Here is a 144,179-nt window from a genome sequence, read left to right as displayed (position 1 = left end):
CTGAGCATAAACTCCTGTTTATGCATTGTGCTCACCGCTGCTGTCTAGTTTGTCTTGAACTTTGCCTGTCCTGTCTTGACCCTGCCTGTTCCTTGGATTTCTACACTCTCCAGCGCTTTGACCCCGGCTTCGTTCCTCGACTATTCTACCTTCTATTACCCTGGACCTTGGCTACGGAACTCTACCAACCCGGACTCTCCAACCCTGGAATACGGCAAGTACCCTGACTACCCTGACCTCTCCAACCCTACGACGCGGTACGACTTGGACTACGTATTCCGGACAGGACTGCGTGGTTGTGGGTCGGTGTCTGTCTATCCCCACCTCAGCCCCGCGGTCTTCCGTCCTGTTGTGGTGAGCGCAGCGTGACAATATGCTCAGCCCAACAAACATGGACGCCGCTGAGGTGGCCCGACGCCTAGACACCCATGAGGAATGCTTCCGGCAACTTACCGGATCATTCACACTGAAGGAACAACTAGTCTCCCGACTTAAACAAGACGTTGATACCCTTACTGAACAAGTTAGACGTCTAGCAGTATCTACCACCAACACCGCCTCACTCGCAGCCACTCCTGCTCCCACCACACCTACCTCTGAGCCACGACTACCTGCGCCCAACCGGTATGCAGGGGATCCCAACGGTTGTCGGGGGTTCCTGAACCAGTGCTCCATACAGTTTGAACTACTGCCCTCTCACTTCCCTTCTTCACGATCAAAGGTCGCATACATAATCTCCTTGCTGACTGACGCCGCTCTAGCATGGGCATCTCCTATCTGGGAGCAACGCCCTGATTTGACCTCTGACCTCACTCTCTTCATCACCGAATTCAGAAGGGTGTTTGACACTCCAGGGCGTAAGGTTACGTCCGCATCTACTCTGCTTAATATTTCTCAGGGAGACCGTACTGTGGCTCGCTATGCCCTGGACTTTCGGACGGTGGCTTCGGAGACCGGCTGGAACGATGTGGCTCTATCTGCAGTCTTCTGGCAGGGCCTGTCCGAACGGCTGAAGGACGAACTGGCAGCTCTGGATCGCCCCGCTGGGCTTGAGGACCTGATAGACCTGTGCATTCGGATGGATCAGCGCCTCCAAGAGAGAAGGATGGAAAAAAACAAACACCCTCGAGGTATAGAATCGTCTTCCTTTTCCTCCATAGGCCCTTTACTCTCTACAACTCCCATCCTAGATGAACCCATGCAGCTGGGAGGGACTAGTCTTTCGACTATCGAGAGGCAACGGAGAAGACGAGCAGGACTGTGCCTCTACTGTGGCAATAACGGCCACCTGGTATTCAACTGTCCGCTGAAACCGGGAAACGCCAAAGCCCAGTGAGTATAAGGAGGATCACGCTGGGCACTGCAACTTTTCCCCCTCCTCAACCCTCTACTAGGATTTATCTACCCATCTCCATATTCGGTGAGAACTTCACAGTACAGACACGGGCCTTTCTGGATTCAGGGTCAGGGGGAAACTTCGTGGACCAACAGTTCGCTATCAAGAATAAAATACCGTTGGTACCCAAAGATCGACCGGTAGCCCTTGAAGCCATTGACGGATGACCCTTGCAGCCCGCGATCTTTTCCTTGCAAACTGCGCCTCTTAAGATCTCGACCAGCGACTTCCACTCCGAGACCATAACATTGGATGTTATTCACACCCCCTCCTCGGACATCATTCTGGGACTTCCGTGGTTCCGGATCCACAATCCAGTCATTGACTGGACAGAGGCCACGCCACTACGTTGGAGTTCTTTTTGCTTGGAACATTGCATGTCTGCTCCTAAGGCAGTGGCAGGTCTGGAGGTCACGGATCCTGACAGGATACAGCTGCCAGGAGTATATGAAGATTTTCGCGATGTCTTTGACAAACGCCAAGCAGAACTACTTCCGCCACATCGGACGTACGATTGCCCTATCGATCTCCTACCCGGTGCCATTCCCCCTAGAGGAGGGTCATACCCACTATCTATTCCTGAGACCCAGGCTATGAGAACATATATTCAGGAGAATCTCCAGAGGGGGTTCATTCAAAAATCTTCATCACCTGCTGGGGCAGGATTTTTTTTCGTCAAAAAAAAGGACGGAACCCTCAGACCCTGCATTGACTATCGCGGTCTCAACAAACTTACCATAAAGAACCGCTACCCCCTTCCGTTGATAGCTGAATTATTCGACAAACTCCAAGGAGCCAGGATCTTCACCAAGCTGGATCTCAGAGGCGCCTATAATCTGGTTAGAATCAGACAAGGAGACGAATGGAAGACAGCATTCAATACTCGCGACGGGCATTACGAGGACCTGGTCATGCCATTTGGATTGTGTAACGCTCCTGCTGTCTTCCAAGACTTTGTCAACGACATTTTCAGAGACCTTCTGGACCATCATGTAATAGTATACCTGGACGATATACTAATATTTTCCAGATCCATGCCTGAACATACTACTCATGTCAAACAAGTCTTGCAGCGCTTAAGAGAGAACCACTTGTATGCTAAGCTCGAGAAATGCCATTTCCATCAAAGATCTACCTCCTTTCTCGGCTACATCATATCGGACACCGGCCTTGCTATGGACCCTACCAAGGTCAAGGCTGTACTCGAATGGCCCTGTCCCCTCTCCCTCAAGGCCACCCAAAGGTTCCTCGGCTTCGCCAACTATTACCGGAGGTTCATTCAAGGATTCTCATCGGTAGTAGCACCCATCACGGCGCTCACTCAGAAGGGAGCTGATCCTACGAAGTGGTCGGAGAGAGCTCTTCAGGCTTTCGAGAGGATAAAGACGGCATTCGCCTCAGCACCCATCTTAACACACCCAGCTCCTTCGTTACCTTTCTTTTTAGAGGTCGACGCCTCCGATGTAGGAGCAGGTGCTATACTTTCCCAGAGAAAGAATCCTCAAGCCCCACTTCACCCTTGTGCGTATTTTTCTAAAAAAAATTCCTCCGCCCAAAGGAATTACGACGTAGGTAACCGGGAGCTCCTCGCTATCAAACTGGCCTTAGAGGAGTGGAGGCACTTACTGGAAGGCACAGAGACGCCAGTCACGATACTAACTGACCATAAAAATCTACTGTACATTGAGGGAGCACGGCGACTAGGATCTCGCTAGGCAAGATGGTCCTTATTCTTTATTCGCTTCAACTTCCTCATTTCTTACATCCCTGGGTCTAAGAACCTTAAAGCCGACGCCTTGTCGCGACAGTTCCTGGTAGAGGATAACAAGGTGGAACAACAGGAGACCATTCTCCCTCCCACTTGCATTTTGGCAGCCAATACTTTTAGTGCCTTGACGGAGATTACCAAGGCTCAGAACAACATCCCGGCAGGATTCAACGTTCCGGAGGATCGGTTGTTCACCCCCCGTATTTTCCAGAGGAGAGTCATGGAGTGGGGACATTCATCCAAGACTGCAGGCCATCCTGGTACCAAAAGAACTACTGAGTTCATCGAACGCACTTTCTGGTGGCCCAACATGCGGAGAGACATACAAGCTTTTGTAGCTACATGCTCTACTTGTGCTCGGAACAAGACGCCACACAACAGACCTGCGGGTCTACTTCAACCATTACCCATCCCAGAACGTCCATGGACACACATATCTATGGACTTTATCGTTGAGTTGCCAAATCTAGAGGCATGGACACCATACTTGTGGTGGTGGACAGGTTTTCGAAACAGGCACACTTCATCCCTATGAAGGGTCTTCCCACCGCACCGATGTTGTCCGAAGTTTTCATCAGGGAGATCTTCAGGTTACATGGGACCCCTCGGGTCATAGTGTCTGACAGAGGATCCCAGTTCATCTCCCAGTTCTGGAGGGCGTTTTGTAAGAGTCTGGACGTCACACTACACTTTTCGTCAGGCTATCACCCCCAGACCAATGGACAGACGGAACGCACCAATCAGTCTCTGGAACAATTTTTGAGGTGCTTTGTTGCTGACACTCAAGACGACTGGGCGGAACTGCTCCCGTGGGCAGAATTCTCCCATAACAATCTTCGGAACGAATCATCCCAACAGTCACCATTTATGGTCAACTATGGCTTCCATCCGTCAGCACTTCCTTCTCTCATCTCTAAGTCTGGAGTCCCGGCCGTTGAGGACAGGATTCATCACTTACAAGACCTATGGCAGAAGATCCATCGGAACCTACAGCACGCTGGTATATTACACAAGAGACAAGCGAATCGTCACCGTAGAGAGGTCCAAGGGTACTCTGTAGGACAACGGTTTGGTTATCTACCAAAAACATTCGGTTAAAGGTAGCCTCACCCAAACTGGCACCACGTTTTATCGGCCCTTTCCGCATCACCAAAAGGATCAACCCAGTAGCCTACCGGCTTGAACTGCCTAGGAATATGAGGATTCCTTCCGTCTTTCACTCATCCCTTCTCAAACCTTGTCTACAAGACTCATCCTCCAAAGGACAACCTAAACCTCTGCAAACTATACTGGTAGATGGCCAACAAGAATACGAGGTTCAGACCATTCTCAACTCTAGAATGTCCAGAGGAGGATTGCAATATCTTGTACACTGGAGAGGCTATGGCCCAGAGGAGAGAGAGTGGATCCCTCATTGTCAGGTTCATGCCAACCGTCTCATCTATGCCTTCCACCGTAGGCACCCTGAGAAACCATCTCTGGGTCGCCCGGAGGTCTCCCCTCAAGGGGGGGATACTGTCACACCTACCGCTACTCCGCGCAGAGACCGATCCGAGGACGCATCACAGGGCAGAGCCATGCGGCCATGCACTGCCAGGGCAGTGCATGCACGGCTGCGTGACGTCGACGCTCCGCAACGCACATCGCGCATGCACTCTCCAGCGCTTTGACCCCGGCTTCGTTCCTCGACTATTCTACCTTCTATTACCCTGGACCTTGGCTACGGAACTCTACCAACCCGGACTCTCCAACCCTGGAATACGGCAAGTACCCTGACTACCCTGACCTCTCCAACCCTACGACGCGGTACGACTTGTACTACGCATTCCGGACAGGACTGCGTGGTTGTGGGTCGGTGTCTGTCTATCCCCACCTCAGCCCCGCGGTCTTCCGTCCTGTTTGTGGTGAGCGCAGCGTGAAAAAGCGGTAGTCCACTTGATCATTTTTTGTTTTATACCTAGTTGTAGCCTTGTGCTTCCACGTCTGTTGTGCCTTGCTCCCTGTCTTGTGCTTCTCTCTACAGTTAACCCTTCATGTACCGACCCGGCTTGTACTTGGAAATTCCTGTGGATACTGACCCCGGCTTACCCTCGACTCTGCTGATTTCTCCAACCCTGATTACGGCTACATGGACTACTATGTTTCTGACCTCTCCAACCCAAGACCTCGGCAAGTATCTGGACCAACCTACTCTCTCCAACCCCGACCATGGCTACACGGACTACCACTATTCTGACCTCTCCAACCCCAGACCACGGCTATACTGACATTGACCATTCTAATCTCTCCAACTCAAGACCTCGGCATAATGTATTCATGTCTGCAGCGACTACCACATAATTTTTGATGCACCTGATGGGATAACTTGTTTATCCATTTCTACTTCCCACCAAATATGTCTTGGCGAACTCTTTTGATATACTAGACAAGATATTGGAGATGCAGACACTCATCCCCGAGGGTATGGAAGTGCCAGAGGGTTGTTTGTATGCTGCACCTCAATTTCAGCAGAAAATCCTTGAGTGGGGTCATTCCCCTAAGTCGGCCGGTCACCCGGGTACTAAAAGGACTTCCGATCTGATCAGATGCACCTTGTGGTGGCCTAATATGCTTAAGGATATCAAAGAATTCATCAATTCATGTTCCATCTGTGCTCAAAATAAATCCGCCCGCAATAAGCCGTCTGATCTGCTCCGTCCTCTCTCCATTCCGGACCGACCGTGGACTCACCTCTCAATGGACTTCATTATTGAGCTTCCTCTTTCTTGTGGGATGAATATGATTCTCGTCATTGTGGATAGATTTTCCAAACAGGCCCATTTCATTCCGCTCAAGGGTCTTCCTAATTCTTCCGCCCTAGCAGATGTTTATATTAAGGTAATATTTCATATTCATGGAGTTTCACTCTCTATAGTGTCCGATCAGGGGTCACAGTTCGTCTCGAAATTTGGGCGTAACTTTGCCCAAAGGTTGGAGATCACTCTTCTTTTTTTCTTCTTGGTATCATCCCCAACCCATTGTTCAAACCTAAAGAGCGAATCAGTCTTTAGAGCAATATCTATACAAAACATGCAATGACCCGGCGCTTCAGGCTACAACAATACCCCAGTCCAATGATTAGTCCATATAGATATGGAAAGTTCTTTTCAATATTCCAGCTGATGGAGCGATGGTGATGCAATTGCTGGCTGCTGGTTCCGAACTCCTCCTAGTATGTAATGGACAAAAAGGAAAAGACCATTGCGCAGCCACAAGAATCCATAAATAACTCCACAACAGATTAAAGTAATGAACTTACAGACTTGCTGTGTTATTGTTCCTTTGAGACAATCTGTGCTTTTAACCTCTTCTCTTCCAGATATCACGAATCCCACGTGTTGTATGTCTATCCTCCAGGTTTTTTGTCTGTTCACAGCATTACCACTTGGTCATAGTTCCCATGTGTTCCCAGAAAGGAAATAACATGAAAGATGATGGTGCAGATTGATAAAAATTTATTACAATAAAAATAAAAAACAGCCAAGGGTTTACTCACATAAACCAGGCTGTATAAAAACAGCTGACAACGTGCCGTCCGCAGCTTGATACAATCAGGTAAGCAGGCTTCTGGGAGGATTGCGCTATTGTTGTTTGCAAACCCTGAAGTGGCGTCTAACTCTCAGTAGTTACTCTGCGAGATTCGCCCCCTCTATTTGCTATAGCTGCCTCTATCTCAGCTTGAGGTGGCCAGCACTGCAGAATGTGCTCTGCTCACCTCTCTGGGTAACTGCCGTCAGCCCGCGCTAAGCCTCGTGATGTCACACTCTGGCGTCTCTCCTGATCTCTATGCTCCTGCTTCTGAAGACCGTGTCAGTTCTAGCTCCTCCCTCTCTTGGAGGGAATTGTATAATTGTTTATAATGAGTTTGTTTGGAAATTGTTTGGCAGAGACCCCGTGGCAGCTTTCACTTAGCAATAAGCTTATTATTCACATATTGTATTTACACTTTATATATATTTTATTTTTTTGCGCTCAGTTATAGGGTATATCTTTTTTTAGTTTAGAGCAATATCTGCGTTGCTTTATTTTTGATGCACAGGACAACTGGGTGGAGCTACTTCCATGGGCAGAATTCGCCATAACTCACTCAGAAATGAATCCACTCAAGAATCACGTTTTTTTTTTTTTATAAATTACGGGTTTCATCCAACGCGGCTTCCCATCTTGTACAACCCTTCCGGAGTTCCAGCAGCAGATTCCAGAGTGAACTCGCTCCAAAATTCTTGGAAGAGGATTCAAAAGACTCTGCAGGAGGCAGTATTCAGACAAAAGACACAGGTGATCGCCATTGCAGTGAGGCACCCAAATTTAGGTCAGGAGACAAAGTGTGGCTTTCTTCTCAGAACATAAGATTGAAGACACCTACACTGAAACTGGCTCCAAGATTCCTGGGTCCATTCACCATTCTCAAACATGTCAATCCGGTGGCATACCGCTTACAACTGCCTCAATCTATGAGAATCCCGGCAGTCTTTCATGTCTCATTGTTAAAATCTGTTTTTCGAAGTTCTCAGGTTCCTGACATCTCACCTAAACTTCTACCTGTCATCGTACAGGGTCAAGAAGAATTTGAAATTCAATCCATAATGGATTCCAGATACTCCAGAGGAGATGTCCAATTCCTCGTACACTGGAAAGGCTATGGACCAGAGGAATGCTCATGGATACCTCTTCGTCAGATCCATGCTCCCGGCTTGTTAAAGCGATTCCACCCCAGGTTTCCGCACAAGCCTTATGGGAATCGTCCTGAGGCTGATCCTAAAGGAAGGGGGGTACTGTAAGGAATTGGGGAACACGTCCTTTGCAATGTGTTCCCCCCCTTACTTGTCATCTCTCAGACCTCAGCTCTGGCACCAGAGTGTGCGTGCACCCCCGCTCTGCTTACAGAACGAGTGCGCACGCGCAGCTCTTTTAGAGTGCCACTGAGCTTAGCTCCGCCCCCCCGCACACCGCGCTTCTCACGCGCGGCGCGCACACGTGATGATGTGCACCACTCCCCAGCTGCGTGGCAAGTACTTGTTTATCCCACATGTCTCCTGCAGCCAATCCTTGCCTCCGCGGAGGCTGCGCCTCTGCTCCACCTCCCTTCCTACTGGTTAATGTGTGCTACAAATACCCTTCAGTTCCTTTCCTACCTTGCTGAGCATAACTTGTTGTAGCCTTGAGCTCCTGCGTCTGTTGTACCTTGCTCCTTGTCCTGTGTTCTTTTGCAGTTTTAACTCTTTGTGTACCGACCCAGCTTGACATTGGTACACATCTGGATTTTGAACCCGGCTTACCCTCGACTCTGCGGACCTCTCCAACCCAGACCATGGCTATACCGACTTCCATGATTCTGACCTCTCCAACCCCAGACCACGGCTAACGGACTTGACTATTTTGACCTCTCTATTCCAAGACCTTGGCAAGTATCAACTAACCCACTCTCTTCAACCCAGACCTGGCTACGTTTGACAATCTGCATGCCAGGCACGCTTCTGCTTCTGTGGGTGCGTGGTTTACTACTTCCCCACCTCAGTTCCTGGGGTCCTGTCTTGCTCGTGGGCAGTGCAAGCGTTACAGCAGGAGACTCACAAAAACAGTTGTCTTGAGCACAGAAGGACTATGCAGCCTGCATGACACCCTTAAACCAGACCCTCTACATCCGTGATGGATAAGAAAGCTGTAGACCAGCATCCGCTGGTACTGAAGGAGCTTCAAAACAGTGCTACTATAGCAGAGATACCCTGTGAGACATCACTTGGGATTTACTCACACATTGAAGAATTGATCAGCATAGGACAGTAATACATCGACAATAAGTCTACCGACTACCAAATTGCGATGCAACTGGGGTCAATCAAAGTGAATAAAAACTCTGCCCAGTTTTAACCACCCGTGATCATGAATAATGAACCCAATGCAGGTGGTCACCCTAATCTCAGGGAAGAAAAGATTGCCAGATGCATGGCAAAACTTGTGGCCAAGTGGTTAAAAGAAGACTTCGTAAAATGGAAAGAGGAGCTTGAGCAAAGGGTCCTCAGTGGAGTGGAGGAAGCTAAGCACATCATGGAAAGACTGTGCTTAGGAAAAGTCCTCCTCGAACGACTAGAGCGCATTGATATCAAGCACCTTCTGGAAGAGACACTGGTTACCTGGAGAAAGGGCTCCAATCCGAGCGTAACTGGGGGTTCTCTTCCTCCAACCATTCAGATTCGAACCACAGGTATCTCTAAAGTGAGAGTGGAGGGATGGGTTTCAGTCGTGGCTAGCTGAGTTACCCGCAAACAGGGGAGGTATGTAACACGGCCTTAACCCCTGTCTAAAAGGGCTTCAATAAAAAGCCTGTATGGGTCTGAAGAGTCCAGCAGGGAGTTGGTTAATTAGAGCTACAAACAATTAACCAGTCTTTACCTGGCTCATCAGACAGGTAGAAAAGCCTCATGCTTGGACTGCAGGAGATCTCTTGAGCACAGAGAGACTGTGTTGCCAGCAAGAGACTACACATATAAACACATCGCTCACCATAAATTTACAGAGAAAGATGTACCTGGTGCATAGGGGAGAACCGAAAACCTACAAAACACTAAAGAAGGTGATCACAAGACGTCACCAGAGCCCCTAATAACTGTACTCATGTAGGCCAACAAAGCAGTAGATACTGTATATGGCCACAATACATGAAGCTGCAAATGCAGACCCTCCAGATAGGGTTGACCACTATGAGGTCCCACAAGGACACTAAGCACAAAGAATCAAAATTAATAAAATTTTAATGAATCAATGAATCTTAAAATATGACGAAAAAATGTGATAAATGATATACAGGGATAATAATATCCCCGGCAGCAAGATGGAGGCAGTTATATGTGGCCACAAACACCATAACTACAGTGTAGCCACGCGGGTACAGTTGCCCCCTTATACTGATCAGTGAAACCTATCAACCTATGGCACCAAGTAAATTAAAACTCCCTCGGCCTCCCGTTTGATTCACGATATTCTTGGCTTTTTCAGGTAGTTTCAAATGTACAAATAAGACTTGGTCTATCTATTTACAGTACATATTTATAATAATCCAAATTATTTAATGACTGTTTCAAATGGGTGCAAATATTTAGTAAAATGTTTTAATAATGGTAATACATCTTTTGTTGTGTACGTGCTGACCTGTAAGTTTGGCAAATGATAGGTAGGGCGGACCACAAGACCACTCGAAACATTTTTTTTTAAAAATTTTATGAAAAAAGTTCCCATAAATTGAAAGTCATGGATTTAGACTCATTCCCTCTAGTGTCCGAGGAGGATATAGATAACGTACTTTGTGTAGACGTGACTCCGTTGGGATTTTTAGATTGGGTACTTTATCTTTAAATTAAGGTTTACATTAAGAATTGGATGCTGTTACAATTTTATAAATTGGATTTTTATCGATTTCTTTAAAAAGGAACATTATTAATAACTGTTGTGTTTTTTTTTTTTGGTACACTATATGCATTTATGTGGATATATTTGAGTATGAATGTTGTATTGTTTATTTATAAATATTTTATATACAGTAATTAGTGGTATATTATAATTATTTTTATAAAAATAATTACATTTAGATGTATTATGTATATTATTGTTTCTCATATTGTTATTTTCTGATAAAAATTATTATAGTGTTAATTTCCCTTTGCTGATTAGTTGCAATGACAGCCTAGACACTGTATATACTTGAGCCTGTGATGATGACAACTTCCCCCTGATGGAGCGGCCATAGTAACAACATGTATTAGCTGTTTTTCAAAATCCTTCTGTAACTACGCTACGTATGACGTGTCACCTTAAGTCCTGAGTAGATGGAGCTACAGCACGGAAGCAAGTAGTAAGCTGATCACGGATCAATTCACTCGCGATGGCTACTAGAACGAAACCTACAGCGATTATGTTATAAAACTCTAAAGCATTTTTAAATTGTGAGTGCATATCCTGTAACACGTCTGATTTTAAGATTAAAAGGAATGTATGGCTCTATTGGAAGAGTGTACTTCTCTTTGCTTTTGCTGGTTTTAAAATAGGACTACTCATCTTGTTCCTAAATATGATCGTGAAGGAAAAGGAGTCTGACCCGAAGACGTTTCTCAAAGTAGATTTCATTTTATTTAAGTGCAACACGTAATTAGGGTTAATAGCTTAACCTGGCCTCAGGATAAAGAAGGCGCATTTTTTCCCCACACTGGTATTATCTTCTGTGATAAATTCCCCATACATGTTTTATGTTCTGCAATCCTTCAAGACAACATTTATACAGTAATGAGTAATTCTTCTTTCCTTTGTATTAGGTGTCCACAGCTATTTCCTAAATCATACAGTATATTTGGCAACAAAGGAGGGCCAGTTGAGCGGAGAAGTTTTGCTTTTCTAGAGAATTACATATGGTCTAGCATCATTCTGAATATTAACCAATTCTTTGCAGGAGCTCAACACACACGGGGGCGGATTGCAGGCAAATATCGACCTGGACGATTTGCCCCATAGGGGCCCTTCTACGATGCTGCGTCATGACGTTACAGAGTCATGTGATATTGTGTTGTTATGGTGACACATCACCATGTAATATGGTGTTGTCATGGCAATGCATCGCCATGTGATGCATGGTGTCATCTGACGTCAGGTCTCTATGACAACGCGATGCTGCAGGAGATGCCAGTCTGGAGAAGGTAGGAGACACTTACAGAGGTCTTACGCTCTCCCCTGGCATTCAGTTTAATTGTAGTGGGGAAGGGCACGGGGCCTCTGTAATCAAGCCTCCTTTACAATCCCCCCACTCTGTATTCCCTCCTTACACTTCCACCCTTCTCTCTGTTCCCCCCTTACATTCCCCTTCTCTCTTCCCCCTCTAAAGCCAGGTCCATAGTGCCTTCGCCCGTACGGAGGCGTGCGCGGCCGTGACGTCACCCGCTTGAAGCAGGTGCGTTTTTTGGCTAGTGGCGTGCCAGTGACGTCAAAGAGCTGGTTCGCCCTCATTGGGTGAACCGCTCACGTGACCGGTCTGTCGCGCCAAGAAATCAGTTTGAACTGATTTCTTGTGCAACGTGCGCCCACTCCCGCTTCCACGCGCTTAGGCCCACACGCCGCATGGATGCGAACACTGCTCTTTTCATTCAGGTCTGCAGTACCATGGCCCCAGCCGTACTAACTACAACAGACCCCTCCCCCCCCAGCAACATAACTTGGGGCAAGGAGGTCGCCACAATGCTGCTGCAGCCCTGCATCATTCTGGGAACTCCGCAGCTCCCTCCTTCAGCCCCACCTCGGTGTGTTGGAAGTTGGGCCCATCTTCCCAGTGCCGACAGGAGCAGGGAGAGCAGACAGTGACCAACATGCTGCTGCATGTCATGAGAACTAGCTCAGATTGGAGGGAGGGGAGAGGTCCAAGGAACAAATGGAGAGTAGCCAGGGGCGGAGAGCGGGCAGTGACCCATCCATGCAAAGGGTGGACCATTTCATTGTTTTCCCCAGACATCCCGGCTCCAAGCCCAGCAGGGTATACCATGATGGCCAAGGAAGCAATTGCTGAGTGTCCGTTGAGTAAGCGCTACGCCCATTAGCACATTCAATTTGCCTCCATGCCCTTTTAAATATCTCTGCCTCACCTCCAGCCCTGATTGACCAATACAGACAAGCCCATGCATCCTGATTGGTCACGGCCCTGTTCCTATGACAGCGGGGAATCAGCAAAAGGAGAATCCGATCAGAGTTTCTGTGCTCATTCTGATCCTGTCATGGAGCTGGATTAAGCGGTGCGCTCCGAGGTTGGGCCGAACACACCTGAAAACGAGGCTGGGAGATGATCTGAGTGGGAGAACAGGACATTTGGGCATGGAATTTGAAAGTGCTCAATCGCGAATTGCACCAGAGAGGTCTGGACGGTCTCTAAACCCAACGGAGTGTGTAAACAAACCCCCGGGTAAGATTTTGAAGTGGCACCTGTAACCTACTCAGCTAGGATTCCCCTCGTATGCCCGGTTTTGGAGAGTGTAAGCGCCATTGGTGACGTTGTGCTTTGTCTGGTGACTCCGGCTGGAATAAAAAAGGAATGGGATTTCTGGCCTCGGACATCCCACCACGACCAATTCCCTGCTGGCATTTGGCCACCTGTGCTGAAGCAGGGATATCATTAAAACCTGACCTAAAGGTGACCCTTAAAGATTGGAGTTGGCCAGCCCTGACCTACATACAGTATGCAATCTTATTATCTGAGATTTTCTACATTGCTTCTGAACAATGTATGCAAATAAGAATTTTTCATTGTATAATATACTTTGGGTGCACCCACAGTAAATGTTTAGTATAGGCTACTTCTTTACATGCCTACCAGGTCATTTTTATTTCCCACTTTCATGTGTTTTGGCCTTCTTCCTAGAATGATATGAACTTTTTACAGGTGTCCAAATATGTTCCTCGTCTGAAAGAACACAAGCTTCAATCAAAATCTATTTGAATCTGCACTTACTTGCAGTAGTTGCCACTTCATCATTCCTATCATAGAAAATAAACATGCTTGTGTAATAATTAACAATGTTGCTGCATTTGTTTTGGATATTACCTTTGCAGCAGGTGTTTTGAAATTATTAGATAAAATACATTCTCACAATTTCTGCCAGGGGAATTAAGAGGTTCTGTAAACAAAACATCTTTTTCTGCCATAAGATCATTTTGGGGACCAGCAGGCACCTTCACCTGAAAATGTGTTTGGTAAAAATGTTCATCTACTATAGAAAACAGCTTAACTGAATCGGTAAAATCATAGAATATGCCCTTCTAATTATGTTCTGCAAAAAAATCACAGATTAATGTTCGAGATACTTTTGTCATGATCAGGGTTTATTAGAGTACTGTTGATCTTTGAATCGCCAGACAGGACACAGAGATTTAACCAACCGGAGATTATTTACGTAGCTAACAGTGAAATCGTACTCCGCAAGACCCCACCAAATGTAAATTACGCTACTGTATATCTGTTATATTTGTGGTAGGCAAATCCAAAACCACGGCAGTGTAGTTCTTATATACGGGAATCAGGTACCTCGATATAAAGTAGAGAGAGGGACCATTGCTTAGATCACCAAGAGAAAACAACTTTATGTAAAAAAATAATAAGAATGTGTACGATTTTTAATAGCAATTCAGCACAACAGTATAAATTACAAGATGTCGTGAGCTCTCTAAGCTCCACCGTCCCAACGGATGTCGCCAGTGACCCGGAACACTGTCTCAGCCTTGCCGGAGTCTCTCACGGGCACCGCGACGTTACTTCCGGTTCCTCTGGCGTCGTATCGGGTTTTCAGCTGGGTAACGCGTCTACGGGGGCTGTGTTCATTGGAAAGCTAAGGCTACGATTATACCAGATGCCGCTGAGCTGCAGCGCTATCCGGTGACGTCACTCTGCACTGCCGCCGAGCGACATCTTGAACATACAGAAGAGACAGGAGAGAAGCGATGCAGAGGAGACAGGGAGGCGTGGCTGTGAGCGGTTCATCCTCATTGGCTGAACCGCCCACATGACTCGGCCAGCGCCTCAAAAAACAACTTTGAAAGTCTCTTCATGCGGCTGACACTTTGCAGTATGTGCGGCGCACACAATATCTTTACAGGCTTTAGGGATATCCTCAGTTCTTTATGGGTGCAGCACCTCCATTTCCAGCAGGTCCCAGCATACCTGGGTGCAGTTCCTGCAGGGAAACCCTCTTGCACCCTCCCTTATAAACTGCAATCACAGGCAGGAGTATAAAAGCAGCAACTGGTCGTTTTATTCTTCATACAGCATACCAACATGTACACTATTTCCTCTCTCTCTGGACCCTGGAACCAACCCCCCAAAGCTTGAGGCCCCAAAGGTCTATCCTTTGCTCCCTTCCCCTCCTGGTGGAGTAAGGGGTAGTATACCACTCTCACAGTGCTGTGCACATCACAGTCAGATTTACATTTCAAATTCGAGAGGGGATTTTCCAAAGCAGGCCTCTAAAGGTTGGGGGAGGGGGATGGTGTGATTAGACACAGGCGTACTGAGCATTTGTAGCTGGGCTATGGGTGGATTAAGTACACAATGGCAAAATGCAGAAGGTTAACGACCCAGTGGTGAGAGGGGGTTGCTAGGATAGGGTGACTCAGACGATTGATGCTTGGCTAGGGAGGGATTAAAAACTCTGGAGGTGTGTGGCTGAAATAGTTAGCAGCACTGTAATTTCAAAAGGCAGTTCATCATAATAATTTGATGAATAAACCCCCAAAGACAAGCCCCAAATACAGTACATAAAAAGCAAGTCACTTTAACTCCCTGTGCCCCATGCACCAAAAACAAACAGATTTTATATACAGTACAGTATATATACTGTACACTGTATTATAAATTAATATTCATACAGTGTAAACGTCCATTTTTCAGGTATCTCCATGTTTTGTAAATGTTTCTCCGATTTCAATGTGGCAGAAGAATTTAATAAAGGCTGTAGTACTATATGTAATATTGTGTGTTGATGGTTATAATTGCTGTGCACTTGAAATGTTTCAACATTGTACTGTATTTGTAAATAAATGTTTTTGTACTGACTCCACAATAAAAGAACATGTTGAATTATCTCCCATTGTTTCCATTTGCTCCTTTGTCAGTGTAACAAATGTAGAGGCTTGCTGCACTGTTTTTTTACTGCCAGACCGCACAGCCGCAAGATCCGCAACATTGTAAAAAAAATAGCAATGAGCGCGCAATTGGCGTAGGAACTAGGGAAATTGGTGTGGGAACTAGGTCAATTGGCGTGGGAACTTCTGTTCTAGGGCACCTAGAAATAAAATTATTTTTGCCCCCAGATGTTAGGAACCCCCTCACTTGACCCCAACAGGGTCCGAGCAGTAATGGCGGCGAGAAAGGGTCACGCCGGCGAGGAGGGTCCTACCATTGAGCGTTATGGCGGACAAAGCTTTCAACCGCGAAGTGCCAAATTGGAGGAGCGCCGGGAGGTGTTCTCCACCAGCGAGATGGATGTGGGCTGCAGCAAGAGTGCCCAGCACACGATCCAGCTGAACGACGCCACGCAATTCCGGGAGCGTTCTAGACGCATCGCTCCCAGAGATGTGGAGGACGTGAGGGACGTCCTGAAGGAGATGGAGATGGCGAGCATTGTGACAGAATCCCGTAGCCCCTATGCCTCTCTGATCGTGGTGGTGAGCAAGAAGAATGGATCAGTCCACCTGTGCATAGACTACCGGACCCTGAACGGTCGTACGGTCCCAGATCAGTACACTCTGCCGTGGATAGAAAAAATCCTCAGTGCTCTGTCAGGAAGCCAGTGGTTCAGCAGACAGGTCTGGGTACCTAGAGCTACAAAGACCAGGAGAAGACAGCGTTTGTCTGACCCCTCAGGATCTATCAGTTCACCAGAATGCCCCAAGGTGTTTGCGGTGCCTTGGCCACATTCCAGAGGTTGCTGGAGAAGACCAACGGGGATATGCACCACCGGGAATGCCTAATCTACCTTGACTACATCATCGTGTTCAGTAAGACTCTAGAAGAGCATGAGGAATGCCTTCTGAAGGTACTAGACGGACTGAGTCACATAGTGTCCGCAGACAGAGTTGCTACTGACCCCGCTAAGGTCGAAGCCGTGGTGAACTGCTCTAGACCAGATAATGTGATGGAACTGCGGTCCTTCCTGGGATTCTGTGGGTACTACCGCTGCTTCATAGAAGGCTACTCCAGCAAAGCCAAGGTCCTCAACCTTTTCCTTAAGATCTACCCGGAGGAACCTCGGCAGAAGGCCGCATCCCCATGGACACCCTTTGGAGACAAGTGGATGTACGCCTGCGAAAAGGCATTCACCGGCCTTAAGAAAAGCCTCACAGTAGCACCCGTCTTGGCTTATGCCGATCCCAAGCAGCCGTATATCCTACATGTGGACGCAAGCTTCAATGGGCTGGGAGCCGTACTGCATCAGAAGTACCCTGCTGGCTTCCGCAGAGTGGCATATGTGAGCTGAAGCTTGACACCCAGCGAGTAAAACTACCCAGTCCACAAACTGGAGTACCTCGCACTCAAGTGGGCGGTAGTTGACAAGCTCCACGATTCCTTATACGGAGTTTCATTTGAGGTCCGGACAGACAACAACCCGCTGAGCTATATTCTGACATTCGCCAAGCTGGATGCCACCGGCCACAGGTGGCTAGCGGCACTGTCAAACTACCAATTCACCCTCAAGTACAAGCAAGGGCCCTTTAACATCAGAGCCGATGCCCTGTCTCGAAGACCCGGACTGAGTACAACGCCGGATGATGGCTCGTGGGAAGAAATCTCTGGATCTGGGATTCGGGCAATGTGCCCAACGGCCATAATAGTGGAGGACAAGGTGGCATTCTCTGAGCTAAGAGTAGCTGACTCGCTGGGATGCCAGTCCAAGGCACTCCCCACCGCCTACTGCCATCCAGTAGGCATGTCAATCATCCTGGACACCAACCTAGAATGGAAAGACTTGATGAAGTACCAGGTGCGTGACCCGGTGGCTAGAGATATACGCCAGGCCATCCAGCAGAACAACCCCTCCTTAGTGAAGCGTGCCCCTACTGACACAGTTGCGGTCATCATGAGGGAATGGGACAAGTTCTGCATAGAGCATGGCCTCCTCTACAGGATTGTCCCGTACCATAATCATCCCGATAGGAGACAACTAGTACTGCCCCGATACTTGGAGTACCAGGTTCTACGATCACTGCATGATGAGCATGGACATCTGGGCATAGACAAGACCTTTGGCCTAGTGAGAGACCAGTTCGTCTGGCCCAAAATGAGGTAGTCAGTAGAACACCACTGTAGAAAGTGCCTGTGGTGTATCCAGAGGAAAACACTGCCCACACGCGCAGCCAAATGGGCCACCTAAAGTGCTCTGGGCCCATGGACCTAGTCTGCATGGACTTCCTCTGTATTGAGGCGGACTCAAAGGGCATCAGGAACATCCTGGTAGTGGCCGATCACTACACTTGGTACGCTCAAGCTTTCCCCACTAAAGATCAGAAAGCTCTCACAGTGGCCAAAGTGCTGTGGGAGAAGAATTTCATCCACTACGGTGTGCCGAAACGGATGCACTCCGATCAAGGAAGAGACTTTGAGAGCAAGCTTATCAAGGAGCTTCTCAACTTGCTTAACATCCAGAAGTCTAGGACCACTCCATATCATCTAGAGGAAGACGCTCTGCTGGAGAGGTTCAACCGAACCCTGTTAGACATGCTAGGCACCCTAAAGGGCTCCCAGAAAGCTGAATGGAGCAAGCACATTGAAGCGCTGGTGCATGCATACAACTGAACCAGGCATCTATGGGGTTCACACCGTACTTAATGATGTTCGGGCAAGAGGCACGACTGACTGTGGGCATCCGTCTCTGGGTATCTACCGATGGGGTACCCAGCATGACTCACTACAAATATGTGAGACGGCTCCAAGATAGCCTTCAAAGCGCGTACCAGCTGGCGGAGAAAGCCGCTGCCAAACTGAATGAGGGCAACAAGCGACAATATGACCACAAGGTCCGTCATCGGGAACTTCGGCCTTCAAGGTACAGTCACAGATACCGGGCCTCCCTGTCTACAGAATCCGAGACGCAGGTGGCAGGGTAAAGGTCTGGCACTGCAAACACTTACTGCCCATTCCTCATATGGGGGAAAGCGACCCCGAACCAGAGACAATAGTAATGGACAGTGAGCCAGACGGGTCTAACGAGAACCCAGAGTCAATGACCAAACTGTGAGGATTCGGGGATCGCGTCCTTTGCGGCGCGGTCCCTCCTCTCTACATACCAGTACTGCAGCGGCTGCTGCCTCCGATTCGCCCCCGCTGGTTGCGCACCCCCGCTCTGTTTACAGAGCGTGTGTGCACCCGCTCCTCTTCTATCAGGTCACGGACCTTAGCTCCGCCCCCTCGGTCGCGCCACGCCTCTGCTGCACGCGGCATGCACGCGTGACATCGCACAACGAGCCCCAGCGAAGAGTCAAGATTGCTGTGAGCCCTTGTCTTCCTGCAGCCTATCCCTGTCTCCGCTTGGGCCATGCTTCCGCTCCGCCTCCTGCCTCATTGGTCACTTCCTGTATAAAAACCTGCTCAGTGCTCAGTCTCATTGCTGAACATAGCTTTGTGTAGCCTTTGCGTGTGCCTGACTTGTCCAGCACAGTCTTGTCTTGTTCTCTGCAGTTAACCTCTCATGTACCGACCTGGCTTTGCATTTGGATTTTCTCTGGCTCTTGACCCCTGGCTTACGGATAACGACTACGAGTATCTATCCAACCCCAGACCACAGTCTTACGGACTTCAACTACGTGTACCTCTCCGACCCCGGCAAGTATTGGATTAACCCTTTCTTCATACCCAGACCCAGCAACGCTGCAAACCACCTTCTGGGCTCGCCCCCGCTACTGTGGGTGGGTGGCATAATCCTTCCCACCTCAGTGCCGGGGTCAGGTCTTGTTTGTGGGCTCGCGCAAGCGTTACAGTATGTTCAGCCCAACAAACATTACCCCCCTGAGGTAGGCCTAACCACAACTGCTTCTACTCTAGTGGGAAACATACCCCAGAAACCACGTCTTCCGACACCCAAATCGGTATGCGGGTGAACCCCTAGGATGCCGAGGCTTTCTTATCCAATGTTATATCCACTTCGAATTAACCCTTTCTCGCTTCCCTACCGATAGATCTAAAGTGGCTTATATCATTGCATTGCTAACCGGCGACGCATTGGCCTGGGCATCTCCTATCTGGGAGTTAATGGCTGAACTCACGCAGAACTTTCTTGTTTTCAAAAAAAGGTTTCAGCAGGTCTTTGACACTCCTGGCCGCGAGGCCACTGCGGCCTCTTTTCTTTTCTACATCACCCAGGGCCACCTGACCGTCGCGAAGTACGCCCTTGAATTTCGGACTATTGCCGCAGAGACCGGTTTGAAGAACGAGGCTTTAACTGCAGCCTTCTGGCAGGGCCTCTCAGACCCCTTGAAAGATCAATTGTCTGCAGCACCTGACCCCATACAGCTGGGTACTCACCAGTTGTCCTTTACAGAAAAGCAGCGCCGGAGAAGCGAGGGGCTATGTCTTTATTGTGGCCGTGATGGTCATTTGGCGTACCGCTGTCCTACGCGTCCGGGAGAATGCCAGCGGCCTATAAGGTATGATGGAATTTCTTTGGGTACCATATCTTCTTGTCCTCCTTCCAAGGAAAATATGCCAAAAAGGATCCTTCTACCTATCATAATGGAGGGTACTGACTTTCATACTTCTGCACTTGCCTTCATCGACTCTGGGTCTGGAGGAAACTTCGTGGATCAGAATTTTGCTATAAAACACAGGATTCCACTGCTTAGGAAGTCCATTCCCATAGGACTCAAAGCAATAGACGGCCGTCCACTTCAACCTGCCTTCATCTGCCTGGAGACTGCGATATTCACTCTTTCCACCAAGGATGGACACAAGGAACAAATCTCAATGGATTCATTCACCATCGGTGCAGGTAATCTTGGGTCTTCCTTGGTTACAATTGCATAATCCTGTAGTTGACTGGACTGATAAACTGCCTATACGATGGCCTGGTGCATGTCATATTCCGTGTGATCCCCCTCCTCTTTCTCTTGCCGGTTTAGAAACCGCTGATACTGTTAAGGGCTCACTTCCTGAGGCTTATATTGCATTTCTTGACGTCTTCGATAAAGTTAGCTCCTAAGTCCTTCCCCCGCATCGTGCTTCGATTGTCCCATTGATCTCGTCCCTGGTGCCATTCTCAGAAAAGGCAGATCCTATCCCTTGTCCATTCCAGAATCCCGTGCTATGTCAGAGTATATACAAGAGAACTTAAAGAAGGGATTTATAAGAAACTCCACCTCACCTGCTGGGGCAGGCTTCTTCTTTGTGAAAAAGAAAGATGGGTCTCTCCGCCCCTGCATTGATTATAGAGGTTTAAATAAGATCAACCAGAAAAACCCAGAAAAAACGGTATCCCTTACCACTCATCTCAGAATTGTTCGACCGCTTACAAGGTGCCTCCATTTTCTCCAAACTTGACCTCTGCGGTGCTTACAACCTTATACGTATCAGGGAAGGAGACAAATGGAAAACGGCCTTAAACACCCGCGATGGTCATTATGAGTAGCTAGTAATGCCATTTGCACTCTGTAATGCTCCTGCGGTCTTTCAAGAATTTGTCAATGAGATTTTTCGTGATGTTCTTAATTTATTTGTCATCGTGTATCTTGACTATATTCTCATTTTTTTCTAAATCCCTGCCGGAACATATTCAGCATACCAATCTGGAACTCTCTCGTCTTTGTCAGAATCATCTTTATGCCAAGATGGAGAAATGTATGTTTCATCAAAGTTCTACTTCCTTCCTGGGCTATTTAATCTCCGAGAAAGGATTCGCCATGGACCCTGAGAAATTAAAAGCAGTATTGGATTGGCCCCAACCTACGTCGCTTAAAGCCATCCAGCGATTTCTTGGCTTCGCCAATTATTATCGTAAATTAATCCATGGATTCTCCACTCTTGTGGCTCCTATTACCACCCTGACCAAGAAATATGCCGATCCTTCCTCTTGGTCTCCAGAGGCCTGTTCAGCTTTTGAATCCCTGAAAAAAGCCTTCACGGCCGCCCCTATTCTGCATCACCCTGACCCGTCTCTTCCTTTCACATTGGAGGTCGATGCCTCAGACGTTGCAGCAGGGGCTGTGCTCTCTCAAAGACGTTCTCCCCAACATCACCTACATCCATGGGGGTATTTCTCCAAAATAAATTCTCCTGCGGAGATCAATTATGACGTTGGTAATAGAGAACTTTTAGCAATCAAAATGGCACTCCAATAATGGCGACATATGCTCAAAGGTACCGAAAAACCTATTCTTATTCTTACCGATCACAGGAATTTATTGTACATTGAGGGCGCTCGACGCCTTGGTTCCCGTCGAGCTCACTGGACCTTATTCTTCTCAAGATTTAATTATATAATTTCTTATATTTCTGGTAGTAAGAATTTAAAGGCCGATGCATCAATTCCTTTCCGAGGACAAGTCAGAAGAAGTTCCCGAATCCATTCTCCCTTCTAAACTCATCATTGCTGCTAACTCTTTCAACATCTTGGACAAGATTCTGGAATCACAAATGCAGGTGCCTGAAGGACTGCAGGTTCCTGAGGGCTGTCTTTACGCGGCAACCAAATTCCGTCGAAAGATTCTCGAGTGGGTCATGCTTCCAAATCAGCCGGTCACCCTGGGATCCGAAGAACCACCGACTTAATCAGACATACCTTCTGGTGGCCCAAGATGTTGAGCGACATTAAGGAATTCGTTTCATCCTGTTCAGTCTGTGCTCGGAATCAGTCAGGTCGACAAAAGCCTGCTGGTCTGCTACGTCCGCTTCCCATTCCGGAACGCCCTTGGTCCCACTTATCAATGGATTTCATAGTGGAGCTACCTATTTCAAATGGTATGAATACCATCCTGGTCATCGTGGATCGTTTTTCGAAGCAGGCCCATTTCATACCCCTCAAGGGCCTTCCCAATTCTGCTACTCTTGCTGAGGTCTATATCAAGGAGATTTTTCGTATACATGGGGTTCCCGTTTCTATCGTATCCGACCGGGGATCACAATTTGTGTCAAAATTTTGGCGGGCGTTTTCTCAAAGACTCAATATTTCGCTTCTTTTTTCTTCTGGGTACCACCCGCATACGAATAGGCAGACAGAAAGGGTAAACCAATCACTAGAACAGTATCTTAGATGTTTTGTTTCTGAGACTCAAGACAATTGGACTGATCTATTACCCTGGGCTGAGTTTGCACACAATTGTCTCAGAAATGAGTCCACCCAAGAGTCGCTCTTTTTCATCAATTATGGCTATCACCCTAATTCTCTTCCTTTATCTTCTAACATTGCTGGAGTTCCAGCCGCTGATGCCAGAGTCAACACTCTTCAAGACTCTTGGAGTAAAATCCGGAAAACTCTTCAAGAATCCGTTCAGAGACAAAAGATCCAGGCGGATCGACATCGTCTAGAGGCACCCAGGTTCAAGACAGGAGACAAGGTATGGCTCTCTTCAAAAAACATCAGATTAAAGACTCCTACCTTAAAATTGGCTCCCAGATTCCTGAGACCCTTCAAGATCCCGGAACAGATTAATCCTGTAGCGTACCGCCTTGATTTGCCTCCATCTATGAAGATACCATCGGTATTTCACATTTCTCTTTTGAAACCTGTCAAACAGAGTACTCGTTACCCTGATGTTGTTCCTCCTCTTCCTCCTCCTCCCGTGTTGGTCCATGGTCAGGAAGAATTCGAGATAAAGTCGATCGTGGAATCCAGAATTTCCAGAGGAAAAGTGCAGTTCCTTGTACACTGGAAGGGTTTCGGTCCTGAAGAACGTTCTTGGGTCTCCAGTGACCAGATCCACGCTTCCGGCTTGCTCAGACGGTTCCACGCCAGGTACCCAGACAAATCATTTATGGATCGTCCGGAGTTCAATCCTCAAGGGGGGGTACTGTGAGGATTCGGGGATCGCGTCCCTTGCGGCGTGGTCCCTCCTCTCTACATACCAGTACTGCAGCAGCCGCTGCCTCCGATTCGCCCCCCGCTGGTGCGCGCACCCCCGCTCTGTTTACAGAGCACGCGCGCACCCGCTCCTTTTCTACCAGGTCACGGACCTTAGCTCTGCCCCCTCGGTCGCTCTGCGCCTCTGCTGCGCGCGGCGTGCACGCGTGACGTTGCACAACGAGCCCCAGCTGCGAGCAAGATTGCTGTGAGCCCTTGTCTTCCTGCAGCCTATCCCTGTCTCCGCTGGGGCCACGCCTCCGCTCTGCCTCCTGCCTCATTGGTCACTTCCTGTATAAAAACCTGCTCAGTCTCATTGCTGAACATAGCTTTGTGTAGCCTTTGCGTGTGCCTGTCTTGTCCAGCACAGTCTTGTCTTGTTCTCTGCAGTTAACCTCTCGTGTACCGACCTGGCTTTGCATTTGGATTCTCTCTGGCTCTTGACCCCTGGCTTACGGATAACGGGTAATTGGCCTGGGTCACATGTACCCACCCCAGTGGCTTCAACAAGCCGTCCTCTTGATCCCAGAAGCCCAAGTTTTGTCCCCCAAAGAGACTTTGCAGAGACTGATTCACCCCTTATGAGAGGGTCAAGGCCTCAAGCCCACCACTGCAGCTCCCAGGAGGGAGATGCGGAAGAAGAGACTCGCAGCAAGTGAGACTCCCTCACACTAGAGTGTCATACGATTCCTTAGGGGCACCTCATTACGAGTCTCAGCAGCTGTTTCAGAGCCAGTTTGCTTCTATAATAACTGTGATCATCGAAGTATTTACTAGTGTTTAAAGTTTGCATCAGTTAAGTTGTATATATCTGTATGAATTTTTCATTATATAAATTTTGTATATATGTTGTTCCCAAGAGGTGTCATTGGGTCTCCACCAGGGGGAGGATGTAACCCTGGCCCCCGTTTACCTCAGTGGTAAGTGGGGAATGGGGGAGGGGGGAAGCTGCAGAGAGGTGTTGGTTGCCACCGGAGCTGCAGGTGGACCCGGCCATGTGTGGAGAGCGGAGCTCTGCTGCGTACCAGGCTAGCAGGGACCGCCATTTTGAATAGCCGCTGTGATACCATCACTGTCCTCTAGGTGCTGAATAGGGAAGCTATAGGATTTTTTCAGCACACAGATTTAATCTTCCCTAGAGAAAAGCAGCAGCTGCTAACTAATGGAGTTAATCAACCTGTCTGAACAAGGGAGTGGTTTAAAAGCTGAAAGCTGCCATACTGAGACTGTTTTCCCCAGAGAAGGGGGGAGATAGAAGTGCTCCCCAGCTACGGAAGCTAGTTACAGAGGAACCTACGGGGGAGAGTTTCTCTGGGCTCATGTGGGGCCAAGTTCCCCATAGAAGTAAAGGATGACAAAGGCTATGCTGAAGCAGGGACGTCTGCTCCGGAGGACTTACAAACAGATAAGCAAAAACCCTTTGTTATTGCCGTGAGCAAAGACTGTCGATTGTTGCATATGCCAGGGCATGTTTTGGCTGGGGAACCAGCTGAGCTGGCCATGCAGTTAGTGAGGGCGCAAGCTATGGTGTAGGAGGGCTACCCCAGAAATGCAGTTAAAACTGCCTCTCTCCTCTCCCCCCCCATGCTGCCAGAGACACACTCTTGAGAGTGACACAGAGAGGGTGAGAGATGCTGCTGCTGTGCTGATCTGAAGGCACACACACAGACAGCCCTGTGAGAGACCACAAGGTGAGCTGCTGCAGGTACACTGGGTAGAGTGGGGAAAGAGGAGGAGAGAGGCAGTTTTAACTGCATTGCTGGGGTGGCACTCCTACATTGTGTTGTGTGGACAATCCTTCTGTGACGCTGAGGGTTCCATTCAAGCGCCACGAGTGCCAGTCCTTTGGATTCAGCTATACCACCACTGAAGTGTAGAACATCATCCCTCCCCTCTTCTGACCTGATGACATCTGATACTGATAAGTATCTGCCTTGAACACCAACAGCACAGCATTACTGCTCTGACTACACCCTGGCTGCACCTTCCCCTTTCCACAGATCCTGGAAGCTTACAGATTGTCTCCCATAAATGTTTTTATATTTTTTAAGTGAGTGCATGTCCTGGCGGCCTCTCTTGAATTTGAATAAATTTGTGTCTTTTAAAACATTATTATGCTATGGAGCTGGCGCTTCTTTTTCTCTTGTTCTTGTAGATTTTGTTGACCTTGCTAAATCATATAGAAGCTTGCCTCCTCATACAGTGACTGGAACATTCTTCTGGACTTGTTTTCATCTACCATATTGGACTGGTCTGTTCTATTTTTATTTTTTCACTGGACACTGTTCTATTTATATATTTTTTGTGTTATTTTTATATATAACTCATTTTTGTTATATATATATTATTATATCTATTTTTTTCATTTTATCTCACACCATTACACAATTTTTACAACACAAATTGTTACTGCACTATTCTAGAACACACCAACACTCACACACTGATAGCGCTGCTCTCTTTTCTGTATATATATTTAATGGTGTTCATTTCCTGGATTTCAGACAGGACTGTTTCAGGATGAATTCAGTTTCAACGGTGCAGGCCCAGTGCAATCACAGACCCAAACCAGCATCTCTTGTTAAACTGAGAGACAATCCCAGCAAAAATCACTCAGTGACTTCAATAAAGGACAAGATTCTGTGGCACTCCAAAAACTAAACATTGCAAGTCTTTATATTGATCTAGACATCATGTACAATGTTTCCAGGAGATCTCCCATACGTACTTCCACCTGACGAAGAGATCTCCCCAGATCATTATGCATGATGTCTAGATCATTAAAAAGACTTTCAATGACCCGCTGACCCTGGTGCTGGGCAAACCTATGGAAGACATCCCCTCCCCGATGTCCAGGCTCATCACGGCCATATTAACAGCAGCCAGGTGCTCAATTGCAGCTGCCTGGAAGCACATCAAACCCCCCTCAAGGACAACTGTGATCAGGAGAATCAACGAGGTAATGTTAATGGAGAAGCTCATGGCCATGCTCCTGAAAAAGATACCCCAATTCCAGAACACCTGGGAACCCTGGCTAGGGAGATAGAACTAGAGCAGAATAGACTGAGGACGTCCTAAAGCGGGAAAATATGCTGCTCTCGTGAGCCGTGGAAATGGACACGGCCTCAGCCCCTCCCTCCCCCCCCGCCATGCCCTCCCACCTCACCAGTTCGTCCTCCCTCCCCCCCCCTGTTAGTGCTCCTCTCTCCTCGTCCTAGCCCTCCCCCTCTCCCATCTCCCACCTCCCCCCTCTCTTTCTTTTTCACCCCTTTTTCCTTCTGCGGAAAATGAGAAAAAGACATTGGTCACAATGTACAACTACCTTGGGCTCAAGACAGAAATGTATGTAAAATATGCTTGAAAAAATGACCAATAAAAGAAATTGTTACAAAAAAAAAAAAAGACTTTCAAAGTCTATTTGACTCTTGTCAAGACCGCTGAGATCATTGCAGACTATGGTCGTGGGCTTGGAGTTTGTCTGTACATCCTCTTGATGTTAAAATGTGTAACCACACGAGAACAGTAAGAAGGGTGTTCCAGCATTAAGGATGGTCTCCATACATCGGGGAGTGCAGTGCTCTCTCCACATGGTCCAAGTTGGATGATGGAATTAAAAGAGGGTCTTTCAAGTTGCAGCACGTCTATATTTGAATATGTTTGCAATACAGTAACCGTGGGAGATGTGAATGCCTTCAAAACACCCTTTTTTATTTTAGCCTTCAGTCTGTTAAGAATTGTCATTGTTCGGCACGCATCTTAGTGATATTCCTTCAGTGTGTTAAGGAGAAAAGTGAAGCAAGACAGAGGAAATACAGAACATTAACTGCGGGACAGATTATCCTCCTGTCAAATTGATGAGAGAAGATTGCATGCTGGATGTACTGAGCTTTAAGACTGGAGTGGAGTACCCCTGGGCTAAGACATCAGGAATAGACATCACACATTTAACTTATTGAAGGATCATTCCGTTTTATTCTGGTGCTTTGAAAACATCTTATTTAATAACCCTGTCACATCAATCTTTCCGTCCGCATGGGCGAGAGTCTCTTGGTATTACTATCATCGTTGTTTACAGTATACGTGTAGCCCTGTTTCCCCATGAATACAGAAAGGCTACTAATGCTGTTATTAACCTGTTGGCTCGCAGGGCCTGAGCCTCTGCCAGGGAGAGCCCGGGGCGATATATTACCACTACTTGATGCAGCGCCTCCACCAGGGCTACATACGTGAAGCGCCAACATACTCCGCAGCGCGGTACAATGGGGGGTACAGAGCTCTGTATATTACATAAACAGGATGACATACAAATAAGGACAATCAAGAACAAACAGATACAGAGATAATGAGGGCCCTGCTTGTCGGGAGAGCTTACACTCTAGAGGGACAATGTTAACAAAAGGTGCTCATTGTGGGACAGAGTATTGCCAGGGTTGCCACCACTCTGGGTTTCACCCAGAGACTAATGGTTTTGACCAAGTATCTCTAGGATACGGGTTTACCTTGTAAACCTCCTGGTGGCGGCGTGCGATGGCGTATCCCGGTATCCTCCTGTCATCTTCCCCTGCAACTCGTCAATATCGCCGCGCGGCATCACATGGTGCTGCATTGCCATGACAACAGGATGCTACATGCCATGACAACGGGACATCACGTGACGCCTCGGCGCCATAAGGCATCCTGTTGTCATAGCAACGTGACGTCAAGTAACGACTCAGCGCCATAAGTCTCGTTGTCATGGCAACTTGATGCAGTGTGATGTCACATAGCGTCCGGTTGTCATGGCAATGCGGTGTCACATGACGCGGCATGGCCATATTGACAGGAGTGGCAGGGGGAGATGCCGGGAGACGAAAGGAAGCGCTAAATTTTAAAAAGTTGGCTCCGAGGTAGCCTTCAGTAGACGGTGGCAACCTGATCTGTATTTTCTGTCTATACCTTAATATATATGTAGCCTTGTCACCCTCTGTCCCACCCCCTTCGTCTTCACTATGTTGCTCTGCAGGGGGACTACACTCCCCAGAATGCCCCAGGAGCTGAGGTCATGTGACACAGTACAGCCAGTAGGGCTGCTAGAATTTCCTGAGGGGAGATTGGAACTTTGGGAGCGCTTGGAGGGCAAGCTGACAGTTAATTCAGTTGGAGCCAGTACTGAGACAGGGAAGATAGGATCTGGGTGTTAATGGCACCCAGACTAGGTCAGATTAACCCCCTTAGGTCGAAGATAGTTCCCAATCACCTAATTAGATTGTGGCTGCTACAGGGAACCCCCTAGCTAGGGACATTTCCCCATTAGCTGTATGTAGTTAGTTTATAGTGCCAGTGAAGACGCCACATTGTGAAGCATAGCCTGCGGTCTGAGACCCGATCCAGTCATATATCATTAAAGACTATTTTATTGGTGTGACCATACAGCTGGAACCCACCCCACACGGAGGTGGAGGCTTCGCTTACGACGTCGCTGCTGGATCTCCAGGATCCGTTGTTAATTGGTCGCTTCGGGTATTGGAGTACCCGGCAGGTACCTCAACTGAAGTGCACCAACGGTTCACGGGTAGCACTACCATACACACTTTTGGGAGCGCCTTGACATTGGGTAAAAGGACATCAGGGTATTGGTGCCAGGCACCCTTTGTACTGTAGGGACACTCACTTGGTGTAAGGGGGTTGGGAGTGTAATATATAGTGTAATATATATATATATTGTGGGGTAGAAGTATAAGATATATATGTTCAGTAAAGTCGTTATTACATACTTGTGGTCTGGTTATTACTATTATTGGTTCCTGTGTGTGGATCATCCCACTGCACTGAGATTTCTCACAGGTGGAGGCGCTGCATCAGGGCAGACAAGTGACACCCCAGGCTCCCAGAGGCGGATGCTCAGGCCTTCTGGCAGCCAGACAGGTACCGGTAGTCTCTTTAATCAGTGGTAAAGAGGGCTACATATACAGTAACTATCTACAGTATCTATATTTGGACCTCTATCTATGCTCCTGTCTAACTATATAGCTGCTACCTTTCTGTTTATCTCTAAATATCTTTCCGTATTCCTGTTTAATTACCTATGAATTTCTCTTTCACTTTACCACTTCATCCTTGTATTCCTCCCTAGGTCTGAGTCTCATTTCCCACGCACTCACTTACTCTTCCTTTCCCCTCACTTACATTTTTACTATCTCTTTCACTTTATAATCCTTTGTTTTACTCCCTTATTCTTTGTTTCCACTATCCTGTTCAGTCTTTCTTCGATATTTGAAATCCTTCCAAGCACAACATTGTAATGTTCCTGGGTCGTCCTGTCGGGACCAGAATGTTCACCCAACAACTAGCACTGATATAAAATGTGCCTTTTCCTTTTCTACATTGCACTTCGGGGCTCTGCTCGTTATGTAACCAGCACAAATTACAAATAAGAATAAAAACAGAAAATAACGACAACAATTTTAAAAGTGAAACCAAATACAGAACACAAACACTGTGATAATTGTTTAATATGAAACAAAATATGGAGAATAACCATGGGAAACATCCCTGCCATCTTAAAGCAATAAACAAAATGTGTGATAGTCAACAAACCCCCCTCCCCCAAATCAAATCAATCAATAGAACTCGAAGCCCAAGGTACAGTATGCCAAAAAAATAGTTCTTGCAAAAGTAGCAAGATGTAATACAGATGTAGCAGACGTTATTGGACCTGCTGTACTATTGCTGTGTGCAACAATTAGTTAGCCCCGCCTATTTTTTGTACGTGGCGGTTTCAATGGTGGCCGCTCCCACTGGCGCATTGTGTATGACCCGCTATTAAGGAGTAATATCTGCTACATCTGTACTGTATGTAATATGATTATGCCAACATGGCAAAGTTTATCTTTCAAAAATAGAAAAATATATATTTTACATTTGTTATTTTTTTTATTTTATTAATTTAAACATAGGAGTTCAGCAGAACAGACAATACACCCCTGTGCACTGCCATGCTAAGGAGAACAACATCTGTTCACTGTCCCCTAACCCTGTCTGCCACCTACTCTGTTTTGCTCTCACTTCCTGGTCTCATTGTCTCTGGGATGGTGCTCAGTGTGAAGATTTCACAGTCCGAGTTATCAGTAGGGGAAACGTGTAAATGGAATTCAAGTGATTCGGAATCCATTGTGACAAACGGCTTACTCCGGGGCTCCGCCGTCTGTCCGGGACTGTTAGAACACGGTCTTTTAGGGTAGGTTAAATGATGAGACGTCACGTACTGTTCCTTTAAACAGGCTATGCCTGGTTTATTCAGTCCCAGGCACTGAGACTGCCACAGTTTAAACAGAAAACAAAGCCAAACAAAAAGCTGCTCGTCTGAGCGATAACTTAAACTTAGATGTCCCTGACTCAGAGTTGGAAGTGGCTTGTCCACTTCCACCAACAAAATAAGTACCTTTGCAGTCTTTAGACAAACTAACAGAATGAATGAAGCGATTTGGGAAAGAGGCTTTCTCACCCCTCTGCAGTTCAGCAGCCTTCCAGGCTCTTGGGCGGGGCCCAGAGGAAACAGGAAACAGGTCTTATATACCTGAACTCTAATCAGCATGACAGGTGACAGAAAACAGGCAGCAGACAAACTGTGGAATGGAGTGCCTGTACCACGAGGCTGCCCTGTTCAGCTTAGACAGGACAGAAACTGTTCAGTATCCTGGGAGCCCTGTATATGGAGTTTATTACCAACCCCTGGTTTCTGTCACATATCCTCCCCCCCAGCTCAGACCTCGAGGGGTGAGCGACCATGGATATTAGGGAGTGCATCCTTGACAACCCGTCGGCATTGCCATGTTTGTGCCCCGACCTGTGTTCCACAGAAAATTTAAAGGGCTGTAGGCTTAGGAACCACCTGGTCACCCTAGCGTTCTTCTCCCTATTTTGACACATCCAGGTAAGGGGTGCATGATCTGTGACCAATCGGAACTTTCTCCCCAACAGATAATACTTGAGTGTCTCTACAGCCCACTTTATTGCGAGACACTCTTTCTCGACTATGGAGTAATTTTTCTCCTGGGGATTTAGTTTCCTACTTAAATAAAGGATGGGGTGCTCCTCCCCTTGAGACTCCTGGGAGAGTACCGCCCCCAGCCCTACCTCAGATGCGTCGGTTTGGACTACGAACTCTTTGGAGAAGTCAGGTGTGACCAACACTGGTTGGGCACAGAGAGCTTCTTTCAGGCTTCTAAAGGCCTGTTCGGCTTCGGGGGACCACTTTACCATTAGCGGTCCTCTTGCTTTTGTGAGGTCGGTTAGTGGGGTTGCCTTAGTTGCAAAATTGGGAATAAACCTCCTATAGTAGCCAATTAACCCCAAAAAGGTCCTTACTTGTTTTTTTGTGACTGGCCTTGGCCAATTTTGTATCGCCTCTACTTTGAGTGTTTGTGGTTTGAGTAACCCTCTACCAATAGAATACCCCAGATACTTGGCCTCCTCCAGACCAATAGTGCATTTAGCGGGGTTAGCAGTTAGTCCAGCAGACCGAACTGCGTCGAGCACAGCTTGGACCTTTGGAAGGTGGGACTGCCAATCTTCACTATGGATTACCACATCATCCAGGTAGGCGGCAGCGTACCGAACATGTGGTTTTAAAATTTTATCCATCATTCTTTGGAATGTGGCGGGAGCTCCATGTAAGCCAAAAGGCAGCACCTTATATTGAAAGAGGCCGTCTGGGGTTGAGAAGGCTGTTTTTTCTTTTGCCCTTTCTGTGAGGGGAACCTGCCAGTACCCTTTTGTTAGGTCTAGGGTTGTGAGATATCGGGCTTTGCCCAGTCTCTCTACAAGTTCATCCACCCTGGGCATAGGATAAGTATCAAATTTTGACACCGCGTTTAGTTTCCGGTAGTCATTACAAAACCTTGTTGTACCGTCTGGCTTTGGGACTAAAACTATAGGGCTGTTCCACCCACTTTGGGATTCCTCAATTACGCCTAGTTTTAGCATTTTTTTAACCTCTAAACTTATAGCCTCTCTCTTGGCCTCTGGGATTCGGTACGGTTTAAGGTTAACTCGGACCCCCGGTTCAGAGACTATGTCATGTTTAATTACGTTAGTTTTACCTGGCTGTGTAGAGAAGATTTCTTTGTTCCTTCTCACTAAACTCTGGACCTCTCGTTTCTGATGCACGGACAGTGTTTCAGCTATGCTAACCTCTGGGTCAGTTTCTTGATTCTCTGACGGACCTGGGGGTACTAGAGTTAACAAGACCTCTCTATCTTTCCAGGGCTTGAGTAGGTTTATATGGTAAATTTGCTCAGGTTTCCTCCTACCTGGCTGCCTTACCCTATAATTTACTTCTCCCACTCTTTCCAAGACCTCATATGGCCCATGCCATTTAGCAAGGAATTTACTCTCCACGGTGGGAACCAGAACTAGTACCCTATCACCTGGAAAAAAAATTCTGACCCTAGCACCCTTATTATACGTATTCCTTTGTGCTTCTTGAGCTTTCTCCATGTGTTCCCTCACTATGGGTAGGACTGCAGCAATGCGGTCCTGCATTTGGGCAACATGCTCTATTACACTTCTGTAAGGGGTAACCTCGTGTTCCCAAGTTTCTTTGGCTATATCCAGTAAGCCCCTTGGATGTCGGCCATACAATAGTTCAAACGGGGAGAAGCCTGTGGATGACTGGGGAACTTCCCTAATGGCAAATAACAGGTATGGTAACAAACAGTCCCAGTTTTTCCCATCCTTATCGACCGCCCGGCGTAACATGCTCTTTAAGGTTTTATTGAACCTTTCCACTAAACCATCTGTTTGTGGATGATAGACTGAGGTTCTGAGATGCTTGATTTTTAGGAGTTTACATAGCTCTTTTGTTACTTGGGACATAAATGGTGTTCCCTGGTCAGATAAGATCTCTTTAGGAATTCCGACCCGGGAAAACAGAAGTACTAACTCTTTTGCTATGTTTTTAGCAGAGGTGCTACGTAGGGGAACTGCCTCCGGATATCGGGTAGCATAATCTAATATTACCAATATATGCTGATGTCCCCTAGCAGACTTTATTAGGGGTCCTACTAGATCCATAGCAATCCGGTCAAATGGTACCTCTATTATGGGAAGGGGTACCAATGGGCTGCGGTATGCTTTGAACGGGGCGGTGATCTGACATTCTGGGCATGAGGAACAATAGTTTGTAATTTCTGCCAGAACCCCAGGCCAATAAAAGCTTCGGAGAACCTTTTCTTTTGTCTTTTCCACCCCTAGGTGTCCCCCCAATGGATGACTATGTGCGAGGTGTAATACTACGTTACGGAATGTCCGTGGTACCAACAATTGTTTAGTTGTAACTGATTTTCTTTTATCAACCCGATATACTAGGTCGTTCTCTACCTTGAAGTAGGGGTAAGCAAGTGACCTATCTGGTTGGCCATGAGTACTATTCTGGTCCCGTATATTTCCCCTTGCTACCGCTAATGTGGGGTCCTCCCACTGGGCCTTCTTAAAACTCCCAGGACTGACCTCTAGGTCAGCGAGGGTCTTATCCTGTACTGGGGTGGTAAGTGCCTGATCAACATCTTGATTTGGGGTATTCCCTACCAAAGTAGTGATGGGGAAGGGAATTTCACAGCACTCCTCCTTTTCCCCTTTCTTATTTGGGCCCTCGTCAACCTCCATTTCTGAAAAAGGGAAAGGATTTGTTTCTTCTAACACTTCGTTATGGTCTGCTATTGAACTCTGGGCGCTATTCTGAGCTGGGGACCACATTTTTAGAAAATGGGGAAAGTCGGTCCCTATTAACACATCATGTGCCAGTTTGGGTACAACACCCACCTTGAAATCTAAAGAACCAAATTCTGTTTCAAAAAAAACATCAACAGTGGAATATTCATGATTATCCCCATGTATACAACAAATTGCCACTCTTTGTGAACTGTTTACCTGTTTCTTCTTAATGGGCAATAGGTATTCGGACACTAGTGTGACCATACTCCCAGAGTCAAGAAGTGCCCGAACCCTCTTACCATTAACCTTTACAAATGCCCACAGATGGTTATTCAAGGGGTCCTCTGGGCTAGGGCCCATACATTGGGACAACAGCGAATAAGGTTCCACGCTGTTGCATTGCATGGGCTCATCATTTAGTGGGCAGATTTTTGCTGTGTGGCCCCTCTCATGACAATTTACACATTTAGGTACATAGTCTGTGTCCCACTTAGAGCCTTTTCCCGGCTCCCCATGTTGGCTATTGCCCTTAGTGTGTGAACCACTGTTGCTGGTGCTGCGTGAAGGTGGTCGCCGCTCTTCAGCTCCCCTTAACCCCGGTACCCTTTTACCGTCTCTGGAAGAGTCCTGGAACCTCGGGTAGTGGGGTTGCTCCACGACTGTGGGTTGCGGGTGCTCTCCTGCTGCATTGTACCTTTCTACGAGGGCCACAAGCTCATCCGCATTGTGGGGGTCACTCCGACTGACCCAATGGCGTAAGGCAGAGGGAAGTTTCCTCAAGAACTGGTCCATGACCAACCGTTCCACGATGTGGCTTGCTGAGTTGATCTCGGGTTGTAGCCACTTCCGGGCGAGGTGGATGAGGTCATACATCTGGCTTCGGGTGGCTTTATCCATCGTGAAGGACCATGCGTGAAACCTTTGGGCGCGAACAGCCGTGGTTACGCCGAGGCGGGCGAGGATCTCGAACTTCAATTTTGCATAGACGTTAGCTTCGGCTGGCTCTAGATCAAAGTAAGCCTTCTGGGGTTCGCCGCTTAGGAAGGGTGCGATTAGACCAGCCCACTCAGCTTCTGGCCATCCCTCTCTCTGTGCCGTGCGTTCAAACGTGAGAAGATAGGCTTCCACATCATCCGAGGGTCCCATCTTCTGAAGGTAGTGGCTTGCCCTGGTCATTTTCGGAACTGGGGCTGCCGCTGCCAGTGGAAGGTTACTGATAGTCTCCCTCAGGATCTCGAGTTCCTGCTGTAAGCCCTGAGCGAACCGCTGTTGCTCCTCTTTCAGCAAGCGGTTTGTCTCTTGCTGGTTTGCATTCGCCTGTTGCAGGGCTTCATTCGCGTCTCTCTGGACAGCGACATTGCGTACCAGCGCACTCACCACGTCTTCCATCTTGTTTGGAGAGAGAGAAAAAAAACCTTTTTTTTTTTTTTCTTTAAAGTTCTTTAACCCCCAGACCTTTTAGTGTTCTGCCCGCATTCTCCACCATATGTGACAAACGGCTTACTCCGGGGCTCCGCCGTCTGTCCGGGACTGTTAGAACACGGTCTTTTAGGGTAGGTTAAATGATGAGACGTCACGTACTGTTCCTTTAAACAGGCTATGCCTGGTTTATTCAGTCCCAGGCACTGAGACTGCCACAGTTTAAACAGAAAACAAAGCCAAACAAAAAGCTGCTCGTCTGAGCGATAACTTAAACTTAGATGTCCCTGACTCAGAGTTGGAAGTGGCTTGTCCACTTCCACCAACAAAATAAGTACCTTTGCAGTCTTTAGACAAACTAACAGAATGAATGAAGCGATTTGGGAAAGAGGCTTTCTCACCCCTCTGCAGTTCAGCAGCCTTCCAGGCTCTTGGGCGGGGCCCAGAGGAAACAGGAAACAGGTCTTATATACCTGAACTCTAATCAGCATGACAGGTGACAGAAAACAGGCAGCAGACAAACTGTGGAATGGAGTGCCTGTACCACGAGGCTGCCCTGTTCAGCTTAGACAGGACAGAAACTGTTCAGTATCCTGGGAGCCCTGTATATGGAGTTTATTACCAACCCCTGGTTTCTGTCACACCATGTTGTCTGTTTGTATCTATTTTGTTATTGAGACCATTCTGTAATGTTAGTTTGTAGGATGTTAGAAAGAAAAACACATTTAAGGGAAACTTATTTTGTAAAAAAACTTAGAACTGTTTATAGTACATTTTGGGTACAAGATGAAGGTTTAGATACGAATATGTGCTGTACGTACAGGCTTTTGTTTGTATTCTATTATTTCTGTTATTATACTGTACGCAGCTCTCATCTTCCTAATCTTATTACGGCTTAATAGTAACATAGTAGATGAGGTTGAAAAAAGACATCCATCCATCAAATTCAACCTACAGTATGCTAAATTTAGACGACAGATACTTTATCCTATATCTGTATTTACAGTATATTGATCCAGAGGAAGGAAAACAAAAACCGCCAGTGACAGATCATCCAATGACATCTCATAAAGGGAAAATAAATTCCTTCCTGACTTCACGAATTGACAATCAGATTACTCCCTGGATCAACATCCTTCCTATGTATGTCTGTATGTATCAGATGTTGATTACCGTAATTTCCGGACTATTGAGCGCACCTGAATATAAGCCGCACCCACTGAATTTTAAAAAAATTATTATTTTGAACATAAATAAGCCGCACACGTCTATAAGCCGCAGGTGCCTACTCCCCCTGCACCTCACATCAACACCCCCTGCACCTCACATCAACACCCCCTGCACCTCACATCAACTCCCCCTGCACCACACATCAAGCCCCCCAGCACCTCACATCAACACCCCCTGCACCTCACATCAACACCCCCTGCACCTCACATCAACTCCCCCAGCACCTCACATCAACTCCCCCAGCACCTCACATCAACTCCTCCAGCACCTCACATCAACACCCCCTGCACCTCACATCAACACCCCCTGCACCTCACATCAACTCCCCCTGCACCTCACATCAACTCCCCCTGCAGCTCACATCAACCCCCCCTGCACCACACATCAAGCCCCCCAGCACCTCACATTAACCCCTGAGCACCTCACATCAAGCCCCCAGCACCTCACATTAACCCCCCAGCACCTCACATCAACTCCCCCTGCACCTCATATCAACCCCCCCTGCACCACACATCAAGCCCCCCAGCACCTCACATTAACCCCTGAGCACTTCACATCAAGCCCCCAGCACCTCACATTAACCAGTAAATACCTCTGCCGTCCAAGCAGTAAATACCTCTGCCGTCCAAGCAGGAGTGCACGCACGCTCTAGCAAGCAGCAGGCAGGAAGTGCCTCAATGCTAGAGCACGCTGCTACTCTGCGAGGGGGAGAGCGGGCTCGCGGGGGATGGTGACAGCGAGCTCGCGGTGGGGCGCGGGAGAGTGGACTCGGGAGGGAGGGGGAGAGCAGAAAGCCACCGCGGGCCGCACAGTGAGTACAGGCGGGCTGCATGCGACCCGCGGGCCGCGTGTTGTGCAGGCCTGGTCTAATGAAAGCTTCATGCCGCCAAAAAACTGAGCACGTCACAGAATGTGTTTTTTTGAAAAAATAATAATTTGAAAGCGGGAAAAATCCATATATTAGCCGCGTCATTGTGTAAGCCGCGAGGTTCAAAGCGTGGGGAAAAAGTTGCGGCTTATAGTCCGGAATTTACGGTACAATGTATTACTGACCTAAAAGTGTTGCCATGCTGCTGAACAGTATAACATAATGTCATGGGGGGGAGGGCTTTTTAGCAACATCTTCCAAAAAATATTTAATGGTTACAGAGATATGCCTCTTTTTAAAACTTAAAGGGGGGTACATCAATCTTTAGATATTGGGTCAGAGATTCCCTCTGTGAAATCCCTAAATTCACTGGAGTTTGTTTGTTTCTATTGTGGCTTATAAATCCCTATTTATAGCAGCAATAGTGGGGTGGCACTAATATCGGGGCCGTTTCTCATATCCTAGGTAGTTTGGACTGAATGATTCTCTAATTGACTTAGAATAGGGGTGTCCCCTGTTTTAATCTTGGGTTGGGTGTGTCCCCACAAAATCCCACAATATTCATGGGGTAAGCGTTTTTCCCTCATGGACATTTACGGGCTTGTTCTATATCCGTTGAAAAGGATAATCAGGCTATTTTCCAGACAAAATTGTGTTGTGGCCAATAGGGCAGTTTTCACCAGAAATCTCCATCGGCTGCTTTGGCGGATATAAAAATAAAAGCCTCTTAATAATATTACTGCTGCTTGGGGGAGGGGTGGCTATGGTAAGGTCCTACAATTTTTCATAACTTTGGAGATACTGTAGGTGTACCCAACTGAAATAAGTGCCTGTTAATCCTAATTCTACAAAATATATGCATTAATAAAATATAATATTTTATAAAACTGTTATGCTACGCTGGATTCAGAAGATTGTCCGTTTGATGTGTTTGTCACTGTTTCCAGTGTTTTTATACTGCTGAAGCACTTCACAAATATTATGCTTAGATGTTCTGGTAGTTTAGGGTGGTGAACATAATTATATACTGTATAGGTTGTGAAAGTGTGACATCGAATAAAGGATGTATACCAGTTCATATTAATGTACAAAAATGTAAATGCATTTTTTTTAGCATTTGGACAGAAATTGTTGTAACATAAGAAAAGAAAATAGAACACCGCGGATGGATTTATAATCTATAGGTTCTGCTATGTAATAGAACACTGTGGATAGATTTATAATCTATAGGTTCTGCTATGTAAAAGAATATATGATTTGTCCAGGTTTATATTTACAATATTGCCAATATTGTGGCTAGCGACAAAAAAGTCCACAAAAATGTCAGCACCCCGGGCTGCAAACACTCTCATCCCTCAGAGGGTTAATGTTGTTCTGAGGCAAACATTCGATTCAGCTTTGGATTTGTACGTAGCAAATTTGTATTCTGATGTCTTTGTTGTTAGGTTGAAAGTAACTTTTTGATATCCTGAAAATAAAAAAAACATATATAAAAACTTAACTACTTCATATTTTTATGAACATTAGTACATTAGTGTTAAATACAATGTGTACAGTATATTTATACTCAAGTACATAAAAGTTCTATTTAGAAGAAAATAAAGAGTTATGCTGCTTTTCTGTATTTAAAGTGCACTCCCTCCAATATCAACCAATGGCAGTGACATATATAAGGAATTTGATTGGGAAACTTCTTTAAGATAAGTAAGGCTACACTTAAAGTGCCGGCGACGGTGACATCAGGCTGCGGTCACTGGAATAATAAAATTGAGATGACTTCCAGCGATCGTGACCAAGCCGTCGCTCCATCATGCCGTGCTTACTATAAGCGCACGCGACGGCGGCAATGCATTTGTTTTGACGCAACGTCGCGTTGCTGTCGCCGGCACTATAAGCGCAGCCTAAGAGAAAGTTTCCAAGTTACTTTATAGATAAAAAACACATTTGAGCACATTAATCTCTCTCTGTACAAGTCAGACAGCACCTCTAAATTAGAAATTGTGTGTGTGTGTTTGAGCAGTGCACAGGGAAAAGGACCATCACAAGAGGTCCAAATACAACATAGTTCTATACAAATAACCCCAGCAGTGAAAAAGAAGAGTAAATACAAGAATTCTGCAAAAAAAAAAACGAGTTTCCTGACGAAGCCCCAGTGACCAAACACGTTGAGTTTGCAGCTGCCACCATCACACAGAGGAGAGGGAGACAGACGCGGGTCCTTACAGACGTTCCAGCCCCAGCCAGCCGAAATCTCTCGAGACGAGACCTCGTGACGTCACTAACAAGGAAGTGAGCACCGGGTGAATTGCCGGAGTTCTCCAGCGCTCCACAAGCTCGCGAGGAGGCAAAACAGGCACAGAAACAGCGTGGACTGGAACTAAGGCCACTGAAAATCCCCAAAGACCCCTGTACAACGAACTTAGGCATTTATAAAATGTGAGTGTATTTGCTTTGTATTCACTACACTATAAACTCCAAGGTACATTCTAAACACTTGGATGTTTTCTCTTTTTCTCTTGCCTCATAAGAAATTGAGGGAAGAAATCTGACTGTTCCATTGGAAAGAAAAGGAAACGGAGCAACAGAGTTTTTATGGTTTTATTGAAAAATATCACACGTAATTTATATCACAATAACACTAAGCACATTGATAAATATTGAACAAGCACGTGGGTTAATAATACCAGTGTATATTATATTGCATTGCATATTATGTTATAATTTGCACATATACTGCACAAGCACTTATGATCACAACATTATTTAATATAATAATATATTGCACTGCATAATTTGCACAATTCTTTGCAATTTTTGCACTTAAATTGAAACACAAAATACACGTGTCATTTGCATTGTTAATTAGCATTTTTTAGCAGATCCTCCTGGGCTGGAGGTGTGTGCTAGCCGAACCATCCCTGATAGCCTGTCCTGATGTCTCCCTATACCACCGCAGAGATCTCAGGCCTTCTGTTCTACCTCACAGGTATGCACCAGCACCAGAATACACCAGTAGCTATAGTATCTCATTTAGGGTGGGGAAAAAGGTGCTACACATGGAGGTTCTGCTGAGATAGTAGCAGGACAGAGGAGGTACGCTCCTATTTCTCAAAGTTAGAGGGCCCATGTGTGTAGTGTCCATAAGGAGACCCTATGGGATCTTAAGGACCGGGCTCTCCGGCCAAAAATGGAGCTACAGCATGGACCCCTCCTCTCCATGTTACATGCATGTGCAGTGTGTGTGTGTAATCGCTATTACTACAAAGAGGTGCAGGGGCAGTATCCCAGAGGCTTCACCAAGGGGAAGCTGCACCTGCACCGTGCTATTCTAACCAAGAAGAGGTGTGGGGGTAGTGTATCGAGGCTTCACCAAGGAGACTACGGCCCACCCGTGCTATTATAACCAAGAGGCGTGGGGGTAGTGTCTCAAGGCTTCACCGGGGAGACTACAGCCCACCTGTACTACTCTAACCAAGAAGAGGTGTGGGGGTAGTGTATTGAGGCTTCACCGAGGAGACTACGGCCCACACGTGCTATTATAACCAAGAAGAGGCGTGGGGGTAGTGTCTCGAGGCTTCACCGGGGAGACTACAGCCCACCTGTACTACTCTAACCAAGAAGAGGTGTGGGGGTAGTATCGCGAGACTTCACCGAGGAAACTACGGCCCACTCGTGCTGTTCATTTTTGTGTGAGCAGGCAGGTATCCGTGGAGGGGCGCTTGATCCACAGGTGGCCTGAAACTTGTGCAAAATTGGAAGACTCTGGTTGCAAATCTGTGGGCTTGGCGCGAAGCCTAGTCGCGCCCTTCTGGCAGAATAATCTGGGTTTGGCGCGAAAGCCAAGTCACACCCTGTTCTCTATAGGCTCGCTATTGCATTACCAGAGGGAAGAGCTGAAGTTGTGTCTATCTGCTACCGAGCTGCGGATGTGGGGACTTAGCCATATTGACAGGAGTGGCAGGGGGAGATGCCGGGAGACGAAAGGAAGCGCTAAATTTTAAAAAGTTGGCTCCGAGGTAGCCTTCAGTAGACGGTGGCAACCTGATCTGTATTTTCTGTCTATACCTTAATATATATGTAGCCTTGTCACCCTCTGTCCCACCCCCTTCGTCTTCACTATGTTGCTCTGCAGGGGGACTACACTCCCCAGAATGCCCCAGGAGCTGAGGTCATGTGACACAGTACAGCCAGTAGGGCTGCTAGAATTTCCTGAGGGGAGATTGGAACTTTGGGAGCGCTTGGAGGGCAAGCTGACAGTTAATTCAGTTGGAGCCAGTACTGAGACAGGGAAGATAGGATCTGGGTGTCAATGGCACCCAGACTAGGTCAGATTAACCCCCTTAGGTCCAAGATAGTTCCCAATCACCTAATTAGATTGTGGCTGCTACAGGGAACCCCCTAGCTAGGGACATTTCCCCATTAGCTGTATGTAGTTAGTTTATAGTGCCAGTGAAGACGCCACATTGTGAAGCATAGCCTGCGGTCTGAGACCCGATCCAGTCATATATCATTAAAGACTATTTTATTGGTGTGACCATACAGCTGGAACCCACCCCACACGGAGGTGGAGGCTTCGCTTACGACGTCGCTGCTGGATCTCCAGGATCCGTTGTTAATTGGTCGCTTCGGGTATTGGAGTACCCGGCAGGTACCTCAACTGAAGTGCACCAACGGTTCACGGGTAGCACTACCATACACACTTTTGGGAGCGCCTTGACATTGGGTAAAAGGACATCAGGGTATTGGTGCCAGGCACCCTTTGTACTGTAGGGACACTCACTTGGTGTAAGGGGGTTGGGAGTGTAATATATAGTGTAATATATATATATATTGTGGGGTAGAAGTATAAGATATATATGTTCAGTAAAGTCGTTATTACATACTTGTGGTCTGGTTATTACTATTATTGGTTCCTGTGTGTGGATCATCCCACTGCACTGAGATTTCTCACAGGTGGAGGCGCTGCATCAGGGCAGACAAGTGACACCCCAGGCTCCCAGAGGCGGATGCTCAGGCCTTCTGGCAGCCAGACAGGTACCGGTAGTCTCTTTAATCAGTGGTAAAGAGGGCTACATATACAGTAACTATCTACAGTATCTATATTTGGACCTCTATCTATGCTCCTGTCTAACTATATAGCTGCTACCTTTCTGTTTATCTCTAAATATCTTTCCGTATTCCTGTTTAATTACCTATGAATTTCTCTTTCACTTTACCACTTCATCCTTGTATTCCTCCCTAGGTCTGAGTCTCATTTCCCGTGCACTCACTTTCTCTTCCTTTCCCCTCACTTACATTTTTACTATCTCTTTCACTTTATAATCCTTTGTTTTACTCCCTTATTCTCTGTTTCCACTATCCTGTTCAGTCTTTCTTCGATATTTGAAATCCTTCCAAGCACAACATTGTAATGTTCCTGGGTCGTCCTGTCGGGACCAGAATGTTCACCCAACAACTAGCACTGATATAAAATGTGCCTTTTCCTTTTCTACATTGCACTTCGGGGCTCTGCTCGTTATGTAACCAGCACAAATTACAAATAAGAATAAAAACAGAAAATAACGACAACAATTTTAAAAGTGAAACCAAATACAGAACACAAACACTGTGATAATTGTTTAATATGAAACAAAATATGGAGAATAACCATGGGAAACATCCCTGCCATCTTAAAGCAATAAACAAAATGTGTGATAGTCAACAAACCCCCCTCCCCCAAATCAAATCAATCAATAGAACTCGAAGCCCAAGGTACAGTATGCCAAAAAAATAGTTCTTGCAAAAGTAGCAAGATGTAATACAGATGTAGCAGACGTTATTGGACCTGCTGTACTATTGCTGTGTGCAACAATTAGTTAGCCCCGCCTATTTTTTGTACGTGGCGGTTTCAATGGTGGCCGCTCCCACTGGCGCATTGTGTATGACCCGCTATTAAGGAGTAATATCTGCTACATCTGTACTGTATGTAATATGATTATGCCAACATGGCAAAGTTTATCTTTCAAAAATAGAAAAATATATATTTTACATTTGTTATTTTTTTTATTTTATTAATTTAAACATAGGAGTTCAGCAGAACAGACAATACACCCCTGTGCACTGCCATGCTAAGGAGAACAACATCTGTTCACTGTCCCCTAACCCTGTCTGCCACCTACTCTGTTTTGCTCTCACTTCCTGGTCTCATTGTCTCTGGGATGGTGCTCAGTGTGAAGATTTCACAGTCCGAGTTATCAGTAGGGGAAACGTGTAAATGGAATTCAAGTGATTCGGAATCCATGTTGTCTGTTTGTATCTATTTTGTTATTGAGACCATTCTGTAATGTTAGTTTGTAGGATGTTAGAAAGAAAAACACATTTAAGGGAAACTTATTTTGTAAAAAAACTTAGAACTGTTTATAGTACATTTTGGGTACAAGATGAAGGTTTAGATACGAATATGTGCTGTACGTACAGGCTTTTGTTTGTATTCTATTATTTCTGTTATTATACTGTACGCAGCTCTCATCTTCCTAATCTTATTACGGCTTAATAGTAACATAGTAGATGAGGTTGAAAAAAGACATCCATCCATCAAATTCAACCTACAGTATGCTAAATTTAGACGACAGATACTTTATCCTATATCTGTATTTACAGTATATTGATCCAGAGGAAGGAAAACAAAAACCGCCAGTGACAGATCATCCAATGACATCTCATAAAGGGAAAATAAATTCCTTCCTGACTTCACGAATTGACAATCAGATTACTCCCTGGATCAACATCCTTCCTATGTATGTCTGTATGTATCAGATGTTGATTACCGTAATTTCCGGACTATTGAGCGCACCTGAATATAAGCCGCACCCACTGAATTTTAAAAAAATTATTATTTTGAACATAAATAAGCCGCACACGTCTATAAGCCGCAGGTGCCTACTCCCCCTGCACCTCACATCAACACCCCCTGCACCTCACATCAACTCCCCCTGCACCTCACATCAACTCCCCCTGCACCACACATCAAGCCCCCCAGCACCTCACATCAACACCCCCTGCACCTCACATCAACACCCCCTGCACCTCACATCAACTCCCCCAGCACCTCACATCAACTCCCCCAGCACCTCACATCAACTCCCCCAGCACCTCACATCAACACCCCCTGCACCTCACATCAACACCCCCTGCACCTCACATCAACTCCCCCTGCACCTCACATCAACTCCCCCTGCAGCTCACATCAACCCCCCCTGCACCACACATCAAGCCCCCCAGCACCTCACATTAACCCCTGAGCACCTCACATCAAGCCCCCAGCACCTCACATTAACCCCCCAGCACCTCACATCAACACCCCCTGCACCTCACATCAACTCCCCCTGCACCTCACATCAACTCCCCTGCACCTCATATCAACCCCCCCTGCACCACACATCAAGCCCCCCAGCACCTCACATTAACCCCTGAGCACTTCACATCAAGCCCCCAGCACCTCACATTAACCAGTAAATACCTCTGCCGTCCAAGCAGTAAATACCTCTGCCGTCCAAGCAGGAGTGCACGCACGCTCTAGCAAGCAGCAGGCAGGAAGTGCCTCAATGCTAGAGCGCGCTGCTACTCTGCGAGGGGGAGAGCGGGCTCGCGGGGGATGGTGACAGCGAGCTCGCGGTGGGGCGCGGGAGAGTGGACTCGGGAGGGAGGGGGAGAGCAGAAAGCCACCGCGGGCCGCACAGTGAGTACAGGCGGGCTGCATGCGACCCGCGGGCCGCGTGTTGTGCAGGCCTGGTCTAATGAAAGCTTCATGCCGCCAAAAAACTGAGCACGTCACAGAATGTGTTTTTTTGAAAAAAAATAATTTGAAAGCGGGAAAAATCCATATATTAGCCGCGTCATTGTGTAAGCCGCGAGGTTCAAAGCGTGGGGAAAAAGTTGCGGCTTATAGTCCGGAATTTACGGTACAATGTATTACTGACCTAAAAGTGTTGCCATGCTGCTGAACAGTATAACATAATGTCATGGGGGGGAGGGCTTTTTAGCAACATCTTCCAAAAAATATTTAATGGTTACAGAGATATGCCTCTTTTTAAAACTTAAAGGGGGGTACATCAATCTTTAGATATTGGGTCAGAGATTCCCTCTGTGAAATCCCTAAATTCACTGGAGTTTGTTTGTTTCTATTGTGGCTTATAAATCCCTATTTATAGCAGCAATAGTGGGGTGGCACTAATATCGGGGCCGTTTCTCATATCCTAGGTAGTTTGGACTGAAAGATTATCTAATTGACTTAGAATAGGGGTGTCCCCTGTTTTAATCTTGGGTTGGGTGTGTCCCCACAAAATCCCACAATATTCATGGGGTAAGCGTTTTTCCCTCATGGACATTTACGGGCTTGTTCTATATCCGTTGAAAAGGATAATCAGGCTATTTTCCAGACAAAATTGTGTTGTGGCCAATAGGGCAGTTTTCACCAGAAATCTCCATCGGCTGCTTTGGCGGATATAAAAATAAAAGCCTCTTAATAATATTACTGCTGCTGGGGGGGAGGGGTGGCTATGGTAAGGTCCTACAAAGTTTCATAACTTTGGAGATACTGTAGGTGTACCCAACTGAAATAAGTGCCTGTTAATCCTAATTCTACAAAATATATGCATTAATAAAATATAATATTTTATAAAACTGTTATGCTACGCTGGATTCAGAAGATTGTCCGTTCGATGTGTTTGTCACTGCTTCCAGTGTTTTTATACTGCTGAAGCACTTCACAAATATTATGCTTAGATGTTCTGGTAGTTTAGGCTGGTGAACATAATTATATACTGTATAGGTTGTGAAAGTGTGACATCGAATAAAGGATGTATACCATTTCATATTAATGTACAAAAATGTAAATGCATTTTTTTTTTAGCATTTGGACAGAAATTGTTGTAACATAAGAAAAGAAAATAGAACACCGCGGATGGATTTATAATCTATAGGTTCTGCTATGTAATAGAACACTGTGGATAGATTTATAATCTATAGGTTCTGCTATGTAAAAGAATATATGATTTGTCCAGGTTTATATTTACAATATTGCCAATATTGTGGCTAGCGACAAAAAACTCCACAAAAATGTCAGCACCCCGGGCTGCAAACACTCACATCCCTCAGAGGGTTAATGTTGTTCTGAGGCAAACATTTGATTCAGCTTTGGATTTGTACGTAGCAAATTTGTATTCTGATGTCTTTGTTGTCAGGTTGAAAGTAACTTTTTGATATCCTGAAAATAAAAAAAAACATATATAAAAACTTAACTACTTCATATTTTTATGAACATTAGTACATTAGTGTTAAATACAATGTGTACAGTATATTTATACTCAAGTTCTATTTAGAAGAAAATAAAGAGTTATGCTGCTTTTCTGTATTTAAAGTGCACTCCCTCCAATATCAACCAATGGCAGTGACATATATAAGGAATTTGATTGGGAAACTTCTTTAAGATAAGTAAGGCTACACTTAAAGTGACGCGACGGTGACGGCAGCAATGCATTTGTTTTGACGCAACGTCGCGTTGCTGTCGCCGGCACTATAAGCGCACTCAAAGAGAAAGTTTCCATGTTATTTTATAGATAAAAAACACATTTGAGCACATTAATCTCTCTCTGTACAAGTCAGAGAGCACCTCTAAATTAGAAAGTGTGTGTGTGTGTGTTTGAACAGTGCACAGGGAAAAGGACCATCACAAGAGGTCCAAATACAACATAGTTCTATACAAATAACCCCAGCACTGAAAAAGAAGAGTGAATACAAGAATACTGCAAAAAAAAAAAAAATGCGTTTCCTGACGAAGCCCCAGTGACCAAACACGTTGAGTTTGCAGCGGCCACCATCACACAGAGGAGAGGGAGACAGATGCAGGTCCTTACAGACGTTCCAGCCCCAGCCAGCCGAAATCTCTCGAGACGAGACCTCGTGACGTCACTAACAAGGAAGTGAGCACCGGGTGAATTGCCAGAGTTCTCCAGCGCTCCACAAGCTCGCGAGGAGGCAAAACAGGCACAGAAACAGCGTGGACTGGAACTACACTGGCGACACACTTTATTCGAGCTCGGCTAGTCCCACGAATTCGGGTATACCCGGGTGTATTGAGGTTTGTGACTGTTTTCTGCCCGAGTGCATTGCGTTATTTTCCAGGCAGGGATTGAAGCATTTTATTCCCGCTGGCTGCAACACTGCACAGTATATATATATATACTGCATTACAATTCATGAATTTATGCCATCTGGTAGACACGCGAAGCATTGCAGCCTATTAAATCCTAATCATTATCATTTAACAGATCAGCCGCCCGTCAGCCAGGCATGAACCCAGGCTGGGAAGGCAAACGCAACGGGGCTTGTCAGAGGTGAGGAGCGGCGCATTCCAGGTATCTGCCAGGTACATACTGGGTATTTGCTCGAATAAAGTGTGTCGCAGCAGTAAGGCCACTGAAAATCCCCAAAGACCCTTGTACAATGAACTTAGGCATTTATAAAATGTGAGTGTATTTGCTTTGTATTCACTACACTATAAACTCCAAGGTACATTCTAAACACTTGGATGTTTTCTCTTTTTCTCTTGCCTCATAAGAAATTGGGGGAAGAAACCTGACTGTTCCATTGGAAAGAAAAGGAAACGGAGCAACAGAGTTTTTATGGTTTTATTGAAAAATATCACACGTAATTTATATCACAATAACACTAAGCACATTGATAAATATTGAACAAGCACGTGGGTTAACAATACCAGTGTATATTATATTGCATTGCATATTATGTTATAATTTGCACATATACTGCACAAGCACTTATGATCACAACATTATTTAATATAATAATATATTGCACTGCATAATTTGCACAATTCTTTGCAATTTTTGCACTTAAATTGAAACACAAAATACACGTGTCACTTGCATTGTTAATTAGCATTTTTTAGCAGATCCTCCTGGGCTGGAGGTGTGTGCTGGCCGAACCATCCCTGATAGCCTGTCCTGATGTCTCCCTGTACCACTGCAGAGATCTCAGGCCTTCTGTTCTACCTCACAGGTATGCACCAGCACCAGAATACACCAGTAGCTATAGTATCTCATTTAGGGTGGGGAAAAAGGTGCTACACATGGAGGTTCTGCTGAGATAGTAGCAGGACAGAGGAGGTACGCTCCTATTTCTCAAAGTTAGAGGGCCCATGTGTGTAGTGTCCATAAGGGGACCCTATGGGATCTTAAGGACCGGGCTCCCCGGCCAAAATGGAGCTACAGCATGGACCCCTCCTCTCCATGTTACATGCATGTGCAGAGTGTGTGTGTAATCGCTATTACTACGAAGAGGTGCAGGGGCAGTATCCCAGAGGCTTCACCAAGGGGAAGCTGCGCCTGCACCTAGCTATTCTAACCAAGAAGAGGTGTGGGGGTAGTGTATCGAGGCTTCACCGAGGAGACTACGGCCCACCCGTGCTATTATAACCAAGAAGAGGCGTGGGGGTAGTGTCTCGAGGATTCACCGGGGAGACTACAGTCCACCTGTACTACTCTAACCAAGAAGAGGTGTGGGGGTAGTGTCGCGAGACTTCACCGAGGAAACTACGGCCCACTCGTGCTGTTCATTTTTGTGTGAGCAGGCAGGTATCCGTGGAGGGGCGCTTGATCCACAGGTGGCCTGAAACTTGTGCAAAGTTGGAAGACTCTGGTTGCAAATCTCTGGGTTTGGCGCAAAGCCTAGTCGCGCCCTTCTGGCAGAATAATTTGGGTTTGGCGCGAAAGCCAAGTCACACCCTGTTCTCTATAGGCTCGCTATTGCATTACCAGAGGGAGGAGCTGAAGTTGTGTCTATCTGCTACCGAGCTGCGGATGTGGGGACTTAGCCACAGTCGCACATGGTAGAATTGTTGAACAGACGCACACCTATCCGCTGCCCCCCAGATAGCTGCGACGATGGATGAGAAGCAAGGCACTCACTTTGCTCTCCCAGGAGATCTGCTATTACTTCCCCACGATAGAGAGAACTCGCTCCGGTTGGTGTGCCCGTTGTGCGAATGGGTGAAACCAGCGCTGGGATCCGCTTCCCGGTGCTCTGAATGCCACGCACCGTACCTCCGCCTCCAGGGCCCTGGAACGGAGATTTCCAAGACTCTGCTGCCCACTGGGGAACTTCCCGATATCAACAGGTTTCTCCAAAGATTGATGGAGATGCCTGGACAGCCATCCGAGACCTACCAGCCTGATTTCTGGATATTGCTTTGGAACCTGGTCGGTTCCGAAATCCGGCATGGGAGCCGCTGTTCACAAGGTATGAACTCTGGAGCTAAGCAGTGAAGGAAAGTTGGAGCACAACTAAGCACAGAAAAAGGAGAACAAACTGCGAGAGTGTGTGTCCCATAAAAATATATTTAATGGATCAAAACATAAAAATACAGCGAGCCCACGGGCCCCCACCAACGCGTTTCGAGCGGAACGCTCTTTATCAAGGTGTATACTGATCCCCTCTTACCTGGTCTCTGATATACACACAGTTTCCCACCATCCGACTCCATCCGCTCGGCGCCAGACCGCGTCACAAGTGGCGTGTCATGCGCGTCGCGCAATGGTGACGTCAGCGCGCACATGCGTGTATACAGAATAAACAAACTTTATTGACAATTGACAACTAACAACATACTCTAAACATTTATCAACTCAAAATAGAAATTGACCTAGCTACACGATGCCTTTATAACATATTAAAACCTTTTAAAAAGAAGATATGTTTTATGGGACACACACTCTCTCGCAGTTTGTTCTCCTTTTTCTGTGCTTAGTTGTGCTCCAACTTTCCTTCACTGCTTTGCTGTCACCTTTGGAAAACCGGATGCACACACCAGAGGAGGAAATTCATGGAGACCATCAATATGTGAGTAATACTACTCTTATACACCTTTTTACTGCTCCACAGCGATACATCTGACTGGACACTAGCTAGTGGGAGTTGTTACTAATCTTAGTGGAACTCTATCCAGGCCATCGTGTTATAGTGGAAGTAGGTGTGATCTACATGTGATTTTTGGTCTATTATTTCCGTGATACTCCTAGGATTTACACAGTTAAAGAAGACATTCATGGACTTGTAATAGTCTTGATCACTGTTTTAGAGCACCATACAGCATTTTTTCTACGTTGAACTCTGGAGCGGGCTCGCTGGGAGCCCTGGGAATTGACATCAGTGGTCTCTCCAGCCCGGCAGAAGAAATCTTACCAGCGAACATACCTGAGTCCACACCGGCCAGTGTGCGATAGCGTGAGTCTCCTTCTGCCATCCAGTCATATCCCGCTACGATCCGTGCCTTAGAGGAGGCGAGCCGGTGCCTGGAAAGGCCTGGCCGAGCGAGGGCCACCACGCCCTTGGTGCCCCGCTCCCCACAGGAGGAACCATCCGCACTGCGTCTGCGAGCTTCCGGCAGACCAGCGAGGGTGCATCCATCGATGAGGTATCGGACGAGGCCTCCAACGACCCCTTTGTACATCTCGAGCCCAAATTTCTACCAAGGGGTGTCGATCATCGTTTGACCGATGTCCCTGGAGGAATGTCCCAGCTCCAGTTGCAGTGTAAATCCATCTGCGAGCTCGAGCCATGGCCTATGTGTCTACTGTCTAAGCCGAGTGCCCGGATGAGGTGATCAGTGCGGAGGGATCTCCGATAACAACATTACTGGACAGTAATGCTTCTTTTGCGGCTTCTTCATCCGCCCCTGCTGCGTTGGTGAGTACTCCTACAGAGAACCTTTTCTTTCAGTAGTGCAGGGCGCGGAAGCAGGGGCAGGACAAGCGGAGCATGGGAGGCCTTGCTAAACCTCTGGTTGCCACTGTTCCCACTCTTGCGTGCGGACTGTTGCAGGCTATAATACGGACAACCTCTTCTGTTGCCACCCAAGTTGAGTTATGGAACTCTAAATACCCCGCGAAACGAGGCTTTGAAGTGCTGGACTTGCCCCATCCTGCCCCATTGCCCTGTTCCGACCATTCCCACAGTCCTGAATTTAGTCCCCGTGAAGCTGACGGTGACCACAGTTACAGGCCAGGAACCCCTTGACTTGTGTCTCCGATAATGACTGAGGCCACTTCCTGTGTGACGGTTACCCCAATAGTGACGGCTAAAATATCTGAAGGGGTGGACACATTACCTGGGTGGAATCAGTTATGTTATAATGTTATTACCATGTTGTGTTTTTATTGTATAAAAATGTGGTGGAATGTTATGCCCTCATGCGAGGTCGTGAGGGATTTCAAAACCAGAGGAGGATGTAGCCAAGTCCCCTTGGACTACTAATTCTATGGCCCATTTAGCACTGTAAGCTATGTTTAAAAGCTGTGTTTAAAGAAGCATGCATTGGCTTAAGGGTTCTCCGTGTAATGTGGACTTGAGCGAAAAGGTAGCACTGTGTGCTCATTTGCATGTCATTTCCCAGAATCCCTTGCTGCAGTGGAAGCACTGTATGCTAGGTGATAATGGTGAAAAGCAGGGTTGCAGACCTGTCTATAACATGTGAATGTGCTCGCAAGTAATATTTTTATATGAGATATATATCTATATATATATATATACATACACACACACACACACACTGTGAGTGTATATATATATATATATATATATATATATATATATATATATATATATATAAATATATATATATACATATATATATATTAGCTGATATACCCGTCGTTGCCCGGGATGTAATGTTCCCGCTCCCCTCTCTCTCTAACCTCCTCCCTCTCCCCCTCTCTCCCTTCCTCCCTCTCCCCTCTCATCTCTACCCTCTCCCTCTCTCCCCTCCGCCCTCTCTCTCTCTCCACTCCCCCCCCTCTCTCTCTCTTCCCCTGTCTCCCCCCTCTCGGTTTGTCCCCCGTTCACATCAATCCGGCTCCCCCCCCTTTACAGGTCCGGTCCCTCCTCCCCATTTACAGGTCCGGTCCCTCCCCCCCCCCCATTTACAGGTCCAGTCCCCGTCCCTCCCCCCCCCAATTTACAGGTCTAGTCCCCCCCCCCTCCCATATACAGGTCCGGTCCCCCGACCCCCTTACAGCTCTGTCCCCCCCCCCCCCCTTTACAGCTTCATGCGGTGTGTGTGCGGCAGTGTGTGTGTGTGTGGCAGTTTCAGTGTGTGTGTGTGTGCGCATCAGTCAGTGTGTGTGTGTGTCAGTCTGGTGTTGCCCCCCTCTCTCTTGACTGTTCTCCCCCCCTTCCCCCCCGCAGAGGTGTGGAGGAAAGGGGAGACGGGGAGGCGGTATTTATCCTGACTCTTCCCCCTGCGTGGAGCTGCTGATTGGGGGGGGGGGGGGGGGGTTGCTACCCGCTCGCAGGACCCCAGTCTGGCCTCACCGCTGGCTTCTTCTTCCCCCCCCTGCTGGTAATACGGGGCCCACGGTGTAAGGAGAAGAGCCGAGTGGGCGGGCGGAAGGCGGAAGCGTGATGTGAGAGGCGGCGTCGGCGTGAGTGCGGCAGGCGGGAGGCTGCGTGTCGGCGTGAGTGCGGCAGGCGGCGGGGTGATTGGTGCGGCGCAGGGGTGAGAGGCGGGAGGCGGCGGGTGCTGGTGAGTGGGGGTCGGTCCAGAGGCGCATGCGGTGTGAGTGTGGTGTGACTGTCACGGCCTGCGTAGGCATGGCCGTGACGTCACCCCACCCCGAAGGACCATGAGCTGAGGCTGTCCGCCGGCCAATCACAGGGGGCACAAATACACACACAAACATTATTTCATATATATATATATATATATATAAAAAAACAGACAAAAAACAGGCGCACTCATATCGTAATAAAGTTTAACAAAATTTATATGGAGTAGATGGTTTAAAAAAAACACACTCACAAACATAACGGGAATAAAAGCAGTTATGAGTAATACTCAATCGCCAGCCAGATACTGTACATACATACACACAGTTGTGTGAAAAAGAAAGTACAGCCTCTTTGAATTATATGGTTGTACATAACAAGAGACAGGGGTGCCCAATGCTACATCCCATTGACAAAACATATATGGTAAAAAGTACAAAGTAAAATACTTCAATAATAATAATAATAATAATAAATACTTGGTTATTTAGTTAACCCTTTGGCCAAAGCATCATAAGCCTGCATACCAACAGTTGTGTGAAAAAGAAAGTACAGCCTCTTTGAATTCTATGGTTGTACATATCAGGACATAATAACAATCCTCTTTTCCTTAGCATGTCTTAAATTAGGTAAATACAACCTCAGATGAACAACAACACATGACATATTACATGGCAATGAGGGGGTTAACACAAGATGCTGCTGTAAGATGTTATTTTCCTCTGCAGGCTGCAGATTGCAGCGAGGGGTGAGCAGAAGGTGCATATGAGGGGGTTTGTCCGCAGTAACATTATACCTACAGCATATAGCCGAGTGTGTTTATGGCCAAATTGCGCAAAGCTACTAGATATTCCAAGCACAGACTGTGGGACATAAATCACTAACGTCTCTCTGACTCTGCTCCCATTCCAGCAATTGACTCTAAGGCCCGGGCCATAGAGGTGTGGGGAGAGCGGAGGCGCGCTAACGCTGAGGCTCGCCTGCTTCAGTCAGCGCGATTGCACGGACTTGCAGGCGAGCCAGCGTGCGCGAAGGGAGCCGGGGGGGGGTGGTTGGAGGCGGGGCAGTGACGTCGCTGGGCCAATCGCCCGCGACGCACTGACGTCACTGTCACGGCGCCGACGTCACGGCGCCGTGACGTTGACGCTGCTGTGCAGTGATTGGAGGTTTTCAGTCGACAGCGCGCTGAAAAACAGCTTGGCGCTCGGCTGAAAACTCCAAAGCCTGAGCACGCCTGTGGACGCTCGCCAGCGCGGAGCGTCCGCACGCCTCAGCACGGCTGGTCCATCTATGGACGCAGCCTAAAGAAAGGCTAATGAAAAGCAGGAGAATGCATAAGAGGGCGTGGGGAGGAGTTTCTCATCACTGCTCTATGACAAAAGGCTGCTTATTCTCTGCACATATGAAAGGGGGACGGGGATGAGAGAAAAAGTGATAGTGATGTTGTAAGGGCTGGGGTTTAATTACAGGAAACATGTATACAAATAAAGATATGAATGGGTGTAATATTGTTTTCCATTCACATAAATCTTGTAGCAGCATAGCTACAATGCTGTTTCCTGCTTGCCCTGTGCTAGTTAGCCCCCCCCCCCCCATAACAACGGACCACTTGAAATCATGTGCAGGAAACAGCATGGTACCTATGCTGCTACAAGATTTGTGAGAAAGGAAAACAATTTTACTAAACTGGCTCAAGTTGTAATTAGGGAAGGACTATAGCAACCAGAGAATTATGTAACTTTATAGCTGAATTGCTACATAGCCAGTAGCAGTTAGCCTCTCATTGCCATTAGTCCTATACATTCCTGAGAAGCTAACTTTAGTGCTCAATATCCTGCTGCCAGGGCTTAAAATCTTACCATCACATTGATATTACCCCTAGCATATCTGGGAATATATAAGCATGAACACCATAGAATGTATATATGAATGATTACCATAGCTGTTGGATTATGTCTAAAGAGATTCATGTGTGATGGGCTAACTCTGTGAGGCTGCATCATATCAATTATAAACAAACAATATATATCAGTGTACTGCTAGATTTGGACATCTTTCATTTAGGTGTTTCACCTTAACCTTTAGATAGGACTAATAGTTTAGTGCAATCGCCTCCCCCCATTTTGCGTGTGTGTGTCCTTCTCCATCTCTGTGTGTGTCTGTTAGCAATAAAGCTTTGGGGGGAAAAAAACTTGATGTTCTAAATCGGGAGCCACACTCAACACGTGTTATAAGCGATCCGCGTTGTAGCGGATCGCGCTATAACGGGTTGAGCTGTACTGTATGTCTATATATATATATATATATATATATATGTATGTATGTATGTATGTATCTTTAGTGGGGTCTTCTATTTCTATGTATTATAAATATGACAACTTGTTTCTTGAGCTAATTTGTTTTATTATATTGTAAGGGATGTTTGTTAAAACATATATACCTCAAAGCAGCATACAGTAAGGTATACTGTACAAAGCGAATACATGTTACTAATACCTGTCTTGATGTTTGTTTGAGCGCTTTCCAGGAATGATATTCCATCTGCATAACCCGCAGCTGCAGCCATCGAGGCTGGTCACAAATAGCAAAGGCCACAATACATTTCAGAATGATGAGTAAATGCTGATAAATACAAAACATATTGAGGAATTATTCAAGTGAACTGAATCACACTCAACCATGCCTATGGGCATCCTGATTGTTTTGAAATGAGAATAAATCATTTAGAAAGGTGCCCATGTATTAGTAATTTGTCTAAACGTCAGCCGCCATATAGAGGCTGTTCTGTGTTACTGCTCAGTTAGTCTCAAAGTGTACAACAAGAAATACAATAAGAATAAAACAGCAGAGTGCAAAAAAGCTTTAATCTTCCAACTCTAAAGAGGTCTTCAACTAGAAATGTATGAGAGAGAGGGGGAGAGACGGAGGGGGAGAGAGGGAGGGGGAAAGAGGGAGGGGGAGAGAGGGAGAGAGGGAGGGGGAAAGAGGGAGGGGGAGAGGGAGGGAGGGGGAGAGGGAGGGGGAAAGAGGGAGGGCGAGAGGGAGGGAGGGGGAAAGAGTGAGGGGTTGTAGAGAGGGAGGGAGAGGGAGGGGGAGAGGGGGGAGAGGAAGTGAGAGGGAGAGGGGGAGATGGACGAGAAGAGAGAGGGGGGAGAGATTAGACTATTTTCCACGTGTTGCAGGTATGTTCACAGGTATCTCTCCACATGTAGTATAGATGAGTGTTTTAGGCGGTATGTGTCTCTTATTTAAGAGGCACTCACTGCTGACTCCTCTCTCACATACAGTATCCCTGGAGAACATTGCTTCATCATCCACACTTCCTATTATTCTATGATTAAGCCAGGTAAAAAATAAAATGTATAGAAAATACAGTATATATTTATACTATGGAATATGCCCTGACCCTACGGAGTCATTCTGCCAACCCTAACTGAGAGAAACCAAATCATCTGCAGCAGTCTCATTCCATCAAAACAACAGAATATTCAAATGTAAGCAGAATATTCTTATTGCCTCTGAAGTCTTAGATTAGAGTTGTCTATGAATAAAAGCCTCTGACTTTGTAAACCGAAAGCCAAAAAGTGTTCCAGCACTCCACATGTAGAATGTGTACAGTATGTCTCAATCCCAACGGCATGAAATTACAACACCACTTTCGTGAGGCTACCTGGGACCATCAATCTACAGAGCAGCCATGTGTAATCTTAAAGAAAGGAAAACATACTAATCCCACAAAACGCCGCGCTCCCAATGTGTATCACGCTAACTCACACACAACATAACTAAAGCAATGACAGAAAAATACCTACTGTGCAGTGTAATAAAAATCACGAAGAAAACAAAAAGCACAAAAAAATACACAAAAAGATGACAAACATCAAAGTGAAAATATGCCAATGTTAAAATGAAAGAACTACAGGACAGCAGCTAGTCACAAAATAAAAATGCTATGTTGTGACTAGCTGCTGCCCTATAGTTTTATATACTGTATAAAATACATTCTATTTATATATTCCCGTAGTGCTCGGTTTTATGGGATTGCTATGTTTCCTGTCTGTAAGGTAACGCTTTGCTGTTCTGTACTAATGTACAAAATAATTACCATGGACTGACCTCTGCAACAAGTATCCAGAGCATTACTTCTTCAGGTCGCACCTCCAATGTCTGGCATAGAGCCTTTATCTCTGGGGAGATACCAATAAGAAAGCAGTTGGTGATGACAGAGAGAAATCCAAGCATCTCAAAGGCAATCTGAAAATGAGAAACCAAAAAAGGTTTATTAGAACTTATCAACTGCAGATATCACGTAAAAAAGAAATATCTGTGGGCAGAAGGTTGGACGCCATGGTGATTTAGGAGTCTTTGTGTGATGGTTAAGGTGTTTATTTGAATACACAATATTGCAGGTTAAATTCCAGCCTATGCTTGTTATATTCGTTCTGTGCAAATGTAATAAAGTAAAGCATACTGTATATAAAGATCACAATAGAAGAGTAATCTAAAATGATAACTAAATGTAGAGAGTTTGTGATAGAAACCGAGAGCAGGATATGTCAGGAAAAGGGGAATCTGAGTAATCTAGTTTGAGAAAGGATGGTTAGGTTATTGTTGGTAGAGAGGACAAAATTGATTGAATTCATGAACCACAACCTGTCTGGCATTTAATAACCACAGCACCATCCAATCCTGTATTGTATCTTTCCTTGTTTATTTTATGAATTGATTAGCAATAGCCATGTTACTCCAGTGGCGATAGTGCAGAGTAAATGAGTACTTCAGTATTAGGTGGTAACGTTTTTATTTGGATTAACAATCTGTGTTAAACTCCTGGAATCGCTGTAAATCAGTATCGCTGACCTGAGGAAGAGAGGAGGACTCTCGAAAGCTTATTTACAATATCTATTGTTAGTCCAAATAAAAAAAGTATATCAGCTAATACTAAAGTACTCACTTGTCTCTTTTGGAACTTTAAATGTTTTCTTCTTTTTTTCCTTTTTGTAACTGTGAAGCGCTTTGAGTCCCATTGTCAGAAATGCGCTATATAAAAATGTGGAAATGCACTGGAGGGGTCTTTGAAGATGGGCATCCATTTTGTTTATGGGCCTCCATTTGGTCTTTGTGCGTCCATTTTGTTTGTATATGTGTCTGTATGTGAAATGTGGCAAGAATGTGTTTTGCAGAAGGGGGTTTTCAGTTCATGCCTTTTGACCCAACGCCCAGTACATTGCAGTTGAGCATATCCTGTTTTTGTAGCAACTAGAGAGCCAATTTATGTTAGTAATGAGTGACTTTTAATTCTATAGGTTTAAGAATAGGAAGTAAGCCCCGTGCACAGTGAATGCTTGAGTGATGTCATTATAATCTGCCTATGAACCAGTGTTAGCCAAAGGACGCAATTATGTATAAGAACTCTGAGAGGTCTGCCCAGTGTGCCTGACTTTCCTTGCTGATCACAAGTATTGTGGATCAATAAATTACTCAATATATCGAACCTGTGTTAGCTCTTGACCGTGTGTGAAGCAGCTGACAATCACGTAAATAAAGTTATTATTAATATGGAAAAAGCAGGAATGTGTTGTGAGTAACTGTGTATGAATGAATACAAATGGAGCCATAAAAAGGAGTAATGATAAAGGAATGAGTCTTTCATTCAAATAGCCGGAATGCGTAACCAGTAAACTACATTTTTTACTACTTTTTACTTGTAAAATAAAATCCTGTCAGACAAGACTTCCTCACCTCAACGGTTCGAAAGGTGAATTAAACACACACTTGTTCTTCTCCACATTTTTCAGTTTCACATTTTTATGTGAATGTGAAAATGTTTCATTTTTTTTCAATTGTTGAAAAGAAGGCAGAGAATGGACAAAAAACATTTGAACTCATGCCACCTCTCCCATATTTTCCAGGGGATCTCTTTTGAAATAATCTATCATTGAAAATGAACAGCAATAGAGTTATGTGCATGTCCTCATGTGTCTTACCTGCCACACCCCAATGTTGGCTGCAGGGTGAGGAAAAGGTTTCTGGAGGAGCTGGCATAATTTAAACGCATCGGTACGTATCTCAGTGATATTGTTTAAAATCAGCAATGCAGCAGTAAGAGGATACACAGATGAAAAAAGACTGACATAGCCAAACTGAACAAAGAGCTCCATGTATTCATCAAATAACCCCTGGAAAAAAGATAAAAAGGGTAGAAATATAAGTAACATTGTAAGTGGTTTTAGTACACGTCCATTTGAGACTCTGAAAGTATTACTGCAATTCTTAAACAGCAATGAGAAAATCCTTCAATACGCTCACGGATATGTTTTATATAAAAAGACAGCTGAAATAGGTCTTAGAGAAACATTTTATTGTAATAGATATGCCAATCTGTAGAGGTTGAGGTTTGCATAACATCGAGTAATAAACTGAAAGGAAATTCAACAGGTTTTAGCTAAAACTAGATAAATGTTCTGCAATTCAAATATAACTAATTTCTCAACGTAAACACGTATTTAGGTTGACTAGAAAACGATTGTAAACAGCATATCGCATTTTGCACTTATACTTTACAGAGATTTACTGTCTTACTGAATGTTTTGCTTTAATAATTAAAAGTACTATGCGAATTGTACACTTCCTTCACTTACCCAAGCACTTACAGGTGGGGCCAGACTTACTGTCTTTGGTGCCGTGTTAACTACCGCAGTGCGGCCGCCGGACCGCAGCCGCTGGACAACAGTGCAGCCGCGTGCAATCACGACCACGAAAACAGAAAGGGGCCCAGGAGGATTAACTCTGCGAGGGTCCCTGCTTCTGCTGGGCCAGCCACCAGTCTGTAAGAGCTGCGCAGAGGAGTGCGAGAAAGAAGCAGTCTCTCTGCCAAGTCATTTAAATGTCCTATCCAACCCCCTTGATGATGTAGATCAGGGGTGCCTAAACTTTTTGCCTTGCACTCCCCTACCTGCTCTACCCCAATGCTTGCGCCCCCCTTACCTGGTCTGAAGGATCAAATGACGCCGCGGGGTCATGTGGCATCACATCACGTGACACCGCAGCATCAATTGATGCCACGTTGCCATGGCTACGCAGTGTCAAATGACGCCGGGTTGCCATGGCAATGCATCGCCAAGGCCAACTGAGTCACGGTAAGTGATGTTGCAGAGGCCTCGTGTGCGGTACCCCGGCATTTAATTTAAATGCCTTGGGGAAGAACGCGGGGGAAAGACCATGAGGCCTCTGCAACCGTTCCCCCCCCCCCCCCCCTCCACCAAAATAAAAAATCTCACGCTCCCAGCCCCCAAGATTATGCACTCCTGATGTAGATGACTGAATATGGTCCTATAGTATCCCCCCTCATCACATACAGTACCAATATTCCATCATCTATGTCATCAAAGGCCAGGACAGACACGGAGACTGCTTCAGAGCTGCTCGGGGGAGACAGAGAGAGACTGCTTCAGAGCTGCTCGGGAGACACAGAGAGAGACTGCTTCAGAGCTGCTCGGGGGAGACACAGAGAGAGACTGCTTCAGAGATGCTCGGGGGAGACACAGAGAAAGACTGCTTCAGAGATGCACGGGGGAGACAGAGAGAGACTGCTTCAGAGATGCACGGGGGAGACAGAGAGAGACTGCTTCAGAGCTGCTCGGTGGAGACACAGGGAGAGACTGCTTCAGAGATGCTCGGTTGGGTAGACAGAGAGAGAGACTGCTTCAGAGCTGCTCGGGGGAGACACAGAGAGTGACTGCTTCAGAGCTGCTTAGCAGAGACACAGAGAGAGACTGCTTCAGAGCTGCTCGGCAGAGACACAGAGAGAGACTGCTTCAGAGCTGCTCGGGGGAGACACAGAGAGAGACTGCTTCTCTCTGGGACTCCTCTGCGCAGCTCTATCAGACTGGCTATCCCGGTAGGATGAATGCTGCAGGGGTCCCTCTTTAATTCCCCCAGGCTGCGAAATTTACTGGTTTTGGGGGCCCCGTTTTTTCGGCGTATGGTCCGCCGTGCCAGGGACAGTAAGTTTCGCTACATCTGTACATGGTAGAAATATAATTTGTGCACATTTCCTTTACTCTTTCCTTTTTTAATTTTTGTCCCACATTTAATTTGACAATTATCGAGTGCTTTTTCTATTTTTGGAAACTATTGTTGCACTTCTTTATGGTATTCTTAATATGTTTCGCCCATGTGATTTACTAAAAGTTTCTAACTCCTACTCACTACAAGTTACAAAGGAAATATCTTACATATTCTGTAATGTTTGGAATTGTGCTTTTCCCAATTAGGTTTTTGGCCGAACCTAAAAATCTATGTTACTACTGTAGTTCCTTGTGATCGGTACAACATATCGTAGCTTTGTGGAGTTTAGAAACAAAATATAGGGTCATGGACTGGTGAGGAAACACATTCTGTGAACAGTGCTCTAATATTATAAAAGGTTGTACACAGATAATGGCATTTGTTGTATTGCAGCCCCAAAGATATAAAAAAACCAAGAGTGCACTAATTGATTGAATTAAACATCCTTTTTTAAAAGACTAATATTTATCTTAATTAAAATAAAACTTGTGGTTATATTTTATTCAATTTAAATAGAAATGTTTATCATCAGGTACAGTATGATAAACATGTTTTTTTAAATGTTAATTCTTATTTGTAAACCATCGATGAACTTTGGCTTTTCAAATAATTTACATCTGAATCAATGTCTTTTTAAATTCCAAAACACATTTCCATTTCTATTAATATAAGATGAAAATAATGTGTATATATAAGTTTCAGTCTGGACTAATGACTTAATCATTGATAATCAGTTGTATTTTCTACACTACGGAGCTCATATCAGAAAAATCCAGAACAAAAACTGGAGCACAAATCCTCAGAAAAATAAATGCAACAGTTTGTAATCGCATTTTCTCTTTGCTAAACCTTGATCTGTTTTTTACTGTCAGGTTTTCAGCTGTGAGACTTTGATATATGATAGGGTGACCATATTTGTCCCGGGAAAAATTGCGCGCATGCGTGAACGGCGAGTGCCGCATGTGCGAATATTGACTATGTATGTGTGATCGGCATCGATAAAAACCTGGACAATGGTCCAAAAAGTTGAGACAAAGACTGTCCCGGCTAAACAGGAACATCTGTTCACCCTAATACAGGACCTCCTATAGAAAGGGCCACTGACGGGGGAGAGTCGGGCCCAAGACGTTCGTCTCAACAAAAACAGCTGCACCCTATGCTCACATTCAACCAAACGATGACCCTCCCCTCCTCGCTCACATACCCTTCAGTGCTGGGCCCTGTGAAAGGTCTCTTTGGTATGCAAGGGGGTATGAACAGTAGAGTAGTGGTAGGGTATTTACTTAGGGCCCTATTCTATATACTCCGAAGAGGCAACATCAGACACTTTTTCACACAAAAAATGCAAAAAACTGCTGAACTCCTCTTATCGGTATTCTATATAGGCGGTAGAGATGCCCAGTAGTGGTGTGAAGATGGTCAGCGCGAACCTCGTGGACCTCAGGAGTGTGGTGGATCCGGATGAAGTATCAAGAAAAGAATGAATGAGAATAAAACACAGTATTAGTGTATCGTGTCCACATGCAGGGGTGGGGGGGTGGGAAGGGGGAGTTGTGGGGTGAGGGAGGAGTGGACGGTGGAAGGATTGATAGTGTGTTCCCACTAACTAATCACAGAATACATAGAGTATATGAATCCAGTGACTCACACGGGCTTGTGTGGTGTCTCTCCCTCAACGCTGACTGAAGTGGGTTAATACAGACTCATATGCTGTAGTCTTAATACACATTAGACTCACACGGCCTGATGTGAGTCCTTGCCCTCAGAGGGTGATGTCCTGTGTGGATGTTGTCTTGTTGTTTCAGCAGAGTTGTCCCCCGATGGGTGTGGTGTGTGAGTGTCTCCTCTCCCCGTATCCCAAATGACCAAAAAAGGTGTGCAAACCAGAATAAATATAAGGTCTTTAATGGGTTAACAGTGGAGACATGAGCATACACTATGCATACATGACACAATAAACTGGACAGTGGATGATGCTGATTGCGAAACGCGTAGTTCCCAGTGGATGATGCACTGAAGCAAAACCAAAAGGATACACTCACACTAAACAAATTTACTTGCCCAGCATCAACCGCTCGAGACACTCCTGTATGATCTCCTCCTCCGTTCTCTCTCCCACTGGCGCGTCCGGCAGCGGAACCGGAAAGGGAGATCTGTACCGGATGTCCTGTGGTGTGCTGGGTCCCTCTGTCAATGAGCTCCGGCAGGGAACTACGCGTTTCGCAATCAGCATCATCCACTGTCCAGTTTATTGTGTCATTGTGTTATATCTGTTTTTATATATTTTTAAGCACCTCAACATGTATGCATAGTGTATGCTCATGTCTCCACTGTTAACCCATTAAAGACCTTATATTTATTCTGGTTTGCACACCTTCTTTTTTGGTCATTTGGGATACGGGGAGAGGAGACACTCACACACCACACCCATCGGGGGACAACTCTGCTGAAACAACAAGACAACATCCACACAGGACATCACCCTCTGAGGGCAAGGACTCACATCAGGCCGTGTGAGTCTAATGTGTATTAAGACTACAGCATATGAGTCTGTATTAACCCACTTCAGTCAGCGTTGAGGGAGAGACACCACACAAGCCCGTGTGAGTCACTGGATTCATATACTCTATGTATTCTGTGATTAGTTAGTGGGAACACACTATCAATCCTTCCACCGTCCACTCCTCCCTCACCCCACAACTCCCCCTTTCCAACCCCCACCCCTGCATGTGGACACGATACACTAATACTGTGTTTTATTCTCATTCATTCTTTTCTTGATACTTCATCCGGATCCACCACACTCCTGAGGTCCACGAGGTTCGCGCTGACCATCTTCACACCACTACTGCCACGCTGAGAAGGACACGGGATTCCCTTCTCCAAGGTCAAGCAGCAACCACATAACCAGCAAAAAGGGCCAGTATACATTTTTATATACACTCTTTTGCACCACAAACACAAAACCATATTTATATATTTTATCTTCATTTTTAATAGAGTAAGGCGTCACAACTACTTTTTAAGCCACGAAAACCAGGGAGCGCCCCAGTCCAAATATCCGGTAGAGATGCCCAAACAGGTCCGAAAGTAACGTTCAATTAAAATTTGGCCAAAAACGAAAATTCCCTGTTTTGGGTAAAATAATCTCAACCCCTTATTAGGGTCCGGAAATAATTGGACACTGATACAAGTTTTGTTATTTCGGCTGTGTACCAAAATAAATTCAAGTTACTGTTAAATAATGAATATGGGCTTAAAGTGCAGTCTATCCGCTTTAATTTGAGGGTATTCACATCCAAATTGGAGGAAGGGTTTAGGAATTACATCTCCTTAATATGTAGCCCCCTCTTTTTCAAGGGACCAAAAGTAATTGGACAATTAACTCAAAAGCTGTTTCATGGACACGTGTGGGCTATTCCTTCGTTATTTCATCATCAATTAAGCAGGTAAAAGGTCTGGAGTTGATTCCAGGTGTGGCATTCGCATTTGGAAGCTGTTGCTGTGAACCCACAACATGCGGTCAAAGGAGCTCTCAATGCAAGTGAAACAGGGCATCCTTAGGCTGCAAAAAAAAGAAAATCCATCAGAGAGATAGCAGGAACATTAGGAGAGGCCAAATCAACAGTTTGGTACATTCTCAGAAAAAAAGAACGCACTGGTGAGCTCTGCAACACAAAATGGCCTGGATGTCCACGGAAGACAACAGTGGTGGATGATTGTAGGATCCTTTCCATTTTAAAGATAAAACCCTTTACAACATCCAGCCAAGTGAAGAACACTCTCCAGGAGGTAGGCTTATCATTATCCAAGTTTACCATAAAGAGAAGAAGCCACGGAAGCAAATACAGAGGGTTCACCACAAGGTGCAAACCATTCATAAACATCAAGAATAGAAAGGCCAGATTAGACTTTGCCAAACAATATCTAAAAAAGCCAGCCCAGTTTTGGAACAGCATTCTTTGGACAAATGAAACGAAGATCAACCTGTACCAGAATGACGGGAAGAAAAAAGTATGGAGAAGGCTTGGAACGGCTCATGATCCGAAGCTTACCACATCATCTGTAAAACACAGTGGAGGCTGTGTGATAGCATGGGCATGCATGGCTTCCAATGGCACTGGGTCACTAGTGTTTATTGATGATGTGACAGAAGACAGAAGCAGCCGGATGAATTCTGAAGTGTATAGGGATATATTGTCTGCTCAGATTCAGCAAAGTTGATTTACAGATGGACAATGACCCAAAACATACTGCGAAAGCAACCCAGGAGTTTTTTAAGGCAAAGAAGTGGAATATTCTGCAATGGCTGAGTCAATCACCTGATCTCAACCCGATCGAGCATGCATTTCACTTGCTGAAGACAAAACTTAAGGCAGAAAGACCCACGAACAAACAACAACTGAAGACAGCTGCAGTAAAGGTCTGGCAAAGAATCACAAAGGAGGAAACTCAACGTTTGGTGATGTCCATGCGTTCCAGACTTCAAGCAGTCATTGCCTGCAAAGAATTCTCGACAAAGTATTAAAAATGAAAAATTTATGATTGTGTTAATTTGTCCAATTACATTTGAGCCCCTGAAATAAGGGGACTGTGTATGAAAATGGTTGCAATTCCTAAACGTTTCATACAATATTTTTGTTCAACACCTTGAATTAAAGCTGAAAGTCTGCACTTCTATTGCATCTCGGTTGTTTCATTTGAAATCAATTGTGGTGGCGTACAGAGCCAAAATTATGAAAATTGTGTCAGTGTCCAATTATTTCCGAACCTAACTGTATATAGTCCAAAGCATATATTTTTTTGGAAAAATATATTGAGGTTCTTTTTCCGACTAGAGCAGGGTGCCTTAGCAATATAAAATACTGAAGTATAAGCTCTGAAATAGTAAAAAAAAAAAAAATAATAAAAAAAAATATATATATATTTTTGTATTACCACATAGTAAAAATGATGAATGGTCCCCAGTTTAAGGACACTAACTTTAAGTACACTCGCGAGTAAGGACATATCGCCCAATAGGCAAATGGCAGCTCGCGCATGCGCCTGTCAGCACATCCTGAACAGCAATACCGGCTCCCTACCTGTACCGAAGCTGTGCGCAAGCGGGGAGACTATAGAGTCTGTTACAAATCTGTTATTTACATCAGTTATGCACGTATATGACGAGTGCAGTACAGTACATGCATCAATAAGTGGGAAAAGGTAGTGCTTCACTTTAAGTACATTTTCGCTTTACATACATGCTCCGGTCCCATTGCGTACGTTAATGTGGGGTATGCCTGTATATGGGACCTGAAACGTTACATAGTTAAATAGTAGATGAGGTTGAAAAAAGACGTACGTCCATCAAGTTCAACCTATGCTAAATTTAGACAACAGATATTTTATCCTATATCTATACTTCCTTAATGATCCAGAAGAAGGCAAACACAAACCCCAGTGACATACTGTATCATCCAATGATATCTCATAAGGGGAAAAATAAATTCCTTCCTGACTCCAAGAATTGGCAATCGGATTAATCCCTGGATCAACATCCTTCCCATGTATACTTATTTGGTATAACCCTGTATACCTTTCCTTTCTAAAAAGTTGTCCAACCTTTTTTTTTTTTTAAACAAATCTATTGTATCTGTCATCTCAGTCTGCATGGGTAATGAATTCCACATGTTATAGAGGCCTCGCGTAGTCACTCGACATTTAATGCCCCCCAATAATGCCTCCCAAATGCATAACCTTACATTTATCTGTATTAAAACTCAACTGCCATTTACTGTACCTGTCAAGGTTTCCAGTCTCTCCAAGTCCTTCTGGAGAGAAATTACATCCTGCTCTGATTCTACTACCTTACACAATTTTGTATCATCAGCAAAAGATGGAGACTTTGCTCTCGATGCCAACCTCAAGGTCATTAATAAACAAGTTAAAAAGCAGGGGTCCCAGTACCGATCCCTGAGGTACTCCACTCATGACTTTAGCCCAACCTGAAAAAGTTCCATTTATGACAACCCTCTGTTGTCTGTCCTTTAACCAGTTTTCAATCCAGGTGCATATATTATTACTGAGTCCAATTTTCTTTATTTTGTACACCAACCTCTTGTGTGGAACCGTATCAAAAGCCTTTGCAAAATCTAAGTAGACCACATCAACTGCATTACCCTGGTCTAAATTCCTACTTACCTCCTCAAAGAAACAAATAAGGTTAGTTTGGCAAAATCTATCCTTCATAAATCCATGCTGACTATTACTAATAATTTTGATTTCCATTAGGTATTCCTGAATATTATCCCGTATTAAACTTTCAAGTAGTTTCCCCACTATTGAAGTCAGGCTTACAGGTCTGTAATTCCCCGGTTGTGATCCAGATCCCTTTTTAAATATATACACACCCCATCTGCTTTACGCCTGCTTTACTGTTGTTGGCTGTCACATTAAATGGTGAACTTCATTATGAACCTGTTAGTAGAGGTTTACTTCGTATCTCTGTCTTTGAGGAGATCTGCACTTTGAAGAATTTGTTTGTCTGTGTTGGCTGCACAAGCAGGTTTCTCCTCACCTGAAACTGTTTCCCCGCACTTTAGAATTTAACCCCATAGTAGCTATGAAGGCATGCATCATGAATCCCTTCCTGACCGCTACTGTAGTCAAATGTTTAGAACACCAAGCTACCTAACTACTTACACATTGTATATCATAGCACTATAACACAGTGAAACCAGTGAAAATTGTCATTCAACTCAATGGCCATTTTGGGTCGACTGCAGCTTGATCTGCTGCTTAGGACAATAGGATGATTGTTTTTTGACAACTCCCTTTTAGCTCACAAGAACCTTATTGTTTTTTATTAAGAACTCCCTTTCAGTTAATTTGCCATTGCCTATTAAAAACAACTCTCCGCTTTTATTTCTCCCCCCCCCCCACTTTCTGACCACTATTTGCTACTTTCCATGTACTAAATCTCCCATTCCCTCACTTGTGTTAACCTTCCGCCTTGGAATACACATTGAAACCTAACTTCTGTTCCATCTGCTCTTTCTTTGAACCTAATGTCACCTCCTACAACCATATCCTCTCCTCTCCTGCACTCTTAATAAACAGCCCACCCTTCCACTTTGCCTACTTCTTACAGATCACAGGCTTTACTGACTTCATAATTTCTTCTCCTAAACACCTATTTCCGAAGTGATGCAATGCGATAAGACCCTGCCTGAGGCCAGAAGACACTTTATGACCCATTTACTTGAACAGTGTGTAAGGCATGTTTAGGTGCTGGAAGGTATCTTATGGGATAGCAACGCTTAATAAATATTTCCCTTGATCCCTTTCTTTTATTGCGCTGCTAACCATGCAACCATCAGATCATTAAGAGTTCTTTCCCTTCTACACATGTATGTCATCTTCTTTTGAACTTCTATCCAAGATCTTTCTGCTTATTATCAACATGTGTTCCAGGTATCTCTCAAGTTTTAATTTACATTAGCGCCATAATTGTTTAAGTCTGGAATGTTCGCATTTCAATAGTTATACTTCGTCTCTACTTTGGCTGCATGGATTGGACTCTTTCACTCAATCACCAAATAACAGCTTTTTCCTTACCGGATTAGCGAGCATGTCTCCTTCAGATACTACTTCATCTACAAAAGGATATTTGTTCACATCGGTCTTTGTAAAGAATCCCGACTTGAGTTTCACTCTCTGCTGCAGATATGGAAGCAGGGACTCATTAAACTGGTTGATTGCTTGAGACACAATAAGCAAAGAAGTGAGACGCTGTGGAAAATATGTAGTAGGACAAAGTAGATTAGCACAAGGGTATATGGAGATATGACTTCAACACATCTGCTTTTACTAATGTTCTTAAACCGGACAATTGCAACTGCAGTTGAATTAGAAATGGATCCATTCTTTGTAGCAAATATATAAGAATGTAGCAAGACTTACTGTCTCTGTGACCGCGCAAAACCAAGTGGAAATCCATGGAATTTCTCTATATGTTGCGGCCCCGTGACTGTGGCTGAGCCACGCCTACGAATAGTGTTTTGCAGCTACCAGGGTACTTTGCAGGAATGATAAGCGGTGCGAGTGTGTCTTTAATCTGAATAAAATGCACCGTATAGTATTCCGAGGCTATTGTTACAGTCACGTTTTGTACTGTTCTGTGTAATGTGCAGTAAAGTACAGCACACCCCTTATTACCATACACTCTAACAAAAACTTTATATAACAGACAGTCTTGATAAATTATGATATACTGTATATATATATATACAGGTAAACCCCGTTATAACGCGGTCCTCGGGGTCCACCCCGAGACCACCACGTTAGTAACAGGGTCGCGCTAATTTTTAAAAAAAATGGCCGCCGCGCGCCTGTTCGGGAGGGAGTGAGGAGGGAAGGAAGGAAGAGGTGTCCGGAAGCCTTACACCAGGTCTGCACAACATGCGGGCCACATGCCTCCTCCCTCTCCCTCCCTCCCATCACCTCCCTCTCCCTCCCAGCCCCCTCCCTCTCCCTCCCAGGGCAAAGGGCCGTGCCCGTTAATTTAATATATGTAAAAAAAAAAAAAAACTGCACTGGCACTGGTGTCCCTATCGACAGTGCCGGAAGTCAAGTGGCTTAAGCTCCGGCGCGAGAGGGAGGCCCGGCGCACGCGCGGGAGCAGAATTGTGGAACAGGTGCCTGCTGTGATCAGCCGCCTGGACCCCCGCAGCACCAACACCCCCATCCCCAGCACCGTCACCTCCCCTCCCCCAGCACCATCACCCCCCCTCGCAGGACCCGGCCCCCACACAGCAAAGGATCTCTCCGGAAGACCGCTCACCCCCCGCCGCTGCACAGGGCCCTCGCGCCGCAGTACAGGGCCCCCTCGCCCCGCCGTAGCGCAGGGTCATCCTGCCACTCCGCCGCAGCGCAGGGCCCCGCCACCCCCCCCAGAGCACAATGACGTCCCACCCCCCGCCCCGTACCGCCAACCTACCCCCACCTACCTGCCCCCCCGCGCTGCACCGGGCCATCCCACCAGCCCCCGCAGCATCGGGGGCCCCCGCAGCCATCACCCCCTCCACCGCAGCACCACCCCCACCGGCACGCAGCGCCCCCCCCTGCAGCCACAGGTCTCACCAATCATCCCCAAGGTAAGGCTGATTTATGTATATGTGTATTGGGAGGTGTGTGTGTGTGTGCACAGTGTGAGCAATGAGCAGTGTGTGTGCAGTGTGCAGTGTGCAGTGTGTGCAGTGTGAGCAATGAGCAGTGTGTGTAGTGTGTCAGTGTGAGCAGTGTGTGTGCAGTGTGCAGTGTGCAGTGTGTGCAGTGTGAGCAATGAGCAGTGTGTGTGCAGTGTGTGCAGTGTGTGCAGTGTGTGCAGTGTGAGCAATGAGCAGTGTGTGTGCAGTATATCAGTGTGAGCAGTGTGTGTGCAGTGTGCAGTGTGTGCAATGAGCAGTGTGTGTGCAGTGTGCAGTGTGTGCAGTGTGAGCAATGAGCAGTGTGTGTGCAGTGTGTCAGTGTGAGCAGTGTGTGTGCAGTGTGCAGTGTGTGTCAGTGTGAGCAGTGTGTGTGCATTGTGAGCAATGTGCAGTGTGTGTCAGTGTGAGCAGTGTGTGTGCAGTGAGCAGTGTGTGTGCAGTGAGAGTGTGTGCAGTGTGTGCAGTGTGTGCAGTGTGTGCAGTGTGCAAAAAACAAAAAAAAAATTTTAATTAATTTATTTTTTTTTTTAAACGGGAGCCACAGGAAAACTGCGTTACAACCGAATCGCGGTATAACGAGGCGCGTTATAACGGGATTTACCTGTATATATATATTTTTTTAAATATGTAATATTTATATTAAAGTAAATGAGAGAAATAACAAAAACGTGGGAGAATAATACAATCTTCTTCCAAAAATATAATTAATTTCAATAATGCAATCTTCCAACATGCCCTGGCTATCTCTTATACAGTTTGACCTGTAAGATCTGCAGAACCTTGTTGTCTATGTTTATCGGAGTCGCTGCCCTCCCTGCCTTCATTATGACCTCCTTGCTGCCTCACAACCACATCTCTAGGTCTCATTGGTCTGCATATTTTTATTTCATGGCTCTGTTGGCCTGATCCATTTCCAGTAGTGTCTTATCAGCATTTGGAAAGAGTGTATTAAACAGATGGGACAAATATTGCTCTAGCCACCACCTCGTCAGCGATGTTCCTTATCCTCAAATTGTTGCGGTTGGACCAGTTTTGTGCGTCTTATGCTTTGCCAAGTAACATGTCCACCTGCTGCCACCGGACAAGTATTTGTTGGTCAGCGGTCTCTTGAAAGCATTTCACCACATCCATGTTGCCCTCCATAGAGTCAGTCTGTTCACCTCGTGAGGTAAACTCCAGGCTAATATAATCCATGTCATTTTTCAATTCTCATTGGAATGTGGTTTTTATGTCAGCTAAAATCCATGACATGTCTTGTCTTGAAAGGGGATAATTCTGCTCTTCCCCTGCCTCCATGCGGAGAGACCCATTTTCACCCGATGGCACTGACTGAGACTGTCTTTTAAAGAAATGGGTGACCACCTGTGAGATTATCTTTTTGCATTTTGGCCGCCATCTCCTGTGAGTGCTGTTACTGCTATGTCTTTTATTTTGAGAGCGATAAGCACTGCGTGGAGGCCGTCAGCAGAGCTCACCCAAGAGACTTTTATGAATAGCCCCCTAATTGCTTCAAGTTCAAATGGTGAATACTTGTTTTGAAGTTGTTCACTTGCTCTGGTTCCATGCAGTATTGTTTGCAAGGTTGATGTACTGTTGCGGCCACCTTTATTCTACTACTTACCTGGATAAATGCGGGGCTTTTCTCCGTTTCTAGCGGAGTTTCCCGCGCGGCGGCCGCATCATCAGATAAGCGCCTAATGGCGCTTATCATTGAAAGCGCCCGCGGCGCGGGAAACCTAAAAAAAAAGCCGCGCGCACGCCACGTTTTAAAAATCCCGCGGTGGCGGCCGCAGGAGGTTAACTGTATGTTATTTATTTAGCTGTTTCTATTTATTGGATGAGCGAGTAAGCGAGACGTCAACTAGACTTTGTGACTGTATTTTTGTTAGTTTATTCTCTCTCCACAGGCCAAACGCCTTGACCTATTCTAATGACATTTTGAGGGTATGTTTCTGCCGTCCTAAATTAGATTTGCTTGATAGTTTCAATCAAATCGCTGCAGCCCCCCTCTTGGAATTATTAGTTGTTTTTTTTTGGAATGATAAAAAAAAAACATAAAAGCGACCGGATTCTTCATACAAAACATTAAGGGCCTCATTCAGAAAGCCTCGATAAGGCCCTTATCGAGCACTTATCGACCAAAATGGCTACTCGTATTCAGTAAGCCTCGATAAGTGCTCGATAACGGCCTGTATCGACGCAAAATCTTAAGATCAAAAGAAAATCGCCAATTGAGCGGCGATCAGCCGCTTATCGACAATTTTCGGAAGGATCATAAACTCGCGCGATTCAGATACCCGCGAGTCGGCTGTCGCCGCCTATCGCAGCCCTAAAAAGCGATCTTCTCCCCAAATCCAATTCACCTCAAAATGTAGGTAAATTGGTGGGGAGATGCCTCGATGAGCTGCGATATGTCGGGACTTAGAAAAAATCAGGCCCTTTTCCTGCCTCGGATTGATGCTGGGGGTCTCTGGAGCTGATAGCCATTAATACCAGCACCGGAGCCCCCCGGCATGCATCCGATGCAGGAAAAATGCATTTACAGCAACTTCATTACCTTAGCGGCTAACCGCTAAGGCAATGAAGGGGTTAAACACCCATGCCAGGCTTACTGTGGCTAGCGAGGGGGGGTGAAGGGGGAAATTGTTTTGATGTTTATTAAAATGTTTTTTAATATACATTTCTTTCATAGTGTAGATGTGCAGGGAGTCTCCGGAGCTGAACCGCGTTGGTTTTATATCCAGGCACCCCCTGCTTCCCAAGATAAAGGCCCCTTTATGGGTTGCCGGTATCCCTCTGCATTGAAATGTCCCGCGTCACGTGACCGGGACATTTCCTTGCATAGGAGATACCGGCACCCCATAAAGGTGCCTGAATCTCGGGAAGCAGGGGGTCCACAGACACAAAACCAACGTGGTTCAGCTCCGGAGACTCCCTGCACATCTACACTATGAAAGAAATGTATATTTAAATAAATAATTTTCGGGCGACATTTCCGCTGTGAGAGACGGCTCTCTCAGAGCCGCTCTCTCAGCAGCAGAAATGAATCGCCGGTTTAGGCCTTTTCAGAGGCTCGATACTCTCGCTGGCAGCAACTCGCCCGTTTTGGGAATTTTGCTATCACTGGTAATCGAGCCTTTCTGAATACCGTGAAAGGCAAAGCCCAAAAAACAGTAATTTTAAATGCCCTGGCGATAATTTTTATCAACCTTCTCTGAATGAGGCCCTAAATGTGTTATTTTGCCACTTTTACTACATGTTCAGATCATTTGCTCGAAACATTTCAGATAAATGAAATGTTAAAAATTAAAATGAATTTGATAACCACGGTAACAAATCACACATCACATTCTAATAGGTAAATCAATGTAAATGTATATACAGTACATGCTCAGACTCCATGAGTAGTGTTTCAGAAATATGTATACAGTATACTTATATATTTTGCACTTCCCCCGTTTTTTTTATTATTGGTGACAATAACTTTTATTTTCAATTGTATTTCTTACTCTTTATAATCGCTTCAGATTATGGGGACTATTCAAGTAGCTTTGATACATGAGTTATCGACAGTTTTGAGCACTTTGAGCAAGTTTACATGTGTAGCTATTCAGAAAGCTCCGATAACATGCCAAACTCGCTCGAAACCTACTTGTTGCCGATTGGTCGCGCTCCCGCTCAGAAAAACAGAGCACTAGCTCAAAAAATGCTAAAACTGGCATTTTTTTTAAAACAAATCGAGCTATTCAGGTTTCTCCCATTGCAGCTCCAACTCGCACATGCTGATCTCGCGAGATGGGATCCGCAATATGACTCTGATGGAGAAAATGTATTCTTACAACATCGAATTGAAGCCGGGTATCTCCAGAGCTGACACACATTAATATTAGCTCCGGAGACCCCCAGCTTCAATCATATGTAATAAAAATACAAAAAATGCTGCTCATCTCTACTTGCGACAATCATCTATCCCCTTCTAAAATTAATTTCCTCAACAATTTTGTCAGACTTTGAGGCTATTTACCTTTCTTCTCAAATTCCCCAATAATTGATGATTGCATATCCGTGATGGTTATATTTTGCGAGCTTTTCAGTACCTTTTCACCTCTTTTTATGGTCTCTAACAATTCATCAAACCCACCAATGGATTGTTGCTCTTTTCACCTTAGTAAATATTGGGTGCAAAATTCCTTCTCGTTTTCCCTGATTCATTTGGAATGATTTGAGTACCATCTAATGCCATACAATCTTTCCCACCCTCTTTCATTACATGCCAAACCTCATTATTTTTACATTTGCACGAGTAACATCTGCTGCATTTTACCTGGGTGCTGAACACAATGCTCTTCACACTACTCCCTAATAGACCTTGCTCACACCTAAGACTTTCCGAAAAATCGTTACATGTAACATTCCAATATTGCTTTCCTGTTTCATGTAATATACTGGTTTACAATTAGAATTTACATACAGTAATGGCATGTCATACAGTACACTCCTAAAATAGAACAAACAGCTACTGTAAATCCCATATTATTTCTATGTGATACCTTATCTATGAGTTTAAGTGTATGAAAATATATATTATTGAAACATAATGTACAAATTCTTATTTTTTCATAATGATGCAGAACAACAGAGAGACTCCTGCTCTGCATTGAATAAATGTGTGAGTAGTGAGGGAGGGGAAGGTGCTCCTATGGGTAGAGGGGTATACAAGGAACTACAACAAGACAAGTAACGCCAGTTATGGGCACTCAATTCCCCTCATTGGTAATCAGCATACTGTATTTGATACCTTAACCACCAATAAATTATAGTGCCTGCCTGGCACAGATATATTTTCTAATGTTGGAATTGGTGGGGTCTAGGTGTAAACTTGCATACATCAAATAGTCACATTCAGCATGTTAGTGTGTGAACTCAAAGGAACTCCTATCTTTAGCCAGTGTTTTAAAACACCCCCTATGTTGCTTGGCTTGCCTGCAGGCTATTTTGCCGAGTCTTTCTATGAGCAGAGGAGCGCTGGTGAGTCCATCTCTCCACCTAGCGCTATCCCGTTGGATCCCCTGCTCGTGCATGTACCGCCGACGCGTGCGTTTCGCGTGTAGCCACGCTTTCTCAAGGCATAGTGGGGGGGCGAGGGGGGGAGGGGTTCCCAGTCCCATCCTGAGCTTTTTAATGCTGTGTTCCAACAGGTTGCATAACAAATGAACTCATTGTGTGCCTGATCCTTCCCTTAGAACCTACTGTATTGTTCCTATTGATGTTAACAATTATGGTTTCTTTCAGGTATCTGGCACACATCTCCCAGCTTAGAATTGATAGATCATCATTACATTTAAAAAGGTTAGAACATTCTTTGCTCCATCCTTAGGTTATCTTATTTATTGAATAGCCAGATAGGGAGATTCAATTGTGATTTTCCATAGAGTAGTATATATATGTGCTTAACAGTAGTTAATTGTTAAGTTTTGACCCTGGAATACAGTAAAAAAAAATAGATTTCATGGATATGATTATATCACGAGGACTCAGACTAACTGTAAGATTCAGCTGGTTTAATATCAATTAAACATTTACATACAGTATTGATTTGTCTAACTATCTAGATTACTCTAACTCGATACTACTCTACCGGGTCTATTAACCCCTTACGTATATATTGGTGTTAACACACTCTTATCCCTATTCGTGTTGACGGGATATTAGATTAGTAATAACTGGTTATTATACCAAAGGGGATTGAACATTATAGTACCCTACTCCTTCACTATTATATAGATTTTAACAACTACAAGGGCGATTGGGGAATCCAATTCTGCGTCGTTGCTTTTTAACCACCATTATTTTAGAGGATTTAGATTAATAAATGAGTTTTTAACTATGTCATAACACATAGTGTACAATCAGGGGCATCGAGTGCCCATAACTGGGTTTATTTGTCTTGCTGTAGTTCCTATTTCATAATGGTGTAACAAACTTGACTACACAAAACAAGAAAGGCAAATGAAACAGCTAACCCAGACTAAACATGGCATTTTAGATTTTATTACACCAGAAAAGTTACTGAAGATACGGTACAGACAAATGAAATGTAGGCGCTGTCAGTGCAAAGGAGTTAAAAGTAATCTCACCTTTTTGAGGAACTGCAGGTCTTGCAGGAAGAATGTGATATAAAACAGGAGCCCAAAACAGTTGACAAAACGGAACTAGGAAAAAATAAAACGGTTTACCTTTGGAATTGTTGGCATTGATCCCTATCCTTGTGCGTTAGTGCAGGGGCGGCCAACTCTATTCCTCAAGGGCCACCAACAGGGCAGGTTTTTAGGATATCCTTGCTCCAGCACAACTGGTGCAGCCATTCTGACTGTGCCACTGATTGAGCCACCTGTGCTGAAGCAGGGATATCCTGAAAACCTGGCCTGTTGGTGTCCCTTCAGGACTGGAGTTGGCCACTCCTGCACAAGCACATTCAATTTATCCTGTAGTTAATCAATTGTATAAAACTATACAGAAAAAAATATATATATATAAAGATCACATTTCTGTTCAGTATTGTAAACCTAAACTACCGTTGTTTGCTTTAATACAAATTGAATGGAATGCAAAACAGAACCTCAAGATCTGATTTCGTTGGGGAATGATATTAAATAGCGCAATAGCAGATTATTTGCAATAACAAGTTTAGTAGATGACAGATTTTGTTCAAGAGAACTTTAATGTCCTTCTGTACACCAAATGTATGCTAACAAACCCGATATTTAACAACTTCCATTCTTAAATAGGCCACACTTTGTTTTAATTAGTAATATGAGATTGGCCAAAGTCGGCAAAACTAATATCCAATTAAATTAGGAAGAGAACAAATTTGGAAACCGTCCATGTAGAATGAAGAATAAAAGTAATATTCTGCTATATTATTGTCTCCTTTTTACCACAGGAGTGTACATTTTGTAATAATAAGGGAGCACAATAAAGCAATATTTGAGCTTGCCAGTTTATAAAGAAGTGTTTTGTGTCCCCTGATCTCTGTGATGTTATGTTCTTTTCTGTGTTCCATGTAATAGAAGGGAGGGATTCTGTCATTTGAGCTCTATGTACTGTATCAAGTTGGGTCAACAAATTAGTATTTATTTCTGTCTGAAATGTGACATAGTTATGAAGTATATTTCTACCGTTTCTTTATTTAGTTCATGCTGCACTAGTATTCTGCAATAATAAAAACATTTACTTATGCCACCTCTAAGATGACGGAGAAAACGAACGGGGAAGGCCATCAAGAAACAATAAATAGGTTTGCTCCATTAATCCATCATCACGTCTCAGAGAGACGCAGAAATCTCCAAAAATGGCACCAGCAATATTTATACAAAGACGCGGTCTGTCGCAGGTATAGTTTAGAGCGGGCTGCAACAAAATAATGACGTTGCGCTGAACTTTGTCATTTCTCAGAACCCTTTGTGTGCGGCATTATGCTTCCACTTATTAAGTTAGAACTTGTGAATTGTAGGTTCATCACCCAGCCTGTGAAAAGGAACAACGAAGAAAGAGGGCAAGGGTCAAAGGAAGGATTTCGATTGAGCACCCATAACAGAGACTGAGACATTATTCAGACGTAGCGGCATGGAATGTGAGAAAAACCCTATTCTCTATTGTAAATCCCATCTTCTAAACTGCGTCTATAAAAAGTGACAAGCCGTCCAGATTGTGCGTCCTTTGGAAGCGGAATGAGGTGGTGCTAACTCCATCCCCAGTCTGAATTATGGGTGGTTCTCTCTCAGCTAAACAAATATTTCAGGCTCTGGATGTACAGTAACTGACAATAGCAAGTGGTTTGCATAACGGAGCTACTAGAATAGCAGTTTTAGTAAAAAAATTGCAAGTTTGAGGCTTTTTTTACATACCGATCGGATTGGCAGTGCCGGAGTGAAACCGCTTCTAAAAAAGCCTTTTAGACATGGATTGGACATTAGAAAAGGGCTTACAGAATAGCACAGCATCCCAATGCACTTCTAATGGACACTTTAAAAGCAGTTTGCCACACTTCAATGCTGTCACTACTAGGTCTATTTTTTTTTTTAAATGTACTGATTGGCTGGCAAATCCGGCCAATTAGTGAAATACGGCATCAGGTTGGTTACAGACCAGCCAGAAAAATAAAGGTTTTAAAACTGAATGAAAATAAAACTGAAGCCAGTCCACTATAAGTAAAAATAAAGTGCACTAAAGGAGGAGGTGTAATTGAAAAGAAACCAGAGGGGGGATACTGAGCAGAGCACCCTGCTTAAGGCCCACTGGGAGGTAAATGCAGGTACCTGCCCAGTGGCCACAGCGTGGGTGTACTCTGCTCGGATACGGGAGCGCACCAGCACCCGGCACAGAGCCTGGCAGGTAAGGGATACCTCCCCAGCCTAACGCTGCTTCCTGGATTTATATATAGACAGCTTGGCTAATACCAGGAGCAGGTTGGATAGGTTGTCCCTGGACCTATTGTTCCGGGATACAGGGCGCCCAAAATTAAAAATATGAGGGGAGAAATGCAACCAGAACTGAAGGAGGTGGCCCCTCAAGAGTGTAAGAGGGGCTGCAGCCTGGTGAAACTAAAATAAATGTGAAACACAGACTCCCTTGGATCGCAAAATGGGCATGCGGCTAGGGAGTCGTGAAGTGGGTGAGGTACTCCTCCGTGCTCTGTGCAATATGGAGGATTCTCCAACTCAGATCCCTGGTGGAGCGGGGAACTAACTCTGCATAGAGTTCCCTCCACCGGGAACTGTCACCCTCGTTTGTTGGTAGTACCTGCCTCCAGATGGTACCAGGGCAGGTGACGAGGACGAAGTAGTGCACAGAATGGAGCATGAGAGAGTACAACCACCTCCCGTTCGTGGTCCAGGAGATCCCCGACTCGGTTCATCTGTGCTTGGCAAAAGCGGTGTATGATGCAGGGGGACTCCAACATCTGTGTAACCCTCGATGGATTATACAGCCGGGGCTCAGTTAGGAGGTCCTCCCCAACAGCTACTCCTTGCCTAGACATGGACACCATGCTCCATGCCTTGAGGGTTTCCTGGTAGTATGCCGGTAACACCGAGAGGTCTCTCCCAAACCGCTCAGGCTTGATAAGAATCAGTTGCCGGTCGTACCCCATATTGCGCAGCTGGCGAAGGATGTGTAACAAAGGTAAAAAGTGCAAACTAAGTACCACCTTCCTCGTGATCGGTCCTGCAGGTGCTGGGTAAGTGCTGGCTCTTCCTCCGCTGTGGACTCCGACGTGTCTCTGGGTACATGGTCCAGGACGCGTCCGATAGCAGAGATGCAGATGATAGAACTGCAGGGAATTTCCTCCAGACGACCGGCGTTTCCTCCGCTTAAGACTCCGGAGTACCTCCAAGTAAGCAGCTCAGGATGTGTTCGGTAGGTAGAGACATGGCACTGAAACTGCAGGGATTACCTCCAAAGGACCGCAAGTTGCAATAGACGGCGAGCAGCAGGTCTTTTTTTCATAAACCTTGGAAAGTTCCCTGCGCTGTGAAAGTTTTTGTGCAGCTGACGAAGGAAGCTGAATTTGGTTTGCGCTACTATATCCCCCTTTTTCTTATATTAGAGGCAGAAGGTGTGCACCTGGGAGCACACACACAACTCCCTGTTCGCCCTTTCCCAGAGAGAGGCACAACTGCAGAGACCCAATGCTTTCCCATCCCGAGAAAGTCCAGCAACTTCCTCTGGATTTTGGTGATAAATTCAGGAGTCGGACGCAGGGTGATCAGCCGGTGCATCAGCTGAGAGGCCACCACCTGGTTGATCACCAGAGTCCTTCTCCTGAGGGAAAGCATTTTTGACAGATACGCCCACGACTCCAGATGAGCAAGGACACATTCCTCTTACTCTGTCCAATTCTCTGGGACTCGGTGCTCCGCAGTGGACAAGTAGACTCCCAAAAACTTGATTGCATCTGCCGCCCATGAGATATTACAGAATGTGGGAGGTAAGGAGTCTACCTGTATGGAACCCTCTAAAAAGCCTGAGCATTTGGACCAGTTGATCCGAGCTGAAGAGGCCGCACTATAGACCTCATGGCACACTTGTGCCCCCTCCAGATCAACTAGGTCCTCGGCCACAAATATGTTGTCAGCATAGGCTGAAAGGACTACCCGCATATCTGGTTCTCTTAGCATTTGCCCGGTGAGCCTTCTCCTCAATACACAAAGAAAAAGTTCAATGGCTAGCGCGTAGAGTTCACCAGATAAGGGGCAACCGTGGCGCACTCTTCTACCAAACGCCAAGGGTGTGATCAGGGACCAATTGATCTTAATCAAACACTCTGCAGAGGCATACAGCAATTTCAGCTAGCCCACAAATCGTGGGCCACAACTGTACGCATGTAGAGTGGCAATGAGGTATTGGTGATCCACCTTGTCAATCGCCATCTCTTGATATAGGGAGAGAAAGGCGAGAGACAGACCAGTCCTGCAAGAGTAGTGCAGCAAATCCCGGACGAGAAAGATATTATCACATATTGTCAGGTCCGGGATGGTATAGGACTGGTCGGGGTGAATCACCTCTGCCAGCACGGACTTGAGTCTCAGCGAGATGGCTTTGGCCACGATCTTATAGTCCATGCATAGCAACGAGACCGGTCGCCAGTTTTTGATTTGGCGGAGATTCCCCTTCTTGGGCAGCAAAGTCAGCACAGCCCGTCTACAAGACAGGTGCATCTCACTGGCTTCAAAAGCTTCCTTGAGGATCTGTTGGAAATCAGGGCTCAGAGTCTCCCAGATGGATCGGAAGAACTCTATGGCCAGTACGTCTAGCCAGAGAGATTTACCGAAGGGCATGAGACAAAGGACGTCAGAGAGCTCAGCTAGAGTAAGAGGCTTATCTAGCCTCTCTCTGTTGCCATCGCTGACTATGGCAAGCCAATCCCATAGCACCCTACAGGCATCTGGATCGAAGCTCTCCGGATCCATCAGACAGGAAAAGTCATCGGCTAGGAGGCAGGTGATATGCCTTTGATTGCCCCTCTTTTTCTTCAGCTCTTAGAAGATCCACCTCCTGAAGAAAAAGGAGACGAGATCGCACATACGCCCCCTGAGCCTTGTGCTGTTCTAGCTGATGGAACAGATGGCGCACTTCCTCTCTAAGTATTCACGCTGCAGGGCTTGGTTCCCTCACGCAGGTAGCCACTTCTCAGATTGAGCATCTCCCCCTGGAGCACCTCGATCCCAGCGTCGCGCTGTCTGCTTGCACCCTTGGCATACTCCTGACACAAAAGGAGCAAGTGCACCTTGCCCACATTCCACCACTGATGACTTTACAACATCATTGCAACCTCTCCAGGCTGTCCAGAACTCCCGAACCAACGTTGCCATGCCCTGGTCCTCCAACAAGGAGTTGTTGAAGTGCAAATAGGCAGCCACGGGCAAGGATGGTATGAGCACCACGGTAATGGACGCACAGTTGTGGTTCGTGAACGGTGCCAACCTAATGGCACTGGACCGGGCTCACGACATGAGGTGGTTAGATATATAAAGCCATCTATCCAGGAGTGGGACACCAGATCATTCCACAGCCTAACGTACGTGTAAGGAACTGATGTCCCTGGCTGTTGTTCCCGCCAGACGTCGACTAAGGAGAAGCGGGTGATGAGCTCCTGCAAGACCGACACGGAGAAGGGGTTTGACTCTGTCCCGACTTTGTCCAGAACCTCGAAGGTGAAATTGACGTCATCCCGAGTGCCACACACTCATCTGCATCGACCGTCTCCAGGTATGTTGACAGCCCGGCAAAGAACCTCACTCTCTCTGGCCTGTTTATCTTAAGATACACGTTCATTAGGTTAAACGTGTAGTCCAGATGATGGACCCGGAGGTGGAATAGACGACCTGGGCTAACAGCCTTGACAAACAGCAGCTCCGGCTGGAAGGACTCGGAGAACAGGATCACAACCCCACATGATGATGAACTGAGGTGGCTGAAAAAGACCCTGCCTCGCCATTCCAGGTGCCAGCTGGTTCAGCCTCTGGAATGGTATGAGTCTCCTGCAAGAAACTTACAGAGTGCACTCCCTTCAGCAGATAGGAGAGTACCTAGAACCTGTGGAGACCGTCCGTACAGCCGTTAAATTGAGCGTGCTGATGTGCAAAGTCATTATTTTTGCATGTCAGGAGTGCTGCCTGTCCCAGCCACAGAGGTTATTCCTCTTGAGGCCTGCTACTCTCGCAGCTGGTTTATGAATTTACAGGCTCAGAGATGCCCCAAGCTCCCAGAATTGTTGGCCCTGTGGTTAGCCCTCATGCTCACCTGGAGAGAGCGAAGGATAAAAGAGATATCTCCCCACTTCTCGAGGGCCAACGGCCCCTTCTTTTCTTTATGTCCATAGAGGATGTTCTCCAGGAAACGTGTGAGTTCCCTGGTGGGGATGACTGGTTCATCCCCGGGCGCCTCCTGGCTGAGGGGTTTGTTATCCCCACCCTCCTCTGCTTGATTTGAATGGACCTCCCACTTGGTGTCAGAGGAGAGTCCATTTCACCCTCTATGGTGGGACCTGAAGGTGGTGCTGACTGTGCCATATTGATTGGGGGCACGTTGGGGAATGGATGCAGGCATAGCAGTAGAGGGTGTGGCATCCCAGGGGTTATTGGAAGCCACAGAGGCATGAAGTGCCTTAATGGCCTCCTCCACGGCTGCCTCTTAAAAGAGAGCAAGTGTTTCAGTGCTATTGTAACCACAATAAGTAGCACATGTACCCATTACACTGTATTACTGTATGTCCAAATTCACATACACACTTACTCTATATTGCAGATTTTAAACTGAACTGTATTTAGTATGTAATGTTTTATTCCCTAAATACTGCCGTATTTAGCAGAAAAATATTAAATTGCAATAACTTTGTGTACTAACATGCTTGATAAAATATTAGGATTAAAATTGTGCCCATATAATAAGCAGTAAATGTAAATGTATAGTCGGGGGTGGGTGTTCCTAGGGTCCCTGACACTTTTTCTGCTAATATAACATACAGTAATTCTGGATATTGTTCCTAAAGGGACTGATGTTCTCAACATTGTGTCAAAGAATCAAACCTGCAGTATTATAGACAAAATAAATCAGATTTGAAATGTAAAGACAATATCTTACCACAAGCACTTTGATGGTGAGGTGGTTTTGAAATGATGACTCGGCTCTATGATTCTCTATAGAGGTAAGAGGGAAACTGTAGTTAGCAACGCCATTTGTTATGCAATTTGCAAGCTTGTTTTTCTGACCCCAGTATAAGTTTATTGTACTTTTGAGGACAATCCCCAGGGCCAGTCCACTTTAATGGCCATTAATGATATGCAAAGAGGTGTGAAACATTAAACTTTCAACCAGTGGTCTGTGGTCTGCTTTTAAAGGAAGCCAGGGGGAGGGAGCGACGACAGGTACTGTATGAGAGCTCATTTTGATGCTACATGATGGATATTGGAGAAGGAGCGGCTCAGTGAGTAACGACAATGACTGGCACTGAGTTTGAAGCAGGGGAACCTGGTTCAATTCCCGTTGTTGGCTCCTTGTGACCTTGGGCAAGTCACTTTATCCCCCTGTGCCTCAGGCACCAAAAGATAGATTGTAAGTTCCATGGGGCACAGACTTGTGCCTGCAAAAATGTCTCTGTAACGCGCTACGTAAAACTAGCAGCGCTATACAAGAACATGTTATTATTATTATATATGCACAAAGGTGGCTACGGTATAACAGAACAGGCACATAAATATTCACTGTGCCAGACACATACCGAGTTGAATATACGATTTTAAAATAAACAAGATGCAGGAAGCGATTCCGCTGGCTTCCCACAGTGCACAAAGTGTTATTGGGTTGACAAGTCTAAGGCACCTTATGAGAACCAACCAGGATCAGAAATTCAACCCACACAACCTCTGTTTATTCAGGGCAACAGCCCTTGTAGCGTGAGCTATACCAGCAGAGGGATAGCACCACTGTCACAGTACACTTAGTTTTGAGCTCTACTTCCCATTGAGTGCTCATCCCTGTACACAGCATGTTACCCTCTTCTGGGATAGAGAAGCATACAGTATCTAATAAGCAGTCTTCTAACATGGGACACATTCTGGCGCGGGAATACATTTAAATAGACTAATGTATTCCAGCATCGAGGGTGCATTATAGCAGAACTCTGCTTAGGAAATATGGCCCACTGTGTTTATCCTTTATAAGATTAGAAGTACTAACTCAAGTAACCAGCTCACTTTGTTATATTACTTTCTCTCTGCATCTGCCTTATTTGCTGTGCTTCACATTGGTTTTACTTGTGTGTGTGTGTGTGTGTGTCAGAAAACATGTGTTTTATTTAATCTCACCTGGCCTCAGGAACTCATAGCCCTCAGTACATATTATTACTTTGCTCTTGAAGTCGTTTCAAGGTTACAATAAAATAATAGGCCTCCCTTGGTCATATGCTATCGGACATATTACAGTAGTGCACTGCTATATGTCAGCTGGTTTAGCTCACACTGCTAGAGCTGCTGCCTAGAAAAACAGTGGTTGTGGCTTCTAATTCTGTTGGGTCTGACACGATTCCAATCTTTAGATGCCTTAGGCTTATCAACTCTATATAGTTGGTATGGAAATTCTTTCAGGAAGTGTGGGATGGGATTAATTTAAGTATATTTTGCATTGTTATTAGCACAGGGTACCTCAGGTGTGCTCTTTTATCATTTTATTCATTTGGAGGAAGGTTTGAGGGGATATATATACAACAAGGGAGAAGGCGTGGATCAGCGAGTAAAGACTGACTGGCACTGCGTTTGAAGCAGGGGGACCTGGTTCAATTCCCGGTGTCGGCTCATTGTGACCTTGGGCAAGTCACTTTATCTCCCTGTGCCTCAGGCACCAAAAACATAGATTGTAAGCTCCACGGGGTATGGTCTGCAAAAAATGTCTCTGTAAAGCGCTACGTAAAAACTAACAGCGATATACAAGAACAAACAATTATTATTAACTGGAGATACTACTAAATGGAAAATCTCTCATTCTGGGTTTTTTAGTACCCAATCCGTAGAGGGCTTTTGGTGGGGCGATCGGATTTGGATCAGTTCACCCATCTCTACGGAATAAGAAGTTATGCAAGTTACTCATCATCTTAAAAGGTGGTAAATAATTACAGGCATATCCCGCATTAACGTACGCAATGGATCCAGAGCATGTATGTAAAGCAAAAATGTACTTAAAGTGTAGCACTACCTTTTTTCCACTGATCGATGCATGTACTGTACTGCAAACCTCATACTGTATACGTGCATAACTGATGTAAACAACGCATTTGTAACAGGTTCTATACTCTCCCCGCTTGAGCACAGCTTCGGTGCAGGTAGGGAGCCGGGATTGCTTTTCAGGATGTGCTGACAGGCGCATGCGCGAGCTGCCGTTTGCCTATTGGGCGATATGTACACTTGCGATATGTCCTTACTCGCGAGGGAACTTAAAGTGAGTGTCCTCAAAACGGGGTATGCCTGTATTGATATGACATAGTTTTACATACCCCATTCAGTCAGGGAGATGGCAGCTCTCTTGTATACAGCATTCAAAATCTCCATGTATAGCGTGTGGCAAATACTTGGCAAATACAATCCTATTATGGTAAACTTGCTGGTGCTTCTTTTGTACCAGCCCTGGGTCCATTTTTCCCAATACAGAAACATAACCATCCCATCAACTGCAAGTCCCAAAAATATACAGACTGAAGGTGCAGACACAAATAATATCCTCAATTTTTGCTTCCATTGTGGATAGTAAGGTTCCCATCTCCCAGTTATGGGATGTTCAGTCAATGGTCCCCAGTACTGGGCTCGAGAGGTTTCAAAATAGCTCTTCAAGTGTAGAGTGCCCCAAAAATAGGCTTTGGCTGAACTACAGCGCTTCCATAGCTTCATGGTGAAAGTGGACCAGATGACATTAAAGACAGCAAAAAATATGTATTTGTCCAAGGAATCTAGGAAGAAGGCACAAGCAAAACTGAGCAACGCCATTGGGATGAGAGAACCAGTGAAATATCCAAGGAAGCAGAAGTATAGTGCCACAGGCTCCCCAAAATAAGCACGGATGGCATCTGTAGAAAGAAACAAAACATAATTTACTTATGGGTAGGTTACTGAAGCCCATATTTACCAAACAATGCCAAGTTTTACTGCACATGAATGCCTTTAAGGCCGCGTCCACGGTGAGAGCTGCGAGAACAAAACAATGAAACTGAATTGATGATGCGTCCATACTGTGCGTGCGTATACGTGCGCGTGTGTAGACGTAATGCGTGCAAAGACAACATTTTTTGTCTTTGCATGCGATGCCCTGGTCACGTGCGCTGTTCATCGAATGAGGGCGAACCTTTCACGTGACGTCACGAGCACGTCCCCCGACACGCCACCCACTGCGCAATCCAGCAGGCCAGGGATCCGCCGAGCAACATGAGCGCCTGACGTCATGGCGCTCGATAGCGCACGTGCACGCAATCACCCTGGACGCGGCCTAAGATCCACACAGTTATTATAGTGTCATGGTATAAGGGAGCATCAAGTGTCACAGCTTCCATGTACTAAATGAAAGCAATGACAGTGGCATATAGAGAGGCTTATTCAATAGGCCCCAAAGCGGCCGATTGCACCACAATCAATCAATCAATCAAAAAGCGGCCGATTGCACCACAATCAATCAATCAATCAATCAAAAACTCCCATTTAGGTCAATGGGAGATTTTAGGAGACTGCTTTTGAATAAACCCTTAAATTCCCACACAGCTGTACAGATGTTATTTTCTCTGTTAACGAGTTTATACACAAAATAATGCATTAAATAACGTGTGTTATCTCCTTGACCATTGTTTTCAATGGCTCTTCTGTTAAAAAAAAACTACCAGCGTTAACACAAAGCAATGTGTAACCTCGTACATCAAAGTCTTCTACATCTGCAAGGGGCTTGGACACATGGCAAAGCAATCTGACAATTGTTTTATATTACTCTGTAAGCACAGTAAGCTAAACTTCAGGAAGGTTTCAGTTATTTTCAGTCACTTTCTTTAAAGGATTTAGACTTCAGGTGGTCTCTCTGACCAATCTTTGAGTGTGTGTGTGTGTGCGCGTGTATCAATGTCTTGTCAGTGCTCTTTTTCTGCATTGGAGCTGAAATCCATTAATATCACCACCGCAAACCCCGGCATCAATCCCATGCAATAAAAATGCATTCACAGGCAACTTCAGTACCGTAGCGGCTAACCGCTAAGGCAATGAAGGGGTTAACCCCTCCTGCTTTCCACCAAGGGCCAAATACCCCCTTCACTCACCCCCGCTACCCACAATAAACATTAATAACCACCTCATCTACCCCCACATGATTGATACCAGAGGCCATGGGTGTTCGGGGTTCCTCAGGTGGTCCCCGCGGGTGTATGTGGGCCCTCGGGTGGTCCCCGCGGATGTCATGGGGCTCTCGTGTGGTCCCTGCGTGTGTCCGGGGGACTTCGGGTGGTCCCCGCGGGTCCTCACAGGCCTGCGGTACCACATTTTTTTTTGCAATACATTTAAATAAATACACCCCACTCGCTCCCCCCCAAAGACATATAGTACAGTAATGGGCAAAATAACTATTATCCAGATCTGGATAATAGCTAATTTGCCCATTATAAAATAAAATTTAAGCCAGACAGCATAAAGTAAATAAAGCTTTCTACTTACCCCTGCCATCATGAAGGTTGTCCTCATCAGCATACCACGTCCATGTCCTCCTTTGCCAGAAAGAATACAAGAAAAAATACAATCTTAATGGCCCCTAACCTCTTAGCGGTTAATAACCTGTATAGTAATTAAGTGCAACTCCCGTCCCCCACTAATATAATATGGGTATGATAAGCCACTATAGCAGTCAATGATCACCCTAATAAAAAAAGTATGTAGGCCAAAAATACACAATAATAAAAGATATACACAAGCACATAAACAACCCAATTAAATAAATAAAAGCACTAGCCAATCAATCAATTTAATAAATAAAAGCATTAACCAACAAAATAATTAATTAATTTTTAACACTGGCCAACAAAACAATTAATTAATTTAAACCAGTAGCCAACAACAATTAATTTAAAATGCTAACCAATCCTAATATGTACTAAAAACAAGCCATCCAAAATCCAAACAATTAAAGCCAAGCAATAAAAACAAATAGAAAAAATTACAATCAATTCAAAACAAGCATTTGCCAAAAAAATTATTGGCTGTCATTGTATTTATCTGCACCCTAAAGGGGCACAGATTAATACATTAGCAGTCAATGGGCAATCACAAACATAAAAATAAATATATACAATGAAAAAAACTGAAAAAAAGAAATTTACATACATTCAATATTTCTCATACTTTTTAGAAGCCTTCACCCTCCGAATCCCGTTGTATCTGCAAACTCTCGTACCGTGATGTCATCACCTGCAATCCAACGCCATCCACCTTGAAGACCAGCATCAGGTAAAAAAAATCTTCTGTCATTTATTTCTATCACTGTCTTCCTCCTTCATCTGTCATTATTTTCTTCTTTTCTTTAATCTTCTTTCTTAATCTGTCAATCCAAAGTCCAGGATGTTGTCTTGTCAGCTTCTTGAGGTAAAATGAGACATACAAGCCTAATATAGGGCCTGTGACGTCACATTTTATGGTCCGATGGTACAGCACATTCAGACTTCCGCTTACAACTGCAGCACAAGATTGTTACTCCACCAACAGTTCTAAGCTAAAGTTGCACCCCTAACTATGCTTCCTAGTCTTCCTCTTCCCTACCCCATCCTTCTCATGCTCCACTTCCAGCACCTGGGCAATGCTCTTCCTTCTGTGACAACCTCCAGCAGCCCCCTTCTGTCAGAGGCTTTGTTGATGCCTAAACAAATAACAAATACGTACCGGCGCCTCAAAAAAGCCCAATAAATGTCCAAATGAACTGATAGATGGTATCGGGAACCTTGTTAGGAAGTTACTTTACACTATTGATTTTATTTAGTCACTAGAGGTCACATTATTTACTGTTATATAACGAAAGCGTTCCCAGCGCCTTCTTTTTTGTTGTTGTTTTGTTAATGCCTAGTCGAACCCTCCTATCTCACCCCTCCCTCCCCAGTCACCCACTCTCTCTCAGCATGTTTTCAACATAACCTATATTTGTATTTACAGTATTTTGAACCAGAGATAGGCATATAAAAAAACCCCCAGTGAAACCTTAAAATGTAGTTCTGGAAGCTCCCCCCCCACCCCTACACAGAAGCTATGCGATGGAGCACAGCAGCGCAACCACCCCTCCACTTACACAGTAGAAGCTCCTGTCTCTGTCATCATCAGCACTCCAGAAGAAGCCACTCAGCCTGCCTCCTCATTCTCCTTCTGCTGCCACTAAATTGAATTTCCTTGCCAGGGTCAATAATTGAGTTTTTTGTCTCTCTTCCTTGGGGTCCATATTATTGTAATTTCAGGTACCTTCTTTAGGAACTACTTTTCCCCATACCCCCCTCCCTACTCTTTACCTTCACTCAGCCTTAAAATTATTTAAAAGGGGGGTTCCCTCCCCACCATTTTCCTCCCTTCGAACAAGCTCTGCCCTCAGTCACCCTCCCTCCTGCCACGCTCCGGCCTTGACAATGCCCCTGCTACAAGAGGTATGGGCAGTTGACCCTCTAATAAAATCTGGGAATGTGAGCTGACCTCTCTTGCTCCCTTAAACCTGTCACCTGTAGTTTCCTCAATCGGACCTTCCAGAGCATCCATGGCAGATCTAATATCCAGCTCCTTCTCAGATCCAGAGGAAAGTTCTATCCATGCATCCATGCCACTCCTCCACTCAGTTCATCACAGTCCAATTTGTAACAGGAAAATCCCAAAACTCAAATCAGAATTAAATAAAAAGGGGCATATCACAATCCGCCATCGCCATGAAAGCAGATATATTTTGCTTGCCATTTCTCATTCATCCATGCTTGTCTCCAGCAAACTCTGCATTACCAGCTCATTGCTGGCCTTGCTTCATTCCTATCTGACATTCAAGGTAACCTCTCTCCCGATTCTCCCAAGGATTCCATATAGGCATTTCCACCATTCCAGCCTCTTACAAACCTCCTCTGTACCATCCACGAACCAGAAATAGTTGATCAATTCATCAATAAAGGACTATCCAAAGGTTATATCATCTGCCCTTTCTCTTCTCCACCATGCCCCTCCCGGAGAGTCAGACCAAAGTCAGTGTAGTATCCAGAAAGTTGTCCCTCAAGAAAATCGACCTTTAAGTTCCATTTTTCAAAATGGTTCCAGTGAGAGACCTAATTTACATGAGTCCCAAATGATATATAAATCCCCTCAAACCCACCTTGAAATAACTTGTAGAAAGACACGTGCACAAAAAGGAGCACACCTGCTTTCTCTTTCTCCCTCTTTCCCCCCTCTTCTCCCTCTCCATATTTCAGGGTCAGAAAGTTCTGCTGGAATTGAATGTTATGACACTCGCAAACTAATTTAATTTAAAAATGTAGCAATGGATTTTATGACATTCGTAAACAAATGTGCAATAGTGGTGGCCAGCAGTAAGCGTTTGAACAAAGGTAGGCAAATGTGCATTATTTAAACTGAGCAACCGATATTTGTGGCAGAAAGGAACTCACTAATTCCCAGCAAATTTGAATACAGTTGAAAAATGTGTCCATCTCTATTAAACACATCCTGCTGTCTTGTTGTAACCATCTATTGGATGACTTTCTCTTCATAGATGCTTTCATACATTCCTTCCTCCGGTTACTCTTAAAAAAGGATCCAAGTTATACAACAACCTTTTGGTCCCACTTTCCAAAGACAAGCTATTTGGCACAGTTACTTCCATTGAACGCAAATGATCATCCTGGACTTTATGGCAATGGAAGAAAGTCTACTGTACCTCTTGAAACCTTCCATCACATCTGGTTGAGTAATTTTCCTCAAGAAATTTCCAGTCTCTTTTAGGACACCTACATGTTGTGATGTGGATAATTCCTCAAGGGCACTCCCTATTCCCATATCCTTTCGTGCCTTTCTCATACTCTAGACACAATCCAATCTATCCATGTGGGCTCCCTTTATCAAACACTGTGATGGCTGCTCGCTATTTCCCCAGGAGCATACGCCCTCTTCTTATACAGCAAATATATACAGATGCTACCCCTTCACATTGCAACATCCGAAATACCTTGATTTCCACCAATTGGTTGCCTGATTTATTTTCCCTCTACGACTCCCATTAAACCTCAGCTCTATTTGAAATCTACCCCATTGTTGCCACGGCTTCTATGTGGGGTCATCTATGGAATCATTCCATGTCCAATTTTGTACAGACAACTGAGCAGCAAGAATCCTGGGAAACAGCACAGAAACCTCCAATAGTGTAGACAAAAAAATGGTTTTATTATACCAAAAGCAAATTAAAAGTACTGCACTCACCAAGAAACCTTGGTTCTGGGCATGAATAAAAATGCACTGGGGTTCAACATAATCCTCTTCCCCCTTCTCTCCAGGTTTGGTATGCGGCAGTAGGCCCTCAGCCTGTGGTCTCCTCCACATGGCGTCCCGTGTGTTCAAGGAGCGCATTGTGCTGAGCAATCAGACTGGTGACATCACTTGGGGCATGACAGGACACCAAGAAGTTGCAATCTGACTGTCCTACGCGTTTCGTGAGTGGTGGCTCACTTTCTCAGGGACGGGGGCTGTGCCTATTGCTCAAAATGAGGGTTAATATAGCCTTCAATTTCACTGCTGCCCATATTATATTATGCATATTGTATATTCAATTTACATTTTTTAGAAGTAATGAATGTTTATTAAATTAATCTACTTAAACTGTGAGATTAAATATCACATACACTTAATAGATGATAACCCTGAAAATAAGTTATAAATAAAGATATACACATTTTGAAAACTGTATTGGGGAGATTGGTATTAATATTACTACTAAGTACTAATTGTGACAAAGTGAATACTCCAAAGCAGAGAAATTTTAAAATGGAATATAGCAAGATTACTGGGTAAAATATTTTACTCAAAGTCGCGATACGGGAATTAATGTGACAGCTAATAATTTAGTTAATTACTAATATACTTACAGAACCCATGTTAGAAGTAACATTAACCCCTTTGATTCCTGTGGCTACCAAGGTGCACCACAGGCATCAGTGGGGTTAATACAGTTTGAAAAATACACTACTTACCCCCCTTGGCTAACTGTTAATTGCTAAGGTAACCAAGAGGTTAGCCCCTAGCACCTCTCCCCCCAGGGGCCTACCTACCCTCTCAGAGGCAAGTACCCGCATCACCCACCCTAAAAACCTTACACCGTAACAACCTTTATACTAATGGCCAATACCCCAATTAGCCATATATGGCTAATTGAGTTTTTATCCACTCTAAAAAGAAAAATTCCTAACACATACTAAAGCACACAATATTTTAAACATAAATCAATTGTCACTGTGGACACCCTTGCCCTCTCAATGGGGACCTAGATTGCCAATGTGGCAATCAATTGTAACCTGAAGTAAAACATGGCTTCACAACAAAATTAAACTACACTGCTTTACTAACTGCTATGGCAAGCAATGGGGTAACCCCTACCATCACCCTCCACCACAGGAGGCCTAACCACCCACCCCAGGGGGATCGGACAAAAAAAGGAGCTTATTTCCCCAAGCAGAATTCATATCCACTGCCTGACAATAGTGAACATAACAATGTTAGTCTTTTGTAAGATAATAGCTACCAATGACACGCATGTTTTAGGGCACATGGGAAGACATGTGTGTGACACACAACCCCTGAAAGATCAGAACCCAAAACAACCACACCATATATATGTGTCAACAGGAGTGCTACACACTACTGTACCTGCTAAAGATTTTTTGTAGGTACAGTAGTGTTAGGAGTTGCAAACGAGGGTATACTTAGGTGTGGTTTGCAAGCTTAAAATGCTTTGTCCAACAAATTAAACTTAATGACCCAGGAACAGGGCCCAACCTTGTTGTTGTGTGTAGATGATTGCTGGGGAGGTTGCAGAAGACTTTCGGGGGGTGCATACTGTAGGTGAGGCCTGCAATGTGCTTAGAGGTTGGAGAGACATGGTCAGCTGCCCTTGTCAGCAGCCCTATTTATTATCATAAAAAAGGGGGGGAAGGGAAACACAAATTGATTGTGCCCCTAAAAGAATTCACTAAACTGCACACCTACAACGTGTAAAAGTTAACTTTTAATATATTTACTTAAAACATATATTATCCAGCGAACCTACTGCAATTGTTACCATTGACAGGTAGTCAGTGTGATGAAAATTTTGTCCCTGAAGAAGCTCCTTTGCTGGAGGGAAACGCGCGTTGGACGCGCAATGTTGTCAGTCTCCTACTTGGAGCTGTTTTAATGTAGTGTTTGTAGTCTCCTGGTTCACTGTGTATAGATCTCATTATTTGGTCAGATAATTCTATCTCCACAGTCAGTGAGCTTGTTATCTCTGCTCTCCATGACATATGTGCTCACAGAGTTTAGGCTGTGAACTCACCAGTTATATTGCTGTGAATGTGAGTCCCATCTAGTGTTAACTTACCAGTATTTTTACTGGGAGTGTTAACGTTATCACTCTGAGTACTTGTACTTCATCACACTGACTACCTGTCAATGGTAACAATTGCAGTAGGTTCGCTGGATACTTACTCACTCAATCGCTCGCTGACTGGTATATATATATACACATACCATTGAGTTTCACAGCTGTTCCAGAGGGGTTTTATGCCCTGACTTATAGCATCTTGTGTCGTCTACTTCCCATCATCATTAGGTTGTACTGGGATAGTATAATTATACATTTGATGACATGGGTGCTTGTTATCATTGATTTAATCCATTTTTAAACTCACTTTACACAATTCTTTGGTAATATATGTTTTAAGTAAATATATTAAAAGTTAACTTTTACACGTTGTAGGTGTGCAGTTTAGTGAATTCTTTTAGGGGCACAATCAATTTGTGTTTCCCTTCCCCCCCTTTTTTCTGATTCACTTTCAGATCACAGTTTGCACCCACACTTTAATTACCTCACTATGTATTAATCATATCATTTAATTAGTATGGTCCTGTGATCACTCCCTATCCCCTCCCTGTTGTTTCTCTATTTATTATCATACCACAAATATACAACTTTCAAACACTGATTTGCTATAACTTAGGTCCTTCTGCTCCCTGTTCAATAGAGTGTGAAAAAAGACAATGCAGGGAGTTGAATTGAAAATGTGCATGCACCCTAACACCATCTTACACACTGCATGTTCCATATAAATCCTTTTTATCTATTTTATTGGGAATTCCTTTATCATGTCTCTCGTTCGTAATGTACCTTAATATAGAAAAACATAATTGCAATTCAAATCTCATGGGTCATGACAAGGAAAAGGCCTGGAATGTATAGGTGGCCTTAAGACAACAGTGAATCAAATGTAAAATTACAGTACACGATATAACAGAGTTATCCTACAAAAGGTACTCCTAATCTCTTGACACAAAACTCTGTAAATCTTCATTATAATATATCCTCAAATGCTTTAAGTGTGGCTGTTTCCTACGATGTCTTCTCTGGAGTCCAAAGGAGAAGGGTCATTACAGGAAGATCACAACCAATACTAAGTTGGAATAACTGTTCAATTCAAAAGTTTAAGTCGAGGCACACAGAGTCTGAACTGAAATACTCTGCTTTTGGAATTCTATCCTTGATCAAAAGAATATAAAATGACTGTACTTACCAATAGGTTGGGATGTTAGACTTAATTTTGTGTACCATCTCTTCTTTAGAATATTGAGCTGTTCTTTATCATGAATTGGGTAGATTTTGACAATGATTCCCCACTTCTGCAGAGAATCAACTAAAAAAAAACGACAGTCTTCATTAGTCTACACGATTGCTAAGAATAATTAGGACTAAAAATGAGATGCGCCCCGAAGAACTCAACGGCCCAGATCCACAAAGCTCCTGCTAAGAAATAGCTGTGACTGCTTTGTTCTATGCTATTCACAGCCATCTCTGTGGCCAAGGTTTGTCGTGGTCCTTTTTCCAGGAAAACCCTGGCTGCAGGGGGAATAGGAAGGGCTACATATGAACATTGAAACAAATGATACAAAGATATGCAATTTCAAAATCATTTATGAAATTAACTTTAAGTACCAAGCCTTTCTTGGCAGCCTCCTTGAGAATTAAAGCTGCAGACCAAGACATCCTACATGTATTTTTTTTTATTATAATAAATCAGTTCTGTACTATGAGAAAATACTTGTAGCATTTTAAAAATAAAAACTCTGAATTACATTTTTAATGTATTATAATGTAACAAACATTTTTGAAGTGAAACTTCTTTAGTGGCACCTCATCCCTAATGGGACAAAAATGGATTGTAGGGGCAGAAAATGAAACGGATGTGACGTCAAAGTTCTGACGTCACAGTGCTGGCAGATGAGGCCGGGCTGTGTTCTGGCAAATCACATGCGGTGGCGGCGGCGGCGATAGCCGCCGGCGCCGCTAGCCGCCGGCGCCGCTCCTAATAGGCACCGCTCCCTCCACACGGCCGATGACATATGCGGCGGCGGCGGCGATAGCCGCCGGCGCCGCTCCTAACGGCCACCATTCCAACCATTCCCCCCACACTGTTCCCCGCCCGCTGCCCGCGCCTGCTGACATCTAACTGCTGCCGCATCCCACACACAGCCGCTGACATGCGGCGGCGGCGCCGCTCTCCCTCACCCGCTCCTCCACACCGGCAGCCGTCCTCCTCAACGCATGCGCAGAGGCTCTGTCCATAGCCATGTTGTGGATGGCAGGTTTCGTGTGTGTGGTGTGGTTGGCAGAGGGCGCTGCTGCGAGGCAACCGGTGATTGGCTGTCACGTCCCGCCGCTGACGATTGGTTGAGGGGCTGTTAGTCAGTTAGGGGGTCCCTTAATTCCCCTCATCCGGCACGGGCTCTGCGGTGCTGCCCGCCGTGGAGTACGCTGCCGTGGTGGGATAGCTATCTGAGGCCGAGGCTCCACCCCCTGCCCTGTCGCTCCTGCTTTGGTAACGGGAGGAGGGGGTAACGGGACCACGTGTCGCCGGGGGGCTGGGAGTCCGCAGCTCCGTGTCCGCAGCTAAGCCGGGGGTAGTGGGAGTCGGGAGGAGGGGGGTAACGGGACCACCGTGTCGCCGGGGGGGGGGGGGGGGGGCTGGGAGTCCGCAGCTCCGTGTCCGCAGCTCCGCCTGGGGTAGTGGGAGGGGGGGAGGAGGAGGGGTGGGGGGCACAACACAACACAGAGAGACATTCACACAACACAGAGAGAGTGAGACACACACTGACTGACACATACACACACTGACTGACACTCACACACTGACTCACACTCACACACTGACTCACACTCACACACTGACTCACACACTCACACACTGACTCACACACGCGCACACACACACTGACTGACACACGCACACGCGCACACACACTGACTGACTGACACACGCGCACACACACACTGACTGACACACGCGCACACACACTGACTGACACACGCGCACACACACTGACTGACACACGCACACACATACACTGACTGACACACGTGCACACACGCGCACACACGCTGACTGAAACACGCGCACACACGCTGACTGACACACGCGCACACACGCACACACGCTGACTGACACACACACACGCACACACACTGACTGACACAAACACGAACACACACTGACTGGCACACACGCTGACTGACACACACGCTGACTGACACACACGCACAACGCTGACTTACACACACGCACGCTGACCGACACAGAGAGACATTCACACAACACAGAGAGAGAGACATACACTGACACACACACACACACACATACTGACTGACACACACGCGCACACTGACTGACACACATGCACACACTGACTGACACACATGCACACACTGACTGACACACATGCACACACTGACTGACACACGCACATACATACTCACTGACTGACACATACACTGACTGACACATGTGTGCCAAGCACGCGCGTTATAAGTCAATTTCTGCGACAAAAGTCAAAGAAGTTTCACTTACTATGCGCGTGCACAGCACACACAGCTTTTTTTGTTTCTATAGCAACCATTTACAAAGTTCCATACCCTTCCTCTTCTGAAACAGGCTCTGGCACACCCCTTTTTGAGCCCTACCCTCTCTCTAGCAGTGCACCAATTGTATCTAGTGACTGCCTGGTCACATGATCTTCCCCACAGAACTTTGCATCTTTGTCCTCTTCTGTTGCACTGGCAGCAATTTAGTGAACCCCCGAGCCAAATCTTCGCCGATCGATCACAGGAGAATAGATCGATCGACGACATAGCTAATTTCTTATCATTGTGTGGATTGTATTGATGCACATATTAAAGGGAAAAATAATTAAATAATTAAAAAATAAATAATTAAAACAGCAGTTTGGAAGGCTGCTTTAAGTCACGAGTCAATTTGTTTGCAGTAACACTGAGAACTGAGTGAGAGGAAAAGGGATACTGTAAACTGAGAAAGGTGCAAGTAAGATATCTAATATAGATAGGGGGCCTTCTGATTTTTCGTTTCACCTTTCATTGTTACTAAAATCAGTGGGGGGGTGGGCTTGGGGGGGTGGGCTTCCCCCTGTGAAACATAAGTAGCAAGAGATGCTGAGATTTTATTTACCTTCCTCTAAATAAATAACCATATACAGTAATATAAATATCTTACCTACTATAGAATGAACCAAACAATTGAACTTGCCTCTTACTGTTCCAGTAATGGCTTCATCTGCAGTCCCATGTTTTATAAACAAGACAGCTTTAATACCCATCTAGCTAGTTATACACACATATGACAAGTCTTGCCCCATATAACACCCCTTATGTTTCTTTATATTGATATCTCTGTGTAGTCGCTCCATTACAAACCATTCTTATAAGACATTTTTAGGTAGGTTGATGCTTATATGGATATACAGTTAGGTCCGGAAATAATTGGACACTGATAACAAGTTTTGTTATTTCGGCTGTGTACCAAAATAAATTGAAGTTACAGTTAAATAATGAATATGTGCTAAAAGTGCAGTCTTTAATTTGAGGGTATTCACATCCAAATTGGAGGAAGGGTTTAGGAATTACATCTCTTAAATATGTAGCCCCCTCTTTTTTAAGGGACCAAAAGAAATTGGACCATTGACTCAAAATGTTTCATGGACAGGTGTGGACTATTCCTTCGTTATTTCATCATCAATTAAGCAGGTAAAAGGTCTGGAGTTTATTCCAGGTGTGGCATTCGCATTTGGAAGCTGTTGCTGTGAACCCACAACATGCGGTCAAAGGAACTCTCAATGCAAGTGAAACAGGGCACCCTTAGGCTGCAAAAAAAATTAATCCATCAGAGAGAGAGAGCAGGAACATTAGGAGTGGCCAAATCAACAGTTTGGTACATTCTGAGAAAAAAAGAACGCACTGGTGAGCTCTGTAACAGAAAAAGTCCTGGACGTCCACAGAAGACAACAGTGGTGGATGATCGTAGGATCGTTTCCATGGTAAAGAAAAACCCCTTCACAACATCCAGCCAAGTGAAGAACACTCTCTAGGAGGTAGGCATATCATTATCAAAGTCTACCATAAAGAGAAGACTTCACGAGAGCAAATACAGAGGGTTCACCACAAGGTGCAAACCATTCATAAGCCTCAAGAATAGAAAGGCCAGATTAGACTTTGCCAGACTTTGCCAAACAATATCTAAAAAAGCCAGCCCAGTTCTGGAACAGCATTCTTTAGACAGATGAAACTAAGATCAACCTGTACCAGAATGATGGGAAGAAAAAAGTATGGAGAAGGCTTGGAACGGCTCATGATCCGAAGCATACCACATCATCTGTAAAACACAGTGGAGGCAGTCTGATGGCATGGGCATGCATGGCTTACAATGGCACTGGGTCACTAGTGTTTATTAATGATATGACAGAAGACAGAAGCAGCCGGATGAATTCTGAAGTGTATAGGGATATATTATCTGCTCAGATTCAGCCAAAATCACTGAGGGCGCTTCACTTTACAGATAGACAATGACCCAAAACATACTGTGAAAGCAACCCAGGAGTTTTTTAAGGCAAAGAAGTGGAATATTCTGCAATGGCCGAGTCAATCACCTGATCTCAACTCGATCGAGCATGCATTTCACTTGCTGAAGACAAAACTTAAGACAAAAAGACCCACAAACAAACAACAACTGAAGACAGCTGCAGTAAAGGCCTGGCAAAGCATCACAGAGGAGGAAACCCAGCGTTTCGTGATGTCCATGAGTTCCAGACTTCAAGCAGTCATTGCCTGCAAAGGATTCTCGACAAAGTATTAAAAATGAACATTTTATTTATGATTGTGTTAGTTTGTCCAATTATATTTGAGCCCCTGAAATAAGGGGACTGTGTATGAAAATGGTTGCGATTCCTAAACGTTTCATACAATATGTTTGTTCAACCCCTTGAATTAAAGCTGAAACTTCTATTGCATCTCGGTTGTTTCATTTTAAATCCATTGTGGTGGTGGACAGAGCCCAACATATGTTTCACCGTTGTGGCTTCATCGGGGGCCACAACGGTGAAACATATGTTGGGCAGGCCTTGCGCTACTACCAGGTGCGCTGGCTAGTTGGAGTGGTCTGGTGTCTATTTTCAGTTAGAGTGTTTCGGAGCCGTCGTCATGGGAAGCACAACACTCTGACTACTTCCTTTATAGTATGCAATTTGAGTGAAAGACACATACTTTGTGATCTTTAGAGGACTATTTATCTATTTGAGCATTTGGCGACCATTTGCTAAGCTGTTCTCCAGGACAGACCTACAGGCTCAGTTGTCTCTGAACCTGATGGTCTGGTAACACAGTGTATATATTTATATATCTGCCATTGGATGCTGTATCACTAGACTCCATCTACGTCTGTAGTTATACACACACAGAGCTAGCAATCCTCTCTATCACTCATCTATTTAGGAGTAGCCCTCTTACGATTTGCATTGTAATAGCTATTACCACTGCTAGTATAATTATATAGCAGTGGGATAATTAAGTATTAATAGCTATTCCTTATTTACATTGTCGTTCTGAATTATAGCACACAGACACTTCTTCCATACACAATATTTTTAATATAGCTAAGGGTGTTTCCTCTAGTGCGGCTAATTAGGGAGCTTTCTTTCCTTCTCTTGTTTATCATAAACATTCCAGGCCCTATCTATTGGGCTGGCTGGCTTTGTCCAGTTCCCAACCCCGAAATATATACCACAATAGTTCTGGAACAATATTGAAGTCCTTACTGTATCTTTGGTTGGGAATCACTGTACCTTTGTAGTCAGAGTCAGTCACCTACTACAGGCAGTAGCCACCTTATCAAGCTGGTTGTCAGCTGTCTCAGCTTACTTCCAGATTGCCCAAGTATTCTTACTGGGTTAACCTTCTGCGTGCTTGATGAAGGAGTCAGATGTATGTTTCCCAGGCATAATTATCAGTACAGGCAGTCCTCGTTTTACAACGCTTCGCTTTACAAAGAATGGCTTATCCAACGCTATGCAATGCATACCTATATTCATTTTTACAACGCCAAAATGGCTAATCCAACGCTCTTACGACGCTTTGCAACGTTGTGTATGTGTGTATATATATACACATTCACATAAACAACGTTGCAAAGCGTCCTAAGAGCGTATATATATATAATATTATACTATATAATATTATATTATACTATATAATATATTATTTATTATGTTATATTATATATATAATACAGTATATACACTATATAATGTGTGTGCTGCATATCTTATTGCCTGCATAAAATATTTGGTGTATTTTAGTGTTAAAAATGCCTTCAGAAACGGAACCTTTCATTTAAACAGTGTTCCTATGGGAAAACGTGTTTTGCTTTACAACGTTTCGCTTTACAACGCCATTTTGAGTAACGCATTGTGTCGGATAACCGAGGACTACCTGTATCTGACTTCACCCTGTCCCCGTAGGTATATGTTATTTATTGTTGACACTCGCTATTGTTTTCTTTGTCGTGTTTATCATAAAGTCATGTGTATGTTTCAGGTTTTTATGTTTATTGCTTTTTATGACAAGCCGAGCACCCCTCCAGTGAGCAACCGTGGAGAAGAAGGGGGAGGAGAAGGAGAGAGGGGGTGCTGCTCTGGCAGAAGGCACCAGCAGCAGGACACTCACAGCCATGTCCGCAGCTCCTCCGGGGGGGGGACTCAAACAGACCCTCCCTCGTGTCCGCAGCTCCGCTGGGGGTGGGGAGAGTCAGGAGAGAGGAGGGCAGGACACGGAGAATAACACACACACATACCGAGACACACTCACCACACACAGAAGGAGAGACACACACACAGAGACTGACACACACACACACACACCCACATGGAATTCAGTCACTAGAAATATAGAAGTGCAAATAGCTAAAACGCATTCTAAGTCAAATTTCTTTGCGTTTTGACACTAAAATTTTGTTTTGATTTTTAATTAAAAACCTCACCATTACAAATACAATTTCTGTGACAAAACAGTGACAAAAGACAAAGAAGTTTCACTTAAAATACGCGTGATTGGCACATACTATAGTGCCGACGAGTATTCTAAAACAAATCTGGGGCAATCACCAACAAGACCCAGGTACATGCTGGGTACAGGCTGCAACATTTCAGTGACATTTCTGCAGACAGACTAATGGCCCATCGGATTAACAGCGGGGGTCCCTGGCAGTCCCATTCAAACTGAATCGGACTGCCAGGGACCCCTGCTGTGTAAATCCGATGGGCCATTAGTCTCTGCAGAAATGTCAATGAAATGTTGCAGCATGTACCAAGCATGTACCCAGCATGTACCCGGGGCTTGTTGGTGATAGACCCAGATTTTCTAAGGCAAGTTTAAGGCAAGTTTTAGAATACTCGTCGGCGCACCTGTACACAATTTTTTTTGTAGTTTGCACTCTGATAGGGTATATATAGCTCACAGGATTGAGTGCTTGTTATCTTGGCAAAGGTTCGCATGCGGACCGGACTGTCCATCACTGCCAATACATTCACGTTTTTATTGTGAATGCCCGCTGCAGTGCCGCTTTATTCTCATCTCATAGCCAGACATATTACACAAAGAAATTACTATTATCGGACACATATTTATTTATTTTTTAAATGTTTTACTAGGAAGTAAAACGCTGTAATAGACTTTATTCCAAGAGGTATCAATAGACAAAGACGATGACCAAAACTAAGAGGGGAGGATAAAATCAGAAAAATTGTTGGAGCAAATGGATCAGCTTTGTCTGCGAAGCTTTGTCTGCGAAATTCTGCTCATGTGTTTTGTAAGTTTAACCGGCGTCCTCTGGGGAATGTCCCTGAAGAAGTGGGCAGGACTCATAAAACACTTCTGGAAATTTACAGACTACGCAGCACTTTGCACCAGCTCCTGGAAAAGGAAGTTAACACTTTTAACTAAAAGAACGGTATCTCCCTTTTAGCGTTCCTGTCTATTATTCTTAATCTTTCACTGTTCAGTCTCAATTGATTTATTTATTGCAAAGAAAATCCAGCAGAATTATACCACTTTTCTGTAACCATGAGTAAAACATGTTACTGCTTCAAGGAAGCGCAACTCAATTATTACATGTTACTCAAAGACTTTCCCCATGGCATCCACAGCAGGAGAGAGACCATTTATATTAGTGTAATGCAAAAGCTATGGAAACCTTACCAATATGTTGGCCCGGGTGTAGCCTCTGCTCAGGGTGTCCTGGGAGGCCAGTCTCTTGTAGCACCGTTGCACTTTCCACTTCATGTTTTATCAAGAACTGCTGCTCTGATAACGTCAGAAAGAGGTCTTTATTATCTATTGAAAAGATTCAAGATTGTTAAATATTTTAGGAGTCTGACTACACAATAAAATTCACCATACAAAATACGGGTCTGTTCACTTTAACAGATACTGCATCCAGTACTGAATGCCTCTCTGGAATATCATCCTGGATGGCCATCCGCCGACTGAAACTTAACATGGCAAAAACAGAGCTCCTTATACTACCTCCCAAACCTGGCCCTACTACATCCTTCCACATTGCTATTGGAAATACGATCATTCACCCAGTAGCCCAAGCACGCTGCCTAGGGGTCACACTTGATTCCTCTCTCTCATTCTCCTCTCATATTCAAAACGTTTCTAAAACTTGTCGCTTTTTCCTCCGCAATATCACAAAGATACGCCCTTTCCTCAGTTACTCAACTGCTAAAACTCTGACTCAGGCCCTCATTCTCTCACGTCTCGATTACTGCAACCTCCTGCTGTCCGGCCTTCCTACCTCTCACCTGTCTCCCCTACAATCTATCCTAAACACTGCTGCCAGAATCACTCTACTCTTTCCTAAATCTGTCTCAGCGTCTCCCCTGCTGAAATCCCTCTCCTGGCTTCCGATTAAGGGGCCTATGCAGAGAGCAGCGAATTTTAAAATTGGCGAATTTATTAAAAAGTAGCTTTTTTGGAGAGTTTTAATCTCCATATGCAGAGAAGTGCGAATTCTGCTATGTTTAACATGGATGCGTGTGGCGAGTTTAAATTGGCGAGATGCGCGCTTCAGAAATGTGTTAAAACAAATTCGCGCCTTTTTTTTTCCCTTTGCAATGGCCGCGAGCGGCAGTTTTTTCTGGCGAGGCAAAACGGAGACAATCGCGCCATTTTATTGGCGCGAACAGCCGCTAGATGCCGTTCGCGCCTCTCTGCATACGGATATTTTTAAAACTGGCGAGATTGAGGTTCTCGCCAGCCGCGAGGCGAGTTTTACAAATAGAAAAGAAAAATTGGCGCGTTTTTCGGAACTCGCCATTTTCTGCTGCTTTCTGCGCGATTTTCTCCAAAAAATGGCGAATTTCGAAATAGCGCTGCTCTCTGCATAGGCCCCTAAATCGCGTATCTCACACTCAATTCTACTGCTCACTTTTAAAGCTTTACATTCTTCTGCCCCTCATTACATCTCAGCCCTAATTTCTCGCTATGCACCATCACGACTCTTGCGTTCTTCTCAAGGATGTCTTCTTTCTACCCCCTTTGTATCTAAAGCTCTCTCCCGCCTTAAACCTTTCTCACTTTCTGCCCCACACCTCTGGAATGCTCTTCCCCTCAATACCCGACTAGCCCCCTCGCTATCCACCTTTAAGACCCACCTTAAGACACATCTGCTTAAAGAAGCATATGAGTAGCACTGGATAATCATGGACACATGACACAAAGCTTGGCCTCCTGCAGACGCACTTACTAGTATTCCCTCCTACTGTCTCTGTACGTTCTCCCTACCTACCAATTAGATTGTAAGCTCCTCGGAGCAGGGACTCCTTCCTTAATGTTACTTTTACAGTATGTCTGAAGCACTTATTCCCATGATGTGTTATTTATATTTGTTATTTATATGACATGTATTACTACTGTGAAGCGCTATGTACATTTTATGGCGCTATACAAATAAAGACATACATACATCCAATATAAGGATAAAGAAGAATAGAATTTACTTTTATTGGTCAATGTCTAAGTAGCTTTCGAACTAATTATATTATTTTTTCTGTAAAGTAAGAGAATATTTATTGAACAAAAGTTTCTTACCGGAGTTTAGAAAGTTACTTCTGTGATGATAGGAAAATGCCCGCATTGAACCTTGACGATCCGGTTTGGCCAAGCCCAGAAGTTCTGTCGCCTGCAGCAGTGAGCAAAGAGTAGCGGAGAGAAGGAGTAAGTTGCCCTCATCATCTTCACCAGGGTGCACTAAAATATGTGCCCCTAAAGGAGTCAAAATAAAGCAAATGTATCAATGTTGTGATGATTGTCGTGCTGCCATGCAAGGCCTTATTGTTACTCTAGCCCAGTGGTGCACAAACACACACTACCCCCTTCCCCCCCCCCAAACACACACAATTTAGGTTTGATTACTGTCTCTTAAGGAGAATATATGACAGTATTTTCTCTTTAAACTTTAAAAAGTCTTCAATACAGTGTAGGGTCAGAGCAGTGATACAACAATGTTACCTCCATCTTTCTTTGGTGCCTCCAGAATGGATATTAACCATTTCTTTGTCTCGGGTTTGATGTCGTCTCTGAGCTGCATTGCAGCGAGTGTTTGTACAGAGGGCAGTGTGCAGCACTTGCAGTGAGCTACCGTCCACGACCCCATGCTGCTTTCCTACAACTTGTAACTCTGCAACAAAATAATCATTGTACTGAAGCAATGATACATTGCATATACTTTACCAAAATATTATAAGCCATATGTATCAAAAGTGGTGAAAGATACCACCATATATATCAAAGACAAAAAATTATATGGTAATCAATGGGATTTTCTCTTTGATAAATTGTTTTGCGACACTTTTGAGTTTAAACAGATAATGCCACCAACGGGGTTTATATACTAATTTCTTCCGGCTTCCAAACTGGGAAAAACCCAGTGCAAATGGATTGGATCAGATTCATAGTTACATAGTAGATGAGGTTGAAAAAAGACATATGTCCATCAAGTTCAACCTATGATACTTATTTCTATATTTGTACTTACAGTAGTTTGATACAGAGGAAGGCAAACAAAAACCCCCAGTTCATTCATTAAAGAGAAAACTCCAATTGATTCCAATGGAATAACTTTTCTTTGATGTGTAGAATGCTGTATTTGTACTGGCTGTGATCTACTTTTGCAGCTGGGAGACTAAATAATAGACCAGAAGAGTCTGCTGTGTGAAATTATCATTACAATAAAATCAAAACAAACACCAATGTACAATGTGATGCACGGTGATATTTTACAAATGGCAAAGGAAAAACTCAGGTTTGCAATTACATATGATTTATAAGCAGGGCCGCCAACAGGGGGGGTCTTCCGGGGTTGGCGTCCCGGGACCCGTGAGTTAGGGGTCCCAGCTGCCCGGGCCCACTGCGCGGCCATGCCCCTTGACAAATCCCGTCGCCCGGTCACCACAGGGCGACAAGATTTTGCGTGTTCGCGATCCGCCAAGCAGCACATGCTTTTCTCTCCCAATAAAAAAATAAAATAAAAAATTCCCCCACCTGATTGGTTGGCACGCTGCCAGGATTTATTTTTTGGGCCCGCACCAAGCTCTATACAAACTTGCAAAGCGAAGCCCGCCTTTTCTTTTGGATCCTGCATGGTACGGTAAGTACTTCTCCATGCCTCACTTGCCTCTATGCCCCCCGTAGCTGCGATTGCTCTAATTGCCACCCTTGCTCCGTTTGCCCACCCGCTCCGATGCCCCTTCTCCAATTGGCCCACCTTGCTCCGATTGGCCCCCCATGTGCCTGTGTGTCCGCCAGTGTGTGTGTGTGTCAGTGTGTGTGAGTGTCAGTGTGTGTGTGAATGAACACAAACGCCAATCCACAGTCAGTCATAGTCACTCACCCAAGTGTCACCCACCCACCCAGTCAGTCACCCAACATGTCAGTCACCCACCCACGTGTCAGTCAGTCACCCACCCACCCACCCAAGAGTCACCCACCCGAGTCAGTCACCCACCCACCCCAACCCCTGTCTCTCTCTCTGTCTGTCTGTTTCTGTCTTATCTTAACTGCCCTATACCTACACCAAATTAACCTATACTGCTTTCTTCCAGGTCTGACACTCAAGCTTCACACGGGAGACATCGGAATCCCCCCTAACCCAGAACTCCCCTCCAGTATATAACATATGGGAGTGAGGGTACCTGAACATTGAGGGACTGTGGATCAGGCAAGATCCCAGATGGGATTGCTGCCTTAGAAATTGTGAAGTGGGGGCATCCTGACAATGGTTAAGGGGTTCAGGAAACTAGTCATTCATATCTGGCTTTTTTGTTCCGATTAGTGAGGTCATCCGACACACACACACACACACACACACACACACACACACACACACACACACACACACACACACACACACACACACACACACACACACACACACCTATGTAACAAGGACTAATTGTAGTAAAGTACAAATGTAATACAATAAATAAACTGTTAAGTAATAAACAAATCTTGTTATTAGTTCTTACTATGAATTTATTAAATTTCTTTTTTAAAGGACGGATTTTTTGGTTCGGTGAGTAGATTTTTGGTTGGTTTGTCAAGCACTGCTTATTTGTACTGTCATATTTTTGTATCTGTATTACCCTGTACTGTTGTGTGTGTGTGTACAGTATTTACAGTTGTGTGTTGTGTCCCTGTTTGTGTTGTGCCACTGACTGAGTTTCCCCCACCAGCCCTAACTGAGCCTACCAGCAGCATACCAGCTGCGGGACTTCCCACGTGCTATACCATGGGCCCCTCCATAACCAACACCCCCCCCCCTCCCCACCTGTCCCTAACCGAGCAGGCAACCAAACCGCCCCCCACCCCCGTGTCCTACCTTCCCAGCATTTTACCCTGTCCACCTCGGGCTCTCTGGAGCAGGTTCCGCCTCTGCTACCGCCTGGTACAGCAGGCTGCAGGCCCCCCACGTATCTAACAAAGTAGATCATCCAACTTACCCCCTCCCCCCCCCTCTAGGCTACCGGCACACACAGGAACAGGCTGCGCTCCCCCCCCCACGTGCAATGCCCGCGGCATCAGGCCCCGGCCCTACCTTCCCAGTTCCTCCTCTGCTGCCGCCCGGTACAGCAGACTGCAGTCCCCCACGTGCCTTCCCTCCCCCCTCCAAATCCTCCCGCCGGGCCCTAACAAAGTTGATCATCCATCTCCCCCCCACCCCTCTCCCCCGGCCCTGCTAGACCCCAAACGCGCCCACCCCCCCTCCCAGTTAAATCTCCTTTCCTCCAACCTAAAGGAATGCCCCGAGTCATTTGTACTGCCCTTGCGATAAATAGTTCTTTTGAAAGCTCCTTGTATTGTTCCTGAATATATTTGTATATAGTTATCATATCCCCTCTTAGACGCATCTTTTCTAATGTAAATAAATCTAACTTAGCTAGCCTCTCCTCATAAGATAGATTGTCCATCCCCTTTATTAATTTGGTGGCTCTTCTCTGCACTCTCTCTAGTTCCATAATGTCTTTTCTAAGGAGTGGTGCCCACAATTATACTCCATACTCAAGTTGTGGTCTTACTAATGCTTTGTAAAGGGGCATAATGATGTTTACTTCCCTTCCATCCATTGCCCGTTTAATGCAAGATAAGATCGGGTTTGCCTTTGCAGCTACTGCATGTCTTTGGGCACTATTGCTAAGCCTGCTGTCTACAAACACTCCTAAATCCTTCTCCATCAAGGATTCCCCCAATTTATCCCCATTAAATGTGTAAGTCACCAGTTTATACTTGCATCCCAAATGTATAACCTTACATTTATCTGTATTAAACCTCATCTGACATTTACCTGCCCACGTTTCCAGTCTCTCCAAGTCCTTCTGGAGAGAAATTACATCCTGCTCTGATTCTACTACCTTACACAATTTAGTATCATCAGCAAAGATGGAGACTTTGCTCTCGATGCCAACCTCAAGGTCATTAATAAACAAGTTAAAAAGCAGGGGTCCCAGTACCGATCCCTGAGGTACTCCACTCACAACTTTAGCCCAACCTGAAAAAGTTCCATTTATGACAACCCTCTGTGGTCTATCCTTCAACCAGTTTTCAATCCAGGTGAATACATTATAACTGAGTCCAATTTTCTTTATTTTGTATACCAACCTCCTCTTGTGTGGAACCGTATCAAAAGCATTTGCAAAATCTAAGTAGACCACATCAACTGCATTAGTTTGGCATGATCTATCCTTCATAAATCCATGCTGACTATTACTAATGATTTTGTTTTCCATGAGGTATTCCTGAATATTATCCTGTATTAAACCTTCAAGTAGTTTCCCCACTATTGAAGTCAGGCTTACAGGTCTGTAATTGCTCGGTTCTGATCTATCTCCCTTTTTAAATATAGGCACCACAACTGCTTTACGCCAATCTTGTGGTACTGAGCCTGTGGAAATGGAGTCCTTGAATATTAAATATAATGGTTTGGCTAGGCTATTACTGAGCTTAACTCCTTGAGAACTCTTGGATGTATGCCATCGGGGCCAGGTGCCTTATTTACATACTTAAATTGTTTCAAGTCGCTTATGAACTGCTTCCTCAGTTAACCAATTGTTCATTAATATGGAGGTTGTGGCTTCCTCCTGCGGCACTACTATTGCAATTGATTCTTCCCTGGTAAACACAGAGGCAAATAATTTGTTTAATACCTCTGCTTTTTCCTTATCTCCAATAATCTGCCTACCCATCTCACACTGAAAGGGTCCTATAGTTTCTTTTCTTATTTTTTTGTTATTAAGGTACTTAAAGAACTTTTTAGGGTTGACCTTACTTTCTATTGCAATCCTTTTTTTATTATCCATTTTTGCTCATTTGATTGCCCTTTTGCAATTTTTGTTACATTGCTTACAATTCTGATACGATGTCTCTGTCCCTTCTGACTTAAAGAATCTAAACGCCTTCCTCTTCTTGTCCATTTCCTCCCCTACCTGTTTATTTAGCCACATTGGTTTTGACTTATTTCTTTTGTACTTATTACCCATGTATACTGTACACTGATAAGTGTGCTTTTCTAACAATGTTTTAAACAAGAGAAAAAATGAGAGTGAGACACCTCAAGCGATGCTATCCAAAGGCAGATACTAATGTTAGTATTCTTGAAATATTAAATCCCGACGGTAAGAATAACAAGTCACAGAAACCTTTACAAATGATTGAATCTTTGTTTCTTATGTCAGAGTACACTGGACCACAGGTTCAACTGGCCTATTCCCAAAGGCACCATTTATGTTAACCTGTACTATACTATGTGGGCTAGTGTTAGAGAAATTAACATAGGTGAGTAACTGGAATAAATATGTACTCACTCAGTAGAAGGTCTTTGTTTAAACCGTCAGCGTGCTCCAGTTTTTGAGAGTATCCATGTGAACATGGTGTGTATTGGATAAAGCGCACGTCAAGCGAAACGTGTCAGAGGCGTCTCATCTCCTTGCTTTTTTTATGTGCCGTAAATAAAAGATTTTTTTTTGTACCTGTTTGGAGCAGTCCAGCTACTACTTTTTTTCCCAAAGCTTGTGCATCGTCTTACACATCTTGTTAACAATGTTTTAAAGACTGCCCAATTATCTTCTACATTTTTCCCTGCAAAAACACCATCCCAGTGTATTAGTTGTAGATTAGCCCTCAGTTTATTAAAATCTGCTTTTCTAAAGTTTAAGGTCTTTGTTGAACCCAAGTAATCTGTTTTTTGATCATTTATTTCAAATGAGACCATGTTATGGTCATAGTTACCCAAATGTTCCAGGACTTGAATATTTGTTATTACTTCTACACTGTTTGATATTGCCAAATCCAGTATCCAGTATTGCCCCTCTCCTGTTTGGTTCCATAAACAAACAACCAATCTGATTGGTTAATGTACCGTGTGTCCCAGAGACACACGTATTCTGTGATGGCCCAAGTCCTTATAAAAAGGCTGGACCCTTGCAGAAGACTGGAAATCATCAACAGGGCCACATCTGGTGTTGAAGAATACAGATGAAGACGACAGCTTTTAAGAAGAAGAAAGAGAAGAAATACTCACCATAGAAGATTCTGCATGCACCAGAGGATCGAGTGCTTCAGGTCAAGTTGATGATCCCACGTTGCAGGACATGGATAACCTTGGATAAAAAATAGGCCATCAGGCATTGGATTGCTTTTTCTGGGGGGTTTTTTCTGGTTGGGCATCGGCCCTTTATTGAATTGGTTCCTGGGGGCTTCCGCCCTGAAGATGAGGTAACCCCATTTTTATTACAGATCACCATTGATTGCCAAAGGGGGCCTAGATAGCAACAGTGACAATCAATAGGTTTATGTTTTACATTTTATTTTATTACGTAATGTATTTTAAAATAGTTTTTTTTATATATTCTTTTAATACATATAGTTTGGGGGTTGGGGCGGGGGGGTGGTTAAACTGCAAAATACTTATATACCCAATTTGGCTAATAGTGCTTTTGGACTTTAGTCTGGGGGGTATCTATGTATGTCTTTATTTATATAGCGCCATTAATGTACATAGCGCTTCACAGCAGTAATACACGTGACAATCATAAGTAATAAATAACACATAATGGGAAGAAGCGCTTCAGACATAAAAGTAACATTTAGGAAAAGGAGTCCATGCTCCAAAGAGCTTACAATCTAATTGGTGGGTAGGAAGAACATACAGAGACAGTAGGAAGGTGTTCTGGTAAATGCGTCTGCAGGGGCCAAGGTTTATGTGAGAGGAGTATAGTATCAGCCACAGAGCTACTCATAAGCTTTGTTAAGCAGATGTGTTTTAAGGTGGGTCTTAAAGGTGGATAGAGAGGGTGCTAGTCGGATATTGAGGGGAGGGGCATTACAGAGGTGTGGTGCAGTCAGTGAGAAAGGTTTAAGGCGGGAGAGGGCTTTAGAAACAAAGGTGGTAGAGAGAAGACATCCTTCAGCAGAATGCAAGAGTCGACATGGTGCATAGTCAGAAATTAGGGCTGAGATGTAAGGAGAGGGATTTCAGCAGAGGCGCTGAGACAGATTTAGGAAAGAGTAACGTGATTCTGGCAGCAGCGTTTAGGATAGATTGTAGCGGAGACAGGCGAGAGGCAGGAGGGGTTAGTTTTGTTGGAGGGAAAGTGGGGGTGATAGAGGTGGGTGATGGGGTGTAGTTGCCCCAGAGAGAGGGGTAGGCCCTTGGGGGGTATGGAGGGAGTGGTGGTAGGGGTTGACACCTTGTTGGCCTTAGCAATTAGTGACTAGTAAAGCATTGCTTCACTAACGTAGGGTGAAGGGGAGGGGGGGGTAGGTAGTGTAGGTTTTTTGCGTATTAACCCTTTTGATGCCTGTGGTATATACTTTGCTAGCTACAGTCAAAGGTGTTAATGTTATTCCTACCATAGGTTTCTGTAATAATTAAACAGAAGCCTATGGTAGAAATATTAGTCATGCGATCACAATACGTTATTAACGGTCGCGTTAACTCCTGCATCGCGACTCCTGGTAAAATATCGCACCCAGTAAATTATTACCGCAATCTTGTTGACTTCGGTCATAAAATTGTGGTAATAAGAAGTGATCACATGTTTTACTGTGTGTGATATTACAGTAACTCCACTTTAACTAAGTTTGTTGTATCCAGGCCTATGTATTGTACATTATGTAGTTATATTTTAATTAACTAATTTGTCTACAATTATTTTGATATATGTATTGCATTTCTGAGAAATCTCAATATTATACCATGGTGTGGCCTATTCCAGCCCTGAATGGCCACCAGCAGTTCTGACTGAGCCACTGATTGAGCCACCTTTGCTGAAGCAGGGACATCCTGAAAACCTGAACTGCAAGGTTTTGAAAGCTCTATACAGGCATACACCGCATTAACGTACGCAATGGGACCGGAGCATGTATGTAACTATGTAACACAGGCATACCCCGCATTAACATACGCAATGGGACCGGAGCATGTATGTAAAGCGAAAATGTACTTAAAGTGAAGCACTCCCTTTTTCCACTTATTGATGCATGTACTGTACTGCAATCATCATATATGTGCATAACTGATGTAAATAACGCATGTGTAACAGGCCCTATAGTCTCCCCGCTTGCACACAGCTTCGGTACAGGTAGGGAGCCAGTATTGCTGTTCAGGACGTGCTGACAGGCGCATGCGTGAGCTGCCGTTTGCCTATTGGGCGATATGTACTTACTCGCGAGTGTACTTAAAGTGAGTGTACTTAAAGCGGGGTATGCCTGTACACAACTTATGGTGGGTATAAAATAGTCGCTGCCTGCAGCAAACGATTTGCACAGTATAAGGAAATAAACAGGTTGGGCCCAATGTATGTTATCCAGATCAGATGATACTGATTGTTTACAGCATTGTCCTATTCACTAAACCCTTCCATCATTGTAAGATTATGGTGGCGGGGGGCGGGGGGCGGGGGGCGGGAGGCGGGGGGAGGTGTTTATCATTCAGTTATTGTGACACTATTTTTAGTGTATCTCCTCTTAAATGTTACTTCACTCCTTCCTTTCCCACGTTGGAGCTGTTCCTACTGTCGATCACGCACATATTCCCTAGCATTGCAGTTTGGATGTACCCTTCCCTTTTGTTTCCCAACTACAACTAATTATATAATACATACTCTCTTACAGCCCTGTTGGGACCTACAGACGAGCTACACCGGGAAGTGGTTCTAGGCTTAAAATACTTTGGCCAAAGAATTGAACTAAATGACCCTTGCTTATGAAAACATATACAGATAAGTTATTTAACTATATAATATGACAAGTTAGATGTAGCACTGAGGCCTTTTTGTCTTCTCTTCTATACATGAGGTCACAATCTTAGTGGCACTGTTTTTGACACAATATATATATGATGTGGTGTATGTGGGTTCTAAGCTCACAGGGGCTGTGTGCGTATGCTCTCCTGCAAAATATATTTCACAAATATCACATGTAGTGTAGATCAATCTCATCTCTCCCTATAAGGGACTCAAGGAGTTAAACTCCCTTTACAAGGCAGGAAACTATACTGGTGTCTGGTTTCCTATGTGAGCTGGGAGGCAGATATAATTAACTCCTGATTGAGCAGGGTGTAAAACATAGGAAGTTGCCAGAGACAGTGAATTAGTTTAACCCTAGGAGAGTAGAGACGCTTCTCCCAACCAGGAGGGACCCTGGCTGTTCTGGACCATAAGACTGAGGGAACCAGGCCTGCGGGGTCTAGCTGGGACTCCCACCCAGGATACAGATTTCAGAGGTCTTTTCTCTGCTCATTTTCAAGATTCAATTGCAAATCATTTTCCATGGCGGCCTTCCATTACCATAGAAATACTAATGAGTAATGAATATGTAAAGACACTTTACTCATTGTAATTCTAATACCATATACTGAAAAGCCTAATGCGCTGTCACTTAATATAGCTGTTTCTGTACAGTATGTATCGTGCCAGAGTGCCTAAATGATAGAAGTATGAACAGGTACGGATTGCTTTTCATTTTGTTTGTGTTCATTTCTATTACTCTTATCCATGTATGTGTACAGATGCAGCCACCACGATTCGACCATTTCTCGAGATGAAAAACGCAACATGCCACAATATCTCGTGAGGTGGACCGCAGCCAGACTAATGGCCCATCAGATTAACACAAAAAGGGGTCGCTGCTGTGTGAATTCTACTGGGTTCTACTCATCTGCAAGAGACCGACTGAATCAGTCACTCTACCTGCGCGTCTCTTACAGGCATATGCGGGGGGGGTTAATTTAATTTTAAAATTACAGTTGCAGGGGGCCTGTACCTCAGGAAGTACGGGGTCCCTGGTCCTGAAATCAATCCGGATCAGCTCCGGAGACCCCCTGCTACAATACTGTAATGTTAAAATTAAATACAACCCCTGCGATCGCCTGTTAGAGGCGTGCTGGTAGTGTCTGATTCACTCTCTTACTGCGCGTTTCTTACAGACAGGTAAATCCCTGTAGGATTCACACAACAGGGACCCCTGCTGTGTTAATCTGCAGGGCCATTAGTCTGCTGCGGGATATCTCACCGAAATCTCAAATGTTGGCGCGATATGGTCGAATGTTGGTGGCTGCATCTGTAGTTTGTTATACTTTATATGATGAGTGCGGTTCTCCTGTAAAGTTCATTGTATTGGTTTATGCTATATAAAATGAGTGTAAAACGAAACTAATGTAATTCATGTAATACTAAAACTATACTGTAAATACATCTTTAATACCATTTATATACAGTAACAAAAGACAAAAATACTCAATGTTACATCCAATGTGACAAAAAACATACTTCAATGTTGGTATTCTCATGAATAAGGGTCATTTAGTTAAACCCTTTGGCCAAAGTGTTATAAGCCTGCAGCCATGTCACGGCATGATCAGTATGCAGGTGCTAACACTACCTGTGATGTTAATACCATTTAATGTCACTCTTGGTTGAGCCCTTTTCAGTAGAATATCCTATAAATAACACTTACTGTACATGGCATTATTAGTATAGCGGGGTACCCCCTGGCTACTAAATCTACCCAATGGGCTGGCAGTAAACCCTGGTGTTCACAGGTTTGCCAGTAGTTATCATGGGGTTTTACCCCTTCATCCTTTGGTGCTGCGCTTGAGTGACAGCAGGGGGTGGCATATCCTGTTATGGCTGGGCCAATGCCCGGCCTCTGGCTGTATTTAAGGGCAGGACCGCCCTAAAGTTGGGTTGTTGACCTTCCCCATGAGGAAGGCAGGTCATGACTGGGAGCCTGAGATTGGGGCCTTCCTATGTGCTCTTCCCTCCGGGGAGGAGTGTAGTGACTATACCTCTGCCAGGGAGGTGGGGAAGAGCTAGAATGACTGCGGGTGCCCTAAGCCCGTAGTGACTGTCCTGGGACTATCTCCGGCGAGAGAAGAGACTGTGATCCGACAGGTGACTGCCGAGTACCTGTATTACTGCAATAAGAGTAGTAATAAACCTGTTCCTGTTTTGCAATATACCTCCTGCCTGGTGTGTGATCTAATTGGGGGGAGAGTTACAGTTCTACCGTGGGAGATCGCCTCCATATCCCTGGAGCCTGCGGCAGATGGAGGCGCTGCACTGCTAAGTATTACGTGGGTTATGGACCTGAGAAGGCTGTTCCTGTGTCCCAAAGTTACTGCAGACGACTCAGCCCTCTTGTTACCAGCAGCTATGCATCACAAACACCCAGTAAGTGCCCCGATAAGCGATTGGGGGGGGGGGGGGGGCGGGAAACACCGTTACATTAGTAAAAAAATACATAAAGTTAACGTAATTTACTGTATACCAGTTTGATATGCAGCTTACTATATATCTATATCACAATTCTGTTAGCCTACTCTGTTACAATGCGGTAAATACACTACAGTACGAACATATTTTAAAATAATGAATTATGTGTTAGTTAGTATAATGACATATGTAGTATCTATTTTTGAACAAAAGCCAACAGTTTTAACTTAAAGTAATCTTTAGAACGGTGTTCAAATTGTCAAATAGTAAGTTGTGGTATTCACCTACAGTAGTTTATTTTATTTATTTTTTAGCTTTCAACGATATCTTTTTATAGGTCAGATTATTGGTTTTGACTGACAGGTTATCTTGTTTTTCATGAACTTTAGAGGTTCTTTGATATGTTGCAGGCCACGGTTTGCATTACACGACTTTGGTACACTGTGTCTCTTTGGGCTGATGAAGTTGTCCTGCTGTGAAAGAGCTACAGAATAGTACAAATAAATCCTCTTCACTGCTTTTAAAACCATAACACACTGCAGAACCTGCATTGCAGTTACCAGCAGATCTCTCTGAAACCATTTTGAAGTGTGATTTGTGACTATTGTTTGCATTGCTGCAATGAAATGGCTTGGTTGCACATAACCAAATGCAATGCATGCAAGACAAGTTTGGCAATGTTGGGAAGCCATGCATACTCTAAACACAATACATTAGACTTCGACCACTGGTGAAGAGTCCAAGAGAAATTGGCAGTGTGCACTAACTATGCATTGCAAAGCTTGTATTTCTAGACAACTATTGCACAGGGGTAACCAACTCCGGTCCTCACAAGCTGGCCAGGTTTTCAGGATATCAGACTGAGCCACCTGTGCTGAAGCAGGGATATCCTGAAAACCTGACCTGTTGGTAGCTCTTGGGGACTGGAGTTGACCCCCCCCCCCCCCTTCTGCACCAGTGTAACAAAAGAGCAAAGTGAGCACCGTCAAGCAGGTTAATAAGATAAATTCACTTTTTTATTAATCTTGTTTATTTACCTTGTAAATTTCTTCTCGAAGTAAGAATGTCCCAAAAAGCTCAAGTGAATCCTGCCGCTGACAAGCGGCCTCCTCTGCGTTTCTCTTCACATGATATTGCACTGAACACATTTGGACAAAGCTATGCAACTAGTCCGACAGGTTTGTGCAGCTATGGGGTGTGAGCTGAAGCTGCAATAGCAGTTTAAACTGTTCCTGTTTTCCCTTCACAGACTGATCTGCCCTTAAAGAAGCAAAGAACAAAGCAGTAAAAGTGTACATTTTCTATGTTTAATTTCCTATTTCTCGTCCTATACATTTGAGTTTTAGTTATATTAGTCATACTGTAGAGACCAACAAAGAATTCTCCATGAAGCCTCTGTACATTACATTCAGTAACACAAATCACTGGAATTGTGTGCACTATTTCCCCCGTACAGCTCAGAATCTTTAATGATATCAAAATCCACTGCGCCAGCACAGGGCTGAATGCAACAACTTGAGATGACTCAGTAATAGTATTCAGCACAGAAGACAGAGTAGGCGGTGATCTGGCTGTGGGGTTATGGGGGGGGAGTTAGTGCTGGTAGGTGTTGCCAGTCCTGAAAGAATAGTAGTCATTTTTATAGGAAGATTAGAGCATATCCTGAAGGAACGGCTCAGTGAGTAAGGCTGCGGTCCCAGTGCGTTCTACGTGCGCTGTGCGTACAAGCACCGCCCCCCAATCAGACCGCGCCCAGTACCTGCCTCGGCGCGCGCATTTGGCAGCTGCGCTCTACTGCAAAGTTTTCTCAAATACAAAAAGATTGTATTTGGAACTTGCGCCGGAGGCGTAGCCACGCCCTAGCCAGTGAGTCAGCCAATGAGGGCGAACCAGCCACGTGAGCTCATGGCCACGCCCCCTCCCGTCACAATCTCTCCCAAGACCGCAGATCGCGGTGAAGCGCTGTGCACCTGCCGGGGGCGCGTGCTACAGTGCACACTGGGACCGCAGCCTAAAGGCAGACTCTGAAAACAATGGGTTTGCAGCAGGGGAGCCGGGTTCTAATCCTGCCGTCAGATTCATGTGACCTTGGGCAAGTCGTTTTATCTCCCTGTGCCTCAGGCCAAAAAATAGATTGTAAGCTCTAAGGGTTAGGCACCTTTGTCTGCAAAAACATATGTACAGTGCTGGGTACACTACAGATGCAGTCACATTAATTAGCTGTTTTCCCCCAAGGAAACTGCAGCTGAAATGCAGCTTCCCCACAGCCGAGGAGTAATTGCCTGCTGGGAATTCCCCTCCTTGCACTGCACTTCCGATGCGGGTTCATCTGCAGGGCCAGTCCAGGGCCGGGAGGAGATGCATCTGACTGCAACAGTACACAGTGCAATACCAGGACAAAGTAATACTATTATTCACATCAATATGTCTAAGGACCCTTATTAAATAAACACCACCAGTCTCCACCTCCCATGACAGATTGGGGTATCCCACAGGAAACGAGTATGGTGCTGTCGGTCTCAGCATATCAGATCTTTAGGCTGGGTTCCCAGTGGCCACGGCTGGGTCCCCAGTGGCACGGCTGGGTCCCCAGTGGCCCTGGCTGCACCCACGTCAGTGCGCCTGACCGCGCGTGCACAGGTAAAAGCTGCGATCTGTGGTCTTGGGGTAGCAGTGGGATGCGCGGGGGACGGTCTACACAATATGCACAACCATTGGTTGCTAGTCAACCATGTGACCGCGTCACTGCAGGGAAAGACAAAATCCTTGTCCTCCCTTCCAGCGGTCGCGTCATCGCACTTTGCGCGCCCACACCCGGCGACCGGGGTCTGCCCCATAGAGGGCTGTGCTCTGGTGTGTGGTGCGCAGGCCATAGCGTGCGCAGCAGCGGCCACTGGGGACCCAGCCTTATGCTTAACGGTTTGACTACAGATGGCATCATAACAGTGGCGTAGCTAGACATGTGCGGTCCCCCAGGCAAAAAAAAATTCATGTCTCTCTCTCTGTATTTGCGCTCTCTCTCTTTTATTCTCGTTGCTCTATCTTTCCTCTCTTTGCTCTCTCTCTCTTTGCGTGCGCTCTCTCATGACTTTCTTTTCCCTCTTACGTATTTCTCTCTTGTACGTAATTTTCTCTGTGTCTCTTCCTTCCTGTATCCTTTTCATGCCTGTTTTTAATCCCGTGATTTAACCCTTCCTCTCCCTCTCACCTTTCCCAGCCTGTCTCTCAGGCTGCAGCTCCAGCCTCGCCCACTGACCGAGGCTCCGCCTCTTCCCCTCCCTCTCACCTTTCTCAGCCTGTCTCTTAGGCCGCGCTTAGGGAGCAGCCCCAGTCCCTTCTACAGCGCACGCCTCGGCGTGCGCTGTGCGTTCAAGCTCCGCCCCCCCAGTGAGGCCAGTCCCAATTACTACCTTTTCAGGTTTTCAGTCAGGCAGGGGAATTTAAACTCAGAGTTTGTGATGGAGGCGTGGCCACGCCCCCGCCGGCGGTAGTCCTTGCTACGGTGACGGGACAGTGTGATGTAATCCATCGCCATTGTAGCAGCGATTTTTGCTTATAGTGTTAGGCCTCAATTATAGCAAAAACTGCAGAGCTGCAAAGCGATCTGGTGACGTCCTTGTAGCCGTGCTACAAGTGCACATGCAGAAGAGATTTGTAGCGCTACTGCAGGGAGACATGCACAGTTCTTCACTTCCTGGTTTGTTGAAGATGCACGTGTGTGACGAGTGCACACCACAAACAGGATGGGACCGCGAGGCTGAGGTGGGGATGTCAGAATACACCGATCTGCAACCGCTTAACCATGTCCGGATTGCAGAGTCGTGGTCGTGTAGCTTGGTCAGGGTAGGTTAGAATGGTTGTGATACTTGATGTGGTCTGGGGTTGTAGAACTCGGATTGTCGTGGTACTCGCCATGGTCTAGGATTGGAGAAGTCGGATGGTCATTGTGCATAGCCGGGGTCCAGAAGTAGAGAAGATGGGAGTCCAAAAGCGACCCGAGGTCAGGGGTCAGAGATGGCGCAGGGAGCCAATGGGAAGGCTAGCGGGCAATGAGTCATGAATAAATTACAGATAGGTTGTCCAGTTATAGGAACAGGTGGAGTGCACCGCAGGTGTGGAGTAATTGATGTTCTTAACCCCTCGTGTGTCCCTGGGGATGCGGCGCCAGCGTGGAGTGTGAGCAGAAGAGCCCTCCGTTGCGTCACGGGACGGACTGCGGGGATGGAGCCTATGTCCGGTATTGGTAGTGGGAATGCAGCGCTCGCTTTAGGCTAAGGCCCCGCTCCCAGAGTCAGCGCACCCGCACTGCAGACAGGCGGTGCGCTGAGATACACAGACCGCGATATGCGGTCTGTAGGGAGCGGGAGCCGGAGCGGGAGGTGGGCGGGAGTGGGAGGCTTGACAGGGAGGGGGGGCGTGGCTTGAGCGGAGGGACCCGCTACTCTCCCCCCCCTCTCCCTCCACGGACTCTGGCTGGAGCTGGAGCTGCTGAGGGTAAGTTTAAACACACACACACGCAGGCACTCATACATACACACACACACACACAGGCAGGCAGGCAGGCAGGCATTCACGCACTCATACACACACACAGACAGAGGCAGGCACTCACGCACTCAGGCACACACATACACACACAGACAGGCACGCACGCACTCAGACACACACACAGACAGGCACTCACCTGCTTTCACTCCACACTCCTCCCCGCTCCCCGAAGCCTCTCCTCCTCCCGAAGCCTCCCCTCCCCATTGGCTCACAGCCACACCACGTGACGCGTCAACGCTAGGAAACACCATTCTCTTGTGTCTCCTAGCGGCTGACGCGCCACAGCGTGTAGTCAGCTGTGCCGCCAGGGGGGACCGGGACCGGCTCGCGAGGATTCCCCTGCTGGTGGGGAACTCGCGACATAGCCGCCCGCGCCAACGAGCGCAGCGGGACCGAGGCCTTAGGCCGGTCCGTGAGTTGTCCATCCGACTGACAGCACGACTCCTGTGTAGAGACTCAGAGTGAGGTGCGTCACCCCTCTCGTCGCAGGGCAGTTGGTGAGACCGAGGTCCAATCCTCACTCTGTGATTGGCCATGCAAATCATGTGATGCGGCCATATTGTGAAAAAAACAAAATCTCAAATCTCCTCAAGAGACAAGCGCTCTGCAGTACGTAGCGCCGCTTACGCCGCGCTTGGTATGTGCACTCTTCATGGTTTTGTTTAAATTTGTTTTTCACGCGCGATACGTCACTGGATCGCTTTGCAGCTCTGCCGTTTTTGGTATAATTGAGGCCCTAGAGACAAGAGGTGGCGACCGGGGGGCGTGGCCGTGAGCGGTTCGCTCTGATTGGCTTAACCTCTGAAAAATCAATTTTCATTAACCTTCCAGCGATCGCGACCATGCCGTCGCTCCTTCGCGTCGCTGCTACTATAGGTGCACATGACAGATTAAATACATTTGTTTTGACGCGACGTTGCGTCACCGGGACTATAAGCACTGCCTTAGGCTGCAGTCCCATCCCCGCCCCTTCCCTCCCTCTCACCTGTCCCAGCCTGTCTCTTAGTCCGCGCTTATAGTCCTTTCTACAGCGACAGCGACGTCAAACTGCGGTTGCTGAAAAATCAAATGTAATTGACTTCCAGCGATCACGACCAAGCCGTTGCTCCGTCCCTAGTATAAGCGCACGCGGCGGATTCAATACATTTGTTTTGATGCAACGTCACATCGCCGTCCCCGGGGCTATAAGCGCGGCCTCAGGTTGCATTTCCAGCCCCGCCCACAGACCAAGGCTCCACCCCTTCCCTCCCTCTTACCTTTCCCAGCCTGTCTCTCAGGCTGCAGCTCTAGCCCCACCCACTGACCGAGGCCCCACCCCTTCCTTCCCTCTCACAGCCTGTCTCTCAGGCTGCAGCCCCGCCTACTGACTGAGGCTCCACCCCTTCCCCTCCCTCTCACCTTTCCCAGCCTGTCTCTCAGGCTGCAGCTCCAGCTCCGCCACTGATTGAGTCCTCGCCCCTCCCTCTCACCTTTCCCAGCCTGTCTCTCAGGCTGCATCTCCAGCCCCACGCTGCACTATTTGAGGCCCCGCCACCTGACCTAGGCCCCGCCCACCTTCAGAGGAAGGCATTTCCCCTCTGTGCTTCCTATTGCATCTCAGGCCTTGCAATGTGACAGCGAAAGCGGGCCCCCCAAGAGTGCGGGCCCCCGGGCTTTAGCTGCGCTCCTGCGTCATAAATACTTTGCAAACAAAGCACAGAGCACAGTGTACATTTTACCCATGGCTCTGAGGAATGGCAAACTGCCTGATCACCAAAAGCATTAAATAATTATTGTAAAAAAAGATTTACAAAAGTTCACATAACTGGTTTCTCAAAAACTATTTTGTTCCTTAATCTATCATTCACATGCTAAGCATTCTGATTGAATTAACTTGAGAAAGGCAAAACTGGGAAAATAGAACATAAGAGTTTCTCACAATATCTTCTATTTTTTAATTATTTTTCAGTTATATTTTAGATTTACACTTTTTTTTATGATTGTATACTTATTTAAAGCATTTGTAATGCTTTATTATGCTATTGTAGCAATTTCCTTCTTATTTTGAGATCATTTTTTTTATTGTTGATAATTTGGTAAAAATCCCCAAAAAATTTAGACCCAAAACACAATTAAAAAAAAAACAACTAAAACGAAAGTGTCCACCCGTAGTATTAACTAAACTGTACTATCCAAATGTGCATAATTACTGCTGCTCAATGTAAGCATCTATTATGCACATAAAGTATATGAAATTAACGTTCCAATATTCTGTACTGTACATAATCTAAGTAACACCTTCACTATTCAAGGGACAGTCCCAACTAAAACCAAACTATACTAACTGCAATGACATGTTTTAGGGGTTAAATTTGGGTGAGTGATGCCTCTTTATCAAAATGTAACGCTTACAGCCAGGGTGTCCAATTTCGGTCTTCAAAAGCTACCGTAAGGTTTTCAGGCTCAGCCTTCGACTGCACCTCCTGTGCTGAAGCAGGGATATTCGGAAAACCTGAACGGTTGATGGCTCTTGAGGACTGGAGTTGGCTACCCCTGCATTACAGAATCAGTCTTTGTAAATATATGTGTAAAATGAGTTTGTTAACATGGTGCCTTTTAAAAGTGTAGAGGTAATCTCAAATATAAAGGTGGTGTTAAATTGTCCGCACTGCGCCATTGCTATTCCTGTAATTAGAAGCCTATTTAGAGTATGGCACCACAGAGTCATTAGCACTGTAGCTAGTCTTAAAATATGATAATGATAGCTTAGCTTTTTTCTATGCATCCTTTTGTATCTGTTTTGCTATCATACTGTACATTATGTGTTTGCTTGGATATTTAGTAGGAGCTGGACATTTATGGACTGGAAGAGTCTCCGGTTTGTGTACTGTACATCGCCCTGCGGAGTCACTACATGCTACATGGGTGCAGTGCACCGCTCCCACAACATTTGGAAGGTAGAGAGGGGAACCATTGGAGGTCCAGAAGCAAAACTGTTATTGTCCAATGTCTTCATGTCCATCTTTAGGTACGTCTCATATGTTGGAGACGGAGTGCATGAAAGATGCTGTTTCCAAGGCAGAATGGACAGGATTACTAGTTAGGAGGAGTCAATTATAGTATTTTAAAAGATCATTAAAATTAGGTACTGTATGTTACAGTATGTTAGGATACAGAGAGCATGAAGGATGCTATTTCCCCTTGATAATTTTTAAAAAATATATTTTTACTTTGTGGCCCTAACAACTTGCTCTTGATGCAGCAATGTCAGACTGACAAAATGCTAAAAAGTTTTGCAGCAGAATGAAAATCTATGCTGGGCATGACAAAAATAGAAATCTGGTCATAGTAAGCCTATACACAATGACAACATTTAAATAAAAGGAGTATGTCATTGGGCCCTTCCTGGTATTAGAAATGAAATAGTCGCAGGGCATACATAGCACAAGTGAAGCACCGTACCAACATGGGCGATGTTACATCTGTGGCTGGCAATGTTTGGGTCTCACAAAATGGTTACAAAATAAAATATAGAACAATGAAACTGGCATGTTGGCAACTGACATTGATTATAATAGTGGTGGTTTGTTACTGTATATTGGATATAAAGTACATGAAAGGTGTTGTTTCCAAGTCAGACAGGACAAGGGTAGTAGTTAGAAGGAGGAGGAGACTATTTAGAAAGACCATTTAAAGCAGCAGTTAAAGTAATATCCTATGTGTTTTTTTGTTTTAAATAAATCAGTTCTGTACTATTAGAAAATACTTGTAGCATTTTTTTTAACAATTTAAAGACATTTTTAATGTATACTAATGTAACAAGCATTTTTGTTCCTATAGCAACCATTTACAAAGTCACATCACCGTTCCCTTCTGAACCAGCATCACTTTTTTGAGTCCTGCCCTCTTTAGCAGTGAACCAATTGAATCTAGTGGTTACCTGGTCACATGATCTTCCTCACAGAACTTTGGCTCTCAGTGCAGCAGAAGATTACCCAAGATGCATTTAGTGAACCCCCAGCCAATTTCAGATATCAATTACAGGAGAATGGATCGATCAGCAGCTTAGCTAATCGCTTCTCAGTGTGCAGATTGTATTGATGCACATTGAATGAAATAAAAATATTTTAAAACGACAGTTTGGACTGCAGCTTTAAATTAAGCCTGTTACATGATGTTGGAAACTGAGTGCATAAAGGGTGCTGTTCACTTTGTGACCCTGAGATCTTTGCTCTTGTAAGGATCTCCAACATGGATGCCCGCTAAATTCGCTGCCTCTACCAACATGGCCGCCAAGGCAGGAAGTCAGCCTCTGTTTGAGCTGGACGGCTCACACCTGTCATCTCCATGTACAAGGCTTCCATTCCCCTCTCTGCTTGCCTGTGCAAGGTTCTCCATGCATAGTATGCACCTTTTGTTGCTGTTTTGCTTGCCTCAGACCCTTGCCTGCCTTGTGACCAAGGCCATTCTGCCTCGGTTTTGTAACCTCTACTCAGCTGCTGCATCCTGCCCTGAAACTGGACCCCACTATTCTTACTGATCCATGATCTAGATCCCAGGTACGGGTCGATCTAAACTCAGTTCCAAAGTGCAGGGAAACAGTTTCAGACGAGGAGAATCGGGCTTGTGCAGCCAACCCAACATAGACAAATTCCTGAAAGTGCAGGTCTCCTCTAGGACAGAGGTACAACGTACATCTCTACTCACAGATTCACAATGCAATTCTCCATTTATTGTAACAGCCGAGAACAGTGGAAAGACAATGTTTTAGGTCCCATAAGGACCTTTCATCAGGTAAATCAGCGGTGCGCAAAGTGGGGGGTGATGGGGTTATGGGGTTTTTTTTGGCGGGGGGGCGCGCGGGCGCTTGCAGAGGCCCCGCGCTCTTTCCCGAGACATTTAAATTAAATGCTGGGGGATCGCGAGGCCTCTGCAACAATAAAACGTACCTTAATTTAGACGCTGTGACGCGTCGCCATGGCAACGCGGCGTCATGCGGGGTGATGTCGCACGACCGTCTCCATGGAAACGGGGTCACGTGACCCACAGTGCCATTTCACGCCGCACACAAGCGAAGAGGGGGAGCTGGCAGGGGGGCGCAGCTCCAAAAGGTTTGCGCTCCCCTGAGGTAAATAGTAACACACAAGCACATTTAAATAGTGTATTTTGGCACCAACAACTCCCACAACAGGGGATGCCAATTAATTGTAAAACACCAGCATATATACCATAAGAATACATAGCAAAGTATAGAAAGTGAACAGTGCATAATTGTATCAGCATGAAGGTTGTGACAAAAGAAACAACTGTGTAAAAACAAATTCCCAATACCTTATAATATCTCATTTCTAATCCCTCCAACTGCAAATTGGAACCAGGAAGTGATCAGATGGAATGCAGTCAGTGTTAGTCTCCTCTAACCCGGAAGTGATCAGAGAAAACAGTCTGAGATACACACACTGTCTTGGTAACCAAAAAACATCTCTGAGATCTGTATGGAATACATATAGCTCTATCGCCATCTACAGATCACAGGTCATACTGCGCTCAAATTATATCTCGCTACAGAGAACCAAATGTAAATGTAGCACTATTTTCCCCACCCTCTGTGAGATGTACTGCTGGCTACAAAGGTTATTGGTGTGCATACCTGCGAGGGTCAGGAGAGCTGAAGCACATCTCTCATACACCCTGCTACTGACTCAGATCCAGGCAGGTGTAAAACTAGAACGGGCTTTATTAGGGCATTCACTGTATAGATGGCATTACAGCGGTGCAGGTCTTAGATGACTCCAGACATCTAGATGGTGCATAACCCCAGATAATAAAGGGTCTCTTCTGTTAGATCAGATGTTCCCCCAGCCCCTAAGGACTGGAGGTGGGCCCGCTCATCCCTGATGGGAGAGACTCATAGCCCTACTTATCTCTTCCAGAGCAGGACTGATTAAATTGGGCACTCCTATAGGCTGCACACAGGCCATGAATCACCACCTCACTTCTGTCACTCATAAGAGGAGCAAGAGAGGGGGGTCAAAGCCCATAGATTAACCTGTCACTGCCCAGACTGTTTAGGACTGACGTGACAGGTAGAAGGGACTTACCATGTTACATAAACAAACCAGGGAACAGACATCACTAAATATATGGAATATCAATGGGAACTGTACTGTAAAAAGGAAATATAACAATAGGAGCAACTGCTACATAGAAGTAAAAATATAACAACGTAATGCTACCTAACACTATGAAAATTAATGAAATATCAAAGTGGACAAATTATAAACCGCAACAATCTCTTGGACACAATTGTTTTAGAAAATAACACCTAAAATCCAAAGATCCATTCACCCCCTTGGATAAATAGTATCAAGGAGAAAAATCCATCTACTTTCTCTCTTTCTTCCCTATTGCCCCCTCGTTTATGGGGATCCACTGAATTCATTATCTGAAATTTCAGATGGCTCACATTATGTTTTGCTAATCTTACATTTATGCTCACTTAGTCGTTTCTTGAAAGGGTGTATATAGGGAAAAGTAATCCTCGCTACTGCTCAGTACCAGACTTGGTATACGGTGCTACAATCTGGGGTGACAATGAATGCGACCAAGGCGAAAAAGAACTGTGTACCTGCACACACCGTCCTGCTGGATCTGAAGACTAGTATGAATAGGTAACCAGATCCCTATTCGGTTGGCTCTAATTCACCAGCCATAAGTATATAAGTCACGGCTCAATTCATTCATGAACGGTTATAATCATCACTCACTGAGTATTAGAGAATAGTTGTACTTACCCGCAGAGTAAGGGTACATTGCTTTAATTTGCTAATGTCATCAAGGCTTGTGTCCTCACATGGAGAGGGCAATCTGTTTGTTTCCTCATTAAACCTTTATTTTATTTAGATTGAAGCATAGCTCTGAATAAAGTTTATATTTTAATACAATAACTATACACCAATCATACTGTGTCTGAGGTATTCACCCAGAGCCTATGAACCTAAGTGTCTCTTTAGTCATATATTACTTTCGTACAGAGTGCTCTCGTAGAGGGGTTCTTTTTCTCCTTGGTTGTTATCATCATCACGGTCAGCATTGTTGTCAGTACCTAATATAAACTCATCCCTGCTGGAATCAACAGGCAGTAATGATAGGTCAGTTTGATGGATACCAGCTTCTCAAGTGTTTTATGGCAGTACCTTCCAGAAACTGTCATTTGCAAGGTTGCCAGCAGTTTAATTAAACCATAGCCTGCATAGAGGGCTCCAGATAGTTAACTTTTCGTTCCAGTATATATGTGGGCTGTCGCTGATTTCAACTTCTCTGTTATTAGTAAAATAATATTCCACCTTTCTAAAAATGAACTATGGTGTATTAGGCTGCGCCTATAGTGCCAGAGACGCGATGCGTGACGTCACCCGGCGCCGCAAGCAAAAGTTGTATTTCGCTTTGTGGTGGCGTCGCGGGCGACCAGGCTCCTGATTGGTTCAGGGGCTGTCACCTGAGGCGACAGCCCCTGAAAAATCAAATAATTACGGCTACCAAAAATCGCGTCTCCCCGTCGCTTTGTCGCCGTCGCACATACTATAAGCGCACGTGGCGGCGACAATGCATTTGTTTTCGGGCGACGTCGTCGGCATTATAAGCGCGGCCTTGGTCTTAGCTACAGGATATTTCAGTATGTCCTTTTAAGCCCGACCAGTTATCGTCTTCAGGGTTATATTTCATTTTTCTTGCTCGCTTTATGAACAGCAGAAGACAGAGCTGTAAAATATAACTAATATGATGCCATGTTGGCAAATCTTGGTTTTGGCAATAAGATTATGATGATGAGGAAGATGGTGATGGTGGTAGATGCATGGGCGGTGGCAGATGAACTACACACAACAAGCAGCTGAAAGCAGACATGCAATTACACTGATAGACTCTGGGGCAACTGGTAATTCAGTCTGAAACTGTGGCTAATTATGCAACTGCAAAGTTTAGCTACTTTTAGTTTATCTCAGACAGTCAGCCTCTCTGACCGGTTGTGTTAATTAATTATTGTTAATGTTACTGTACTTAATTACTCAACTCATTCAGAGCCAGACAGTCACATAATTCTACTAGACTATGGACTATAGACTACAGGACAATGCATTGATTCACACATATGTCATATACTGACACACTCAAAACAGTTCTGACTTAGTATTCTCAGGTTAGTACTATCTATTTGTAACGCGTAGCTCACCACAAATGAAGCGCGACCGCGGTGCTGAGGTAGGGAATTGAGTAACGCAAACCCACGGCCACGCGGGCGCGCCTAGAATGTAGATTGGTCGTGCAAGCCAGGTCAGGAGTATAAACGTGAGAGTAGTAGAGGGTACTTGCCGGATCTGGATTGGAGAGTAGCGGATCGTCGGGGTGCGTAGCCAGGTTCAGGATTGGAGAGTAGCGGATCATCGGGGTGCGTAGCCAGGTTCAGGATTTGAGAGTAGCGGATCATCGGGGTGCGTAGCCAGGTTCAGAATTGGAGACTGGTGGAAGGTAGGTCGATATCCGGATCAGGACTAGAGAGGTGCGGAGTCGAAGGTACGTAGCAGGATCAGGCAGTGGCAGGATCAACAGACAAGGCAAGGCAGGAGATACAGGAACTGAATGTAGCAAGGCACAGCGTCACACAAGACTATGCTCAGCAATGAGTGTCTGGAGCAAGAGGGTATATAAAGGGAGATCCTCCAATGGGGAGTGTGGCAGGACGGCCTGTAGCTGAGGTCAGGGAACAGTCCACACGTATAGTTTCAGGATAAATAAAAACGTTCAGTGGCTTTATTTCTCCACAGTAACATAACATGCGGGTACACTGTCCCTTTAACAAAATAAATCCTGCTCCACTTTGGGAGAAAAACTGACTAATAACACAGCAGACCTATCTAGCAGGCTGGCTGGCTAAACCAGAACCAAACCATAAGGGTACTTTAAGCAGTCAGTAAACAAATGAATAATCCTTACTTTAGTTGAAGTAGTCTTTGGTGAAATCCCTCTGGCTAAGGGCTCACGCAGCAGTGTGCTTCTCTCTCTCTCTCTCTGGCAGCTACTGCCAGTCACATGATCCTTTATCTACCTTGCTGGCTCTCAGGTGTCAGCTAAAGAGTTCTGATTTCCTAACTTCCACCTGAGTTAACCCTTATGAGTGCTGGATGAAGCACTCAGACATATGTCTCCCAGGCGTAACTGATAGGAGTTGACTTCACTCTGTCACATACCTCCCCTGTTTGTGTGTGGCTAGTGTCCCACACGGCTGAAGTCCGACCCTCCACTCCTTCCCTTGACAAACAATTAGCATTTCCATGGTCCTTTCCAGGTCTATGCTGAATATCAAAAGAGAAGGGTTGGAGGGCAATATACCACCTGGTCAACCTTGGATTTGTGTCCTTCATGGTGTTTAACCACTTCAAGGGCGCATGGTCAGTAACCAGGGTGAAGTGTACTCCGGCGACATAATGTCTCAAGGCCTCAATTGCCCATTTTACAGCGAGGCACTCCTTCTCAATAACGGAATACCTCACTTCCCTTGGGAACAGCTTCCGGCTGATGAACAGTATGGGGTGTTCAACACCATCAAATTGCTGAGACAGCACTGCTCCCAGTCCTACCTCTGAGGCATCCGTCTGGATGATGAAGGGCTCTTTAAAATCTGGGCTCCGAAGAGCGGGGCCCTCTGACAGGCACTTTTTTAGCATGTCAAAGGCGTCTTGGCACTCCCAAGACCATTTAACTTGGGTCGGGGCACTCTTTTTTGTCAGATCTGTTAGGGGTGCAGATATTTCTGAAAAATTGGGGATAAACCGCCGGTAATACCCTGCCAACCCCAAAAGGGAGCGGACCTGTGTCTTTGTCTGTGGGGTGGGGACATCCTTTATGGCGGCCACCTTGCTAGCTAGTGGCCTTACTATCCCTCCCCCAACGGCATAGCCCAAGTACTTTGTAGTGGATTTACCCAGGGCACATTTTTTTGGATTTGCAGTGAGCCCTGCTTCTCTTAAGGACGTTAGGACTGCCCTTAACCTTTTTATATGAGACTGCCAGTGTCTGCTATAGATGACAATGTCATCCAAGTAGGCCGCGGTATATGCCCTATGGGGTCGTAGTACCTTGTCCATTAACCTTTGGAACGTGGCTGGAGCCCCATGTAACCCAAATGGCATAGTGACGAATTGGTATAAACCGAGAGGGGTGGCGAAGGCAGTTTTGCATTTGGATTCTTCCGCTAGAGGTATCTGCAAATATCCTTTCGTGAGATCTAGGGTGGAGATATACTCTGCTTTACCAAGCGAATCAAGCAATTCATCCACCCTAGGCATTGGATATGCATCAAATCTGAATACAACATTTACCTTTCGCAGATCCACGCAAAACCTCACCTTCCCATCTGGTTTAGGGACAACACGATAGGGCTACACCATTCGCTGTGGGACTCCTCGATCACGCCCAATTCCAACATGTCTATTATCTCCCTCTCTACCAGGTCTTTTCGGCCCTCTGGCAATCTATAGGGACGGGACCGTACTTTTACGCCAGGTTCTGTCTAAATCCTATGGGACACTAAATCAGTCTGCCCTGGCAGCTCAGAAAAAACATCTGGGAACTGGTCACATACATCAAGTAGGTCTGACCTTTGTTCCGTTGTTAACTGCTCTCCCATGGGAACCTGATGGTCAGTGTTCGTACTACCCTTTGGAAGCTTTGGACCCAAATCCGTCTCTCCTTCCCGAGGGTGAATGAACAGCGATCTCATATTTTTCCAGGGTTTCAGGAGGTTCACGTGGTAGATTTGTTTACCCTTCCTGGACCCTGGTTGAGAGATCTCATAGTTCACCTCCCCGGTGCGGCGGAGAACTTGGAAAGGACCCTGCCACTTCGCAAGGAGTTTACTCTCGGATGTCGGTAGTAGTAGCATCACTTGGTCCCCAGGTTGGAAGACCCTCAAGCGAGCATTTTGGTTGTACTGCCTCTCTTGACGTTCTTGAGCAGATTTGAGGTTTTCCTTCGCAAACCGACCTATCATGTCTAGGCGGTTTCTAAGGTCTATGACATACTGAAGGGTATTCTTGGAGGGGGAGGGCTCCTCCTCCCAGGATTCCTTCAGTAGGTCGAGAATATCCCGAGGTTGGCGTCCATATAGGAGCTCAAACGGGGAGAAGCCTGTGGATGATTGGGGAACTTCTCGTACCGCAAACAACAGGAAAGGGAGAAGTTCATCCCAAGCTCGCTTTTCAGTGTCCACAAACTTCCTAAGCATAGTTTTTAAAGTACGGTTAAACCTCTCTACCAATCCATCAGTCTGAGGATGGTTGACCGAGGTCTGGACGGATTTTACCTCCAATAACTTCAGGACATCCTGCATTAACTTTGCCATGAAATTTGTTCCCTGGTCAGTTAACATTACTTGTGGAAGTCCTACCCTAGAAAACAGTTCTAACAGCCTGTGAGCAACCCGTTTAGCAGTGGCTGATCTCAGAGGGAAGGCCTCAGGATACCTGGTGACATAATCAACAACAACGAGTATAAATTTATGTCCCTTCGCAGAGGGTTCTAAAGGTCCGACCAGATCTACCCCAATTCTCTCAAATGGGACGGCTACCAAGGGCAGAGGAACCAAAGGAGCCGGCTTCTGTCCTTTTTGGCTAGTTAACTGGCATTCAGGACATGTCTCACATAGTTTCATGATGTCACCATGTATGCCTGGCCAGTAAAACCGGGACGAGATGCGGTCCGTGGTCTTATCTCTGCCCAAATGACCACCCCATTGGAGAGTATGGGCTAGGGTAAACACTGTTTTAATCAATCCTTTAGGGTCTAGCATCTGTCGAATGACCTCCCCTGTTTGTGTAACCTTATTCACACGATATAGTATGTCATTCAACAGTTCAAAATGTGGAAACACTTTTACACCTTGTTCATCTATTATCTTGTTGTTGACCCGTACCACCTTCTCATATTGTCTAGCCAGAGCTGGGTCCTCCCTCTGCCTCTGACGGAAGTCAGGAAGATCCAGGTCTGGCAACAATCCCGTATCTATCTGTTCCCCACCCTGGTCATCCCCGGCCATGACCTGCAGTCCTTTGGGCTGACTAATGTTACCAAAAGTCCCAGCCTTTATTAACCAGTCCTCTTTTTCCGCACGTCTCTGTTTACGTGTCTTTGGGACATGGTGTCTACGGGGGAAAATCTCTGGGGAAAAAGGGAACAAGTCTCCGGGCTTCTCCGGTACCAGAGAAGTAGGCTCCGTAGGAGTAGGGGCCAACAATGTTTCGAGGTAGGGCCAGTCTCGGCCAAGTAGAACAGGAGCAGGTAGCCAGGGAGCAACTTCCACTAGTAGGCTAGCCTCTTGATCCTGGATACGCAGTGTAACGTTCGCCATCGGGTATCTCTTTGTATCCCCATGGATACACTCGATATTCCAAGGAGAGTCATAAGATAGTCTATTGCTTGGAATTAGGCCCTCTAGGATCAGGGTTTTTCCAGAGCCCGAGTCCAGCATGGCGTTTACTTTTGTCCCCTCCAGAGATGCTGGGACTAACCACGGATTGTGGTCCCCTCGGAGACAAGCTGTGGCAATGGTTCTGCCATATGAACAGTCCATTTCCTCATCTCCTGAGTCCGCAAACTCGGTCGTCCGCACAAGCTCTCGATGGGGCTCGGTGTTTGGACCTCTCCACTGCCGCTGTTGGATGGGGTCCTCCCTTCTGGTTGGTGGGGTTATCCTCTCCACCGGGTGGGTGACAGGAGTCCAGGTTCTCGGGGAATACTGTGGGTGGCGGCCTCCCTTGAGTGATCCAGTGGCCTGGGACCCAGGATGGGCGTCTCTGCGGGAGTTTGTACCAGGAACCCTCCGAGATGGGAAAGGGTCTTCCGATCGGGTTGACTGGATCTCCCGAGCTGGCGGGTTGTAGACCCCTCGATTGTCTGCTCTCCTGCCTCTAGTATCACCGGAAGCAACTGGTGTTTGCACCGGCCGTTCCCAGCTATCCTGTTGGGTGTCGTCACCCAGGAAGTTTTCCACCAAGCGGACCGCTGTATCCAGGGAAAATGCAGCGTGTCTTTTTACCCAGGAGCGGGAGGAGGGGGGCAGTATCTGTATGAACTACTCGAGCACAAACTGTTCAAGGATCTCTGCCTTGTCATGTTTTTCCGGTTGTATCCACCTGGCACATAAGTCTACTAAGCGGTGGGCTATGACCCGGGGTCTGTCTCGGTTTGTATATTTGACTGTCCGGAACCGCTGTCGGTGGGTCTCTGGCATGAGGCCTAGGCGATCCAGAATAGCAGCCTTTAGTTTCTGATAGTCCATGGCCTCGTCCGCTGGAAGAGCCTGGTAGGCTGCCTGAGCTTCCCCTATAAGGAGTGGAGCCAGAGTCGTTACCCAGCGATCAACTGTCCAGCCGTGATCCTTTATCTACCTTGCTGTCTCTCAGGTGTCAGCTAAAGAGTTCTGATTTCCTAACTTCCACCTGAGTTAACCCTTATGAGTGCTGAATGAAGCACTCAGACATATGTCTCCCAGGCGTAACTGATAGGAGTTGACTTCACTCTGTCACAGGGAGCCAGGGCGGAACCAGGAAACCGAATCCTATAGGCTGCTGGTGCACACAGGTGTGCCCTATGATGCAGCCTGATCAGGAATGAGGGCGGGACCGAGCACGCGCCGACCCGCGAGCGTCACTGAGGTCAGAGGGTTGAGACAGCAGTGCAAGTCACTCCCACGCCGGTCCTGTCCGTCACCAGGACGGGGGCGGAGACTCGGGCGTGAGTCAGAGGGGAGGCTGGATGAGCGCACTCGCCGCGTGCCAGAGCCGGGGGGCGGAGGCAGAGCGTTACAGGGCTACGTGGGCAGGCAGGCCACGCAAGATTCGCGCGTGTAATGGGACCGCGAGACTGAGCAACGTGGGTGTCCGTGGCGGCAGGTGTTTTCAGATGAGGAGACGGTCTCCAGCCGCCAGGATGGCGGATCATCACACTATTGCTACTATCATTGTCTAACAAAAGTATGTAATTGTTCTTGTAGCAGTACATGGTTTAGGAATCGGACATGCATACAGAGGTAGTTAGACTTAGGGGACTATTCAGTAAACTTTGATAATGGACTTATTGACAGGTAAGAGCACTTTTCAAGTGAGTTTGCATGTGTAGCTATTCAGAGAGCTCTGATAACATGCCAAACTCACTTGAAAGCGGCTTTTTACCGATCGGTCATGCTCTCGCTTAGAGAAACCGAGCGGGAGCTCAAAAAATGCCCAAACTCGCATTTTTAAAAATGAACTGCTATGCCGGTAGCTCCGATATGCACATCACCGCTGCAACTTGCAGAGTCCCATCTCACTACCTGAAGGATGGCGAGATTTAAATCATGATGTGCATATGAAGAAGAAAAATGTATTACTACATTGGATTGAAGCCGGGTGTCTCCGGAGCTGACCCACATTAATACCAGCTCCGGAGACCCACTACTTTAATCCTATGTTATAAAAATACATTTACCAGGCAGCATTATTACCTTGGTGCCTAATCGCTAAGGTAATGAAGGGGTTAAATAGCATGCCCGGTTTCTTTATGGTAGAGGGGGTGGCTGAAACTTGTAGTTGCCCCAGGGTGGGTAGTTGGGCCTACGGAGAGGATTGCGGGAGTACGTAGTTAACCCCTTCATTACCTTAGTGATTATTACCACTATAGTCAATAAAAGTTGTACTTACCCCTGCTAGGATGAAGGCCGTCCTGATCTTAGACCACCTAGTCCTCCTCATCCTCAGTGGCAGCAACAATAAAATAAAAAAACTAACTACTGGCCAGTAATCTGCTATGGTAATTAAGGTGTTAACCACCCCCCGCTACCCAAACGGGGGATCTAACCACTGTCCCCGGGGCAACTACCCCCAACCCATCTACCCCCACCACCACACACAAATGGGCAAAAGCACTAGTTGCCAAATATTGCTAATAGCGCTTTTGCCCATTTGTGTTGAAAAAATGATAAATACTATAATGATAATATCATGAGATATTATGTATTTTAATCAATCTGATGCTTCAGAGGTTAATGTAGCAACTGTTTGTTTAAAAATACAATATAATGGGTTTATGACAGGCAAGACTTTCCTAAGTCTGTGCTGGTCTTTAAAGAGGACCTAATTGGGTCCATTGCATGGATAAGAGGTGCCAAGGACATATCCATGTGTCACTCAAATTTAGGAACAAAATGGTTGTGATTAGTCCTGTTGCGTCCGCCATAATCGCCTGAATCCATTGATTTGACTCACGGGTGTCTCAGTATTAGAGAAAGAAAGTTTATATTGAGGTAAAAACATAAACGTCGTTTGGTAGAAGTTTTCTTTTATCGTAAAACCGTCAATCTTGCAGCTGATTTACAGCAGGGGTCAGACTTGGCACGGGATTATGATAATCACATTTCCACAGAGGTTTGTGTTGGACCAAACGTGATTATTCATCTTTCCTATTCCAGTGACCTCTCTGGAGGAAAACTTACAGTATGACATATGGTAACGTAATGTATAGGGATTTCTGTTTTATGTTTTATCCTGTTATTTTAAGAAACTGTTTTGCATTTTTTGTAACTGTATGTTCTTGTAATAATTTTTTTCTGTAATCGGAATAACTGTGTATATATGTATGTATGTATGTATGTATGTATATATGTATGTATGTATATATGTACACTGCCGACACAGTTTATCCGAGTGCGGCTCATTCCGCAAGCCGGGAAATGTCCCGGCTTGCAAGCCGCACTCCCTCAGCGTGCGGTGATGCGCGGTCACGCATCATCGGGTGCCAGCGCCCCCTGCACGCGCGTCCAGGGCTCCCCGAGGGAGCCCTGGTGTCCCGCGATCGCGGGACGGCGGCAGGGGCTTCCGGGGGACCCGGCGGACCCGGCAGCGGTAGGGAGAGCGCCCCGATCGGAGGGCGCTCTTCCGCTGCTTCGGCGCGCGCCCGTCACCCTGCAGCGCGCGCCAGGATACTGCTGCGGCCAAGAACGGGCAAATGCTCGAATAAACTTGGCCGCAGCAGTATGTATGTTATGGTGGGTGACGAGGTGACTAAAAACCCACCACCGTGTAGCATATAAAAATATTACTTGAGAGCACATTCACTTCACATGTCGTGGACAGGTCTGCAACCCTGCTTTTCACCATTATCACCTAGCATACAGTGCTTCCACTGCAGCAAGGGATTCTGGGAAATGACATGCAAATGAGCTGCAGTGGAAGCACTTTATGTGATGCTTTGGAGCTCTGAATGAACTGTTGCACTCTCTGGAGAGAGTATTTACATTTTCAGATACATTTTTCACAACAGATTGTTGTGTGCTAAGTGCATAGTTTTTTCTATTATAAACAGTGACCTGAGACTCTGGCAGATATTTTAATTTACATATTTTTGCAGAATTCTTGGGTGGTGGCAGCATATAGATATGATTGCAATTGAGTAAGGGGTTAATATTAACTCATTGAAAGTACCTTGTGGAGGAGAAAGGTGATTTGGCTAGAGTAGCCGTGTGTATTAACCCTGATTGCATATCTAAGTCACATGCACTTGTATGCTGTTCATGACAGATGGTATATGGGGACGGATGGAGGGGTGATACTGTTTTTTTGAGGGACATTAGCGAAGGTGAAAAGTGGGACAGCTTGCAAGCTGTGTATAACCCTTGTCCCATATACAGGTCACATGCTCACAGGTGTGCCATACGTGACAAATACAAAATAAAATTATATTGACATTACAATATATTAGAATACACAGTAGACAATTAACCCATTGATTGTCACTGTGATTATCCATGCCATTAACGGGGGGACACATAACCACATTGGCAATGAATGGGCAAATTAAAAAAATTAAATACATTACAATTAAATAAAAACAAACATTTGTGAAAAAATGCATTGATTGTCAATGTGGTTATCTATACCCTCAATGGGAGTATATATAAACACATTGGCAGTCATCCTAAAAAAGAAAATACACAATTAATTAAAATACAATCAATGTATTTCTTACCTTTTTACTGTGATGAAGATTCATCCTCCTCATCCAACTGCGCCACCAGCTCTTGACCCATGAAGCAATGATCCTCATCTTGAAGTACAACATGATGCGCAGAAGTCCATGATCCTCAATTGCTTGCAGAGGAGTCCCCAGTAAGTAGATCTTCCATCTTTTCTTCTTTCTTCTCTTTAATAGGTCCAGTAGATGTTGATCTGCTGTCTTCTTGGGGTCAAATGAGACGTGACAGACCTTATATAAGGCCTGTGACATCACATTTGACTGACAAATGATACATCCGCCAATCCATTTGTGATGTGATGGCTACCTATTTTTTTTGGTGATGTGACATTATCTTTAAGGGAGGGAAACATATGCTACCTGATTGGCTGGCTTCCTTCCCTTTAAGGTGACTTCACATCACTACTGTCACACACACCATGTCCAGGGGCTGGTTATATTCACCAAAGGGGATTCATACAGAGATCCCCGGTGTGCTTCTCTCGATTTCAAGTTTCTTCATCTATGATTGCATGATTACACTGGAGAGTCAGGAAGACATTTTATCTTAATGAGGGAAGTACTGCTTTGTGTATGCGTAGGAATGTGCCGGAAGAAAGGGTTAGTACCCTGAAACATCGGTGTTGCCCCCCTTATTCTGATTGACTTTTGCGGCTTTTCTTAGTGCCTAGTCTTTTCCCTCATTACATTGATATATTGCTCTGTTTTCCCGTATGGTGGTTGTAATGGTAGGGATAGATTTGGCTGCTTTTAATTAATGTTACGCCCACCATTACCCATACCTGTCAATAATGCATCTGTATTATATATACATCTGTGCTGCCTAGCCTGGTTCCAGCACTTCAGGGACAAGGGGTTAATTCTGTGTGCAGTTGGAAATGTTGCAAGTTGCCTGTGACCTTTTCCATGTTACTCTTTTTATGTAACACTTTGCATGTTCTATTTTAACCCACCAATCAGGGGACTGGGTCATATTGAAGGCACCTGGCCTTAACCCTCCCTTTATGTATCTATGTTGTGCCATGGGGTATAAAAGTTGGGGAGGGAGGCCTCTGTTTTAGTCTAAGTCTTGGTCTATGTCCAGGCATGACTGTTAGTGCCAGTTTCCAGTTCCAGTGCCGGTTCCAGGCCTTAAGTCCAGTTCAGTTCCTGTAAGACACTGTGTGGGAGAAGAACAGGGAAAATCTCCTCACGGTGGTCCCTGCACCTAGGCCTGCAGGGTGTTCCTCAGTTGGGGTGTATGTTTTATGTTGTGGTTATCTTTTCCCAATAAATTCACTTTTATTAACTCTGTAGTTCTGTCTGGTGAGTTGATCCCTGGTGTTTTAGTCCTGGGCTCCCATGACATGGTGGTGCCTTCCAGAGTATTTTTTATACTATTCATACTGTACCTGTAGCACTGTAGTGTTGAGTTAGGCACATTGATTGTTCCGTGCATCTAGTAGATTTTGATTTATGATAGATTTATTTGGGAATTGACTGGGATTCCCTATCTTCCTAGTACCCTAGCGATTTTTTTGATACCATCTCTTCTATGAGGTGGTTCTCTCTGCCTTATTTATATTTCAACTAAATTAGGGAGAAATGCCTGCACTGGAAGAAGAACACACCTGAGGTACCTTGGGAGATATGCTAATGACTATGCAAAGTATATTTAAATGAGTCACACCTCCTAAAATATTTGATGGGATACTGGTATCAGACCCAATAGGACCTCTATCTACTAATCAGGGCAGCAGTTCTGGCATTGAACTAAATCAGATGCTGGGAAAATCCACTGTCGTATATCTCCCAGGTATCTCAGGTGTGTCTCTGCTCACCAAACTACTTACGAGCGACATCCAACTGCCTGAAACTCTGGAGCGGCCTCACCTTTCGAGATTTCCCCCTGCCGTTCAAATGTACGGAGAAATGGAGTTCGGCCAATCACAGCATGGCGCAAAGTACAAACGGGTCAATCACAGGAGAGGGGGGACGCTGCTGCAGATCTTTTCGTTTGCCTATCGTGACGTCAAATCCAGTGGGAAATAAGGATCGACCAGAGTAGCGTCAGCGGTCGTCATTACCAGATGAGTTGATCCAAGCTTTATGAAGGCAGATTGAATGGCGCAGATGTGGCGGTCAAGCAAATGACTCCATTTACATACATACAAAATCAGGGGAAGTCCTTTGGTCAGAACCTTCCCTGGACTCTGCCCTTTTCTTCTGCCCCTCCAAGTCTTGAAAAACTAGCCAGGAATGGAAGCCTACAAGCCCTTTCATGGGCATCCCCCCTCCCCTCAGCCCAGGGATATCAATTGTCCTGCAGTAGTGCATGGCTCTCAGGGAGAAAGGTGATACTGCAACGCCACATGTGTTAAGGCAGCACACAGTACCACTACTTTCTCATTGGTTTATGAAAATACATTTACAGGCAACCCCGGTGCTTTACAATAATCCTTGGGTCACGGACACTGACCCAGGTGAAAGGGACAGCAGGACAGAGATTAACCTTTACTTTAACCGTCCTGTCCTGCTGCCTTTTTCGTCACAGTCGACGCCCATGACATACTTAAAAATAAGAGGTAATAAATGTAATTACTCCACAAAGGGTGATAAACTATATCATGCCTCAGCTCTAGAGAGGGCGAGTTTTTTTTTTGGCTGATTTGGATTCGCCGCAGATTGTCCGATTCCTTTGGTCAGCGAATGTGCACAGGATAAGTCTCAAAAATGGCGATTTGCGTTTTGCGGATTTATTTATTTTTTCGAACACCGACAATCCATCCATGGATTCTGCAATCCGATGATAGATTTTAAGAATCAAATCCGCGATCCGCGGATTGCTGAATCCATGGATTTGATTCTTAAAATTGTTATCCGCAGATGGATTGTTAAAATCCACATTTGGCTAATGGAGATATTGGACATTAGTCTAGAGGGACGGGGGGAAGAGTGGTTATGCTACCCAGGAGGATGGGGGTGGCTTCGCTTTTAGTTTATTTTTAGCATGAACCAAATGACAGACAGGCGCACTAAGGGATAATGAATGTTTCGCACGTAGTAGAGGTCACGTGTGGCAGTTCCTGTGGAGTTTTGCAGCCGGTGGGAGCGGACCTTCACGCTTCTAACAGGGTATGTACTCGGATTGGTCCGGACCCTTTCTGCAGTGCTAGTTAGATTCGGTGTTGACCCGGTGTTATCCCCCGATTATACTGGCGATTACTGGTGATTTAACCAGTCATTTTTAACACATATAATTTTACTTTCGTTTTGGTTTCTTTGTATCAGTGGAGGCAGTATGCCCACTATCTTGTTTTTTATTAGAGGGTTTAAATAAAGTGTTCATTATCCCTTAGTGCGCCTGTCTGTCATTTTTTTCTTTTGTCTGTGAGCCCCCCTTGTGGGAGCTCACCTTTATAGGGGATGTGTGGAACCCCCCCAGACTAACGGCTGCAAGAGGGACTTTTTACAGTGGCATCTTTAGGCGGAACAACATATCTATCTTTTAGCATGAACCGCATTAATTTCAGCCCCAAAGACCCCCTGCTTCAATACTGCATACTAAAAATAATAATACAAATAGTAAGATCTGCTATAAGAGCTGTGCCGAGAGAGAGGGGCTACCTCTCTCTGATCTCTAAGTGCAGCGTTTACAGACTGCTGGCGCCACGGTAGGATTAACGCTGTAGGAGTCCCATTCAGAAGCAGGGATTCCCGCTGCTTTAATCCTTCTGGGAAATTCACTAAGCGCTGGGCCATGATCACACTTGGCTGCGATCACAGCCGCACTTGTCCACCTGCTCTAAGTGCCACACGGAGAAACTTGAATCGCGTCCCAGCTGTAAGAAGGAAGAATTCCTCGGTTCCGAACAATGTGTACAGTAGTGTCAAAATTGGATTACGTGCAAATGCTTACAGAAAGATATCAAACATCAGTAATATGAAGCAACACACTTCAATTCAAAAACGGAAAATAATGAATAATATGAACAAATGATTAATTATTTTCTGTTTTGCCTTGCATGGTCTCTCTCTGCAGAACAACTCAAGACTGCAAAGACTTTCCGGCATCTTCACCTTATGCTCTCCATTACTTCCCTTATGATAAGTGAGAGAATTGACATTTTGTATTACAATATAGTACTGTGAACATACTATCCGCGCACCTCTTCATTTTTCTTTCCCTTCGAGTTCAGAGGACGTTGTGTGTGTGTGTGTGTGTGTGTGTGTGTGTGTGTGTGTGTGTGTGTGTGTGTGTGTGTGTGTGGGGGGGGGGGGGGGGGGGGGAGGGGGATAGCTCACACTGTAGAGTGCAGCGAGGAGAAAGATTATCTTACAAGCAGGAACGCTGTTTGCGCAGGAGGACTTTTCCAGAAATCCTTACATATAACGTGAATGTTGAAGGAGCGGCTCAATGAGTGAAGGCACTGACTCTATTAAACAATGATACTGAATGTGAATCAGGGAAACCTGGTTCAATTCCCGGTGTCAGCTCCTTGTGACCTTGGGCAAGTCGCATTATCTCCCTGTGCCTCAGGCACCAACAACATCGATTGTAAGCTCTACGGGGCAGGGGCTATGTCTGTAAAAATCCTACTGCTGTGGCCGAGTTTATTCGAGCATTTGCCCGTTCTCGGCCGCAGCAGTAACCTGGCGTGCGCCAGAGGGTGCCGGGCGCACGCCGAAGACACGGAGGAGCGCCCTCCGATCGGGGCTTTCTCCCTCCCGCTGCCGGGTCCGCCGGGTCCCCCGGAACCCCCTGCCGCCGTCCCCCACATCGCGGGACACCAGGGCTCCCTCGGGGAACCCTGGATGCGCGTGCAGGGGGCGCAGGCACCCGATGACGCGTGACCGCGCGTCGATGACGCGCGGCACGCCGAGGGAGTGCGGCTAGCATGCCAGGGCATCCCCAGGCTTGCGGAGCTAGCCGCACTCAAATAAAATGTGCCGCCTCTGTAAGTGCTGTGTACCACGTGCTATACTGTAATTGTGAAGCACTTTGAGTCCCATTGGAATAAAATGCTATATGAAATAAAGTTATTATTATAAACCTGGTCACTGTAACATTGGAGCTGCTGCTGCTGCATACTTGATACCTAATAAAAGCAAATGGTGCCATGTTTTCTATAATTTAGCCTCAAATCGAAGTGAAGAGTGTGAAAGTTGTGAATAAAAAACACAAGTCTGAGGATATGTCTTGCAGAATGACAAATAAGTTTATTGCAGTGTACGGTGCACACGCAGAGGATAGTTTCAAAATAAAACTCTCCCAACGACATGGTGGCATACAGGCCTTATTTATACACAAAATACTAAGCCCACGCCCCCTATACGAGGTTGCATGTCATCACTACGTAAACAAAATATGAATATGAACACATTGAGTTAAAGCATTATTATGGGATGCATAAATGAAATGAAATGACTCAGCTAATATTCCTTATACAAGCCGTTGACCTTTTCTCTACATACGGAACTTCATGGGCACCTCCCTCGGAATGCGAGACAGTGCCTATCTGTCTCTCATTTTCATAACATTGGCACTTTTGCTCTTCTCTTCTCAAGGTTTTTCAGTTAGCTGCTTGGTTTATTATCACTTTAAAATTGAAAGCAAAAATCTCATTCAAAACGTCCATACCCCGTTCACTCAGACAAAACCTCAAATGGATGCTGACTTAAAATGGTTGCTTAGATCCAAGTGCTGTTATGTCAGACCCCCCCTTACGTCATATTCTCACTTTGTCACTCCCTCCTTTTTTTTATTCTTAAAACATAGCTTTTGAGAATTAAGTTTATGATGATAGTCCAGGGATAACTCAGAGGACAAGGGCGCGTGCCCTTCACTG

General features: G+C 45.3%; 1 protein-coding gene across 6 annotated transcripts; it reads right to left on the bottom strand.

The window, feature by feature from the left end:
• Positions 1 to 46,810: 46,810 nt before the first annotated feature.
• LOC142470139 (anoctamin-10-like) lies at positions 46,811 to 127,033 on the bottom strand. 6 transcript variants are annotated; one of them, XR_012789180.1, is made up of 15 exons: positions 126,622 to 126,756; positions 117,801 to 118,023; positions 111,570 to 111,648; positions 106,007 to 106,175; positions 105,587 to 105,760; positions 103,691 to 103,825; positions 95,673 to 95,792; positions 86,385 to 86,951; positions 83,981 to 84,036; positions 76,975 to 77,049; positions 69,246 to 69,419; positions 59,564 to 59,755; positions 57,682 to 57,830; positions 56,073 to 56,198; positions 46,811 to 47,223 (listed from the first exon to the last, which is right to left on the bottom strand). XR_012789180.1 is itself a non-coding variant. In XM_075577094.1 (15 exons), exons 4-15 carry the CDS (start codon positions 106,149 to 106,151, stop codon positions 47,197 to 47,199), a joined length of 1,929 nt encoding a protein of 642 aa, XP_075433209.1. In that variant the 5' UTR covers positions 106,152 to 106,175; positions 111,570 to 111,648; positions 117,801 to 118,023; positions 126,941 to 127,033; the 3' UTR covers positions 46,811 to 47,196. The 6 variants fall into 6 exon arrangements, 5 of the variants coding, with proteins under 5 accessions (XP_075433209.1, XP_075433208.1, XP_075433210.1 ...); XM_075577094.1 differs by lacking the exon at positions 126,622 to 126,756 and adding an exon at positions 126,941 to 127,033 and having other exon boundaries at positions 57,693 to 57,830; XM_075577093.1 differs by having other exon boundaries at positions 57,693 to 57,830.
• Between the last annotated feature and the right edge of the window lie 17,146 nt (positions 127,034 to 144,179).

Source organism: Ascaphus truei, chromosome 19 (genome assembly GCF_040206685.1).
Source record: "Ascaphus truei isolate aAscTru1 chromosome 19, aAscTru1.hap1, whole genome shotgun sequence".
In the NCBI taxonomy this organism is placed as follows: Eukaryota; Metazoa; Chordata; class Amphibia; order Anura; family Ascaphidae; genus Ascaphus; species Ascaphus truei.
Note: the sequence above shows the minus strand (reverse complement) of the source record. Positions and strands in the feature narration are given on the sequence as shown.

Coding starts and splice junctions, on each gene's coding strand:
- LOC142470139 (XM_075577094.1), bottom strand. CDS start 106,151: ATGGGGTCGTGGACGGTAGCTCACTGCAAGTGCTGCACACTGCCCTCT. Junction 69,420..76,974: donor ACCTGCAGTTCCTCAAAAAG/GTGAGATTACTT, acceptor TATTTTCCACAG/CGTCTCACTTCTTTGCTTAT. Junction 59,756..69,245: donor GAGACATGCTCGCTAATCCG/GTAAGGAAAAAG, acceptor TCTTTTTTCCAG/GGGTTATTTGATGAATACAT.